This window comes from Syngnathus scovelli, chromosome 7, assembly GCF_024217435.2.
Source record: "Syngnathus scovelli strain Florida chromosome 7, RoL_Ssco_1.2, whole genome shotgun sequence".
NCBI lineage: Eukaryota > Metazoa > Chordata > Actinopteri > Syngnathiformes > Syngnathidae > Syngnathus > Syngnathus scovelli.
In genome coordinates this window covers 9,243,433-9,387,611 of record NC_090853.1, presented here as the reverse complement: position 1 = coordinate 9,387,611, position 144,179 = coordinate 9,243,433, and the positions used below count along the sequence as shown (strand labels likewise).

The window sequence follows — 144,179 nt, the reverse complement described above, 5'->3', positions numbered from 1 at the left end:
ACAGTGGTCATTTCGAGGGTAGTTTTGGTAAAGGCTCTCAATTAATGAGAGGGTGGGTCTGCTGCAGTATGAATGTGAGGAAGTGTGAATCAGATGTGGTCCATCGCTAGTACGTCATTGCCACACCACACTGAATTATTCTTGTTTGTTTATCGCTATTATTGCCATAATTTTAGAAGCATCGTGTTTGAAACACATCAAAGACCAAAGGTACACCTATTTTCATTCTTGGTGAGTTACAGCAAGAGGTAAAAACTAACAATGTTAGTGCACAGAAAATTCTTGTTTGCAGTATTGTGCATGTGACCAGAGCGGACGAGCTTTGTGCTCAATGGAAGCAGATTCTCTCATTCAGCCTTAAATTCGAGACGTGAGAGGCAAATTTTCACTCATGTAAAAACTCTCTTGCCGGTGCAAGAGGTCAAAGCGCACAAAATACGTTTAGAAGGAGCTGAAAGCAGACTTTCAAAGCTGGCCAGGGCGATCGTGAACTGAATTTGACACTCAGAAAGTGTCTTCCACCCCAATTGGCCACCAGCAGGTAAATTTACAAATATAATAAAGATGATGAAATTAGTAATGCTTTCAATGAATTAATTTCTACAATCATTTAGAGGGTTTGATGCACACTCTTGTCATATTTATGAGTGAAATTCAGGAAGATCCACTACATACATCCGCAAACTCAGAATGTCTGCCTGCACCTCGATCAAATCCACCAAAATGATGTTACATCACCTACGTCACAAGTTCCTTCCAGTTGGTTCAAAGTTCAGTATACTTTTAGCCATCAAGTTGTCAAGTATGCCGGGGACAGGAAAAAGAAAACGCACTTGATGCGCTAAAACTCTAAAATATGCCGCAAAACCGTTCATAAACATGGTAAAGGAGGCTTGCATGGTCACAAAAATCAAGATGCGTCAGTTTTTATGCTCCGCTGCAGCTACTCATTTTACAAGTATACGTGTAGAGCGCTAAGTGTAAATTATTATTATCATTAGTAGTACTACTAGTATTGATGTTAATATTAATTTATGATAATATAATTTTTATCAGAAGAATGTATTTGCATTTATGAAATATATGACTCACTAGGCATCTGAACATGAAATATAAATTCAAATTAAATGAACTCACTTCTGAAGTTGTGCTTGAATTTATATAGTTTCATTTTAACCCAGAAAACTTACAAAGCCCGTGCAAACTTTTGCACAGAAGTGAATATGGTTCGGAATATTTGCATACTAACAAGCACTTTTTCATATACTATCAATTTATGAAGATCCATGCGGGTGCTTCACATTTGTGCCTGATAGCCAAACATTGTGTGAATTCTATTACACATCTTTATTGTCTCCAGGGAAACCTTTTTATAGATGAACAGGAACCAGCTCTCCCTTGTGGCTCCAACTCATCTGCATGAGTGACACACTTTTTTTTTAATAATTTGTCTCTTATTTTCGCTCTGTTTTAAGTTTCTCACGCAGTCTCTTCAATCGTCTCCTGGGGCCTACCCAAGAGTGAAGTGTAAAATTCTAATTGACTGCCATGTGAATACAAAAGATTATTAGGGGTACAATAAAAAGAAAATGACAAAAATATAAATGTTTATGTCGATGCGTCCAAAGGTTGTTAGGGTGATAACTTGAACATTTTCTTCTCGTAATATACACATACATATAGGAATAAATGCAACTTATTTTTGTAAATTCTTCATTTACGCAATCAATATTTCTGTATCGACGTAAAATTAAAGCTCTTCTCTCATTAAATTCGAACACAAAATTCTGACCTCTCCAGAAACATTCACAAGAGAATTTGGAATTAGTAAATGTGTACTTACCTGTATTTCTCTAGTGCAGATTTGTTTTTTGTTGATAATACATTATTTATTTTCACTTTAGAGAGACTGGAGAGAGATTTGAGCAATACATGTTTATTCCCTTAGTTTTCTTTCCTGTAATAATGTATTTTCATAAAATATAACAGACTATTATTATTTATTTATTTATTTTTAAACTAATATTTTAAATCTTCATATGCATTATATATTCATTTTCATGAAAAATAAAATGAAAATCATACATATAAAATTGCTAATAAACTTTAATAAGCAAGTGCAGTCAATGGCCGCCCACCGGTGGATACTTCCATTTGTTACCCAACTAATGTCCAAACTATGGCAGGAAGTGATGTGAATGGTGACCTGGAAAGGTAAAAACATTGTATAAAAACTGTCTCTGGAGAGTCTGGCTGACAATGGATCAAAATGAGAGCTGAAACAATGGAGCACAGGTTACAGCGTCATACCAAGCAGATGGTAGTGTGAGGGGGTGGGGGCTGCGGTTTGATTATTTGGACCTTTGAGCTGCTCAAGCCAAGGCTGCAGCCCACCTGGATGTTCCAAAGCTCCATCACAGTGAGGTGGGAGGCTGAGTCCTTACTCACATGGCTCTTATCTCATTCTGACATCTGTTTGCACAGACAGCCTCCTCCAGATGTTTCCTGCAGGACTTCTGCTGATTCTTAGCAGGGACAAGGGCCTACACACTGGCCATGTGTTGGTGTTAGACCTCTGGGTCCCATCTATTGTGTTTACCTATAGATGCATGCTGAGAGTAACTTGGCAATAAGGCTAAATCATATCCCGTAGGTCATCATTTTCTTATGGTTTAATGTTTGCGTTGCAGTATTTGGCTGTAATATGACAAAAAATGATATCGTTGAAGACTTTCTTATCCAGAGGATGTTGTGTAATTGTCCTCTTTGTGTATACACCCACAACTAGAATAGTCGATTGTGATAATCAGCCAAATGCAATGAAGTCACTCCAGCCTACGTGACTCCAGTCACCTTTTATTGTAACAATGAGTGATTACCAGGGTCAGACTAAAATTAACAATAACAATAGACGCTTGTACCTAAAACGTACAATGCCCAATTAGAAATTCAGCCCGCATAGTTGGTGAAAAAAAAAAAAAAATTGGTGAGATCATCAGTCTAGTGCAAGGATCACTGAATTAGCTTTTTTTTTATTGTGTGAAATTCCAAAAAGTTGAGCCTGAATCAGAACTTTTGTTTTGCGATGGTTAATTTCTTGTTTCAATTAGAAACACTGAATTGCATTATTTTCTCAAAGGATTTGAGTGTACCCAGTGTCTTAATTTTACGTGCGTGGCATGCTAGCTATACATATTGTACACTGTACTATATTAAATTGTACTTACAAAAACTGAGTGAAAATAAATGCACTGGATAGCATCTTATGCAGGTCGTCAAAATAATGTGTCTGGCTCCTGACCAGTGCATTGTTACAAAGTACAGTAGCCTTTTACTCTGTTTCCAGATAATGATAAAAATAATAATAGTCCAGCCTCTTCCTTTTAGCAAGATGCACCGTTTGTGAGACAATTCAGTCCTTTAAATATCTGAAACAGTGTTTTTGATGAATGTGCAACTATTTAATGTGTCTGCGCAAGGACGGGCCTGAGCTTTGAACTGGCATCAGTGTTTTATGGCAGCGTGATAATAGCTGGAGACAACGCCGGCTTATATACTCTATCATCGTGACAGGCGGAGAGACGACTCGCCTATCTCACGTCTCATCCTGATAGACCTCTTGCTCAGAAGTGCTGTCTCACCATTCTCCTTCCTGAACTAACCCTGAACTTACTCATATCTAAATCCTCCTGTACTTTGTACTTCCTTTTTGTTCAGCATGTCATCATGAATTTAACATGAATAACATCAAAATCTTAAACATACGAACGACCTTGAAAAGTTTCTGTATATCTAAAACCGGTGTTTAGCTTTAGAGCAGTTGAAGTGAGGAACTCAAGCTAAGTCCAAATAATCACCAGTTCAAGAAAATGTACAAAATTGTTGGAGAGCACTATTCAACACCAGTGGACACTTTGAAGCCGGTGTGATGCAGAGAAAACTGGACAGCAGCTCTTGGAGACTGATTTCGGATAAGCCATCTTTAGAGAGCTCATGGAACAGCTATCATTGTTCAACAAGTGAATAGAGCACTTGACAGAAAAGCAGCCAAGATGCGCGAGGTCACTCTGCTTGAGGAGCTGCAGAAGTCCACAGCTTAGGTGAGAGAATCTGTCCCACCTGCCTGTGAATCTCTGAACACATCAACTAAAAGCCACTCACTCCACAAATCAAAGATGATTTTTTTTCCCCCTAAATGCAAATGATATTCATCTACCAGCAAGACAATGACCTTAAACATAAAGCCTGAGGAACAGTGGAATGGTTTACATCAAAGAATATTTATGCATTAGAACAGCCCATTCAAACTCCAGATATGAATCCCATTACTGAAATCCCATTAAGGAGCTGTACAAGCTACTTTGTTGATGTTTTATCATAGAAAATGTAAAAAAAAAAATAAGACACTGCCGCTTATTGTTGTAACCCTAACAAGTTCAAAAGTCAAAGCATTGTAGTTCACGTTTGAAGCAACTTATGGAAATAAATCATTCAAACTGCCTAACATCCCCCATGTACAGGCGAAAATTCAATGTGACAAAGATGTTTGGCACTGTTTTATAGAACGTCTGCCTCCGTGGTTAATGACGAACTTTTAATGTTTTATGTCATACAATGTATGAAAGAGTTACTGCACTTTTACTGCCGGCAATGACACGCACTGACTTTTGGCCAATGGAATCTATTTAATATCCACCTGCGTTTTTATCTGAATTATTAGGATCTGCGCATATTCATAGAAAGTACTGCCAGGATGTTCGAGTCTTTCCAGACCATTTGGCACAAAGCTTTTCAGAGCGCCTTGCAGATGGTTCTTTTATTCACTTTATCAGTTTTTTTTCCCTCAACACACAAATGTTACTTTCCTGAGGTGCATTGGCTCAGTCTTTTATGGAGAACAAGAAGGGAAATCCACCAGCTCTGCAGTGGTGCACTGTATGCCGCTGGGCTAATAAATCGTACATGCCTCAAAATAAGAGGAAGTACAGGTCTAATAGAGTATCCTCCAGGCTTCCTGTTGGGTTAAGCCATCGGGTTTGGGCTATTCCGCTATGCCAGCAGAGTCGAAGACCACCTCTTTGTTTAACACTTATGAACTTGAAAATACAGTAATTGGAAGAAAACATTATACTGCTCCCATGAGCATAATCTGAGACGTGAGACTGGTTTGAGACATTAAAGAGCCTATCGTGAATCTTAACTGTTCATCTTTGACTATGCCTCCAACTTTGGACAACTATTTAAGGAACATCTTCAACAAGCACTTAACGGAGAACGGAGCCAAGAAAATAAAACCTCCTTTCTAAGGAAGAAACCTCGAAACAGAACCAAGGTTCATAATGACATGGCCATGTGTCTTCACATATTGCATGAACAAATTTGTGACTCACCCAAACCAAGGTTGTTAAATTCCATGCTTCCCTCTTTCTCTGTAAATTGCTCAAGTGCGACCAGTATGGAGTGGGTCATATCCAAATTCAGAACTCTCTGAGATTGAAGAAGTGAGGTGATCTGTGTGAATCACTACCGATGTGCCAACTGGACATGTTGAAAGCACCTGTTTCAAATTTGACTTGCGATATCCTTATTCTTCACTGCCTTAGCTTCACCATCCCCAAAATACCTTTGTCTGCTCGGCTGCATTTGTCAGACCGCTGATTAATTCCCCATAGGAGAGCGAAGGTGGGGGGGCACGAGGAGAGGTGAATTGATAAATCACATCTGTTTTCATCCACAGGTAAATAAATAAAAACAAAACATGGCCAAGCTCAGAAAGTCACTGATCTAGAGGCCTTGACACCCACAGATGCTCTGCATTAATGTCGTAGTGCTTCAGACTAGCATAATTTACAAACCCCAGGGAAGACGTGTGCACTTGCATGCACATGGGTCCAATTAAGCTACCATATATATTTTTCTTACTTATTTAATACACGGTCACAGGTAATAAAGATCCTCAGACAAAGTGAACTTTAACCCCATGTGGTGATTTGGGGGTGGCTTGGCTTGGGTCATCTCTCAGCTGGATGGTTGCAGATTCCTGGCCAGGCGTATGCTCAAGAAATACTGTATATGGTTTCCATTCTATGACATCATAAGCTGACATATTTTAGAAGTGCGCTAACGCTGTAAAAGCGCAGTGGTTCCCTACAAAGCAGCGGCGGAGAGGTAATTGGAAGTCCTGTAAAGGGCCCTTATATATCAAATAATGTCCAAAAATACTATAGACGCATCTGTGGAATTAGTGTGACATTAGTGGCATATGTTTCTGGTAAAGTTTTGGTTAAATAGAAACTGGGCAACTTGTAAAGAGGTGTAATGTGAAAACTAACAGAAAATATTATTATTAAAATATTCCAAATCAAATTATACAAATTGATGAGAATTTGAATTTCAAAGTTCTACAATACAGTCCTTGTTTTTATCTTGCTAAAAACATTTCAAACCTGATGTCTTGTGTAACTCAACTGTTGACACGAGACAGATCATCCAGTACTTTATTCTGCTCAGTCATCAACATTGAGGCTGATGTTGCAATAGCTATCACACGGCGACACAGCAACAATTATCAATGTTAAGCAACATGACAATTGTTCAGTAATGTGCTTTCTTCGCACGTTGGTCCCTCACTTGTGCAAATGTTGTCTTCCAGTTAAATGCAAGCAAGTTATGACACATGCAACAATGTGAAAACTATGTGGTGTTCTTTCACTTAAATGCGAAACCTAACCGGGTTATTTCCAGCCGGGCTGCTTTTCAGTTTTGAACGCCAATTGTCTAGCGCAGTCTGTGTCGTACATCCCCCCCCCCCCCCTCCATTTTACATTTGTGAAGCCCGTACTTGCAAGAATACACATGAACATGTGCACTGTAAGTGCATATGGGTGAATTCCCATGAATGGCACCATTAACTCTCAGGTGTCTGTCGTCTCATTTGCAATGTAAGGCAGTGAAGCCTGTTCATGTGAGAATTTGCATGAAAAGTTATGCATTGTAAAACTGACATTTTTGGGTCACTTGTTTTGTTCTTTTATTACAAATGTTAGTCAAATAATATTCAATTTCCCCCCCCAAAAAAGTTCCAATTATATAAAAGGTAAGATTTTCAATGTTTAAGGGATGTGCTGCAACACTTACAGTCCAAAGTTAAGTTAAAGTTTTTTTGTTCAGTTTCCTATTAAATTAGAGCTGTAATATAAAACTAAGATTGGATGACTATGCACATCCTACCAGCATTTCAAAGTCTTACACGTTCAATTACCTCAGTCAGCTCCATACTGTGTTAATAATTTCACATATAAGTCACTCCTGAGTTGCACCCCCACCCAAACTATGAAAAAAGGTGTGACTTATACTCCGAAAAATACGGTACTATTCCTCTGTGAAGACTCTTGAGGTTCACTTACCCTCCTGCAGGGTTTAACTCTACCGTCATTGACTGGCATTTAAGATTAGATTAGATATTATATAAGAATTTGCTATGGCACTTTCCTCATTACCATTACTGGTGAGCTGGAGACTGTCCAAGGGCATTTTTTGTGAGCTGGCAAGGTAGACTGGTTGCCAGCCAATCAAAGAGCACATATAAACAAGCAATCATTCAGACTCACATTCTGTCATTACATTCCTACCACTATTTAGAGACCTTAACCAAGCAAACGCGCATGTTTTGTGGAAGGTAACCCAACTAACTCGGGAAAAAAAATCCATCCCCTAAGGTACTTGAACTCCTCCACTGGAAGCATGTCAGAAAGGCAATGTGCCCACTCAGATTTCACAATTATAATTTATCTATTTCAATTTGTGATTTAAAGCATAAATATTAGTCAACTCAGCAATATATTGTACGACCTCTCAGTCACTGCTACTTGTGTGTCCAAATAGAGACATGTTTGACCCCACCGCTAAAGCATTGTGTTTATGACTTCTAGGACAAGTTGCTATAGTTGCCCGGGCAATGACCCTCCATGCACATACTGCCTCCTCTCAGTGTCCTGCCACTTGCACCTTCTTATCACCACCACAGCCGCCCACTCATTCTCATCTACAAACAAGAAGGGGTGACTAAGTGTGCAGAAAATGAAAGTGCTGCCGTCGTCAGTTAGATTGCACATACAAACACGTGCGCATGCACACACGTACGCACGCACGTGCGCACACACGCACACACACACACATACACGCACACACACACACTCGTTTTATAGTCCTGTTTGTCTGCCTAGTAGTAAGCTAGGTCAACTAAAAATTGTTTATCGACGTCGTTTGTCCAAAAATGTACATAAATATTTGTGCAATGTTGGAATAACTTTGGCAATTGTTACAAAAGGATCCAAGAATCACACTGCAAGCTTGCAGTTTTTATGGGATGCTTGAGTAGAAAGCGATAAACATGCTTTCATAGCCACCTCTGAGCTGTGAGACCTATTGAAAACTACACATACATTGTCAGCCATAAAGTCTCTTGACAGACATCCTTTGGACAAAAGGACCACTATATGTATTAGACTTGCTACCGTGAGGTGACATGAGCAAGCATGTTGTTTTTGACGAAATATATATTTGAGAGTTAAATCTTAAGAGTTTGCTCAGCATTATATATAAAATGCATGGATTTTTTCGGAAATGGTATAATCCAGGGAATATTCGACTGGTGGCCAACTCTGGCCCGGTCGGTGACGAAGCCTGATGAGAAAATAAAGTCTGGAAAAAAATGTGACTATGGTCTTTGCAGCACAGTGGTCCAATAATATCATAAATCTATGTATTGTGTAGTAAGTAATGAATGTAAGGAATGTAAACCTGCTGAGCACTGATGTGGCAAGTTGTCTTAAAAAGATGACGAAAAAAATGAATGCATTTAAGTTTTATTTAGTAAACAGTTTTTTTTTTTTTTTTAACCTTTATTTACCCAGATAAGGCAACTGAAAACAGATTCTTATTTGCTATGCCAAAGTGGCTTGCACACAGCATTAAAAGTCTGATTTTTTAAATGTATTTTGATTATGTAAGAATCAATGACTATTATGACTTAATTTATGGCTATATTTGTCATTTGGAGAAAGTGAGGTTCCCTGAGAAATTGAGTTAAACAGCCCTGACATAAACATCGTTAATGCAATTTAGTTGGTATGCCTGATACGTCAATATTTGTTTTTCCAAGTAGGTTTTTTTTTTCTGCAAATCACTCAAGTCTCTTCTGTTTTATTTCAAATTGTTATCACCTGACAGAGAGAATCAGCTACGCAATGACTCAGCATTTTAGGACATACCCATGACCACACTTTGTCCTCTGATATGTCATCGTCTTCTCCTTCTTCTTCTGTCGCAACGAGAGGGGGGGGAATGGTGAGAACAGTGGGGTGTAGCCTTTCCCAAGCCAAAGCCCAGAAGATTGTTGTGGAGCAAAGAGCCCACCTCGGCCCCTTAGTGATGTGGGAAAAGCCTGGGAGGGCGTCCGTGTGAGTGTGCTAAAGCTCCAAATGTAGCGCTGCAACATTAGTTCAGGACAAGCCAAGCTTGTGAAACACAGCTTGGCCCACTTGTGTTTTCTTTGCATGTTGTTTCACCTTGGCTTCAACTAAACAGGCATAACCACACAAGATGAAAGCTGATTCACTGAGATTGCTTCGCACTAAGCATTTTTGAATTTTGTGTGGTTTCTAGGGGTGTCACATGACAAAAAAACACGGTCAAAGAAAATATTCAACTGAGTTGCTTTTCAAACTTGACTATATTTTGTTCCAGTGTATGACATGTTTTGATTTGTAAGTTAAAATGAGCTTTATAGGACACTAAACAAGCAAGCTAAAACAAGATGTAAGACTAATGAGCCTGATTATCTCGAGCTCATTTGGTTTCTGATTGTATCCATTCTCCTACAAACATACCACAATGGTTTTAGTGTCTTCTTTGGCAATAATCTTTACACCATATTTCACATGAAAGCTTACAGATACTACTCCATACCCTGTAACATTTGGGAGCCAGACACTGGCAAAGTGAAGTGTCATAGTGAGTAATCCCTAGCTGGTCTCAGTGTGTTAAACTGATAGAGAGCAGGAGGATCTGTGTTCTGTCAAATTCTATAACAAGCCAAACACATGCCCGTACTGCACTTGCACATGCATGGTTATAACAACGTCCCACCAGTGGAGAGAGTGCAACATTTATCAGGGAAAAACAAAAGGAAAGAAAGCGTTGTTATTATTGCAAGATCTTCGCACGACATCTCCAGCTTGTTTCTTGGAGGATGAGAACGAGGATTGGATCACATCTTGTAGCTCTTCTGTCAAAATGTTTTCTTGTATGTGAAGTACAGCAAACATTCCTCTGAAGCGCCTCTGAACATACAAAGAAAGCTAATGCATGACTGCAAAATGTTTACATGCACACTACTCACTCAACCGAAAAGTACTTTTCTAACCTTTTGCATCAGTTCATTCTCCATGTGAAAAGAGGTACAGTGGAATCTCTATATACAGTCGATTGCCCAATTTAGGATTTTTCAAAATACGCCTACAAAGACAGTTTAGGCAGCTGTCCTTTGACATGTCTACATGTTGTGCAAGATCTCTGCATAGCTTCTTCGTTCAGAAAGTATTTTAATTTTTCTTTTGTGGCTTTTATTTATTCATTTATTTTTCAAAAGAAAACAAATTAGAGATCTAATAGCATCTGGAATCGATAGTGTTCAAAATCCAAGGTTTCAAAGTAGCTCTTAAAATATTGAAAACTCAGAAGTTAATGGAATGTTCCTGCGTGTGTAGGACACCCATGCTAAGAAGAGTTGTAGCAACTTTGAGGGTGATTTGACATTGTCCCTTGATGGATTTAGGGATTGGGGTTAGGATTAGGGCAGGTTAGAACATTTTTAATAGGCTCTTTGGGGTTTGGGTGGAGTTAGGAGGCGGTGATGATTAGGTTAATGGTCGGGGTTAGGGATAGCAGGATGAGGATAGGATTAGGAGTTTGGGCTAGGTGACAGGTGTTTGGTCCAATTTTGAGTCAGGGTGGGTTTAGGAGTAAGCCACACGGTTGGGGTTGGAGTAAAGTTTGGGTTAAAGTTAGGTCAAGGTCTTTTTAATCTTAATAGCACTTTTTTTTTACATTTTGTACAACTCAAAGTAATGTACAATTAAAGAACAACATGAATAATCACTTACATTGCTAAAGTGTTATACCGAACAAAAAAAATGCACTCATATAGCAAATAAAGGGGGACTATTCCAATTTTTCGTGCCTGCCAAGAGAAGGCTTGACCTTTAAATTTATTTAAGGATTGGGTTAGGCTTTGTCAGAGTTTGGGTTAGGGTTAGCTGTGACTCAACGCTCACATAGATTGCTAATTGACCTCAATACAACTTTTCCATTAACTTGGTATCAGTTATAAGTGTAAAAACGGTAGCCTCCAGAGAAACACAAAAAAAAGATAGTAGCCACAGCCTGACTCGAGCCTCATTCCCATTGACCTCTGCCCCTGAACACTATTGGTTTTGTGGCCCTGCTCCTGCTGTGTTTGGTCTGATTTACTGTGCAACACTGCTGACTCGTCTTCAGGAGTAATCCTGGGTCAGAGTGAGCTCGTAAATTTCATGTGTGCAAGTTGAAGGGAAGGTTAAGTTTGCCGTGGTCAGTATTTGTGCAAAGTCAATTTAAAAATCAAGCCAACAATATAAATATTATAAAACAGCTCCAACAGTGTTGTGTATCCGGACATAAGACACAAAGATGAGAAGTTACGTTGTGGCTTTCAATTTATAGCCCCCCAACTGTTCTTTGACCATTTAATAAAAAAAGATATACAGAACTATAACTTTTCCTGATAAGTGGAGCGTTACCAAATATTTGTCTCCCACAGGGAATTAGAGAGCAGCCCCTTCTCCTCGAGAAAAGTAAGTTGTGTCAACCTTTGTCACTCCGGGGGTTAAAGTTTGGTGGGAAAGGACAGAAAGACCGAGGGTTTTGCGTGAAGGCGCACACAGCATGAATGAGCTATTTTTGTTGCAACAACATAAAATGTAACGACTCATTTTTGGAGTGTGGAGAAACCAGCATGTGGGAGGGAGAGGCTGGAAGGGCACGCAGGGAGAAGAAGGCTGCTGCCACCAGCCAAGTGGGCACACAAGTGGACAAGTCAACAGGGAGTGACTCAATGTTGACAAAAAACACTGAACTTTACATGTCATAAGAATAGAGACACATTGTCTTATTTTTAAACTTATGGGTTTTCCTGCTCAGTGCAATTAAGGAAAAGTGCAATTCAGCTATTACCCAAATATGACTCATGTTTAAACCCTATGGTCAAGCCAGGCAGGGCACCTTCCAAGGTTTAAACCATTGCACAACTAACATTAAAACAGGGCATAAAAGTCAAAGACAACTGTGAGCAAAAAGGAACACTTGTAGAGGCATAGAGAAATTTTGAAACACTGCGTGCTATTACAAGTCTCAAGCTATGACTGTTTGGTTACAGATGTACTTTAATTGCATTAAGAAAAAAAATATTTTTTGGAGTGGTACATTGGAGCATAAATTCGGGAGTTTCCAAATGGCTGAATGCTTATTGAATTGAATGAGGCCAAATAAGACAAAGGTCAATGATGTATTATTTTCTGCAATGACAGATTGTGTTGAGTGCATTTTGCAGTTAATTTTGCCTTTAAACAGAAAGCCATTTTTTTATGATTGCTCTTTGAATACAATTTGTGTCTTATTTAGGTCACTTTATTGAATTAAATTGAATGGGATGGTACAAAAGGGTGCCGTTAGTAGTTTGGCAATAAGGTGGTTTTACAGCGGCAAAGTGGACACGACACAGAAGCACACACAAATGATTATACCAACTAATCAAAAACGCATGCAATATGCATATTTACAACATGCTGAAATGACACTAAGCAGAATGGGAGCAGCTGTTGTATACATGCACCAACTGCACAAATAAACTTGATTATGATTGTGATATTCTGTACGAAACTATAATGTACTAATGGACATTTTGATTTCAATATATCATGCCAGAACATTCTCAAATCAAGATGCAGACGTCTGTATGCAATGAATTGCATGACAAAGTTATCAGACCCTATATTTTAAGACATGTGCATGTGTTCTTGGCGTAAAAATAAGGGCATCTTCATTTTCTATCACAAGCTGCCGGTGCATCTGACAATTTGGTGACAGAAAGTAAACTAGACTTTAGACCAGGTGAAACCAGGTCTCATTCGTGGAGCAGGTGGTATAACCTGATATTGATGGCACAGTCGTGTGGAAAAAAAAACGGTGAAAAACTATCGATCAAAGAGTAAGCAGTTGAGGATTACATAAACATCAGCATTACTATCAGCAGTGCAATAACGACTTTACACTACAGTACAGTCATAAATAATATACAAAAAGAATGCTATACTACAACATGCTACTATATTATGCAAATGAGAATGTGAACAAAAGCATTAAGGGTAGCCAGCGGCATGGAGTGTTTGACGACACGTGAATCAGATATAGTATGCTGTACAATCTTTAAGCATTTGGGAGTAGAACCAGCAATATTAAGCAGAAATATTATCAGCAGTATAGTGGCAAATATACAAGTTCGATTATATGAATGGTTTTAAGAAATATTCTTACTTGTTCCTTTCGTCCTACTTCACACCAATCTTTGTCAGTCATATGATTCTACCTTCACAGCAAGTTTAAATGGCTCAAGATAACCCTGGCACTATTTTTATTCTCAATTTTAAATATTAAACAGGATCTTTCCAAATCATACAAATTATTTTGCATTCTAACATAATTGGATTTTGTTGCAACATGTGAAACAAATACTGTATCCAAATGTCTTCTATATTTACAAATATAAAATGCAATATCAGCAGATGTTTTCATTGCCATGCAGCAACAATGTGAATCTTTACAAAATGTGCAATTGAACAACAAATACAATCTTGTTCATACATTTTCATCTGAATGACTGGAAACTTACTGCACAGTCACTATTCAAGCATGTGTTAACTGTGACTACGCAGCAATGACAGTGTTTTCCACACTGAAACAATGAAAGCGTAAGATAATGTGCCAAGATATGTTTGCTCATGAAACCACAAACCATTTGTGCTTTGCCCCACCCCAGAAACACACACACACACGCACACACACACGCAGCACGGATGGATGGATGGATGGATGGATGGATGGATGGATGGATGGATGGATGGATGGATGGATGGATGGATGGATGGATGGATGGATGGATGGATGGATGGATGGATGGATGGATGGATGGATGGATGGATGGATGGATGGATGGATGGATGGATGGACGGAAAGACAAGCAGGTAGACAGACAAGTAGGTATATACAGTATGGTCTGTCATGTAATATGGGGATACTGCCAACAATTACTATTATTTACTGCATTAAAGTGTCACACATACATCTTTTAATGAAAGCATGTATTATTGGGATTAACAGGAGAGAATACTTAATCAGTATCAGTGTGTACGTGTATGTGTGTGCGTGCGTGCATTAGCGTGTGTATTTAACCCCAACAGCACAGAAACGGTCTTTTGACTAACACTGATTGAAAGCAGATGTTGGCTGAAAGGCAAGCACAAGAAGAAAATGTTTGGGAAAATTCTCAGGGCCTACCCTTCCCTTTCTGGGCCCTGGCCCAGGCAGCCAATGGCGACTCAGCAACAGCTCGACTCAAGGGTGAAAGAAGCCCTCCTACTGGATGAAGTTGCAGACGTGGGCGTTTGGAGCAGATGCCCTGGGAAAGTTTCTGTGTCCCAGTTGACTCTCGGCAAAAGAAAAGCAAGAACATTTTTTGTTCAACTGGAGCGGTACCGACATGTGTTTGAATCCCCCCTCCCACTTGATTACTTCTAATGCGAGCGCTTGGAGATCCTTTTGAATGTGACAGATACTATACACGAATAATCCAACGGTTTACAATTCAACTGCATTACGGAAGGGAAAGAAAAGGTGACCTTTAGAGGTATTTAAAATGAATGAGAAGCTTCCACACCTTTGCCATCTCAGACTCTGATCTTGTATTCCACTTTTTCAACCTTTCACCTCCTCATTTTCTTCCTTCCTCGCCATCTCTCGTCTCTGCTGTCACACTCCAGTTCACAGGCGGCCTCACCTGCAAACAAAGCACCATTTTAGTCTTTCATTGTGCAAGCCTATTGTCTATTCACGGCAAAGGCATGGCACAAATCAATCATCTTTCTTAATGGAAACTCCACATTAGCCTGTGAAGACACTCCATTTCCGCCACGGAACGCCAGGTCGACTGGTACCTGAGTTCTAGTCAATGTAGACCTCGGGGGCCAGCAGCCACTCTCATTTCAGGTGGGATAGCAAGGTGATGGAGCCCGGTCTTGGGGTGGCAGCCGGAGTCAATGGTGTATTAACTCGGGAAGCGACAGCGGCAATAAAAATGCAAATTAACAGCCAAAGCAGGGGATGGCTCTGATCTGCCCTTCATAAGACGGTATAATACAGTCGCTACTCCTGCCGAGACATGTGGTTCAACACGTTTCAGCCACTATATGTGATGAATGGAAGGAACACAGGAAAGAATTTTGAATAAGAGGCCAACCTTGAGATCATACTAGTACTTAATGTACATTTCTGTGATTTACTTCCAAGTACGTTGACGTGCTGTCACACAAAGCAAATTGCTTTATTTTGCTACACTTCATCCTGATAGTATATTCATTTTTTAGATGAAGGGTTGAAATTGAACAGCATAGTTGTCTATATGTTACCCCATCTGTATCACAATTGAAGTTCAAATCTTTCTCTGATTAACAGTGAACTTAATCACTCTAAATTGTAAATATAAATCTAATTTATTTTCATTGCACATGTCACAGGTACAGAGCAAGACATTTTGTTTCGCGTACGAGACATTGACACTAACAGGGGTCGCCTGGATTTTTAGGTTTAGGTTTCGGCTCATCCTCGATTCTAATGAGGACAAGCGTTATAGAAAATGAATGTCACCCTATCCCATTTTTGTGGGTGTAAAAGAACTGAAACATGAAGATCTGTGTTAAGTTTGCTTGTATTTTATGAATGAGGTAATATGGACATGACTCTTGGGATGAATGGGGGAGGTGCTATAAAGCACACCTGCAGCACGACTAACTTGACTGTCAACATGGAGCAGTCTGTTTATCTATAAGGGTACAATGTGTTCTTTCAGGGTACAAGCGGGATCAAACTGGTAAAATTTCATTTGACCAGGTGATCAATATAGTGCATACCCTGCTTCAAGACTGCTGACAAAAGGCTCCAGCCCCCATGTGACATTGAACAGACATAAACACGATATAAAAGATATGGATGAACTGCACCCTTGGGAAATACTTAAACTTGATAACTTAAAAAGACAAAATGTGTTAATTTTACTCTTGTACTCAGTGTAAGTTTTGTGATCAGTCTGGTCTCGTGCAAACATGACAGCACTTCTTTTGTAACATAGTTGGGTTTGGCACCACTAGAGTCCTTAGAATGTGTTAGGATTCGGGAGTGAACCTTTCAGTTTCATGGTGGTTGGACGCTAATCTTGGGCATTTACATTTTTAAGTGAAAGCATGACTTTGCTATATAAATAAAGAAAACTCCCCTCACGGATGTCTTGATACAGTGATTGTAAGGTCCTTGCTCAAGACATACATTTGATATACATTACATTATTGTTTTTTTTCTAGTTAATCTCTTATGATATCTATTGATAAAATGGCTATTTCATTATGAAATTGAGTTTTCACCCAAGTGTAATTGGGAATAAGTTGACACACGCTGCAAGTGAAATCTTTTACCTTTATCAATGTGAAATCTTGAAATCCATGAGAAGTCTCATGTTGGAGAGGACACATTAAGATAAGCATATGTCCTTGGGCTAGTGTTTCTAAGTTTGGCATTCTTGGCCACAGGGGACACATAGATCATATTTCACTGTTTCTCTGCGTAATGGAATGTCTTCCATGGCCTTTCTGCGTCATTCCCTTAATTCGAAAGGATCTCCCTGCAAGACAGTGAGGATATATTTAGTTTTAAGAACAGCTGTTAATATTTAAGTTCAAATGCTGTTTAAGTATTGAGATTGAAGATAAAACGGGGTTGGAATAAACTTTATGTGGCCGATTGAGAAAAAAAAGGTTCAATATATGCGATAGATATGTATATATGTGACACAGTCAGAAAAAAAGGGTATATATGTATTAGGACCCTTGTTATTTGTGCCATGTATAGGAAAATACCATAGGGTACATATTATATATACCTTAGGGTACATATTCCATACTCCTGCAACATGATACAAATGATTCCTCCACCACTCCTGATCTCTTTCAATTTGTAATTACGTATGTACAACATTTGCACTTGTTTATATCCATTAGAGAACAAAATCAAGCTAACCCTGCCAACATACAGGAAATGCATCTACCATTTATGTATCACATATGCACAACCACATGCTCAAGTGTAGCATGTGAGCACTTTATCTTACCGCCAATTTGAGGTTTTTAATGTTTCTTATACGCAAGTCACGGTCGCACTTCTTGGTTACCACGGTTACCAACGTTTTTCAATTGTAAGTAAATATCACAATAAGCAGCACTACTTTTTTTAATTTGTTTGGATCTGTGGAGTAAATATTTTTATTAGAATCAAATCATCTCACATCAGGACTCTAATATAACCACTTTTTATGAAGTACATGTTATTTGACTTCATGCTGCAATTGGATAAATTGTACTTGTGTTTCAAAATCATCTCATTTGAATTTCATCCACCAAATTAAGGCTTGGTCTGAGGCAATGGTGTTGCGTGCGTGCATGTGTGGAACACAATGTTAGTGAGCCTCAAAATTGGAACCAGTCTTGAATTCTACTGTGATACTCCAATGACTAATTCAATCACAGGCACAGTTTGCTGAGTTGCTGCCATCATTTGTAAGTCAGTGACTCGTCTCATTCGCTGCACTCCCACGCAGCCAACATGTTCAACATGAATGGAAACAAGGTTATTTTACGGAAACTAGAGAAACAGCTAGAACTAAAAGTAATACTCATTGCCAGTCATTGCTAAACCCTCCTTTACCCTAACTTGAGTAAACAATGTAAAAATATACAAAAATAAGTACCTAGTTTCAATGTCTGTACTCTAAAAAGACAATCATTTCTGTTCTCAGAGATCCCACATATTTCTTGAACATGTTCTCAAGAGAATTTAGTCAGATTTCCTATCAAAAGTGATCCATTGCATTCCAGTGACATTTATAGTAAGGGGGTATTTGCAAACATATTGAAAATAAATACAATTAATTTAGGGTGATGTTCGAGCAAAACTTAGTAAAGTACATCAGTGATGACATTATAACTTCACAAATGAGCATAACAATAAATGATACACTAAAATAAATACAATATAAGAGATGATGTGCAATTGGTTGTTGACACAATTAAGGCAAAATGTATCATTGGACAAGGGAGTGAAGAACAATTGGAGACACATTCGATGGTTAAAAAACAAACAAATGATATTTTAGACAATCGTTATTAATTTTGCAGGGGAAATATAATGGAAAAATCCAAGCATTATAGCCCCAAATGGAAAACTTTGTATTTGTAAAGTATTTCACGCATTTGCGATTTAATCAGTATTCTTGTCTTGGCACAGTAATGTTAAGACTACGCGCCAGAGCCAGATACAGCGTGCCGAGACCCTTAAGACAAATATTTAGGTTTGAGGTCTGACAAATGGGATGCTATGAACTGGCGGCAGCACAGTAATACTTGCCTGTCAAAAGGATGCAGACATTTTGGGGGGGGGGGGGGGGGGACTGCTGCCTGTGAAATTTCTCGTTTCGGCACACATTTTCTTTGTTGTGTGGTGAAAACGCAGCTTTCAAATTAGCTTACATTGAGGTACTAAAGTGGAAGGTGGAGGAAAATAGCCTGAGAATCTCCGTGGTGACGTTGGGTTCCCGTGTTAAATATGTGAGCGTGAATTGTGGGGGATTTTCCTCAAACCTGCTGAGTATTCATGTCTGGTGTGGATCACGCAACAGCAGAAGGAACACCTGGCTAATTATAGCCACCACCCATTCTTTTCATCTTCTCGAAAATGTGAAAATAAGTAAATACATCAATTGATTAACAGTGTTGATTTTTTCGGATGTCAAATATTTTTTTTCCTGTAGGAAATGAGATTCATTTAATCCATTGAGGTTGTCAAGTAGCATTCCTAACTCTCATTAAAGAGTAAAAAAATAAATAAAAAAATACCACCACTTTTGATTTATATCAAGAGGATTCCCGCTTGTGATAGGGAGGCAGTCTCTTGACAAAGACAAAACAAAGCTTACTCTTAAAATTGAATTGAACTTTCTAATTTTTTACAATTTACTATGGACGTTTTATACTGAGCATGAGTGCCACATGTATGGTTCTCTTATGTCACAATATTTTTAGTTCCCGGTTCTATGGTTATCATCACATTCATCCCTCCATACAAACATAAATACATACGCACAATCAAATTATTTGTTCACATATATTTTATAACATTTTTGAAGTACACTTTAGAAATAGAAGCTACAGTTTATAAAACCTTTCCAGCAGAAATTATTGATGGGCCAGCATCAGCCTTTTTTCTCTAGCAGACAGATCTATCTTTTATTTAACAAAAAGAATGGAAATACCCATGGGAGGGAAAAAAAAAAGTAAGAAAATCGCTACATTGTTCAATCCTGTGCTACCTTTAATATCCCATGAAAGCACCAGATGTCTGCAAAATTATTTTATATAAAATATAAATTATTGAAAAAAAATATTAAAATATTTGTGAACTAAATACAATTAAAAAAAAAGGATCTCATAACAAAAATACTATAAAACATACAAAAAAAAAACATGAAAAAAAGGTTTTCCTTCTGAATCCTTTTTTGGGGGAGATATGAGTGAGCCACAAACTATCTACAAACTATGACATACAGTAGATCTGTGACAGTACAAATTGCTCTAGAATAATTGCGACAATTTCAACAGAACGTTTACTCCCACCACATGAAACTGAAAAAGACAACTCCATCCTGCAAAAAAAATGGTCTATGCCGAAGTTCCTCTTCTTAAAATGGGAGCTAATATAAAAACAGTGTTTTAAACATGTATGGAAAACAATAACAGTGTAGCTGATGAGAACCAAACAGTTGAAGTTCAAATTTGTGACGTGTGTTTATGAGCGAGTGCTACGAATAATGACGGCTAGACAAACATCTTCCCAATAAAACAATCATTTGAAACAGTCAGTGGGAGACCCCTAGAAGCTAAATAATACATTGCCTTTGTTCTCAAGCCGGGCGCACCATTTCATTTCCAAAACGGTGTGAGAATCACGGTCCCCATCTTCCCAGCTTTTGGGTCCATACACAAAGTACGGCTTTCAAAGACCTCACAAGGCTTTTGGTTATTATTCCGGCTTTGTCGCGTGCTTATTTGCGTAATCCGGATCGTTGTGACGCATTATGAAACACAATCTGCACAAATAGACATCTCCAAAGCTATTTTCATCAATATGGGTAACATTCAGCTACTGTAAACAATAACATTGTATTTATAAGATGATGCTCAACTTTGGCATTTCCCATAAAGCCAGTGTACAGCCCGTTTGCCAAACTCATCTGGAACCAGTGAATCTTAATGCACGAACATACATGGATGGAATCATAAGCTCCCTCTAACTTCAAATTGTCTCTCAGACTATACACATATTTCCTGAGCATGTTCTCATGAGAAATTAGTCAGATCTCCTATCAAAAGTAATGCACTGTAATCCAGTGACATTTCTGTTACTAATACTACTCGAGGAGAAAACTATAATTAATTGAAAAGTCAAACTTAATAAAGTACATCACAGATGCCATAACAAATTTAGAGATGGGCATTACAATAACTTATTGTTAAGTGGTGATTGTGCAATTGGTTGTTGATTAATTGAATCTTGATGCAATTGAAGCAAAATTGATCATTGGACACATACTATGATTGTAAATGTTTTAAATTATTTTACATTAACATTAATATTTCTACACAAGAAAACATGATATACATACACAGTACATACTTGCCTGACAATTACAAAAAATTGTAATTGAGCATTTAATTTCTTGATAAAATGTCATCAAATGCCCATCCCTTGCTTGTGGAGTGCGATTAGCTTTTAATACAATTTCGAACTAAATTCTCGTGAGTGCACATTTACTTTCTTCTCTCCATCGAACACATGCAGTTTTCTTTCTCTCTACTACCTCTTTACAAAGTTAAAACTCCATCCGAGATCTGCCTTCAGACATTCGGAGCATTTTTCCCTCAACTACACTTCACTTGTGACTTTTAAGACGACTAATCAGTGAACCGACATTTTTTTTTATACATACTTTGAAACAACCATAGAATTCCGCACAATGATTGTCTACCGTTTGCTAATACTGCTGGTATATGTAAAAAAAAAAAACAAACAAAAAAAAACTTCAGCAATATGTCTTAGACAAGAAACCACGTGAAAAAAAAAGTTTCATAAGCAACTGCTATTTTCAGTCTTTTCATAGACACTCTTGCTATGAGTGATCTCAACCCACTCAATCCCATCAGCATGCTTCTCCTAAAAGGCTTCGAGAGCCATTTGCTTCCACTAATTTACCTTTGTAGTTGATACACAACATACAGTAGATGCCTGCTGATGGGGTTTGGATGGGCTGCTGTCGTCATCACTAAAATAATACTCACCATCTTGACACTTTTTGGTCTAAGCTGAGAAAAAAAAAAAAAAATTGTCTTGGTCCTGTCTTGTACTCCACCAGCATAGTGGAACCTATACATCTGCAAAAGCACTAACTGATTATATATATATATATATATATATATATATATATATATATATATATATATATATATATATATATATATATATATATATATATACACATACATACATACACATTTGTATATATATATTACCCAAGACCACTAAGATGACAAAACCAGTTAGTCATTAAAAAGGTTGTTGCCCTCTCCCCCCAAATAAAGGTTCGTTAAGACCACTTAATGAGTGCCAGTTCGTGTGGCTTCAAAGTCTTTTTCCATGTTTCTGTCGACTTTCACTCATCCGTGTCTGGCTTTACGTCCAACATGGCGTGCAGCTCCTCGGGAGTGTAGCCCAGCAAGCTTTTTAAGTCACAAACAAAGCGGTACACGTAGCGCTTCCCTGACGTCTTGTGGATGATGTTCTTATCGTAGTAGTAGCGCAGACCACGGCTCAGTTTCTCATAGTTCATCTTGGGCTTGTTTTTCCGCTTTCCCCACCTGCGAGCAACCTAAAGAGCCAGGAGAAGGAGATAGAATGAGCGGATTAGGATTTGCCATTTAGATGATGAAATTATTACAACATATGTTTTATAGCCCGGGTAATATCATCAGAGAATACAATACAATGATGCAATTGTATGTTACACTTTGAGCATTAGTATGAAGGAGGGGTGCTAAAATAGCATTGCTAATGCAAGATGCACCATACGTACTTCTAAATCACTGTAACAACAATTACACTTACTAAACAATGAAAAAAGTGTGCATATCTAATTAGAAAACTTTATACTGCAATGGTAGTTGTACTGCTATCTAGTAACACTGGTCAAAAAAAAAAAAAAAAATCGTACAATTGTAGAAGTGAGTAATCTTTTTCAGATTTATTTTTTGTGCTTATTACAAATCTACCCTCATTTGTACTCTCGCACATCAGATTATCAGCATCACAACAACAATACAATAGAATATTAATATGTCTTATATTTTGTAATATCTACTATTTAAGTCAAGTCAAGTCAAGTTCATTTGTCTAGCCCTAAATCACAAGCAGTCTCAAACGGCTTCACATAGACAAACAATTGACAATTATTCTTAAAGCATCCCCTGATCTTAAGCTCCCAAAACGGCAAGGAAAAACTAAAACAAAAACCTACCAGGGGAAAAATGAGAAACCATGAGAAGGGATTTAAGGGTTAAGTTCAAGAACACGTGGATTTTTTTCAGAAGCATAGCTATACAACGCATAGTAAAATCTGTTCTGTGCAATATTTCATTGGTAAAACTTAAAAACAAAACATTGAAAACAAGATTCGCTAGAAAAAAGTAAAAACCAGTATAATCTACAAATGACTTACTGTCAGATGAGTAGCAGTGCATATTGTGTATATTTATGAAGCTCAATGTGCATCATCTACTATGTGAGTGGTCCATGTAATATGAATGGATATAGTAGATGCTGTAAATGTCCTGCATTTTTAGCACATTAGCATATGACTGAATGTGTTCCACTATGATACTGAAAATAAAAGTTTGCTTGTAATTGTTCATTTTTACAATCAAACAAATTTTGTGAAATCCAATTTCCTTATGGTCCAAACATTCATATTATTAACAATATAATGAACAATGTTCACTAAAGAAGTTGAATCACGATGGTTTTAGCAATAACTTATTAAAGCAATCATACCATTCGAAATCAGCTAAAAGAACTCGTTTTCAGATCAATTAACTTGTGCTTGTATAAAAAGAAGAACTTTTGACTTTTGTCTTGCATGACAGGTAGGAATCAGGCTCACACATCTTTTACAATTACCCTCATGGAACCAAACAACAATTGTTGCAAAGTAAAAGCAGCGTTTGTTCATGTGGTTAACTACTTTGGACCTCCCAGCACGTGTGCCAGTGTGACTTGGGGGGGTTCGCAACCTCTCACCTCATCCGGGTCGGAGAGCTTGAACTCCCAGCCGTCGCCTGTCCAGCTGATGAAGGACTGGCAAGACTTATCGGTCAGCAGCTCCAGGAGAAACTGCCACAGCTGAATGGGACCCGTGCCTGGAGACCACATGAAAAACACAAGGTATTCCATTTTTGGAGAACTTACTCCTTGAAATCAAACTATGGAGCAACATTCAAGAGTATTTCACTGCCACACGGCAATGTAGTTCATTTCAGGTAATAGGCACTGAGAAAGAAGTCACACTCTAAACCGTGGTAAATGGTGACGTACAATGTATCCCTTTGTGTTTCTTTCATGCATGACTCTTAAATATTCATATGGGTCAGAAGGGTATTAAACTAAACCTTCTGAAGCAGCGCAAACCCAAAGATGGGCCATGTACTCACTAAAATGTCCTTCATTGCGTTTTCATTTTTCTGCCTGTCTCTCTCTCTACATACTTAAACTTCAGAATAGCACTTTTGACTTATTTGTTTTTGTCTACATTGACAAAATCACTGATTTTTAATGACTTGCCTGTAGAACTCAGGGAACACAAATTGTGCGTAAACTCTTATAACCAGTTGAAGGCTGATGGCTTTCAGTGTGGGCGGAAAAAAGAACAAAAGCAGAATATACTGTTTAAAAAAAAATGGTTTTGAGTCTGTGCTAGATTGACTGCAGCACACTTTGATGTTGTGGCTTTTCAGCATATACATACACTAACCGACCTTCTGCTTAAGCGTGCATGTTGAAATCACACCTGCTTATGCAGCGCAACGCCCCAGAAATACACCACCCCCCAAAAAAAAGTACATATACGTAACTATAGAAGCGAAAGCCACTTGTCTGAGAAAAACCAAATACGTCTTTGTAAAACGTAACCAAAGCGTTTGGGGAAACAACGCATGCGAGTTTCACACTTGACATTTCTGAGCATGCAGATTGTGTTTGAGCGCGGTAAGAATGGATATGGTGCTAACACTGGCCCTCTTTCACAGCTTTGACTCACATTCCAACGTCTGCCGCTGCAACAGCGAGGCCCTTCACCAGTGACGAAGGCCACTCTTGTGTATAAAACGCAGACTACAGTTTTATGAAAAGAAAAATGTTTCCAAAAATATCTTACAATGGCCTTGTACTGAAAACGTGTACAGTGGGGCCTCTCATTCGCAGTACTCTCCCAGAATGTGACCCACCCAAATGGAAAATTTTATCCATGAAAGTATAACTAGCAAACAGGCTACTAAAAGTAAAAGAAAATTTGAATATTGAGGATTTTTGTCCTGCAATTTTCTTTCCAACAAGTGCCTCTGAGTGTCATAACTTTAATATTTTAAGCTCAACTCAACTTACTAAATGCATGCTTTATTTTTGTTGCTGCCACCAGAACTGTTTCAAGCATAGCTGTGTGTAAAATGTGTCTCCACTTGCGAGCATTGGAATATAATATGATGCAAGGCTGACAAATTTGAATGTGTCACCACTTGCGAGCATTAGAATATAATATACTATGATGCAAGGCTGACAGATTTGATTGCAAATGGTTGTTAAAATGTTGGTTAGCCAGAGGAAACCATAGAAATGTTGACTACGTTTTCTGTGCACCGCCACCTCATCACTGCAATACAGAGTCACGTATCATGTCACCACTGATCAAAAAAAGGATTCTGCTTAACTTCTTAATCCACACATAATATTTTATGAACACATGAGTTTCAATGTTAGTTCTAAGAATGCTGACTTTTTACATGAAATTTTCAGATCTTTTTTTGAACATATTGGCTAATGCTAAGGGTGTAGCACTGAATGCATGGCTGTAGAACTGAATTGCATCTAAATGAGTCGGCACCAAGTGACAGTATTTTAGTGTTGGACTGAACAGTCAGACCCCACTCTTTGTTCTCTAATTGTGTTTTGAAGCTATTATGTAATTTATTTGTGTTATTTATTTATGTTTTTTAATCACTTTTTTAATCACTTTCAATGCTGACAGTGTTCCATTTTTAAAATGTTTCAGTCAGTTTAGCAACTGTTTAGATCCCCCGTCGCTTTTAAAAGTTTTAAAAGCTGTTTGTGTATGTCAATGTGTGATTAATAAATACTTAAATGAACTAATATAGATTATACATCCTCAAAACATTCGTTAACAACTGTTGTTTAGGTTTGGATACTATTATAAGACATGCAAAACTGAGTGTTGGCCAGAACTGGTAGGTTTGAGCTACATTTGCATCAGGGGAAGTTTGAAGATTTACATTATCTGCCTCTGAAAATGCCACAAAAGATGAAGTGATAATTTGACTCGGGTTGGCTATGTATAAGGGCAGGCATATTTTCAGTTTCAGCAGCATTGCTGAGACAACCTGGAAAAAAAGTAGGTTGAGATGCGGGTTAGAGATTAGAAAGAGGCAGGTTAGAAGTGAACAAAAGAGAGAGAGAGAGAAGCAAAAACAAGAAAGAAAAAGGAGACTGCGCAAGCACTATGTTTTTTTTGTGTGTGTATGCAAGAATTTTCCTTGCTTCGTTAAAACCACATATGTCATTTTTGGAAGCAACAGGACACCAAGTAGTAGCGTTTGAAATGATGTCCTACTAAACAGCTCACCTGTGTATCCTGCAAGCGCCGCTGCTGGAATGACGGGTTTGTCTTTGCTGAGGTCCGAGCGTTCCCTCACATAGTCTTTAAAGGTGCCCTTGGGCTTGTGGCCGTGCAACGCTGTGGGGTAATCCTCCGAGTCAAAGCTGTCGTACGAAGGTACCCGCTGTAGACTGTTGAACGACGACTGGCTGCTCCAGGACTGCGTCAGACGGTCACAGCTTTCGTAGCTCTCAATACTCTCAAAAGAGTCCTGGCCACCCAGTTTACCTGCACAGAAATGGAAAAGGTTAAGAAAAAAACCCCACAAAAAGTCACATTAGATACCAAACAATCCTGACAATTGTGTGAAAGTGTCTTCACCTTAATACATAATAAGCTAGCTTTCGGCCCAAGATAATGAAACATTAGAAAATACACCTCACTTTCTTGACAGTAGTCCTTTGTATGGTTTGACCTCAGCATTCCACACCTCATTTCACTTGTAACCACCATTTGGAGTTGATTTCAAATAGTAGAAAATCACACAAATGTCTCGCTATTTTTGGTCTTGGAAAAGATAAGGGCTGCCTTTCATTGGTGAGTCATTAACAAATGACAGATAATGCAGCACCTTGATTGATGCTGAAATCTTCAACTGGCCCAATTGGAGCCACATGTGGCTATCAGTCGAGCCACAAAAATACTTTCCCACGAGAGCACAATACGGGGTTGAAAAGTAACATGTGGTGTGTGGGATGCACAGGGATTGGATCTTAGTGGCTAGGGGGAATTTGTACAGTACACAAAGCACTTGTTCATAGGTGGAAGTTGAGGACACAGTCCAAGTATTACCATATATAAATGTCATTATCATTAATAAAAGAATGGTTGAAGCTAAAATTTTCAAACTGCCAACTTACAAACACCTTAAAGAGCATTTATTTGTTTTAGTGTGGGACTATAAAGGCAGATAGTGGTGTGTCTCTATCGGGTTGCGCAACCCTCGCCGCCCCCCCAAAGAAAGTTGCTGTTTTTCCTCGACCTAGAACAGTGTGAAAAGAAGGTTTGCCGAGACCACAAACACATCAAAGGACCTGTTTATCTCATCTGGTACCATCAGCACACTCAGACAGCAACGAAATGTGCACAAGCAACACCGGCATGGCTCACAAAAAAAAAAAAAAATCGTGCACATTTTAGTAAACAACATGAGGATCTGCACACTACAGAACCAGGCAGGTTATTCTGAACTTCAAATTAATCCATATGTTTTGACCCTCTCACCTCTGCTAAGACGTCCCACACACATGTTGTCAGGGGATACCACCTCTTGTTTGACGGAGAAGTAGTCGCCCTGCAGGGGGTTGAGGGGTGCGTCCCGTAGGATGACTGCAGGGTATTCGCTCTCGTACTTGAGCGTCAGTAATTCCTCTGAGCTGATGGGGTGAAGCGTCTGATACGACTCTGTGATGAAGCTGGGCTCCGAGTATTCAGAGGGGGGAACGCACTGGGCATGCTCGACGCCATAGCCTGAAGATGGGGGGGAGCAGAGAGAAAGCAGAGCAGGAAAAGGAAGAGCAAAACAGTGGAGTGGGATCAATCTTTTGAGCAAGCCGCGTGATTATCCTTCATGTGAAAACTATAACAACTGTGGCAGATGACACAGCCAAGGCTTCACAGATATCATGGCTTTAAAAAAAAAAAAAAAAAAACATTCACCAATGTGACAACTGTTTACATCTCCTTTGATTGTTTGTCATTCAAAATGAGCTCCTCGGAATAGTTCCTGTTGCTATGTGTGCTAACCTAGCCCCTTAACCACTTTGACCTCAAAACACTCTTGTTCTGTCCTTGCATTACATGTTAGCAATGAAATGAAGACATGACATTTTGTCTGTAGATCTGAATTAGGGTGCAAATAATATTTCTTTCTGTCTAACAAGTGAACATGGCATCAACAGCAATGTCACCCGCCAGAATTGTCTGACACCTACGTATACTCCAGAACATAGATTGCTAACTAACACATGGACAAAGAAACTAAAATATAAAGCAAATATAATGTTTTGTGTTCCCTGGCTCTGATGTGTTTAAAAAATTATTTATTTTATCTTAAGTACTCTAATTAGGATCCTCATCATTTTCAAAATTAATACAAACAAAAGAATTAGATGTTGTTTAGTTGTCAGCTTTTGAACATTGTACTCATTTGCTGTAGTGTCGTTTCAGTATCGGTAGTACTACTATAGTATCAAAGTCAAACATTTAAATAACGACACAAACTTGCGTAGTTCTTGTTTTGATATATTCTAATAATTGTGATTAGTGAATTACTGTGTGATGCATTCTGACTTCTTATTCAAGCAACAACATTAGATCAGAAATGAACATGGATCGACAGCTCTTGCGATTGATGGCACTGTGACAATCAAAATGTTGCGACTGATTATGTTGGATAGGATTTCAAAAATCCTCAAGGTTTTTTTTATACATGAAAGGAAAATCAAAAAGGCAATAAAAAGACTGTGCTGGAAAGGATCAATGTTTTAGGCAAAATTATTTATAATCACACAACCATTGGGCTGCATTAAAGGTAATTAAACATAGGGAAACGTTTTGTCTTCAAGGTTTGAATGTCCTGGCCTATTTTCAGATGACATCCTATAATATTGCAACATGAGTGAAATTGAGTGTGGCAAGTACTTACTGACAAAGTAGTCTGAGGTATAACGGGATTCCTGGAAGTTGGAGGTCAGTCCGTTGTTGGGGTAATGCTTTGTGTCTTCTTCATGAAAAATAGATAAAGAATCAGTTGCTAAGCGTCAGTGACCTCGACATTGATTTTATGTATCACGTAACTGCATACAGCAATATGAAATATTAATGACTTCAGCTAACGTGCGCCTTCCTGTTTGGCTCCTGTTACTACAGCAAATATCGACTAAGTGAATACAAGCAGAGATCACGTCTCTTGTGTGGGTTTCTCACATTTTACATTTTAGCGTCATCGACCTTCTAGCCTCTGTGTGAGAAAATGGCTGATTTACCTTTTTGAAGCATTTCTAAATGTTCCCAAAGGATGTCGCCCACAAAGTCAGGTGCTAAGTCTAGGAAGCGCTCCTTGCCCATGGCGCACAGGCTGCCGCCATTCATGCAGAATCTGTCAAAGTCGACGTTCTTCAGACTGAACTCGTTCACAGTCCACGTGAGCCACGCTGCTACATGGTTTTCCGTCCATTGTCTGGGGTCTGGAGAGGATCAGAGGGGATAACTGAATTTTTCAACATTCGTTTGCCGCACACGGTGGTAAAATGCTTTGAATAGAACTGGCTATAATCAGTCCTCTTAAATCAAACAGTCAGGCATCAGTGGATGTAAACAAGCAGGAACTAATGAAGGTACATCTGTACAATTCCACTGACAAATACCGTACAGCAGTCCTTCTGTTACCAACAGCAGGAATAGGCTCTGCATTTGGCATCAATTAGGAAGCTAGGTAATTACTCTGCTGTCTACATTCTATGGATGTTGCTGCAGTCAACCTGAAATGAATCATATGAGGCCATTTTTTGCATATCTTGTATCTACTGAAGGATCTGATGCTTCGTATGCAGCACATTGTGGTTTTGAGAGCTCACTTTTTGTAATAATGGAAACTCCCTCCATTAAAACAACTAAATGGTGTACAAGCAAACGGTACCTTTGGGGATACCCAGTCGCTGCTGTTCTTTGGTGAAGCCACTAAAAGTAGCCTTTAGCGCTTGGGACATCATCTCTTTACTTCCGGGGGTTAGCAGGGGAACATCTCCACACTCGGGATCTGCCAAATCACAAGTTACACAGAGGAATGAGTTTGATAAGACTGTGAAGAAATTGTGTTAACTAGTTTATTGGGAATTTTACTCACAAACAAAGGGAAAAAAATGCAGTCTTACAGGTAGTTTCTGCGACTAAATAATACTTATAGAAACACAAACCTGACTGTAACAATCATCATCTTAAACATTGAATGTCATAAATGTTTGCCTTAAGTGTCAAAGCATTTCAATACATTCTTTTGGGAAGACCATGCAATGCATACATGTGTACCGAAGCAAAGGTTTTTCACCTGGAGTTCAGTTTCTAAATAAACACAAGATGTGTATTTGCTGTTTCTCTAATGGCTGCCCTCTACCGCACATTAGGTGGGTGGGCGGTGGCTAACGCCTGGTGCCCATCAGTGACACCATGACCCCCTTTAAAGCTCTCCTACAATGTTGCCCCAACACAGTGGACCCACTGTCGCCAGACCAAGCATGGGGTCAAACCCTGGGAAGGGTCAAGGGTCAAAAGATGAGGTGATGTCATCTTGGCTGTAGGCAAGGGCGAGCCAAGTTGGGGGAAGCTATCTTGAGGGTCTCAGTCAAACACTACACTTACTGTTCTCTGCTCACAGCCAGTGGGCACCCAGTGGGGAACAAAACTTTCTTTGATGCCTTTAAACAGTGCCTGATGACTCGCGCTCATCTAATTAGATTGACCAGATTTAAGAAGTGTGGGACGCACATGAGGCCAACAAGGGCGATGATAACAGAACAATGGGCAAGACCCGAGGCCACCTACATACATTACAAGGACAGACTGCAAAAAACGAAATGGACAAATGTACTACAAATCACAAAAAGTTCAAATAATTGTCAAAAGTGTGCACGCTGTAAGTTTAATAAGCAAGACGGACAAGTACAATGTGTTCTATTACTATTGCCAGTAAGACATTGTGTCATTATATTGCCTGATAAGCTTGAGTATATATGAGTTACAGTTTAACCAGATTTTGAGTGCCTTGAAGATGCATCATCATTTTGCATAAGGCTTACTTTTGTGAAGCGCTTGGTTTGCTCCCATGATTGATAGAAAAACCATGTAAAATATGTAGCTCCAATGTTTTGGATGGATATAATAGATTTTAATCAGTAACATCAGTCACCTTTGACATAAGTTTGCAAATTGGGATCATTCGAGTGCTGTTAGCACTGTGAATGATGTATAAAAAAACAAAAATATATATAAAAAAAGCAGGGACCTCATAGCAGTTGCTGCTCTAGTTCTCATAAACTGTTGTGTAATGGCAGCATCACATTTTCAGACACCTCTTCTCGGCTGGTGGTTTTATCAACCTGCAGCGCGCACTAAAGCGGCGTACGCTTCTCGCCTGCTATGACCACTCACTGACATCTCGACCCAATTTGGAATTCACAGGAAATTTCCCTCCTTTCGCCTATGCAACCAATCTCAGTCTATAAAATTGGTTGTTGTTTTTTTTAGTTCCTATGCTCGGTGTCAAAAACAAAATAAGTAATAGTTTTACCCTGTGTGATTTAGTAGTATCTTGAAAAAGTATATCTGTGGAATGGCAAAGTTGGTGATCATAATTTTGAAAGCTACTATAATATATAATTTGCTGCAAATAGAATAAACACCAGACTTACAGGGTCATTTCAACTGACACACACTTTTCCTTTCCATTTGATGATAAATTGTTATTATATATGTATGCACTACTTATGCAGCCTCGGAATACAAAAACCTGCTTTTCTCATCTCCATTTGATTTTTTAAAAGAAGGCTAAATGTTACAAATGCTGAAAACTGAGATGTGATTGGGGCTCAGACAGTCTATGCTTTGATGTAAAGGACACGGCAAAGTGTGGCCTTTTATTTAAACTGGATCGAGTCGAGTTTGTCTGCAGTTTCCAACTGCTTGAGCCTTTCCCTCCCCATTGCTTTTATCAGCCCTTACAACTTTTAACTCTAACCCACTGTAACACAAAATCCTCCATCAAAGACGTGCAAGACTTCGAGCTGCCATTTAATGCTCTTTGATGCAGGAAACATGAGCTACGGTGAGCGTAAATGCCAAAACTGCAATGGGAGAGATTTATTTTGTTTGCATTAGGATAATGAAGAAGATAATCGCCCATTAGTCCCACAGTAAATAATTACATTAGTATGCTAATGGAAGAAGTGGTATTAGTGGTAACCGGAGATGAGTGTGTTTGTCAAAAATATTTGTAACTGACTCAAACAAGCAATCTTCCAACTGGTTGCCGGACATTTTCTCTTTTTAGTCGTGATATCCGTTGTTTAAAATGAGTTTTAAGTGATACAACAAAGGATATCGAAATGTTTCTGTTTAAGGAAAAGACACACTTATCACAGATTGTTTTCTCCAAGTATATTGATTTTTTAAGCTTTTGTGAATTGCACTAAAGACAGGCACGCCAGTGCAGACAGGACATACTCCATTCTAAAGGACTAATGGTAATAGCACTATCATCTCTGGGAATGATCCATATGAGCCTTATCTGCGGCAGAGAGCTAATGTGCAGTGTGCATCCATTAGTGAAAGAGGCTAAGCTAGCATCATTCTAGGTGGTATCTAGTAAATGATGCCCTTATAGGATTTCAGTGTCTGCAAGTCCCATTAGAAACACAATGGTCAAGCAAGTTCAAGCATCCACAAGTCATCACTTTCCACATTAGGCAGTGTGGTTCCGCCCACTTAGCTTGCAACTGCAGGAGTGGCACTGTCAAGACCCAATGTGGAAAATACATTGTAGAACATATAGAATAATTTATTTTATATGTTGTCTATTCAGAGAAGTGAATCAGTTGTTTAGGCATTGATTAACCACACCTCTCTGAATAATGGGCAGGCTGCTGACTGTGCTGTTTTCACAAAAGGAGTCTCACAAACATGCTGTGCACCTTGAAAGTTGCAGGCTTTTCATCCAAGCCCATTCCCAACAACCAGCAAAGGTTTTAGAAAGACCTGAATGACAAACATCAACTTCTGGAATAAATAAGCCTGAGCACCAGACAGGTGTGACCTTGAGCTCTTTGCAGTCTTTTCTTCAAAAAGAGTATGCAGCAGGGCAGGGTTGAATAGGATACCCAAGGAACATCCTGAGGAGGTAGGTGCTTCAGGACCGCTAAGTATGGGGGATGAGTCACCAGCCTGTAATATGATCTCATGAACGGGAGGTCTCACAAGGCTCCCTCATTTTGAGTGTCTCTGGTGTGACATCACTGTGGGATCTGTGCCATCTCCCAGGCTCTGTTGGAGACTCGTTTCATTCATAAAGCCTGCAGTCTCCACTTTTGTGATGCAATGATACAAGCAACGCATGCAACTAAAGGCAACACAATGGGACAATATGCTTATTATCATCCAACTGAGCTATAATTAGCCCTGCAGAGTTGATTCTGTGAATGGCTGCGGGTCGGTATGAGAAGCAGACATGTGGGGAATTTAAAAAAATAAATTAGAAACTTTGCTCCTCGGTCTTTAGAAAAACATCTTAAGAGTCAATTTCCTGTGGCTGTTCACCTCCTTTGGGTAATCGGGCAAGTTGTGGGTTCAGGTAAAGGTCAGATACTTAAGAACCACCACTAAGGTGTTTGCGAATATCCCACAAAACATGCATCTAGTTCCAGTTAAAGCAAGGGGGCGGGGGAGGGGGGGGGGGGGAGGGGGGGTCTTACAATTGGCACTTTAAAGCATGGGCATCTACCCACAGCTGACCAGAGGTGACAGTTGTATCTGGGAGAACCTTTGATGGAGATCTTATCAGAACCCTTGGTTTGAAACCATGGGCTCACACACTCAACAGAAATGAAGGGAGCCCATTCAGAGTGATGAAGTGTCGGCTCTTGGCGGCAGTGGAGCAAGAGGACAGCATGGCAGTCTGGTTTTGAGAGGGCTGCTTGTTCAGACGGCTGTTTAGATTTCCATCTCAGTTCCAAAGACCAGGAATAGAAGCGCAGAAGCAGCTCTAACCAACGTGAAGGCTAGGCTGCTCCTAACGCAAGGACAGTGTTGGCCATATCCACTACACAAACCAGGACCAGCCCTCCTGCACAGACTATGATGCTGAAACTGTAGTTTTATTCTTAGACAGCAACCACTGTATTTTGGCTGCCCTGTTGGAGCACAAGCCTGTGGTGGTGTATGGAAGGCTGTGCGGTGTGAAGCCACTCCTGCTGACATTTGTCATTGGCAATGAAACTGGAGTTGTCCCGCATCATCACGACCACAGACACGGCGGCTACTGAAGTAGACAATAAGTGAGACTAATACAGCACAGCGGCCACACGATTCCTTCTATTTCCTCTCCATAAGTCTCTCAAATCACATTAGCGTATGATGTGCTAGTGCTACTGTTTCTGCTTATCTCCCAGCCCTTAGCCCTCAGAGACGCTTAACATCTTTTCACCAGTATTTTGATGGTACTTTTTCTTTGTGGTAAGTGGGGAAACTAAACACTTTCAGCATGATTTGGCTGCCAGTTAGCTTGCATGTCCTTCTTATGAGCAGCATTCTGAGTTTCCAAAGTGTGAAAAGGACTGTGGTTTAGGTGTACCTCAAGTTTCAGTAACACACTTTTCGCAATATATCACCAAAACTTATTTTCTTCAGTTAAAACACAACCACAGAGTGCAACATCTGCCATTTGTCACCTATAAATTTAATGGGTGGATGATCAAGGTTCTTGTCAGCTACTATTTGTTGTTTTTCATACAGTTTTAAGAGACGTCTTTTTTTTGAGACGTTGTGAAATTCTATTATTTTAAGGTCAAACACCTGACTAAGCTGACCATCCCATACCACTACCAATGCTGCTACTGAATTCAAGATTTTGGATCCTACCAAGGAATATTCCCAAACTAGGCAGGGAAAAATGAGACTGACCAAGTGTTCCACTGGAGAATGCAGGTGGTTCAAGTACAGGCTCCATCTTTGATATAAACAAACAGGGGATGCTCTGGGGGGACTGTTTGGGCATTAAACCAAACAGACCACACATCTGACAAACAGTTTACTGTGAGTGTTGCAATTTTTTCCACAAAACATGGCCCATTTTTTCATCGAAACCGATACATTCTGCAACCAGGTCCCTTACGTAAGACCATATTATTTGGGACAGTCACATTATCAACAATCGGTGGACCATTGCTTGAGGAAGAAAATTAAACAGGTTGCAAATTAGAGTCAACTTTAATGTTAGATATTCATTTTTTCCTTTGTCATACAACGACTGCTGCTGTAAATTAGTGATACGTACACATCAGTTGTTCACTTAACTGAAGAATTATGCCGATCACTGTTTAATTGCATTGAATAAATCGAGTAATGTGTTGTTCAACCAAAGTACAGCGTCATGGTGATTAATTAATACAACAGTCTGTTACCAAGAAAACAGTTCAGAACATTTAAAGTAAGATTGTCATCTCTAAAACAACATATTGTTTCGGCAAAATAAAATCTATTTGGTCAAATACACAGCGAAAATGTCTTTAGAACCAAAGTATATTTATAAATCTGTAACTTCCCGCTGTTTTTTGTGTGTCTTTAAAAAAAACGAGGCCTTAGTCCTAGTGGTGGGAAAGTATGTATGTGCAGGAGGCAAACCACAGACTGCAGATGGATACTTGATAAATAAATGTCTCCCCCATACTACAGTGTTTTCATCCCACATGCTTAACATTCCTCCTCAGTTTTACAATCACTAATGTATGGCACCCAGCTTTCTTATATTCCTCTAATGTGACCAAAAATGACGAGTAGCCTCAATGGCAAAATTGCTCCAGTACCAGATGATGAACGGTTTTTCTATTTTAGGCTTGGTGTAGACTCTGTGAGTATTAAGAGCATTAAAACATCTGGCAACATCTCTCAGTTTGCCTTGCTTTAAGACACATTTGAGTTTTCTTGAAACTAAGCAGCTGAGCTCAGAAAAGTTTCCAAAACAAGTCCGTCGGATTAGTGGAAATTTACTACTCGGTGTTTTGCAATCCTAGATGGGTTTGATTTGAAGTTATCATTGATGATAAAATCTGCTTCTCGTTGTGTTTCTGACTCATCACATCAAAGTGCGTGTTAGGGGAAGGGGGTTTAACATTAACGTCACACTACCAATGTGACTGGTCATAATGAGACCAAATGACATGTCTTGCCAAATTGTTGCCTGTTGACTCACAACGTGACCAACTGACCATATAAATATGCACTAAACAAACACATGAGGATTCCTTAGAATCCTGAGGCTTTTCTTTTCATGCATAAAATGATTCAGAGTATTCCCCAGTACGTACGATCAGTCATTAATCGTGGAAAAAAACAACACATAAACATATTACAACAATTTAACGGCTATAGTGTCTCTACTTTGTGTCTTTTGAATTGCCTTCATTGGCATTTGCAGGATACGCTGACGTAATTAGGCAAAATGTCATCGTCTTTCCATTTATTCACAGCCTTCATATATCTGAGAAAATATTTTTCATCTACTCCACTACACCCACCTAAACATGAGGCAGCAAAACGTTAACCAGACAGCCACCCACACAAACACACTCTTCTTTATCAGGTTTACTTTGGCAACCCATTCATTCAATACACCTCTGATGCTAAAGGGAGGTATCAACAGTTGTAGCCCATTTGCTCACCTTCTGCCAAAAAGCTTGCCAACTGCGTCAGCAGGTGTTGTGCAGAAAGCACTTGGAAGAGAGAAAACAAGCGAAGAAAATCTGGAACTTGTATATCGAACAGAATGAGGAACATGGGCCCCAAGTGGCGAAACCAGCTGTCTTCCTTGACAGTGGGCTAACACTTAAAGAAGACTTATATTATAGGATCCAATGTGCCTCAATAGTCCTCTGAACGTCACATGACTGATCCACGTATGCATTTGTTTACGCCGCCATACCAGCAGGGTAGGAGTGATATTAGCCGAACAATTTACAATACAGAGCAGCGATAAAATGAACAATCCGTTCAAGTGGACTCACATCTCACTTGAAATGCTTATCTCATTCAAACGTATCTAAGTGTAACCTACACTTGCGCATTGACGTTGTGTATCAAAGTCAACGGCAGACAAAGGGAGACGGGAGATGCCATACAAACATTCCTCTCTGACGATAATATGCTATGACCGTTCTTTCAACAGAAACATTCGGATTTGCTGTTTGTTTCCGTTTTCTATCCTGCCAAAATGATCTTTTACATGTGGCACATCAACAAGACAATGTGAAGCTATGGAGCAGCAACAACAAAATCTTACATGTTGGGTAAACGTTGTAACTGGACAAGTCATAGACCTGTCACCTATGTTGGCCGAAATTTGATATTCCCATTGCGATGGATGCTGCGAGGCAGAAGTTAAGTGCCGTGACTCAGGTACTAATTGGTAGAAACGTCTGGCGAGGAGACAAAGCACGGAGGAGATACTGCATGAATGTGATGTGAAACTGAAGGAGTCCGAGGAACACTGGGGAAGAGAGTTGATTGAGTGGGTGGGGTGTGCAAACCATTGGAAAGAGTTACAAAAGCTCATTTCATTTTGTCTGCCAAGGCACATATTTTCTCTTCATGCTTGTGCCTCAGTTGTGCAACGCGAGTAAAAAAACAGGTTGTTGAAGTCCAGGCAGACACTTCTCACCTCAACTTTTTTGCATATTGATAAGCTGTCACAACCGTTAGTTGGCCACACCTTGCAAGGTTTTGGCTCTTTCAACGCCCACAGCCCCTTCCCCTAGCTTACACCATATGCTTGCTATTTAGCAGACTGCTGGCCTAACACGCCTTGCTTTATGACTAAGTTTTATAAGCAATGATTAAGGGTTGTAGTCGCGAGGGAAACTTTGCGATAGGGCCCACTCAGTGTAATGATTACACGTTTACGGCTAACGCGGCAGATGACAGGCTGAATAAGGAAGTAATGACGGAAATTCCAATTCTATGTCACACATCGGCATCATTGAACTGCATAAAAAGAAAGGTGTGCCATCATGGAAATCACTTTCGATTTTCATCTGCATAAATTTATATTATTTTTATACTTCGTAATCATTCAGTCTGTCACTATGTACTAGTATACAGAACAAGAGTTGTCTCATGTAATTATAACATCAATGTTTAAGGCTCTCTTACATCACTACACCCTTCCCACTCAACTAACTGACTTTGCAATCAACATATTGATTGAGGGTGACACATGCACATAAAGGGGACATACTGACCTACAAAAGGTTTTGATTCAGTGAACCATTTAGTTCCCAGTTAGACATACTGTAGCACACACAATAATGAAAAAAAAAAAAACCATGGACCTGCTAGCTTTAATTGGCTCGAATGATTGACGGTCCACATCGAGCAAAATCTTGATCGGCCAAACAATGTTTGCACAGCTGCCAGGCAGCCGTGTACACTAACGATGGCATACATTACACAGCGCATGCTACAAAAAGTGCTGACACAAAGACACAAAAGCAAAACGGAATCTTGCACAATACAGCGCTCTGGCAAATTTCTCTTGGCCGTGGCACCGCCTGGTTTTATGTTCAAACGTCACATCAAAACAATCAGGATGTCATAAAATAACTCGCCAGACGACCAGTGGGAATGTCACTGACTGTACAACATAGTATTTTGATCAGCTAAATGTTTGCAGTTTGAACTCCTGCTCCTCTTTGCCACAACGCATGACGCCTGATCAACGGGAACATTCCTGTCTGTCGCTAAACCCTGACCTTAATGCCTAACCAAGACAACAGATACTTTCAACTCACTGAAAACTGGGATTGACTTGAGAAAATCAGACAATTAAGAAATCCAAGCTATTTTAAAATGGAAGACCTTAGACCTGTGTTATGACTGCAGAGGAATTTGCAATCTGTAAAATTTGTAGGAAAATTCAGTTTGAATCACAGTCCATGATAACGTCAAACAAGTTTTCAGCTCAGTGACAATGGAAGGTCGATCTTGACAAATTACGGAGCGCGGGCCACATCTGGCCCATCCACAATGTCTGACTGGTCCTCACATTACTTATGAAGTCAAAATGAAATGCACTATAGGCTATGTTTTCATTTTAAAAGTGCTTTAATTTACTTTTATTTTGATGTGCACCTGTGTGGGAGTTATTCTCTGAAACACCAACAGTTTTATATAATGTACATAGTGGGCGTTAAAATGTTCATATGTCACTTATTATACGTCCCATTTAGCCAGCATCAATCTATCGAATGATTTGGAAGTCCCAACTATGAATTGGTTATTTGTTCACATTCTTGACATGATTTCAGTGAATGCTGATTAAATACCATGTATTAATGTGATTTCAACAATTTACAACTAAAATTTGTATTTCAGCAGCTTGTTAAAACCACACAATTTAATGCTTAAATTTATGTATATGGAAAACTGTTGAAGTACGGTAAGTTTGTTGGTATAGCCCTTGACAAACAGTTCTCACAAGACCACTTTGGAAAATTTATTGTTCACCCCTGCTCTAAGGACTGGCTATAGGATTGTTGTCTGATGTGTAATGCCACGACAGAAGGGGACCATTGAGGGCTAAGAGGAAAAGTGTGATGATTAATACAGTGTCATATATTGAATTTATTGTGATGCAGAAAAGCAAAAAATGTGTTTGTACTGGCTGCGCAATAAATATGGCAGGAGTCGATTAATAATTGGGGGGTGGAATGTACACTAAAACAAGCTGATTTGACAGTAAGAAATTCAACCTAGAAGCAGCCTTGCATATTAAATATGTACTATTTTTAACTTTTAATAGAAGTGTGATGCATGGAGACTTGAAAATAACTCCCTCTCTTCCAGCTGTCATGATTTAAGGATAAGGCAGAATACTTATTAATTGGCAATGAACTCATGTTTATATTTCTATGCAATTTAAGGACAATCAAATGTGACTTAAAGCATTCCACGTACAAATGATAACGTTTTTGTGATGGCGGCAGTTTGACACTTAAATGGTTTCATTCAGTTTTTATTATTATCTGGCGCAATAGGAACAAAGTGGAAGTTTACCAGTGTTGGGGAACAAATTGTGTTTGACCTCAAATGTTCCACTGTAAAGCATAAAGCATTTTGAAACTGCTGAATTAGAACTGCCCTCTTGTAACGTTTCTTCTCAAGGAATCGATTACATGAACACTCAATGGAGGAATACAAACCCAATGGAATGTTGGCCTTCATTGGACACACCTTTGACCCTAACGGTTTGTGAGTTACCTCCCCTGGCGAGAGCTCAGTGACCTTGGCGAAACTGAAACTTCACACTTGTCACATAAAGGAATAAAAATATATTACAACACATTAGCTTATAAACCACTTTAGCTTATTAGAGTTATGGACATGCAGCATTTGCAGGTGTTCTGGAAAACCAGGTGGCCACAGAACAAGGCCCTTTATCGATCCAAAAAGGGTATGTTTTAAGTTATTACCTCCATCAATGAGAATATAGTTCTTAAGTTGGTAAAATGAGCTAACTTGAAATTGTGTGCTGGGGACAAGGCAGTCTTTATATTTTTAGGCTTCTTCCTTCTTCTGCTTGCAAAATGTAGGTCTATTGGTCTTGAACAGAGCAGGATGTATTTACTGTTTGAACTTGTGCGTCTTAGTTTGAACTTAAGACAGTATTGTGCATGTGTGCATGTCAAGGGTTGAGTAACCATGAGTTGGTTTTGTGAGATAACGGCCACAGTTTTAACAGCATCACATCTGTGTGCTGCTCTACTCTGCACAGGTACTGACAATAAGATAGTGGTTAGTGTGATAAGTCAAGCGCAACTTTCCATGATGCACACAAACAAGAGCTGAGCTGCTAAGGCACAATGGGTTAAAAATGGCTGCTAAGTGCAAATAATATACCTCAAAATAAACACACACAATGAATGAACCCACAAGGCTTAAAACCCAGCTGACAACAGTTGTGGTCTTCCCCTGGATGAGCCCCGGATTGCCCCTGGAGTAAGCCAAGAGTTCCAGGCAAGCCGGGTCAGCAGAGAGGCAAACCTCAACACTGCAGATTCATCACCTCAGCCTGCCTCAAAAAGTCAAGCAGTGAAGGGGGTTACTGAAAGGTGGGAGGGATGGAGGGGACGGTCAAGCCTCCCTTGCTGACAGCAGCCTTGGCGGGGTCAAGGATGAGAGTTAAGATGGAGATAAACATGGAGATAGATTGAGATCAAAGCGAGAGTAGAACACGAGCTGAAAATAAAGGCAAACACATGGCATTGGAAAAGAACTTAGTAGTTACTACGGAGACGTCAAATGGAAGTGCTAACTTTTCCCACTGTTGCATCACGGTTTCACGTCCCAGATCACAATATCATTCATTCAATCATAAAGCAGAAGCAAGCAAGGTATCATAAGATTGCATCACAGTCAAATCCGCAGGCGTGATTGCATTCTTTTTAAGTGATGTACCACATTGAGCAACCTCGATACTGAAATCTGTACGGCATGTCCCCCGTTGTAATTAGCGCTAAACGAATGAATTACTGATGTACGGGAGCTGAGCACCAGCCGCACGACACGCACATATATTATACAAAAAAAAAAACTTCTACAGCTCTACTCACCGTCCATTTTTTCAGTCTTTATGATTGTCAACGTCGGCTTCATATCGACAGCTGCCGTCATGATCATCAGAGCGGAGGGTCGCTTCTAATTTAGCCGCTCCGATCACTCAATATTGGGGAGGGAATCTGGCGCGCGCCGCTCACTTTGAATGGAGCCTGTTTCTAAGTCTCAAAAACTCAAGCAAAATGTTGCTTTCTGTCACTTCCAAACTTGGCTTTGTTTCTCCCGGCACAACGTCTGCCCACACTCCCTTTTTTCCTCGTTCTTTCTCACACACTCACTCACACACACTCATTTCTTCCGTTCTGCCCCTGACGAGGGGCGTTGCATTGATAGAACAACGACAGCTGAAATGGGCGGTGCTTGGTGGGGTTGAGGCGGGAGGAGGAGGAGGAGGAGGAGGAAGAAGGTGGGCTAGCGTGCCAGTTGATTCACAATTCAATTACAAGCGCACCACACGCACATACGCGGCGCGCGCACACACTGAGTGTACAACCCATTAAAAACGTCACGAACACGTTCCCGAAAATGATGTTACAGATGTTTCATAGGGATGTTTTCTAGAACAAGAGAGTGGAAAAAAACAGTAATCAGGGGCTGTTTGAGCTGTTTAGTCCCGGAGAGTATGGTTTGAAATGTGCATTTCTAGGGATTGGGTGATTATAAATGCAAGTTTAACATAAGTTAAAGTTAACCAACAACCGCATAATAGTAGTTCAGTTGGACTATTCTCATTTTCAGACCAAACTCGGCCATGTTCCAGTTAAGACTTAAAAAGCCGAAGTGTAGCGAATGATATTCATCGGTGTAACATTTCATCAAGATCAGTGAAAAATGTTTCATTATCTTCACAGAATTTGTTGGGAGAAAATGAGTACGTCTGTTTTGAAGTCAGATGTGGCAACAATTTCTCAAATAAATAATAAAGAACAATCTTTATCCAAGACAACTGTACCGTGCAAAGTGTGCAAAACAAGTATAGTATGTACATCACATTTTACCATACAAAGATAGAAACAGGTTTGAAAAAAATAAGTATAGATCTCACCCAATATATTTTCTGTTACTATTAGTCCAAATAGCATAAACCAGACATATTTAGGTTTTCTGTGTACTGTTCAATATTCAGTTTACATAAAGTGTAATGAAATGTACAAGAGTTTGACTTTAAAATGAGTTTTAAGTGTACTTTTAGTTTTTTCCCCTATAAATAGAAATTAACTTGCCAGACAATGACAGTGCAAGTATGACAGCCAGTAGCTGCATCATCACTTCTTTCGCAGCATATTTTCTATGACTAAGCAAACCACTATAAATACAATGTGTGATTAACATTGAATGATTGGAAAATATACTGAATGGTTTCTCAAAGTGAGGTTTCATTTGAAGATATGGTTTTGTAGAAGCTATCCATATAATTTTGTTTGAAGGAGGTGCTCAAAGAAACGGCACGTGTCCCCATCAGATTTAGTGTAAATTCGTAGCAATTACAGAAAAAAAAATATTTTTAGCTCAACAAACAGTCCCTTGTTTTTGCGAGGGAAAATGAGGACATTTTAAAATATAGGACAAATATAGCATGCAGGGTGAACTACTGGCAGAAATAAGAAACATGAATGCTGCATGGCTTTTCAAACAAATTTGACATACTAACACTGAAACTAATCTAAAAAGGGCCTCTCTCACCATAAATAATCAACGAAAATCAGTTTGCGCAAGACAACGATGTATGTTCCAACGCTCATTTTTTTATTTTTTTGGTGGGGTACTTTCTTATCTACAATAATCAAGTCCATGCATGGCTTCCTGGAAATCAAATCACGTTTTTTTTCTGTCACAGAAGAAGAAAAGAGAAACAGTGCAGTTTGAGCTAACCACTAGTATTAAGAAACGTCTTCCATGGCAACTGGAAGATTGCAGAAAAGAGCAGTAATTTTTTCTTCTGCTGTGAGCAAAAGCCTGTCTCCAGAAACACTGGAAGTAAGGCAAAAACACATTCTTTCTTTCCCCTGAAATAAAACCCTCTTCTCCAATTTGCCCTCATCAGGAACAACCTTGTTTGTACTTCATCTTAAGGCATATGAACATCAATAAGACTGCATGCGTGTGTTTCTAAATGGGATGCTATGGATGGAGGCAGAGGAGCCGAGGATATTGATCACATATGGATTTTCAAACCAGCGTTACTTCACCGGTTCCATTAGCAGGCCTGGGTCAGGTTTCAGTGCTCTGATAGGAGGCTCGTTTGGGAAGAGTGCTGGTGGGTTCTGTGGTGAGGGGAGTAGCCTCACCAGGGGGGTGAAGAGGGGGAGAGTGGACTGGGAGATGAGGGGGTGGGACGGATACATTGCCGTCTACTTCATCTTTAGTCAGTCAGTCTTTCTGAGTTGACATCTTTGTTTTCTGTTAATGAACTCCCTCCCTTCTATGTTTTAAAAGGACAGCCTATGTCCTTTGGTGCCTTGGGGTACAGTTTTTACGATGCTGCTCACTAATAACTTTGCTGGTGCTACTCAAAACTGGCATTGCTCTATTTGCCTTACTTGTTTAGTATATCGTACATTGTTTGCAAAGTTAAACAAGATGAGTTTGAGTATCACTTATCGGTTCCATTGGTGGGTTACTGTATGGTCTGTAACTACAGTAAAAGCATCGTTGTCTACAATAAATGAAAGAACTGAGAGAGGGACATGCAACAGAAAATTTCAATGACTTAGTCCTGCTATAAACAATAGCATGTCAAGCCCAAAGAATTCTAAATATGTTTCTCTTCTTTGCTAAAGTCACCGGCGCATGGCGTGTCACAATTATGTCACATGACTTTTGGTACATACCCCGTGTTTCGACGAAGCGGTGTAGTTCAGTACAGATTAGATCGGTAAACCTGATGGGGCTTGCCTACACACCCAGGCGCGGGTATGTAGACAAGCCTGTGTCTAAATGCTGTGACATCATAGCATACCAGCGAGACAGCACATAATTAGGCAATTAAATCAAGGCAATAAATTAAACAGGATACAGTACAAGGTGTTAACTTTTATCTTAGGGCAAAAACCACACAAATGGTTACACAGGGCTTACGGTTTCAAACCGTAACAAAACTGTGCTGCTTGGCTGCTTGACAAAATGGCTGATCTCAACAACGATGAGTTCTGTCCAGCTTGTTTTTATGGAAAGAAAATCATCACATGATCACAAAGATAGCCATGAAATCTGATCAACTGCACACATCACACATTCAGTGTCATTGTTAAACATTGCATTGAACAAAGTGAAAAAACAACCATTGTTGCAAGTTATGGTGTCATTTCCTGCTTTGACAAAGGTATTGTAAGTTGGCGTATACTATAAATAACCTGAAAGGTTCACTGAGAACATTTGAGGATAGAAATATTGAGAGTACGTTATTATTTCTTCTATTGCTTAATGCCTGTTGCCATGGTTTTGACAGCTGACTGGCATCGCGGCACAGCACATCTAGCTGATGTTGCATTTTCTCTAGCACATCTGCACGTCTATATTCTCCAAATGGGGCACCTGCTCCTTTTACTAGACTTTACTGAAAGGTTATTCAATTTCTGGCAATGCATACGGCTGCCAACCGAATGTTTTCCCGTCAGACGAATCCCGTCTGTCTGACTTGGCTTGTTTATTTCAAGTAGCGACGCCCTATGGATGTTTTTGTCTGCATTGGTCGTATTAAAATGTAAAACGACAGCTCAGACCAAATACAAATCAATGCGTAAAACGTGTCTGACAATGCACACTCTGTGTGAATAGGCGTTTAGCATGCAATCAATCAGTCACTCATTCTCAGGCGGCTCAACGCCGGCGCAGATGGGTGATGGACACACACGCTCACGCAAGCAGGGCGCAGACAGTCAAACAGTAAAACAGTAGGATCTTTGTGGCTGCTGTCTGGTGGCTCTGTGGCAGCTCTATCAGTGGTTGATGCTGTCTGAAGGTGCCACAGGCTTGATGCCCCCCCTGCTGAGATCTAAGGCTTAGCTGGCTGACTCACAACATAACTTAAAGTGGGTTTATTTTCGTGTGCGTGTGTGACTTTGCAATGGTTTTTAATGCGCTCTTGTGCCTTTTTCCCTTGTGCCTCAGCATACCACAGTCTGCTCAGTTTGTGTGTGTGTGTTTGCGTGTGTTTGTGTGTGTGTGTGTGTGTGTGTGTGTGTGTGTGTGTGTGTGTGTGTGTGTGTGTGTGTGTGTGTGCAGCGTAAGTGCACTGGGGAAGTAGAGGAGACCCCTGAATAAAGCCTTTTCTGAACAATTAGCTTCGCTAAAAAGGACATCTCTTCCTCCATTAGCGGCACCACGTGCCCCCCATCACTCCATTGTGCAGATAATTCAATTATCCCCACCCCCCTCCGAGTCTTTTTATCTCCCAGACCTCCCTCTCGCCGTCCCGCCCCCTCTCTCCCTCCCTCCACCTACCCCATAACGTTGCCGACATGCTCTCAGATAAAGCTCTGCTGGAGCAGCTGAAGGGAAAATGCATCAGTCTGTGGCTTTAATTTGGTTCACATTGAATGAATGAAGGTTGCAGATTGGCGGGAGGAGACACGCAAGAGGGTGACAGCAACTCCAGCTTTATTCATCAGTCCTTGCTGAAAACATCTTGCTACCAAAAACTACTTGTTTTAAATCATGTGCTACTATTCAACCACAACAGAAAGTTACATTTGATTAGGAGTTAGAATTTTTGAATTTCCAGTGGCATTGCATGATTTTTTTTTCTGTATCAATACAAAGCAAATGTGAAGAATTGGCTTAGTCAAAATAATAATCCATACTTAGAACATGCCTGACAATGCACAAACGACATTTGTGAATAGGTGGCATTGAGCACATAATCAATCAGTCACTCATTCTCATGCAGCTCACCGCAAACCATGCTGTGTCACGCATATACGCATGCAGACACTGAAACAGCAAAACACTAGAATCTTTGTGATTGCTATTCAGTGTCTCTGTGGCAGCGCTATGGGTACGCAATTTCATAATCGGCGGTCATTGAAGAAATACCTTGCCTCAAATAAATGCATAACAGTCAACGTCAGCAAGTCTTTTGATACTGCATGTTCTCCAGCGGTGTGCAATTCGCCATTGTGCTAACAAGAGGAACTGACGAATGCTTTGTAGAAATATAACCCACAGAACTCAAAGAAGGGGAAGTTTTACTGTTTAGCTGACGCTTTGATTGAGAGCGATCACTGGAATATTAAGTTCTCAGTTTGACCCCTGACCTCTAGTATTGGCATCCATTGCAAGACTTTTTTTGCAATCATTCCTTTATTTGCATTATATTTTATATAGTTTTTTTTATTATTTTTTTCTCATAAAATGATCACTTTTCATCTAATAATGTAATTTTGTTAAGAAAATACTGACATTTCATTGTAAAATTATTAATTAGGTCTTTCAAAATGACGCCGATATTTTCAGTCCATTTTCTTTCGATGTATATACTTGTACAAAGTAAACTACAATATATATTTGTAAAAGAATTCTATTTTTTCTCATATTATGACTTTTTTCTTTATTAAGATTACATATTTATTCTCCAAGATATTGGACCTTCTTATAAAATTATCTTTTCTCTCTTCTATTGTCATTTTGATCTTATTCTTGTAATATTGTGATTTTTTTAAATTATCATAAGAATACAGCTTTAGTTTCATAGAATTTATATTTTATAACTTTATCTTATTGTTCTCACCTTGTTTTTTGTATTTCATACATCCTTATTCTCATAAATAGCATTGCTCTCATGATGTGTTTCACAATATTATCATCACACCAGTGATTTTTCTCGTAAAATACAACTTTATCCTTAATAGTCAACTTTGTACCTCAGCTTGCAAATGGCTGAATCAAGATACAAATTAGATGTATGCATACTGAACTATTCAACCTATTCTACTGCAATAAAGAGAAATACTCAAACAAGTCATGTGCATTCAGTACAGGCACAAATTGTATGTACATTAAATCATCGCACAAACAATAAACCTAGTTTGTTTGTGTCCTTCAAGCTCATGTAGCCACGGGACAATTAGACTCTAAGGGATATTGTACTGTAAGTACTGCATGTTCCCAAGCTGTATATGTACAGAGGGCAAAAAAGCCAAGCAAGCCATTGCCATTATGCCCCTTGAGGTTCGTTAATATATAAAATGCAGTTAACCTGTCACATGTTACGTGTACTTTCTGACTTAACACCTGTGACCTCTGTCAAGTGATAATGGGAGCACAGCAGCTATGCAGCACATTCCTCCGCAGTTGTCTGTTGCTTTTCCGTGTTTGCACTCTTGTTTTGTTTTATTGTTGGAGGGGGGAAGTGTGCGCTGGTCTGATTAGCATCACTGTTTCCTCCTTTCCCATAACCCCCACAAGACCCCCGCAGGCCCCTTGTTTACTTGGAGAAATAAAAAATGGGCCTGCACCCGTGTGGACGTGCCCCTCAAAGCACCCCCCCCCCCCCACCCGCCCCCAATCTTTCCCTGCAGCGCTCCACATATCGCCCCCCTGCTTCTCGCCCACTCAACTCTTCTCCCTCCCACCACAATCGCCGATCCCGCTCCTGTGACTTTCCTTCCTCTTATCTGTCCTCTCAGTACAACCTCCATCCCGCCCACTCACTTCTTACTTTCCACCATGTGACCCCCCCCCCATTACTTCCCAAACCACCAACTCCCAAACCCCCACCCGCCCTTCCAAGTGTCCAGCTGTCAAATCACATCAAATAAAACACAGCCCATGGTCCCTGAGAGCCAGATCACAGCTGCTTGGACTAAATGGAAGGACATGTTTAAATGTACACTGAACTCAGAGGTGCTAAAGAGTTAATGCGTGTGTGTGTGTGCGTGTGTGTGTATGACCGTGCACACTTTGCTGAATGGGAGGATGCTGTAATTCAAAACTCACCAGAGTGCATGGTGGGAATTTAATGAATGAATCTGCGTCTACAGTGCATCCACTGCAGGAGTGAATCATGGTCAGAGTTGCACATGTTGGAATACGGAGCCCCTCACATACACACACACATGTACAGTACATGCACAGTGAGAGTTTTTACAAGGAAGGTTTACAGCAGCGCGAGTGTCTGATAGTGTGTGTGTATTATGGTGCTGGGTCAGTGTAAACATGACCATGGCATGGCTGTAGCCTGTCAAGAAGCACAGTGTGTGACATTGGGCTCTGGGCCAAACATGTGATGGTCCCCTTGCATCCAACATCTGCTCTGGACTCTTTCTCATACAATCAACATGTCACTTTAACAGCTCTCCATTTAGTCTCCAAGACGGGGAATCGGCCTTCTGAGGAAATTTAGGAATTTTTGCTACTTTCATTTTTTATATTCATTCTTCTGTCAATTATTGCTTCAAATATGCCACTATACACCATAATTATTGGCACCCCGAGTAAATATGTATTATTCGGCTACTAATAAATTCAATAAAAATAATAATAAAATTGGACAAAAATTTGAAAAATAAATAAATAAATAATGATAAATAAAAAAGAGGAAGTGCCAACTTCTAATTAAAGTTCATTTATCCAGTGGGAAAAATACCACATAAAAAAATAATTATTTGCACCAAATCGTGTGTGCCACAAATGGTGGAAACTCTGATGTTACTTTTTTGTGTAAACCCCCTTTTGCCATAAAAACAACATCTGATTTTCTCCTACAATGTTTTACAAGATGTGAGAATACACTTAGATGGCCATGGCAGAAGGTTGATTCAGTGTCTGCTGAACAATTTTTTACAATTTTCATTGTGTTCATGCGTCTGCAATAAGTTATAGTTAAGTTGGCCATTCTTTTTCTAGATGCTGCATCAGCATCATCCAAGAAAACAGAACAAAATTTAGCAACGACAAGGTACAAAGCAAGAGGAACATCAGGAGTGTGCAAGAGAAGACTGCAACAGTAAATCAATATCTGCACATTACTAAGAAGCTTGATGATTTCAAATGGTACCTTGAATGAGTTTACACTCAAACATACATACGTACCCGTTGGATTAATTTTTAATTGCTTGCATTAGTCTGAGACAATATTCTTACACTTTGCCTACCTAATTCAAGAGTAATACCGTAGTATATAGCATATTGCATTTTGGTAGTAACTGTTATTATATCAATGAACAGGTGGTCCAAAATACAGAAGCCTAGACAAGCGCAAAAAGTTTTGTAACAATATCACCATGTGGCGTTATAAAGTGTGTCATGCTCTGAACATGGTGGAGGATTTAGAAGCACAACGACCCCAAAAAAAAAAAATACAGGTCATAGCAGGGTCATTTTTTTCCACTTAGCAATGTTTATGTCAACGCTTTAGCACTGGGAGCAATGAAGTGAGCTTGCAAAGGAGTGTGTCTCTGGCAACAGCAGCGAATCCCATCAAATCCTGATTCTCTATCAAACACACACACAAACATGTATGCACACACTTCTCAAGAGACCAAACCAGAAGCTTGGGAAAAAGATGGTCACACTCTGCCCCCCCTCACCATAAATCCCCCCCCCCCCTTTCTCCGTCCTACCCCCTGCATCCAGCCAAGGGAGGTGACAGGAGAAAGCACCCCAGTTGCCATACACTAACGCTGTGGCGTGCGTCCCAGGCTGCTAACATTAATCTCGCTTGAGGATGGGAAGAGGCCAGAGTCAAAAGCACTGGAAAAAATGTTCCAGTTTAAAATAAAATACTCATGATGAAAGAAAAAAAACCAAATGGAAAAATCCAGCAAAAAGGAGGGGGTGAGGGAGAGGTTGGGGGTGCCGGTTTTCTAGTAAAAACAATGCGCTGCGGTTTAGTGTCACCAACAACACGTGCGGAACGACACTGCGAGCACGTGGCACTGATAAAAATGATAATAACAACAACAAAGGGTAAAAATGGGTCAGGATTCCAGTCATCGTAAGACAGTCATTCGTTTGCTTTGACTTGTTAATCAACAAGGAGCTATTGTGTGAGTAGCGCGTGTTGTCATAGTAAGTAGAAGGCAAATCTGTTTTTGCCCTGATGAAGACTGAGTTGAAACGTGTTGGCAACAAACTCTTCCGCGACAGAGTGCCTCAGCTTCTCCGATGCTTATTATTCACATTTTTTTTTTTTTTTTTTTGCCCATCAAATTTGAAGCGCATCTGTTAAGTGTGAGTTTTTGCCTCATGACTTCGCATTTAATGTTTTTAAGCCATAGCGGCACTCACCTCGTTTTTCTCTTTTTGGAATTGTTTACATGAATGACAAACTAACTTAAGATTAGTAAAAACAATCAGTCAAGCCTAACAAATCACATAATATGTGAGACAATAAAAACTGAATTTTATGTGATATTTGCGTTCTTAAACAGTTATGATTTTACATAAATATTTTAATGTTGGGTCATAATCTTTCAAGAATAAAATCGTATTAATAAGAAAAAATCATTTGCTTGCGAATTGTAAAATGATGAGAACTTTTACTTTTAAAGAAACGGGTAAAATAAAACAAGTATAAACTCACAATTTTCTGTGATAAATATTATAATATTGTGAGAAAAACTGTAATTTTACCATCATGACCATTATCTAACATCGTACATTCCTAGTTTGATCCTGAACGATTACACCGATATCACTGGCATATTTTCCACGTCATCCCTATCTTTGTCTAAGGTCAAACTATAATTGATGATGTCTTGGGGCATGCCCCTGCCTTCAATAAAATTATGTGTAGAGAATCATATGAACTTTTAATTAACACTTCTAACACAAACCAAACAAGCTCGTTGACGAAGGTAACTTTAGTACAGACTCTTCATGATATCTTTTAGAAAAAAACAAAATATATTTGACTAAGATGTCTCCAGTGGCATTTTTAAATAACATTTAGCCTCTCATGTGATGATGATGATGATGATAAGTCTTGATGAAGCAAGAAATCACCATTTGAAAAGCTTGTGCCCTGTGCTTTGAAAGCTATTTTTTTTTTTAAAAATGTCTTCAAGTGTGTTTTTAAATAGCTTCGTGACCAGTGAACATTGCTCATATTCGGTGTAAAACCACATGCATCGAGTCAAACCATGAGTGTGATTTATTTATCGAGACGATTGAGATCGCTCTTCTTTGACTTTGATATGCAGCATCATTGCATTTGCTGAGTGTTGTGGTGGCTGCAATGTTTCCCTAACTTGAACCAGATGCTGGTGGGTTTTATTTTAGTTTTGTTTTTTGCCAAAACATCAAACGCTGTTGTAATTCCAAAACAGTCTTTTAAATGTTGTATGTTGTTGTAGTGCTAATTTCCAGAGGAATCTCAAGTGTCACTCTTATATTGGGATGTAGTGTTTTGTTTTTCATTACGCCTTGACATGGATAATGATAATCAGTTGTTGGAGAAGTATCACATTAATAGTCGAAGGGGTTGTGTGGAAAAAAGTGTACAGTCAATCATACTAGTGGCCAATTCTGATATTGTGCCCTATACATCTATTTTCTATAGCAGATTAAGGTCATGGGTGAGTGGTTAACTTTGGACAAAAGGATGGCCTGAACTGACATTTGCATGCGAAACGTCTTGACTGGGACTCGACCGGTTCAAGGTTATGAGTAGGGATCATGCTTATGATTACCGTGGACCCATACTTTTTGGTACCGGTACCAAATTGGGTCGGTGCCGTAGCACCGTAAAGATTCTATATAAATGATACCGCTAACGGTAGTTTGCTTATCCAGCAATCGTCAATTATGACACTGCTGCCGGCATCTGTTGAAGCTGGATTCGCACCAATGTTCTTTTCTTATTATAGACTCTTATGTGTGGTCTTGAATGTTTCTGGTTCTTACCCGTGGGACACATGTCATGCCCATTGGGGACCTCCTGGAGGGGTACATCATGAGGGTAGAAGGGCTGTGAGGGGTAGTACTGCTGCTGTGGTTGGACCACCGCAGGGAGATGCAACTGGGGGCCAGTGGCAACACCTCCACTCTGCCTCTGGGTGCAAACAAGACACAGGGTGATACAGTTATTTATTGTGTTTTGCGGCGTGGCAGTTTATCTTCACCACATTGTTTATGAAGCTTATCACAGAAACATAAGAGGCCGCACTGAGGGGAAGTCAAGATTTGACAACAGAGTAGGAGAGATATGAAATTCTTTGTGGATATAAGAGATAGTGACAGATTGCCACTTTAACATTTTTAGCATTATCTAAACCCGCATTGGTCAACAAACAAAAAACCTCAATAGATATTGTTGGAGCTGCTGTTTGAATGAAATGAGAACAGAAAGAAAACTATTTTCCCACAAAAGCGAACACTGATTAAAATAGAAACAAGGCAATTTTATATTTAACACAAACAAGCTCTAAGAGCTGAGCGTTGTGTCTAATCCTTTTTAAGATTTTTTTTTTCTGAATTTGCCATGTTGACTTGGTCATACATGATGGCCCCAAAAAATGGGCACACCAAATACAAATGTTAATAACATTATCTATTTCTTTTTTTCACAATGTTCATGGGCAGAATTTCTAAGTGCACACGAGGTACTGATGGTGACCCGTTTGGTGGCGTCCGTCTCAAGCGGTGATTTTCAGCTCTCACTGGACCTGTTCACGGCTGAGTTTGAAGGTATTGGGATGAGAACAGCTCCTGCAAATCTGAGACCTTCTTGCTCAGTTGGAAAAAGTGGCAACAATGCTTATTCTCCTAATCGTGCAAGATAACAATATTTCTGAGCCTCAACCATAGGACACACACAATACAATTTCCCCCCACACAACTGCGAGTTTCTGTAAATAAGAGGTTCAAATCTGGTATGGTAAATTTGGTATAGGCATTGCAGACTGAGCTCAAGGTTCCTGGACCTCTTGAAAATACTAATTGCTTCACGAGATCTTATTTTGGGACTGATAAATTAGCCTGGAAACTAAATGTCTACAATATTGCTTATAGTCTAAAAGCACAATACGTAGTCTAAAAGGGGAAATGTTCCTGTGGTCAAAATATTAATTGTCAATTGTATGTCAAATATGTCATTTGACAGCATCAATAACATCTCGAAGGGCTTGGGAGCATTTAGATATTTTTTTCTGATATAGTGAACATAACTAATATCTAATTGCAGGAAGTCATGGTAGTTTTTAGAAAACAAATAATTAATCGGCCATAGTGAAGATACACATCCCCAGCCAATGCATCATTGTTGTGCATACAACTTCGACTAGCTGACAGAGTGACTGACAATCTGATAAGCGTCCACTGTACAAGCACTGCAGCGTTTATCAGTAGCTGACCAGTTTTATGGATGGCTACCAGAGAGGAGGATGGTGGGGCAATTTATGAGAGCCTTTATGTCTGAGTGGGATGGGACTGTCTCCTATCAGTGCAGTCAGCGAACAGGGAAAGTTAGAATGCATGAAAGCCCACATGATGATGGATGGATTTGAGAGAGGAGTTGAGATAACACATTACCTTCAAATGCATAGGCTGCTTTGTAATTTGTAAAATGAAGGGGGTGAAACAAATATGTGTTTGTTTGTGCCACTGAATAACAGTTAGCATTCACATTATCAGCTTGTTATTTTTTATTGAAAACCTAAAAAAAAGAAAAAAAAAACCGTAGAACTAATGAACCATTTTAATAATACGTCCTCCACAGTTACATTTGGTCAATAATATTGATGGACCAGCCTTGACGCCACTCACGTTGCGCTCACAGAGGCATTAATGCTAAAATTACATTTCAACCTCTTACACCCTTTAAATTGATTAAATATTTTCTTCATTTCTTATAATGAATAATGACTAACAACTAAACTTGTGAAGAATGAGGTCACTAGGATAATTTTGCAATTTCATTGTTCTGGTCTTTTGCGAGGTTGGCTGAAACCTCGAAACTTGAATGCTTATAACTCTTCATTCGGCCATTCTTGTGTAAGAAACGATGATGAGAGCAGAACTCTGCTATATTAATTTCTCAACTGGAAACTTCACTATAATGTGGAGATGCTGGGGATTGAACCCAAGACCTCATACATGCAAAGCATGCGCTCTTCCACTGAGCTACATCCCCACATCAACTCATAGGTAGGGATTTTTCAAATGTGGGGTAAGGGGTGGGGATGGGTACCAGCTACATTGCTAGATTAAGAAGCTCAATCACTGTCTTGAGCAGTGGTGGGTAAAGTACGGCTGGGACAACATGCAGCTTTTTGTGTTCTTTAATCTTTCCCACTGAACATGTACGTATTTGTTACATCCATTCCTTCCTCCAAATTGGCTGGTTGAAAAAAGAAGTATTATTTAATTTTGTATTTATATTTAATTCATTTAGCTCATTCAATAATTGGGAAATTAATATATTACAAATAATAAAAAAATTAAATATAAAACGCATAGACATGTATGTTTTATTAGATACATGTTTAAAGTTATTTTAAGGTTAAATTAAAGTTATAATATTTAAAAAGAATTATAAGTAAATGATTCATAAATAAAACTAAATTAAAATGAGGGCTTAACTTTTATCATTTTTTGTTACAGCTGCAGCTTTTGTAACTTGTGCTTTATAAATAAAGCTGTATTGTATTGTACTTTATGATATAAGAAAACTTCATACATATTTTTCTGCTTTTTTAACCTCACTACAAATTACCATTATAAAAATCCAATTTGGCCCTTGCCAACAAATGTTGGCCCTGGTCCAGGGAGATCATTAGTTATGAATAATGTAATATGAACACAAAATAATTGTACTGAATGTTCATCAGGCTACTGAGAGACGCTGAAACAACAAATGTCTTTTGACGATTCTCATCCATTCAAACAAGTTCGCGCTGCACTCACCTTCTGACCAAGTCTGCCCTCATATGCAAGCGCCTCAATTCCAAAGGCGAGCATTGCCACCTGAGCCAATTAGGACCTGCGATGCGGTAACCTTCTATGTTTTCTATCAGGCGAGTGTGGGGTTCCCATTAGCATATAACCTCCGTCTCTTATCCTAATGCACTGAAGCGCTGCATACAAATGGAGGCATTTGTGTTGTTGCTCCTTGGCCTGCACCCTTCAAACACTCACCTGCCAGGAATCCCAATGTTCCCTGCTACTTCTAACTCCGTATTATTTGGAAAGACCTGCATCCAGTACAGTGGATGAGCGGAACCGCGGCAGAGATGCTCCGACTTCAATTGGCCTAGTTAGTTCAAGGTCGGACGCTCCTCGGTCTCCGCACGAGCGCCAAAAAGTACATGTTGGTGCAGGGTGATTGTGTAACACAGAAAGAAGCGCGTGTGGGGACAATGAAAAAAAATCTTTGACAAAATCATTAAGTACAGCATGTGCGGAGAAAGTGAACGCCACCATACATGAGAAAGAACCGGGAAAATAATTATGGAATCCAGTGTAGAAAACACACACACATCAGATCACATTCTGGCAAATAATGTCCTCACACTCCCAGCTGGCTGTGTGGTAGGTAGTCTGGGGTAATTTATGAGAGGAGAAGGGAGTTGGGGGTCTTACCATCGCGGCCAGACGGTCACAGGGGTGAAGGGCTGGATAGGAAGAAACTGGATCCACGTAGTAACTCATCGCGGACACTGTGGACAGCAGAAGCTGGGCCTGTTGAAGGGATCAACACGGCAACGGATGGAGCAGTGTGAGGCGAGCCATCAATCACATAATGTTTACACTTTATGTGTGGTGTGTGTGTGCATGCGCGCGCGCGAGCGTGTGTGTGTTTGCATGCGTGTGTGTGTGTGTATGTGTGCGTGCATGCGTTTCTGTGTGATAAGGGTGGGAGGTGGGAACAAGTAGACAAGGGATTTGTGCAATCAGCTGTTTTTCCCTTGTTAAGGAGAAATCCTAATCCCACTGGTAATGTAGTGGTTCACAATTCACATAACACTGTATGATTTTCTTCTAAAAGAACTATTTAAACTCGTCCTGTGGTTGACTGGTGACTGGTCCATTGTGTATTCCATGTTTCCCGAAACCCACTAGGATAGACCAATACTGTCAAGCAGATAAGCTGCATACAAATTAGAGATGGAAAAACTGCATCAAAGGCTGTCTGTGGTTTGATGATTAATTTCCTTTTCCCAGTTAAGCATGGATGCTATAAATATTGAAAGAACCATCGATATGTCGCGTATGCTTACTAAAGTATGGTGGAACCAATCCCAGGTGACTTTGGGTGGGCGCTAGGTTGAACCATGTTCATATATAGACAGTTTAGATGACCAATTTAGCTTCAGTTGACTTAACATGCAAATACTTTTCGAGCATTTGTGAAAGTACCTGAAGAAAACCCCACACAAGCATTGGGAGATCATGCAAACTACACAAGAAGGTTGAAGCAAGGATTTGTGACCGAACATTCTTAACAGGGAAGCCGGATGTGCTGAAAAACGGACCACCGTGATGCCTGTTGTCAATTTGTGGTATTAGGAATTTGCTTGATCCACCAATGAATTTATTTATTTATTTATTTATTTATTTATTTATTTATTTATTTATTTATTTGTTTGTTTATTTATTTATTCAGATAATTGGTCTATCTAGTTCAGTTAAACCCTATCAACACTCACATTAATATCCAAAAACAATTTAGGATCCACATTTTTACGTGCATGGGAACATTTTGCAAACATTTCTAAATGAAGATTCAAACCCCTATCTCCTGTCTGAACGGCTGTCATGATTGCACTGAAATGATATATTGCCATAATTAAGATAATAATAATAATAATAATAAATCAATTTATGCTATTTATGACTGATTTATGATCATATACTATATTTTACAACTGTTGAGTGAATTTGACTCTACAGTATGCGGTGGAAGATTGGCGAGCAAAGACTCCAACTGTAACAACTGTATTACGTACAATGTGCTCTAAAAGTATACTACAAATGAAAAAATAAATCAACAACTCATAAATCAATCAACTATCAATCAAATAAATCATCAACTTCACATCACTCCACTCTCTTTGCTTGTTTACTTGTTTAGAACCTCCTCTCATTTGAGGCTTCCTCTCCTCCCACGAAATTTGCTTTCATTTGTAACACTGCTTACTCGAAGAACCATCAAATATCAGAGATGGAAAGGAAAACAGGCAATATGGTACACGTGGATAACAGTTGATCTCCCTCACACACAGAAAAAAAAAAAAAAGTACTGTAAAGGCGCATTGCCACGTGTGCTTTGACAGCAGTTGGTACACTGAGGAATGGTGAAAGCGCTCAACACTTCCAGATGTTGAATAGGAGTCACTTAATGCGTCACTTTAGAGAACAATGCCCAAATCACTTCTCACATCTAATTCAAACACATGCTACACCTTGTGGCTTCAATTTGCATGGCGCACATAAGGTGCGGCGATTGAATAATATCAAATAAAACCCATCTTTTTCACAGAACTGCGTTGCACCCGTATGAATCTAAAATAGAGCAAATAGTTCAAGTTGTACTTTATATTAAATGCTGACGCGACATGTTGCTATTTGCAATGTCAAAAAAAAGAACGCGCTTCAAGAAAAAATAAAAAACTGACAACAAACTTTAAACCGGACACTTTTAGTGAGATGAATCAGGTCCCAAAATAATACCGATTACGTGACTTTCTTCTCCGGTAAACAATGGCTATTAAAATGCAGATGGCGAAAACAATAACACCTTACCGAACGTGTTGAAAGAAGTTTGGAAGCTGCACACTTGAGAGACTTGAGAGATGCTCTACCTGCTCCGAGCGAGTCCCGGCGGGAAAGGAGCAGGAATATTATACACACATGTAGTCCCTCCCTCGATCATAACGGTGATCCTCTCCAAATCCTCTTTTCCCTTTTGGCGTGGATTCATGCACCTCACACGCAGCAACTGCTCTCCACCGCACAGGTGTAAACTTGCAAGCGTCTTGGTCAGCTTGCTGGAAGATTACTCTACGTTTTTCTTTTATTCATGTAATTGACAGTATCAAAAAATATTGAATAAATGTAAAGTTACTATGGCAGATGCTGTTCATGAAAGCTAAATGAAGTAATCAATATGAGAAACAGCGAGATGCAGACTACACATATAGCAGGCTACACCTTTTTTAATTTAATATACTATCTATAAATCATTTAGAACAGAACATAAGTGCACACACTTAACCTTTCTACAAGTGTTTTGTCCAAGGGACCGCCATTACAACGAAGAAGCAAATCGGGGACCACTGCTTTGGTGGAATATCATTTTATTTTTGCACCAAAATAAACCTATACAGGCTATTTAGTTGCATCTACGTGTCTAATTTGGCAATTTCAGCTACATTTGACATAATTTGGATGGGAAAATTATTCATAAAATTACCTGAATAATAAATCTAGTCTAAAATTACTTGAGAATTGAATCCACCAACTTCAAGATTGAAGTCTACCACTGTAACTGAGCCACGCTGTGAAAGAGTTTTTGGTTGACTAAAAATGGTTAATGGCTAGGAATGGAAAATAGGAGGGTGGTACTTATTTTCACAGGTTGACTCATTCTAATAGCACTTCTGTTAGAATTAGTACCCCCGTGTAACTTTGCTTTGGGAGGGGGGAACCTTTTAAAAAGTGTACCAACACTTGGTGAAAACACCCCCAGGAAGACACAGAAAAGGTTAGTTGATGTCTAGGGTTCACCATTTTAAAATCACAAAAATCTCTATTTGAATCAGAAAAACTCATATATTATCTATGTTATCAAGATTAAGTCATTCTTCACCATGAAACTATGGAAAAATGTTACCTTGGAAAATTTGCTTCAGCTCCTGTACTTTTATGATGATGAAGTTTAAGTGGAAAAGCAAACACCCGTTTACATTGAACTCCAATAATGCCCCTTCTACATCTAATTTGATTTGAAATACAATCTTAATATGTTCAGTTAGATTTTGACATTATTCATCATCTTCCAGGGAAATGTAAAAGACAGACATGATGTTTTTTCTTTTTCCAGTTAAAACTTGACACTCTTGTGTAAAATAACATTAATACTAATAACTGCTGTGTGACTGTCCTGATTGTGTGCACACATGTACTGTACATGACATAGGTGTCATATCGTCCCCCACTAGCAACCTGCTGACCCCAACAGCACATGAATGTTGCGCAGTCTCCTGCGAAATGAGAAATTTGCTTCAGCACATCTTCAAGCCACCTGCTTACCCTTGATAGTGACTCCAGATAACAGAGTAGGTTTATCTCTCCATTTGCTTATTTTTCACTTTATTAGTTTTTTTATTTACAAGCTTTACAGGGCTCAGATATGGACCAGATCACGCCACTGTCGCTTTCCCGCTGAACACTTGTGAACCATCTGAAACACCTTGTGGCTCCATGATAATTCTGTGACCCCCGGTTCAGCATTTGTTTGAATTAGAAAGTGCACGCTTCAAACCGCGTGACAGCCTCTACTCTTAACAGTAAATCTTCAGATGCAGTGGTAAGGAGATATGTGTCTGGAAGTGTGGGGCTTAAGTATGGGGGAGGGAGTTAAGTCCAAGGTGAGAGGCGTGAAGAAGTACTAGAAGGGGTGCAGGCTGCCTTTTCTCCAGACCCCTCTTGGTTTTGATGGGCCTCAGCTCAGCAACTACACAGGGGCCCCGGGGGATGCACATGGGCAACACGTCGAGGGCAAAAGGCGAGCCTATGACTTATTGCCATGTGGAGAGCAAAGCACACTCCTGTGTTGAGACAAAATTGAATAAAAGCAACGATGAATGTTGGCCAGATCTGCAGCAAAGCTGTTTCAATGAAATGGCTCAGCAGTTCAAAGTACACTTTTGTTTTGCAGGAAGACGCTATCGTCATATTTCCCCATGGCTTCTCTACCACCACATTATGGTATCTTTTTTCCCAGTCCTCTCTATAGATGTTGGTCATGTTTTCCTGCGAACAGAACATGAAAGCATGACTAGCAACCGTCAAATCGGACAGTGGAAGCAAACACTCAATGATCTACCATTTCATGACATGCAACATGCATCCATGTTGTCAGAGTTTATGACAGCCTAAAAGGAATCGAAAGTAACAGGTTTGAGACCTGCTGATATGAAAGTAGTTAGGTTTCTCAAGATGGTTCCTCAAGGCTTTGGATGGATCTCTCCAAGATTGTTGGTAAAGGGCCATCATTGATGTAATACCTCTCATTGGAAAGATGATAATTGAGATATTGCAGGATTTACAGGATTTAATGTTCATTCGATCCTATTTGAGGTTTATTGGGCAGGTATTTAATATTGTCAGTCTGGTTGGAGATAGACAATATTTCCCTCCTTTAACCCCATCGATGTTCATGAACTATAAGCCACCATTGCCATGGTGAAAGCCAGTGGAAAAATGGTGCAGTGGCCATGAATCATGTTAAAATATTGCTTAGAGATTTACAAACAATAAAGATTTGTGGTTCAAAAATACGGAGGTTTATTTTTTGTTCGTTTTTCCACTCAGTTTTTCAAGAGTTTTTTATGTTGTCACTGCTTACGACTTTAATCGACTTCTGCCATCCTGAATCTTACTCCCCCTTTGCTGGTGTGTCGTAAGTAGATCCAGATGGTCAGTTCTTTTTCTTTTCTCATTTACTCATTTTGGACCTTCCTAAGATAGCCCTGACAGATGATATTAATGGTCTTTTATTAGCATTGTCCTGATTAGAGCGGAAAGAGAGAGAGAGCGCAAGAGAGAGAGAGAGAGAGAGAGAGAGAGAGAGAGAGCAAGAGAGAGAGAGAGTCCTCCGCCTACAACTTGTCATAGGGGATCGCCACTGTCTTTGATAGTTTGCCCAAATGTGCCCCCCCACCCCCTCCCGTCCCATAGAAACTGCCCTGCAGATGTTGTTGCTGTATGCTGACTACAAAGAAAGGAGGCCTTTATGAGCCCAGCATCTATTTTGGGCTCCAGTGTTCCCAAGATGTGAAGTCCTGTAAAAGACGTACGGAGCTAATCTTGAAAACATTTTATCTTAAAAACGTTTTATTCCTTGCCCATGATATTTTTAGATGAAAGACCATAACTAATAAATCAATTGAGGATATATTGTCTTATGTCAGTATGAATAGACCGTCACCCTGGTAGGTTCGGCCCTGAAAAGAGTTGTTGATCTTGGCACTAGCAGAGAGAAAGCGAGGAAATATCTATGATTACTAGATTCATTTTAAAAAAAAAGGGGGCATGGCCTTACCCAGAAAGAAGCAGAACTGTTGCACTGTGAGAAGGCCAAGGTCTTAGGGGCAATATTAGTTCTCGATATTATCTTTAATTAAAGCACCAATCCCCCAACCAAGTTGTCCAAACACTTCTAAATAGGCTGAGTAAATCAGACAAACATCCTCAATATTCGATGGGTGCGCAGTGTTCACAGGAGCCTCCAGATGGTTTTCCTTTCTCAAGCCTTTTCACAGGGGATGGATGCTATGGACAGTCGTGCTCTATTCCACTCGACATCTTCATCCAAGTCGCATGTTCCCTTGTCTTCATCTGGTTTCAACAGTTTGTTATAGAGCTTGAGTTGGAGTACTATTTTCAAAATAGGATACGTACTTATTGATTGTGACATCTTAATCGATTTTTCAAATAGATCTCAGAAAAGAGAAGGAAACATTGTCAGGAGTCTTCTTTTTGATCTGAACATAAAGTAGAAATTATCACAGCAAGGTAATCAAAGAGTGCCGTACCGTTTGAGATCAGGAGGTGGAATGATGCCTTGCTTAAGGGCACCGCAGTAGTCAGCAACTAGCGTCACTCCAACAAGTAGTTACTGTTATTTGTGTCTGTTTGTTTTGTTTTACATATTTGTCCATATTGGGACTCAAACTCTATTGCTACACCAAAAGTATGTTGGATTGGTCATGGTGACCGTGTACTGTCTCATCATTTTGACTGATGATTTGAACCATGAGAAACTTGTAGTCACGGTCTTGACTCATTTTGCAGAACACTGTTTGTTTGGTCCCCCCAAGTCCGATCTAGATATTCCCACCACATACTGACAGCAAAGGTTGAGTGCATTTCATATTGATGCAGATGAGTTTACTTGGGAGTTGGTTGGAACTGAAGCTAACTCATTCATTCAGTTTATCTAAAGGAAAATGACGATATATCACTATTAAGACTTTTCCCATAAGAAGCTGAAGGACTTTTGAATGGAAACTAACGCCACTTTTCAAAGCCATGTCTGTATGTAGTCAAAGTAGATTCAGCAGATTAGTTTAGAAGATAAGTAGTTATGCAGCAGAATAGGGCACACATCTTACTTCATACAGTAGTTTAAAAAAATCCTACTTAAGTGGGAGGGAGGGAACAAGAGTCCAGCAATTGATAAGCGAATGGCCTGGCGCCAGGCTCACTACCCCCCCCCCCCTTTTTTTTTTTTTTCATCACCACCCGCCTCTTCCCCCAACTCATGCACAAACACCCCACCCAGTGGCTAAATCAACCGCCATCACCGCCCCTTCAGTGGCGTCTTATGGCTCGCTATTCCTCTTCATTAGCATCCCAGAAGGGGATGCTTGTCATGTAATTAGCAGAGGAGGGTCTGTGAGGGCGACGCACACCCTCATTAGGAGGAACGAGGGGAGGCCAGAGAGAGGGCTACTTGCTGGAAGAACACAGCAGGGAAGATGTCAGAGGCAATTCACCATCTGAGAGACAATAAGTATTCCCTCCCTTAAGTTTGTATTCAAAAGTACAATGTCATCATTTCCCTGTGAACCTGTTGCACAATGTTAGCGCCACTACATCCCCGCGGTGTTAACTCTGATAACAACATCAGGCCAAGTAGTGGGCCTGTCGACATTGTTCACTGGAGGCAGCCTGTGATGAGCTTGTAGCTGCCGAGGATGTCTTATCAGAGTGATGAGAGGAGCAAAGGAGTCGCTTGTCACCGGATGGGTTTCACTACCTATTCCGTATCCTGATTCCTTTATATACGTACCCACTGGCACTGGAAGGGAGGTATTTATAGGCTGTTGTATCAATAATACTATGTACATGGAAAGGTGACCAAAACAAATCAGACTTTCTTATTTCGGGGCAAAGTACTATATTTCCAGACTTACTGTTTTTGAAAGTGAACATTACAGTTCAATATAATAAATATGTGCAATTAAAAAAAAAAAAAAAACTCAAATGTCTGTGAAAGGTTGAATGACAAACCGCACTGGCACTACAGTTATTAGTTGATTCAGTCAAAGTCTCAATCTGCAGATTGGAACAAACAACGGTATGTCCTTCTCTAATGCGTTACAAAAGTAATACTTGACAATAATAGATTATGTCTAAGTGCAGAGAGTACCGTTAAGAGTAAAACCCAAGGTGTGAGTCACTTACGGTCAGGTTTGCATATTGTGCAGTGTAGTGTTATGTTTCACTCTCCTGGTTTCCATACAGGCAGAATGGGTTCAGTTCAGCGATGGTGTCAATTGTCTATGTCAGGGGTGTCAAACTCATTTCTGTCACGGGCCGCATCATAGTCATAGTTTCCTTCGGACGGCCATTATGACTGTCAACGCCTTTTATGATATACAGTATAGCCTACACAACAAAGTGATGAATACGTTTTGAAATCAAATATCTTTGAAAAATAAATGGTAATAAAAATTGCTAGCAATACCTCTATTTTTAAGTGAAGAGAGTTTGCAATTCTAGTGTTGACACATGAAGTTGATCCACAATTTGTCTTTGCGGACCACATACAATGATATGGCGGGCCATATCCGGCCCCCGGGGCTTGTGTTTGACATTATGGTCTATACAGTACATGCAACTGTGATTGTCCAGGTGTAACCCGCTTCTCACCGAAGTAAACTGGGACAGTTTCCGACTCATCTGCAAGTCTAATGAGGATAGGCGGTACTGAAAATGAGTAGATGGCTGTCACAAATGTTTTCATAAAGCCTGTTAAATTAGGTCTGGAATAAAATCTTGAGTTCACATGCAGTGTCATAAAAACACACTGGCACTGTCCAAGAGTTTCTGTAAATAACAATATGATGCTGGTCGAACACAGGATCATTGTGGAGTTGTGTGGGGCCATGTCTGATTACATTTACAACTGGAATGCTGATTAGTTGCCAAAAACTATTTTCCAGAACTGCAATTTCTTTGTCTGATTCATAGCTTCTAATCTCTTTGCTCCGTTCACCTCAAATATGATTAGAGAATTTAAAAAACTATGTTCCAGAAATTAAAAGCATGTCCATGTTTTATCTGCACATCTCTGCTTGGCTTGATTTTGAACTGTGAGACTGTGTTTGTAAAGTAGAAGGACTGGGATAGCTCAAGTTCTCCTACACTTTCACTTGACTACAGACACACACACATTTTTCATATCACGGCTGTCTGGCAAGTAGGTGTGTCTTTGTTTGGCTCCCAGCGTCATGTTCCCGTTTCCAACCGCCGGCCGCCTCCACTCATCCACACCTCACTCAGCCCTTCTTGCACTCCCACACCTCACTCTGTGCTGAAAGCTATTTTTAGAGCAAACTTGGTTTAAAGATGTCAGGTCGGTAGTATGCAGAGGATTTTTTTTTGGGGGGAGGAAACAGTCTGTTTCTAGTTTTGACCCCATATTATTTCATTTCCTACTCGGAAGCCCACTTTCTTTGACCTGTCTTGGTTGAACTTTCCCTAATACACGTTCCTTTTTTGGTGAATTTCTCCATGTGGTCTAGGTCTGACATAATATATATAAAATTCCACCAAAAACTCATGTTTGGAGGTGTGAGCAACAATAAAAAGGCCACAATATTTCTACTTTTCACAAAGTGAACTAAATCAGAGATACAACCACTAAATGTTTTTTTTAGCTCAAAAATGATTATCATTGTTATCAAAATGACTACGCATACAAACGTATTAAAAATATGAATTTTGAACGAATGCATAGTTACACCCACAAGATGCTCTTTTTAGCTCAAAAATAATTATCATTGTCATCAAACTGACTTATGCACACAAACGTCTGATTAACACAAAACATTTTGAGAAACAAACATAAACAAAACCCTATCGACTTAATAACTAGATCTTGGAACCCCTTTGGTTTGAAACATGCTTCTCTATTTCTCCAGTTTCAGTTGAGATGACATATATACCACCTACTTTAATTTGACCTCCATCAAATTGTGCTCATATGCGGATTCATTCAAGGACTTTGAAAAAAATGAAGAAAAAGAAACACTGAAGACGAGGCTATGTTTTATGGAAAACGTGCTGTTGTGAAACGCTAACTAGGTTATCCTTTAAAATAGTGAGATATGAAAGTTTTCATTTAAATGTGAAAAAAAAGTTTGAACAGGTTTGAAATGAGAGCTGTGGCTTGTCACACGGCTCAACTGTGCCCTCTATCTGTGTTTTTTGGAAATACAAACACGTCAAAAAAATTATTCTTGACACCATGACACAGGAACAAATGTGAGTTGATGCAGACATTAGACACTATCAACAACAAAAAGTTACAAAAAACCTAATGTGACATGAAATGCAATCACTTCAGTTACCACCTAGTTACGTAGGTATTTCCAATAAGTTCTGCATACCATGTGTTAACGCTTTACTCCCCATACAAGCGTGATGACAGCGTCGCTGTGCCCATTAAAGAGTTGCTTTGGAATGCTTGCGGTTTCCTCTACGTTGGAGTATATTGTCACTTAGTGGCAAATAAACACCGGCGTTAAAAGTGACTCACTCCCTTGCTTGTTTGTGGCCTGTAGCTGTGCTGTATATAGTGCTGCTGTAACGTTTCAACAGTATCAGTACACAAGAGGGCACTTCCTGTTTTGTATACAGTGGAAACTGTAATGTTTGATATGCTGGCCATCCTCTCAACAAGTTTTCTCTTAATGCAGAATGGAAATAGAAATGCTAAGTTCCAAGGTCAACCTGTGATCTGTGTGAGTAGCAAATAAAATGTAGTTTTTTAATTTATTATTTTTAATTTTTTTATTTAGTTGACACCCCCTTAAAATGTTCATAATATGAAGATCTGATGACTTTGCCTTTAACAATAAATGGTTCAAAGATGATTCCATTTCAATGAAATGCTTCAAAAGTGACCATGAACATGTGCTTTTGGTAAAGACTCTCAGCAACTTCCACTTGCAAACCAAGCTAAGATTAGCTTCCCCGTGGCAAACACATTTCTTTGTATGACATTGCAGAAAAAAAACACAATTACTGTTTGGCAATATGTTTTTTTGTTTTTTTTGTAAAATAGGTCAAATAAAAAACAATAAACACATTGTGAACTGTACTTATTTTTAGAGGGGTGGGGGTAAATGTCATACTTGCCAAAAAACAAAACATTCAGAGTTGAAACTTGGCTGAACTTTGCTGTTTAATTTTCCAGAGAGTTTTAGTTGAATTCTAAATGGTTTGAATCTAAAGGTTTACACTGTATTTGTAGCATATTGTGTTCAAAACCAGCAAGGGCAAGCAATAGAAGTTGTAGAAGTTAAATGTTTAAGACCTCCATTCTGAACCATACCTTCCTTCAAAAGACACGCAATCGGCTCCTTGACTTTCTATCTGGACTTTGCGTGCTCTGCAGGGACCCCCGCTTCCTCCCACTGCTCACGTCTCATGAAAATGCATGTCAAGTAAAGTGAAGATTCAAAATTCTTCGTAAGCGTGAATATGAGTGTGAATGGTCATTCAGTCTCCATGCGCCCTGTGATTAGTTGGTGTCAAAGCCCCAGCTCACCTATGACCCCAATGAATATAATTGTTACAGAAAAAGGATGGGATTGTGGATGGCTGTTTGTGCATGCTGAATTCCCCACTCATATTTTATGACTGGGGGGGGGGCACGAAAGTCTTCAACAAGCTTTCATTTGGCTTGAACCACAGAGCCCTCCAGTGGCCAGAGTTGCTACTACCGTTTCCCATGAATAGGCTCAATAGGCAAGCTCTCTTTATTAGATCCAGATTTGACCGTCTCAAGGCACAGATGGATGATTTTTGTAGTCTGTCGAACAGCCCACGTCGGGTTCAGCCTGTCAGACATGTCTGGGAGGGGGTTGCCGAGGTGGAAGGAGAGACGCAGGCCTCAAAGTAAATGCTTTGAGAATGTGGGGACGGGGGTTAAAAACCCAAAACCTGAGAGCCCGGCTCAGGTCTGCATCCTTCCAAGGAACAACACGTTTCTTATTGAGGCAGGCCGGCCAGATCCAAATGAGAGGTGACAGCATATTCATTTCAACCAGTGTTTTTCTTTAAAACACCGCTGAATGACGAGCAGTCACTAGATTTATAATTTGGAGGAATGAGTGAGAATTACTAAATAGGACCCAAGCAATCACTTTTAAGCTTTATTTCGTGTTGGCCATGAGTCATTATGAATTGCTCTAAAACGAGCACTTGGTTTGCTGGCTTGTAGCAGGATCTCACATTTAAAGCTGACTCAAGTGGGATGGAAAATCCATTTCTCACATATGAAAAATGTGATTTCCAGTGGTGGGTGGGGATTACTGTAATTAAGCAGATTTTTCAGGTATCCGTTATTTAAGTGACTATATTCATTTTTCTGATGACCTTTTACTTTGACTCTTTGCATTTCAAAACTGGACCTTCTACTCTTACATTATCCGAACAAGGGATGTTGAGTGACTGAGAGCTTTTCAGGCAGAAATAAAACAAGGACAGCTTTGATTCGGAATAGAGTAAACCCGGTAGAATAATGTCAAAGCCAACAGACGGGCCATTTTTAAAAGGCTTGTTTAATCTTGTCAGTTCCAAGAAATATTTCTGGTGTATGCAGTGTGTTTTTGAAAAAGATTTTGCCATTCACAAATGTTCCATCAAAGCAAACGCTCTACCCTCTCAAAAATAAGGTATACTTATATTAAGTGCACTGTGTTCTTCATATGTTTTCACATTGAATATCAATTAAAATTAAAATGCAAAATGAATATTAAATATAATTCACTGTGAAACTGTACTTTTATGCTTAAATACATTTAAGAGCCTGTGCTTTTTGTGTTGAATCAGTATTTCTACTTTTCCTAATGCTTTTCTGCACGCACGTATCTGCACTACTACTGACGTAGAGCGTGTGAGTACTTCTGCCAACTGGCAACTTCTAATGCACATACTGTAGACACACGCTAAGAGCATACGAGAGCATAATTGCTTGTAATTACTACACGCACTGTGTCTCGCCACCACATGTCACTCTCCAAACTTCCTCTCGTCTGAGCTCGGCCTCAAGCCTGCGGCGTAGAATACTGCCACGTGAGGTCACATCGTGGACATACTACAAGCCGATGAGTGGCAGCACATCAGGAGGCATTGGGAGGTCATTCATTTATAGGGATGCTATTAACTTCATAAATGTTGGCCTCATAAAATGTCTGACTTGTTTTAATTTAATACTTCCCTCTTGCTAATTATTATACACACACAGCCGCTGACACACGTATTTGAACAACATCAGAGTCATGTGTCAACCAGTTCCAAAAAGTGCAGTCTGATTTTTGTTTTACTGGTTAGGGACATTCTTCAAGGATGATTACTTTTGTTGCACACTCACTCACTTCATTCGGTACCCCTGTACTGATTTAATGAGATGCAATAAAATAGCTGGGTGCTGTCCGTACAAACATGACTTGAAAAGAAAGGTCGTAGAGCAGTGGTCCCTGATTACCGAGCGGTGGACCGTTACCGGGCTGCAAGACACCATCGCGACCTGCACAAATAGAAGTGGGACTTCTTTATGCTCTTTGTGTGGGACTGTAAGATCAATGCAAATTTCTGTCAGCGGCATTTGGCTGGCGGACATCAATAGACAAAATTGCATGGCTTGGTTAAACGTTTTGGTGATTAATATCCAATGTTTAAGTATATTCAGTTTTATGTTTCAGTTTTACTAGAAACTTCAACTGGAAGGGACAGAAAAACAGCTTGAGGCAAACACGCTTGGGGTCTTCATTTGGAAAATTGAACAAGCAAGGACGTGAAAACCGGAGCTAAGGAATAAGCTAAGGTGTGTTGAAATAGGTTTAAATGGTTTTACATTGTTTGCAACAAACGGGTGTTCAGTGTACAGTGTACTGTGTCAGTATTCAATTAGGGTTTAGTATGCCTCACCCATATTGAGAACTTCTACGTAAACACAAAACATCTCACCTCACATCTGCAGGATTCTCTCGTGCATTGTGATACAGAAGTAGATGCTATCATCCAATGAGTGCTACTGTAATGTGGATAAGTTGATTCCACTTTTTTCATCCTGATAAAAAAAAAAACATTAAGATATTGAAGAAGATTTTTAGCCCAAGTTAAACAATTCAGTTGAACATCATATACCATCATTAATGGTCTGTATTGCATTCTTTGTTGCAGTCTACAAAGGTATAAAAGTTCACAAAAGCAAAAAAATCTACCCAAAAAGCAGAGCAATGTTATCTTTGTAAAGTCAGACTTTTTTTTTCTCTTCTGTGGGGATCCCATTAGGTGCACAGAGGGTAGTAAAGTGGAAAGGAGTTCCCTACAAATTCCAAAAGGCATCTATCATTTTGAAGTTGGGCCTTTTTAAAGTTGAACTGATAAGAATGTTAAGCTAAAAAAATCAGTGTTGCTGCATGAAAAGATCTGACATGGGGGGAGGAGGGTCTGGCCTTCTCTGGTGCCATGCTGCCATTTGCTCCCTCCCCGAGGAACAAAAAGAGGGCTGGGACGGCCTGGATCTCCATCTCTGGAACATCTATGGTAGCCCCTTAAACTAAATAAATAATTCATTACAGTTCAGGGTGAGGGGCTTCATTTACACCAAGCGATGTAATCGCAAAAATGTCTGCGTAAGTTGCCCAAATCATCTCAAAATAAGTTTTGGATGGAGTCCCAGGAGGAGCAGTTCTGAAGTATTAGCATGCAAGGAGAAAAGAATGACAACGGAATGCGTGATGGAAGGTTGTTTAGCAACATTTAGTCTGGATGCAAAAACACCTCGCAGCCACGTCGAAGTTCTTCAAAAAAATAGCCTCAGACAGTATTTAATAGCCTTAACGGAGGAACCAGACATGCAAGGAATTTGCAAATATTCTTCTTTTCCACCCTCTGTACGAGAAGCAGGGTTGCCACAATCAGGCTGCACAACCAAGCTTGAAGTAATCACAGCGGGTCATTTGAACAACCTCCTTATGGCTAACCATTAATCATCATTCAGACTTGAGGTTAAAGCAGGTCACTTAAGGGTGAGATGACCTGGAGTGTAAATTGAGGAGAAGTTTGTACTTGGATAAACTTTTGGGAAAGTCATGATAGCAAACAACATATCGTGCACTGCTTTGATTAACACATTTTATTTCTAGAACTGTCGAGCGATCATTCAAACTCAATGCCTGTAAGGTGCCTCTATATTTCCATTTTTTTTTCCAATTCCAAATTTCATCGTCGTAAGTGATCGCTGCACACAAGCATATCAAGCCCTGTTTTGACGAAATGAACGTATTGCCATGGCAACATCATCCAACAACAACAATCCATGTCAAGCCTCATATGGATGGCTTTTCTCCCCCGCTCATTCCAAAGTTGGGTCACAAAACGGCAGCGTAATGATGTGATGCCAGTGTCTTGCCTCCGATGTCTTCTTTTTTTGAGGCATAACAGCAAGCAGTGTCTGACTAAAAGAACTACTTTCTGTCACAGCATTTTATCTTCAGAACTCCTCTCATAATTGGATGACATGATTCCAGCAATCGTGCCTCATTATTTGCAAATTTGTGCTAATTTTGGTCCCATGCCTTGTCTTGTCAGCAAGCAGCATATCATGCGCTGTCTTAACTATCCAAGAATCACAACAGCTGAGGATTACGAGGATTGATATTATTTAAAGGTTAAAATATTAACATGAATTACAAAAACATCAATTAATGGAGTATTTATATCAGCAGTAAAATATCATACGTACATCACGTATTTATCATACAGCAATTTTGCCATCTTTAAGGAATTTGTCGGTTGTCGTTCATATGTGCTAGAAAACCCGTGATACAATATCCTGAGGAAGGCAACACAGCAGGATCATGAATGCCATTTTTCACTGAAACGGATGTTGGGATTTCCGTCCATTGTTTGACACTGGGAACAACAGTATTGACGCTGTTGTTCCTAATCACTGCACTAGGAAATGCTGCGACAAACAGCGAGTGATGAAAGCAAACCTTTATACCAGATGACCTCTCTTTGAGGAAAAAATACATGCAGTCGATTGACTAGTGTTGTTTTTTACATTAGCAAGTATGGACATTTTTTTCCCCAGCTAAAATCGAGCCTGGAGAGTGAGAACGACTTATTGAATTTCAAAGACATCCTGTGCAGTTTGATAAAATCACAAATGAACACACACTAGGAAAAAGTCCCAAAGTGAGCTGCCTGTTTCCCGCCGATTGCCCGGCGTGAAATAGCGACCTTGACGGGCCAATAAAAAGGCCACGCATGGGTAAGCGGCCTTACGTGGATTGCAACCAACACCCCTTTGGTGGAGCTCTTTTCTTGGAAGATACGGCCAGTCTGAAGGAAATGAAGTTAGTGAGCTGAGTGCTTGCGGGTTATGAAGTTTGTGTGTGTGTGTGGGTGTGTGTGTGTGTGTGTGTGTGGGGGGGGGGGGGTCATATAAGCAGGAAGAGGGCAAGAAGGGGGGAGGGGTGCTGATAAACTTGTGCCAATGTTTTTGGAATCCCGTAGGAAATGTCACCAAGGTTACAGACGAATACAATAAACTACATATGGATTCCTAATGATTATCTGCTTGCATTCAGCCAATGAGCTTTTAGATGGTTGTCACATACTGTTGGAAGATTTGCATGGGTGTTGCTATGATACATCAAGATGAATTAACAGGCAGGCAGTTACTATATTGCTGGGAGCTTTGATATGGCCTTTTTCTCTATGGTACTCTTGGCACAATTACTAGTTGAATTAAATAATAATGAATTATTGGATGTTTATTGTTTTTATATTTTTAAGTTAAGAATCTCAGGCATTGCTGTTTTCAGTTGTTTTCGTGTGGACCACATGGAATTTTATTTCTTATCCTCATAATTATGGAATCCAGTTGCAGGCAGGATTGGACGGACCAGATTCGGCCCGTGAGCAGCCAGTTGATGATCAGTGATATAATGACTTCTGATAGTTAATGTTCGTATTGCATTGCAGAAAGAATTGAAGTTTGGCGTAAGGTCCTCAAAAGTAAAGCAAAAAAATCTGGAACACCTAGAATACCTCAATCTTATCTGGAGTTAATCAGAAGCACACAGGGGTGGCACGTTTGGGGACTCTCGTTTGATCTCATATAATGTATTAGAAGTTATTTAATTCTGGAAACTGCTGCAGGTGTATTATTATTATTATTATTATTATTATTATTATTATTATTATTATTGTGAATTTGTTCGTTATTTAATGGCAATTATATTTTTTACTTTGAAGGTGCGAACCAACCAAAATAAAAATTGAAGTATGTTAATACACTTATTTTAACATTAAGAAGATTTTTTACATAACACGTATAGCACAATTATGTCGCTGTTTGAGTGGGTGCATGTGAGTGCGTGTGTGTGCGTGCTTATTTCACGCTCGGTGGCCTCACGGTGCAGACGAGGGGAGGTTTTTCTCTCGCTGCTCATTGGCCGCAGCCCTCTTTCTCATTTCGCAAACATTTCCATTCATACAACTGCTGCGCGACTCTGAACAAAATAACTTCCAAAGAAAAAACAAACGGACAGCTTCTCGTGGACAGGAACTAATTATTTAAAAGTGTGTAAACGAGGTGGAGCAGCGGGAGGAGGAGGAGGAGTAACACCTCCTGCACCGGCGCGCATTAAACGCATTGAGGACAGGTGAGTAGACAAATTCTCTGTTGGAAATGCTGCAGGGTGCACAACGATTTGAAACCATAAATACATGCACTTTCTATTTTAATGATACAGCTCATCATTTCTGTTATAAATCTCAATCATTTTGCACCTTTGAATCGCTTTGTGGGGTGTGAAGCAACACGGAATGTGTATTAGCTGAGACTCATGATGGATAACAGCAAAAGTAAGATGCTTAAAGTGTAACACTAGAGGGGTCCCGGCCCACGGGCCCACGGGGCTGTCTCAGTGGAAGGTTCACGCCGTTATTCACCAGCGCTGCCCTGCCTAATTGGGTGCAGATGCCCAGCTCCAGTGCGCCTTTTTTTTTTTTTTTTTTTACCGCGCAGAAATTGGATGCATTTGCAGGGGGGTGACTCTCTGTCTTCGCCAACAAAAATGTATTTAAAGCAGGGGCTTGTAACCTCCGGCTCGTGGGCCACAGACTGTGCAACTCTGAGTTTCGCCGAAACCTCAATATATGTTTGATACATGCATCATATTTGTCATACTGCCCTTGGAGGATGAAATAAAATGGCCGATGATCAGAAAAAAATTTCGATTTAGCACACAGCAACACCTCATCAGATTGGGGAAATTGGGCTGTAAAAGAAGGAAAAGTGTATTGCCATTACCCACTGCATGATCGCTGGTCAGGCATCATAAATAGTCCTGTTTTAGTGTTGTGAGTGGGGGCTTCATTTAACATTATTAGTTTTAATTGCAACAAATCCCCCATCCATTGCATGTCTTAATTGAGTTTATAGTTGCATTAATTGCACACTTTTTAATTTAAGAGATCCAATCAACAGGCAATTTAAAGGATAAATGTGTCTTCCTAACTGTTGCAAAAAAGAGGACTCAAATGCACCGTCCTCCGAGTGCCCTTTCACCCCCAGACTTTGTAAGCTGCACTTATTAAAGTGAAAAGTGTTTCAATATGTGGTAAGCTTCAGGCTCGGAGGGGGAAGGGGGTCAGGATGCAAGATGGGGCCCCGGGTCGTCTAACCCCCCTCTTCCATGGGCCACCACAAATAATTCATCCATGTTGATGACATTAAAAAAAAGGGAACAAAACATGTACCGGCACCACGTTGCATTAGGAATGCCAGTGATGCAATGAATTCTCTTTTACTCCTTTAACATCAGGACTCGCTGTTGGACACGTTGCTGCACCCCTGGTCAAGGTATACAGTCATGTTCCAAACCGTCCCTGACACGTCATCTTACGTCAAGGTAAGACTGCACCGCCTCCTATGTCTCTCTTTATTTTCATTCTTTTCCTCCATGTGTTTAATCACATTTGAAACAACAACAGCAACAAAGAAAAAGTATTTACATAGGCCTATACTAAAGTGATATATTTTTGTCAAAATTAATCTGATGCAATAATTTGAAGTATGAATTTGTAATGCAAAAACTAAGCCCCTTTAAAATTAGCAAGAGGGGTTAAATAAATAACCTCAGCTTGTCTGTGTGTTTGCGAGCGGGCTCTCATCACAATTGTACTGCGGCCAATTAAAGACAACAATCACAAGCATTCACATGAAACAAAGACAACAACTGCTCAAGTATTTTTCTTTTCCAAGCAAAAAAATATTTTTGAATAAGACCTCCTTTCAGCCTGCCAAGGTTAAAGAGGATTCTGAACCATTCCGGGTTTGTTTTTAAAGAAATGAAAAGGTAGGAATGTTTGGTGAGAAAATACGCTTAGAATGAGTCTTTTTTTCATCTTGAATGACAGAGGATGGAAATTTCTTTTTGCTTTAAAATAAACATTAGATTCCATGGTGAATCTGTTTTATTTGTAAAAAATACAAACTGGAAAGGCACTTTTCTTGCTGAATGCCAAGTTCACATTTTTTGCTTTGCACACTCATAGTGAGATTTTACTCAGAATGTGGCAGAACTATAAGATATTCGTATGTCCCCCTCCCTCTTTCCCCTCCTCCTTCAAAAGACTCCACGGTCCAAGCATTTGGTTTTGTTTGGTTAAGGCCAAGCGAGACTGGAACTCTCCAATAAAAATAAATCTCAAATTAATTATGGCCTGGAGCAAGGGGGGCCAGACAGTTCGTGCACATACGTGCTGCCGACGCCACTCTTTGGGGCCCTTTGGTATTTGGACTCAGGCTTCCAGACGGGACGCGGCCACAATATGAGTGTGCATGCAGTCAAATGAATGGCATCCACACCCACTGTACAGTATGCTATGCTAGACGGTTATGATTTGAGTAGGATCAAATACAAATCGTGGTGATGTTTCATTATTAGTCGTCTTCTTTTTATGTGGTAGATCTTAATAAAAAATACAAATTATTTAACATATAAATAATACTAACATGGGTTTTATTTGCTGTAGTCTTTTTACGTGATTGTTTTGAGGAAAAAGGTAAAAATTATTTTTAATTTCATTCATACTTTTTTTACTTTTATCATCCACAAGCTGATAAAATAAAGTAGTGACGTCATACTACAAATGCAAAACAGAAATAAAGTAACATAATTGTGTTTTCTTAATAAATGTTTCATTGCTATTATTTGCAAGCATTCCATAGTTGTATTAATACTAGTAGGTTCCTCTAATGTTTTTTTTTGTTTTATTGTCATCATTATTATTTTTGTATTCAATCCACCTCTTGAAGAAAATGTTCGCTTGTTTGGCCTTCCGGCCTCACATCCAGGGGTCCTCAGCCACTGCTGGCCCACACCTCGCTATACTTCACCATAGATCATTTGCTCTAGCTGAAGAGATTTATGTTTTTTAATCATGATTTCAGTTGGGATTTATCAGCAGACTAGATTATCTTGAAGAACGACCCTTTCTTAGGACCATATTTTCAAAATCCACTGGGGAGCTTCTTTGGTGTTAGTGGTCCAGAAAAAAAAAAAAAAAAAAGTTGCGGACCCCTGATCTTAACGCCTGAAACAGATGTAAAAGCAAGACCCCCTTCTACAGCAGAGGGTCCATGTGACCCCTACCCAACTCTGACATACATGGCCCATACAGTGGAAGCCCCCCCCCCTGTAAGCAGGAGCACCACAGCATGCATGTCTGGTGGCATGTGTGCAGAGGAAAAAATGTCTGCTGGCTGACTCCTTTCAGCGTCAATCCAGATGTTCTGTGGTTTACTTGAGTAAACCAACTTGCATCTGTTTATTGGCCTTGCAAAATGTTTGTTACCACTGTATTCATTATGGTATTGGGATAGTGCCCGGACCCCCTGTCACCCTAATAGGCTTCATGGAGAGGAAATCGGTTTTTGGTATAAGATGTTATCTTGTCTGCTTGGAGAAATCCCTTTTTTTGCTATTCTATCAGTGGTCACTTTATTAAACACAGACTCTGGTACAAGGGCTGTAACCACAATTCCTCAATTGATGGACAATAACAGGTTAAGAAATATTTTTGTTTTAGTGCAAGACATATGTTGTTTCCTAAACTATGTTATTAGATTTATTTACTACAGCAATTGACTGCGAAATATACAGACAGCAAATATGAATCAGTGCTCTAAAAAGGGCCTCTGTGCCAAATAATGTACAGTATTCTAGTGGTGGCTACTGACAGGTGTTTACTGACAGGTGTTTCTAATATTTTGACCCCTTTATGTATCCAAATAAGCTAACCCAAATATTAGAAATAGTTAACAGTGATGCAGTGGAGTTCCACACCACTGCAAATGCAACAGTAAAGATGTTGATCTGACCTTTAATCGTTTGCAAAGACATAAACTTACTGCGCTTGGATTGTGCAGGTTTATTGAATGTGGTTAAATTATTATTATTCTACATACAAAATAAATGTTTTTCGTGCAGGTTTCAGGTCACCTTTTTAATGAAGGTTTCAAACAACAACCATGGGATGACATCACTAACTCTAAACAGCTAAAACATACGATTAAAAAATGAGCTACATACGATTATTGAGACTTAAAAGGGGGGAGGTGGTATCAAACTGGTCAGTGAAGAGTTAAACAAGGTGTCTCCCTTAATTATACAAGTCTGAGCTGGCCTCAGGCAGGAGAAGCCTTGACCCTTAGCAGGATCCAGATGTGGCGGTCCCAAGGGTGGGGCCGTCAGCCTCGCCAGACCCCCAAGAGGGGAGCAGACAGACCGGCCCTGCTGCCAGTGGCGCGATCTCAACTTTGAGCTGGCTGCAAAGAGTATTCATCAACAAGCTGACATTGAATTTAAAGTGTAGTGGATAAACTTCTAAAAAATAATAATAATAATCACAGCATGATGAGAGGTTGAGAACCTACAGCATGTGGGACGTATATTATCCTCGAGCATTTTATATGGCCCACCATGTAATTATGAAAACCTTCATACAGTTAGTATGGCCCTCATGAATTGTCCTTGATTGGAGAAATACTCCTATAGAATATAAACGGGCTTAAAAGTAACAAGTGTAATATGTTTTCATCTCAAAGACCATTTAAAAAAAATCGCAAGCAGAATTCCATTGAGAAAATGTAACATCTTTTGGCCAAGAGGTTAGTGTAACATGGCAAAAAGGATAAATTTGAAAACTAAATCCAAATGGTTGTATTTTCTGCAGCGCCACACACGTGTAGAGCAGATTTTTCTTTAGCTTTTGTGGATGTTGATAGCATGGATGTGATTTATGACCTATCTGGGAAGTCTTCACCTTGACGTGGAGGCTTGTAAGACAGAGAAATATTGAAACAACCACTCTGATTTGTCATCTTTTAGGTGATTTAAAGCCCAGCCATCTCTCTATCACGCATGCTCACATTTTAATTTAACAGATCTTGCTGATATGATGTGTTAAAAGATTTGATATATGTTAAAAATGTTGAGTAAATATGTGGAATTATAATTAAGGTTGACCATTTATTATTATTATTATTATCATAGCCACACCACCGCCAATTTGTGACATTTTTTGGAAAGAAAAAAAATACGTAAAATTGTTCCACAGCAGGCCGCCATCCTGTAAATATTTCCCAGCTTAAACAAATAAAACATAACAACGGAGTGAACACTCAATTGTTTTGCCCGCTTATCTCCTCGGGACAGTATCCTGCTTTTTTTTTTTTTTCTTTTTTTTTTTTTTTTGAAGGCAGGGCTTTTGGGTGACACACAGCTTCCTTCTCTCAACCTTCCTTTGCAACAACAGCAGCAGCAGCAGCAGCAAGCGAGCAAGCAAGCGGCGGCGGTGACTTCACTTCCCAAATTTAGGAGGAAAGAAAAAAAATAGGGGGAAAAAACGTGTCTTTCTCCGCGCCACACATACCTGGGCTGGAATTAATTCAAGAGCGTGTCATGTTTGGGATACTGTTGGAGTCCATTGAAAGTTGCGCAAAATGGACGGAACTATTAAGGTAAGGGTGGAGAGTGGGGTGTACGGGATTGTGGGGACCGCTGTTCGCTCCCAAAGTTGCGCCTCCTTTTTTTTTTTTTTTTTTTTTTTTTTAGCGTGAGTTGGAACCTCTAAACTGAGGACAGTTTTCTCTTGCTGTTCCCTTCAAACCATCCCCCTTCGTCTTGTTTTTTTTTTTTTTTATCATAATTTCCGAGCGGTGTGAGGATGTGCGTCGACGCTTGACTCGCACGTTGGATTTCTCAGCAGCGAGCGCGCAAATTACGCACATCTGGAGCGGCCTTATTTTACCCTGCAACACACTTTTCTGAAAAAGAAAAAGTTGTGTTTTCATGTAGGTAAGGTCTTCTCTTTGATTCGAATCTTGATTTTAACTGACCGACCGCGCAATGTGAGTGGGTTGTACGCGCCGGAGAGGAGTCGCGCAACGGCGGCGACTCCGGTGGCGGCGTCTCCGGTGACGGGTTCATAAACGGAGCCTGTCATTGGTGGCAAAAGTGTGATGGTTCGGTGATGTCGAAGGCACTCGCAGTTTAAGTAGCCTCATGATTTTTTTCTTTCTGAAGGGGGTGTTGTGTGTTGTTCAAGGAAAGCTGCTGTTTGGCAACTTGAAACCTTGCAACACTTTGAAACCACACTTCACAAAGTGTTCTCTTTGTCAGTGTTACACAACTAGTGCTACCCTTATGAAGTGTTTATAAATGAGTTAACTACTACTTGGTTAATGCGTGATAACGACAACAGTCATACAAGTGTGGCAGTATATGACATGCATGCTGTTAAAATAGAATAGCGTATTCACAAATCTTAAAACTATGTATTCATTATTAAGATATCATCATCATCGTTGGAAAGTAGTATTTGGTGAAATTGGTAGTCATCAGGAGTACTGCTGGGCTGAATTAACATTGGCTACTGCACCCCCCTCCTCCTCTTCCCTTCTAGACAGTCACATTCCAGATGGCTGCTGATGCTTCCAGATGTTTGAATGGCAAGTCCCTCTCTTGGCTCACTTCCTAACAAGTGTCAGCTCCAAAAAATGCACCAAAATCAAGCACATCTCACTGAAAAGTGCTGTTGTGTTTTGAGGGGACATTTTAAGTAGCGGCGTTGTGGCAGTTGGGTGTGGTTTGTGTGTGTGTGCGTGTGTGTGTGTGCGTGTGTATTGAAGAACTTTTAACGTTGGCAGCACCCCACCACCAAAAAAATCCATCCATGCACATTTAGGATGGAGGGTGGATGCAAACACCATTGAGATGTTTGTCTCAAAAACCTAAGAATGAAACAAAGTCATAATTGAAGTGTGGGTGTGAATGGCTGAGCTGACTGGTGCACTCTTAAAGAAAAAACATGCTCTTGAGCCATGAGAGCTTCCTGTTCTACACAATCTTTTCCTGGCAGGTTTCCTTTTCCTACTTAAACAAAAGACAGGAATGGAGCACCTTCCTCATTCTCCACTCCACCGCCCTCCTGGTGGACGACTGTTGTGTTGTGTGTGGCAAATCGACACACGTGTAGACTACATGTGGAGAACGTGTTGTGATGCATTTAGATGCCTGATGTAAACAAAAGCAAGGCGGTGGCTGCAGGCAGGTGTTTGACTCATGTGAAGCATTGTGTCCTTTTGGAGGACCTTTAAAGTTGTAGCAGAAAAATCAAGCAACCAACAAACTAAATAAACGTCATGTAAAAAGACTTTAACAATGTGAGGGTGAAAGGATTACAGTAGAAGTCAAGTAAAAAAAAATAAAAATCTCTAAGTCTATTCGCTTCCAATAGTCTAAACACAGGAACATGAATTTAGCAACAGATTTTTTTATATCACTCGATATACTGAGAAAGTATTTTAAGAAAATTGTTTCCTTAATGTGTTTTCTGATCAACTGTAATGTCAATATCAGTCGACCAGAAGATGCAAAATGGCAGCCCCCTGAGATGGGTAAAAATGGGTGGACAATCTGCTTAATTTGTATTCCACAAACGCGATAGTATTCAGAGTGCCATGTTTAGACTAGTAGGGGCACAAAGAACTTATTGTAAAGAAAAATTCTGACTTGAATTGCCTTTAGCTCAAATTTTTAGCTTTTTCGTTAGTTTTGAGGGGTCTTTATTATGGTCATGACACCACAAATGGGTAGTGATGGCAATGAGAGAAAATATGATAGTCATGGAAACAGAAATGGAACATCGGCGTATCGGACACCAGTACATGTTTATATTGTGGTTGCTTTCAGCTAAACTAAAACAGTATAACAAAACAAATTATGGGGGAGCCTTAGAAAGCTGACCAGTTTTTGGGAAGAAGACAACATTAAAGCCCTGCAAGATTTGAAGCCATCCACCTGGAGTCTGAAACACTTCTGGCCTTCTTTGCCACGCTTTCATGCACTCCTAAAATAATTCTCTCAGGATCCTTTGCAGCTCCATCGTCCATCATGATGTCACCCACTTCTTCAAAACGGGTCCCTTTACTGATTGCCGTGAACTTGAGAAAAAGGAGAACAAATTAAACAGAGGTGAGTATGGAGGTTCCTCCAGCATGGGGAAATTCTTCTTGGCCGGGACCTGTCAGATGCTCAGGGGATTCTGAGCAAGCGCGTTGTCACGATCAAGCAGCCATGAGTTGTCCTGCACAACCCTCGCCCCTTCTTGTGTACTTCCTATTGGAAAAGAAATCCTCCAAATCAGAGGTCAACCAACATCCAGGAACAGATTGTGTTTGACCAGACGGGTTCTACTATACATAGTTGTATTTGTAGAGGAACTTTTTTAGAGGGAGAGATTAACTGAATGATCTATTACTTATTCAAAGTCCATTTCACACAACACATTCAAGACATTTGAAGAGTCCTTGAGCAAGGTCCATACCATATTGTCATTATTTAGGTTGGAAAAGTTAATTTTAAATTGAATAAGTAAGTTTACAACATACATTGGGGTAGATTATACCTTGGGTCCCGGTATTTTTCTACTTTACCATTTTTGCTTACAGTACTGTAAGTTATAGTAAGTAAGATCTAAGTAACACTTTGAAAGGATGTTTTATAGTAAGGGACAACAAAAGAGAAACCATTATGGATCCTTTTTTGGTGTACATATGTTTGTCTGGGTGGCTATGTTCTATTATTTTATCAGTAGTTGAAGATGAAATTGGATGAAGGTGCTTTTCACAAGTCGAGTAGAAGTCGAGTAGAAGTCTGACGCGTTCATTGGTGTTTCCTACTGATAGGAAAGAGAAAACGCTGCAGATTTCTCCTCAGCAGAGAGGAGCTTGCTCCTATTTATAAACACCCTTCTCTTCTCTGCCATCTTGATGGGCACACGTCACTTGCCAATCATGGTTTCCACATGACAGGCTGATATGTCACTCGGAATGTAACTTGCAACAGTCGCAATAGTCGCGTGCGGCCTTATCGGGCCGAAACGAGACGTTCCCTCGCTTCTTGGCGCTTTATCCGTGGCGCACTAGCTGCTGTGTGCTGCTTAGATAGCAAGGAATACTGCCCGGGCTCACACTATATGATGGATCAACTGATTAAATCCCTGGAAAATCTAATTCTGGGAGGGAGGTTAAACGTTCTCGCCAGCTAGCTTTTATATGACCGTTTACTTTACCTGTGGGGGTGCATTTTATTCCATATTCCCCTCCTATATATGCTTTTTCTCTTGGCGTCTGGCACAGCACTAAGGGTAATGACAGCGAGCTTTGTTTAGCACAACTTATGGAGTTTAATATTACCAAAAGCATATGCATTACAGATATCATCTTAAGTGTATGACTTGAAGTTGTGTGAATAATAGCAATGTTTAGTCTGTTTTTAAAGAGCAGTTAGTGCAGATCCACATAATATTGATTCTTTTCTGACATTTCTAAGTATATGAGTTTAGCATCTAACTGTATCTTCAGTTTGGTAGTCTCTGTGGTTATATTGGAGTATCTTTGGAATAGCAGTGATGTTTGAAATATTGATAAGTCTTTTTATTCACAAACATATGTGGCATTTCAGAATGATATAAATTCCGTCCTTTGAGGATTAGACGCGTCTCCGTCTAAGTCGTGCCATCAGATCCCATCAGATCCAGATGTGTTTCAATCCCGAGTCAAAAGGAGAGACACATGATGAGAATGCCTAATATTCAGACTTATTTTCCTCCAGACATTTGGCTGATTTCAAATGACGATGGCTGGAAAGGCAGTGGCTCACCAAAAAATGATTGTCACGGAGTCTTTTTAACAAACTAACTATGTCTGGAATGTTGACATTTTAAGCATGCAAAAAGAGGAGACCAAATCTAAAACAATTCCATGGCATTTCAAGAGTAACCCGCTGAAATTGTGCAATATGTTGTCCAGTCAAGAGTTGCTTTTGTTTTCTTTAATAAACTTACATTGCTTACATTGCTGAGCCACAGCAGTTAGGTCAGTGTTGCAGTGACCCCCTGTGTGCTTCTGTGAAGTCTTCAGACAGAAGACAAACAATAATTATCTATGGATGAAGCAATCATTTACCATTCAAATTGCTGCAGAGAACTGAAGACATGTAAGAATTGCCATTTGTTTGCACCCTAACTGCACTATGAGCACGATTGAAGTCATCTAACGTCAACAGGAAGCAACAGTAGCTACAGGGGCTGTTTAGCCAAACTACTTAGGATGCCAGACTGTGATATGACCCATAACTGCACGTAATTACAGCTCAAGAAGCTCCCCAAGAGAGTGAATATTTGACATCACAAGTTTCTGTGTAGTTTTAAAAGTCAATTCTGATGTTCTCAGTACAAATGCTTATTGGTGTCATTACCTGACAATGTTGTCCCAATTTTAAAGAAATAATTCAACATTTTGGGTTCTTTATTTGCACTCTTGGCCCGTAGAGTGATGACAAGATTGATGCCATTCTCATGTGTTGATAGCAAACGTTGGAGGTGAACATCTGCCCACCAGCCCCCCGGATCTCACTTCCTTGCTTTAGCTTGCGCTTGTTTTCGTAGATAAATTTGCACAATGATAGATGCATGTCAAGCATTTTAAACTGCTCCAAAATTAGCCCAACACTAACCTTGCCGCAAAATACTAATTAGCAACATAAGTCTTTGGTACAATGTTCTATACAGCTAATCATGGCCACTTAATAGTGCAGACCTGACAAAGTGCTTGTCTATCTGTTTGTTAGTACATCAGATGGACATTCCATCTCGGTTGTCAGATGAATGAACAAGGATTCCTTTGCCACCTCTGTGCTTCAAATAATGAAAATACATATCTGTACCCCCAAGGAGTCTGTGAATCCAAAATAATGGGATAATTATCCTCAAATGTGTTAACATTATCTTAAAAAATGGTGATCGAATATTGAGCCCATAGAATCCGCTCCTACTGATTTAGAGAATGAAAGGTTGACCAAAGTGCCCTTGAAAAGGTCTCAAAAAGTCCTTGCAAATCAATTTTGTATTTTTCAACCCACTAGTGTTTGTTGTGTTACCATGTCAAAAATGACAGCTGTGATTATCATCACCAAAACACAAACGTTAGCTGAAATTTGATCCCTCATGTTAAATGTTATTCATTGTGTGAGAGCTCATTGCTTTTAAAGACAGAGCTTTGCCAGCTTTAAGTCCGAAACCATTAATGAACTACTCATGGTGTTATAAGAAAGACCCGCCACCTCATTGTTGCTTCTCCTTTACAGGAGGCGCTATCAGTGGTGAGTGAAGACCAGTCTTTATTTGAGCCTCCGTACGCTGCTGCTGCCCCTCTCCCCAAGACAGACATGACTGCATCTGGCGCGCAGGACTACGGCCAGACTCACAAAATCAACCCATTACCCCCACAGCAGGAGTGGATCAACCAGCCAGTGCGGGTCAACGTCAAGCGAGAATATGAGCATATGAACGGATCACGGTAAGAAAAAGAACGGAAAGTTTTTGGTGTTTTGTTGGATGGAGTTATTGTTCATGCTAAGGGTAATTTACTTTGGGGTGTGAGTCTTAATTGGTTGAAGCAGTTTTCCAGGCATTTATTGAGCCTAGGCTCACATTTTACACATAAACCAACACAAAACCAACATGTCTAAAAAAAGGTTTATGTAATATACTGAAATATTGTTGATGAATTTGTTTACTCTTACTCCCTGCAACAAGACAGAGGTTAATTGTTTTTTTATTAATTGTAATTGTTAATTGTATTTTGATATGTATAGAGAAGAGTATGTAATTGCTCTTCCTGTCACTATAGGTCACAAGCATAAATAAATTATAATGAAAAAAATAAAAAAAAAGATACATTTTCCATCTATCCGTCTTCTGAACTGCTTATCCTCGCGAGGGTTGCAGGTTTATAGTGAATAATATATAGTTTGGTAAAAACTCAATGAAAAAAAGTTAAATTGGATCATTTGCCACAGCATGCACACAGCACACTTGTTTGCCACAGCTCAGTTTTTCCGAAGCTCTTCTTTGTTCTATCTATCTCAAGTGTGTGTATTCTTATGTTTTTTTTTATACTAGTGTGACACGGACTTATGGCTTCAAACATACTTGGCAAATAAAAATAATTCAGATTTTGAAATTGGCAATGTTCATGGCAATGACAAACAGCATTTATTCAAGTGGAGGTCTCTAATAGAAGAAATATTGTATTTTACTCGAGAAACACTGCAGAAACGCATAGGTCATACGTTCACAATTTCGCTATCATTTTACGGAATAATTTACTGTTCGGAAATTCTTTGCTCGATGTGCAAAGTAACCCAAATGCATGCGAGATTACAGCATTCAAGTTTTTGTAGACACATCCAACTAAATTTCTCATCCAATAGAAAAGCAAAAACATTATTTCCAAGTTGTAAGATGTTCCACTAGAAACAGGCACAAACAAAATCCTGATGACTCAAACACATGGTGGACATTTTGCACTGAAAAAGTAAGATTTAACCTATCCAATGTCTAAACAATATAATGATTTGTCATTTTTCCTCATTAAAAAAATCCTTAAGTCCTAATTGTTCTGCACACTTCCATCATTTATCATTTCGAAACCTACCAATTTCCCTTGAGAACGACCTTGTTTCAAGTAAAACAGTCCTTCACTTTGGCCAAACAACCATTTCACAATATGTCCTAATATTTTTTTGCAATATACTTTGTGTGTGCTTAGCAGGGAGTCTCCAGTGGACTGCAGCGTGGGTAAATGTAATAAACTGGTGGGGAATAACGAGACGTCCCAGATGAACTATGGAAACTACATGGATGAGAAAAATGCCCCGCCCCCTAACATGACCACCAATGAACGGAGAGTCATTGTACCAGCTGGTAAGTCTTCGAAACATCACTACTTCTGAAATACGCTGTACGAAGCTGATCCGTGTCAGATGCAGGAGCAATGACTTCTCAATATTTTCTTCTGTAGTCCTCCTGTTTTGACAGTGCTTCGCCAAAGCAACCCTATTTTCATTTAGCTGGGTGCCAGCGTTTCATCTCTGCCATGAGTGTGGCTGAGCTTGTGCAAGTACAAATATCTCTTGGTCTGCCAGAGCTATATTTCTTTAACAGCTCTGGTTTCACCAAGTTAATCATTAAATATGTGAAATGGCACAATTCGTTCAGCTACAAGTGCATGTTCAGCACTGTAACGCTGAAGAAATGTCACGTTGCCAGAATTATTCATTGAAGCCGCAAAGATGAGGAGGGGTTACATTTTTCCTGAAAGCAATCACAGCAAATTGATTTTATTTAAAAACAAGAAAAATAGTGGAGTCTTGACGAAGTGTTACAGGTTGATTTTGAATTGATACAGACAGATACGAGTTCAACACCGTTACGGTACACGGAGGCTACACTTTGACTACTATCAGTCTGGCTCCCAGATTGTCTTCGCAGTATATGCAACAGAAACTATAATTTGTCAAGTAAGTCTCTCCAGATGTAACTCTATGTAAGAAATGTTGAACAATGACAGAAAGGGATTTGAAAATGAAGACTCCCCGGTGAAAGTCGATTTACCTGAAACATTATCCTACTCTGATGAAACCTCCTTTGGTTTAAGGAGGACAAAGAATTATTTATATCTAAAAACTGAGCCATATCCACCGCTGATAAATCATTCTCTTTTCAACTTGTTCATTTTTTCCTACTCCTTTATGCCATGAGATGCTAGACGTTCAACTCCCTCACTCCTGGTCCAGATGCAATTCCACGTGTAGGCAATATACAACTACTTCTCTTCCTTTTCGCAGATCCTTCATTGTGGTCGCAGGACCACGTGCGCCAGTGGCTAGAGTGGGCCATCAAGGAGTACGGCCTGTTGGAGATTGACATATCCATGTTTCAAAACACGGACGGCAAAGAGTTGTGCAAGATGAGCAAGGATGACTTCCTCCGTCTTACCTCTATGTACAACGCTGAAGTTCTTCTCTCTCATCTCAATTACCTCAGGGAAAGTAAGTGTGCTTTCCAAAAATGAACATTTAATTGTAAACAACCATTTGATTTAATGATTGATATATCCAGAGTCAGTAGAAGAACGGTTCTTTCCCAGATGGAATTGTGAAGCAATCCATAGAAAGTGGTGGTAGAAAAGACTTGGAAAAAGAAAGGTGCTTTCCAGCAAATCTGGAAGGGACTTTGGATTACATTGTATCAATTCACTGTATTCAGTGAAAATGAAGCTGCAGACAAGAAAGAAGCGAATCACTGTTGTCCAGGATTGATCACTGGTGACTATTTATAAGTTTGCACTTTTAATTTTGCTTACACCACAATGCCTTTGATGCCATTAGTGGTGCTCCTCTCTATCAAGATATGTCTTGCTACACTTCTTCTGTGCTATACACCACATGGACTTTGGAAAGAAGTCCAGGTGCATTGCCTCAGGAAGCAGGCTAGACCAGTGTGTCCAGGCAACTAAATTCGAGCTTATTACCTTTGAAGAGGCTCTCAGTGGAATCCCTCTTCATAAGTTTCAGCTGGGAACCCAAAGCAATTTGCTGAGGCAGTATGCAAATGCCTTAGAAATATAAAATGTAACATCTGGCGGGGCTAAGATTTTTAAGTGTAGCAGTTTGGTCTCAGTGATTATCACAGAAACCTGTTGGGATGATTATCAAATACTTTGCATTCTAAGCTAAAGAACAGCGAGAGCTGCTTTCACTGCAGCAGAATATCAAGAAACCGCACTGAGTGGAGTGATTGATGTCTCTACTAAATTTAAAATGACTCCCCAAATGTTGTGATGGGCCTCAGGGTGATGTAATGGGAACTGTACTTTGTGGGTGTCAACAGTTTTTCCCGTGCATGTTGTCAGGGCAGAGAGGGATGCTTGTCATGAGTATAACAGTCTCATTGTGCAATGCTTCAGCGGGTGGATCTGTCTGACCGCCACGAGGCACAGCAGTTTTCATTATGGCCGTCGGCTGCAAGACTTAGCAACGGCTTACATGCTGTACCGTGACTTTGCCCAATGCTGCCCTGTCTTTTGATTTAGACCGTGTGTGCTCTGGAATCCTCTCCGCTTGCCCATTGAAATTGCTTTGGATCCATTCCCGACAAACAAAGCAACGAATGCTCCCTTCCCGTGCTTGGGCTGACCTGCTTTAGAGCAGCTGTCTGGGAAGCACAGCATATTATTGACACTGGAAGCCTACGGGCAAGACGAAGTGCGTTAGCACCAAATGTCTGAGAGAGACAGAGTAGGAAGATGGAGGGTTGAGGCAGACCCTGCAGGGACAATGATTTGGTAACTAAATCCATTCGCTTCTCTCCTGCACATAGTCAAAAGTAAACCTGTCCAGATAATAGACCTCTGGTTCCAATTGCGAGTGTTGGAGGCAGGCCGAGCACCTCAAGGGTCCAAAAAAAAATTATTGAGGGGACGGTTGAGCCAAGCCCTGTAGGTATTAGTGATATGAGGTCACGTGATGTCTAATAGACGTCTCCTTAATTTATTATCCCCCACCCACCTCCTGTCATTGATTTAAATGGGCACTGCAATCATTTCATAGACATCTGTGTGCATCATGCGTGAGTGTGTTTATTGAACCTCTGATTAACATTCCATTTCGTCATTAAGGTATGAATGTACACTGGGCAAAGGACTGGGACACACTTCCCCACCCTGCGGCCATAGTGTAGCCAAACATAGCCGCCATGTCCCGTGCAGATATATCATTCAGGTAGCCACACCACTGCCTCTGCCAGCACAATGGGAACATGTGTCTGGCCAAGCAGCTGCTTGTAACTACAAGGGTAGTTGCCAGTGCAATATTTTGGCTTGATTCTTTGTCACTTACCCAGATTTTTATAAATGATTGCTGTCCGCAACTCAATGTGCTTTCAATTTGGGCTGCAATTGGAGAATTTGTTCAAATTAGTCTGTCGAGGAGAGACCGTGGACTGTTTGCTTTATCGCACTCCGTCGGTCGGTTTGATACCACACGTGCAGGGAACCGAGCACACTTAAGGGGATGAAAGCCAGGTTAGGATATATATATATATATATATATATATATATATATATATATATATATATATATATATATATATATATATATATATATATATGTGCATATATATATATATATATATATATATATATATATATATATACACACACATATACACACACACACACATATACATATATTAGAGTATCAGTTCAATACTTTGGGGGAAAGTGCATGAAAACAGGCCAGGGTTGTAATGAGCGAGCCCCATTAGCAACAGTCCTGTTTGTCCACTGTCGCTGTTTCTTTTGTATCTGGATAGATTACAGTGGGAGTCGAGTCAAAATGGGCAAGTGGAAGGAAAAAAAACGAGCGATAAGTCTGGGCTTCTACACCGCACGGTTGCTGAGTGGGGGACATTCTCTTACCCTCAATAGTTTATACAGACCATAAACATCTGGCCTTAAAGGCTGAGTAGGGAAAATGTTTCTCTCTTTCTTTCTACCCTCGCAACATTTTTATTGAGCTTCTTGCGCATTAGTTCCATCTATTGGCAGGTTATCATTGGTGTGCAGGGGCTGGCTGGCCTGGCTCTGCGCCCCGTACTGTTAGCCGTCTGCTGCTAGCAGCCAAACTAAGTTAGTATGCAGCTGCTCAATTTAACGTGGGACTTCAGACACTGAGCGCTACAAAAATATATATCGCTTTGAAATAAGTGAAGATGCAGATGGCTCCTGCTATATAGGAATGCTGATATTGGACAACTGGATAATCAGTTGGACAGACATTATGATGGGCGACTGTTTTATAAATATGTTTCAGTCCCTTTTCTCTAAACCTACATCCATTCATGCTTTTTCAATAATGTTTATCCCGTGTCGGTTCAAAGGGTTGCTGAATTTAATCCCAGGTGATTTAATGGTGAACTCCTGTTTCTTGTTATTTGGTCAAGCAAGCCTTGTTGTTCCAATAACTTCAAATCAATGCAAACACGTGGAAATAACATCAAATCATTGGGGGCTGTTCTTTAATTTTACTAGCAATTGCGCCGATTATATCTGCGATTGGCTGGCAACCAGTTCAGGGTGTACTTCACCTACCATCCAAAGTCAGCTGGGATAGGCTTCAGTATGCCCGTGATCCTCGTGAGGATAAACGGTTCAGATAATGAATCTCTTTTTTTTTCATATTGATTAATTCACTTGTAAGCTTGTATGAGAGCGAGGATCGTTAGAATGAAAAACAAATGAACTGTAACAAACTATATAAACCAAAAGATTAATTTCATTCCCGCATACTAAAAGGAAAATCCGATTCTACATTATCTACTACATTATCGCATAAAATGACGTTATTTCGACAGTGGCCTTATTGTCTCCCTTTAAAAAGTTCAGTACTCTTAAGTGAGTTACTTGAAAGTTTCATTTGTTGACAAAGTCTATGCGGCATGTTTGGGTGATGATATCCTGTGGTTCCACAGAATAAACAACCTGGGTTGACGGAGGTCCATCAAGATGCTTGAAACCGAACTCTGTTAGTATTAGGCCCTGCCTTACTGGGGGAACTTCTTTTTTGCATCAGTGACATTACGTAATCTAGAGCAAGAAAGATGGAGGTTTTTTTTCTTGTGGGCCACGTACAGATTAGTAAATTGTGTTTGTTTTCGAAGAGAGGAAGAGGCCGTCCAAATAAATATGCAGCATAGTCAAAATTCCCTGTCATTTGCCTCGATCGCTCGCTCTCAGCCCTCCTTGCTCTCCCTCTCCAACGTTACAGCAATCCTGGATTTCTCTGCGGGATGGTTTGAGGTTTTTCTCAGCAATGCTGCCTGTTTGCCTGTCTGGGTCAGCCCACATATGTGCGCACAGTAGGAAAAGGGTTAAACAGCCCTTTTCCTTCTCCCCTCAGTCGCCCTCATTTTTTTGTTCATCTTTTCCCTTATACACGTTCTCCCTTATTCCAAACACACTTGTATTGGTGGCTCGCTTGCCTCTTGCGTGCCTGCACTCAGCATGAGGAATTATTTTTGTATGAGGAGCTGCGTTTGATTGCCGTGCAGGGACCCTGCCTCATACAATGGTTCCCCTGTTCGGAGGCCCCGGGTCTCTAAACGAGACCCAGAGCCTCGGGGGTGCTGTGGAATAGGTAGAACCAGAAGGGGTGGGGTGTTGGGAGGCTAGCGTACATTTGTGGAGCCCCCTTTAGCTCTACCCCCTAAAATAACAGAGCCTGAGTTGGCTACTCCAACCCCCTCAACACTAACAGGCACAGAGGTTCTGAATCAAATCATACACAAACTTTTCTCCGTCGTTATTCATTTTGTCCAATTCAGAAAAAATAAAAGAAGAAAACTTTCCCCCCAACTCAGCAGCTGTCTGTGTGCTAAATCTTAACACGCTCCACGTAGTAGCAGCTCTTGTGTTTTCCCTGTGCATTTTTTTTTGGGTCTGTTTTTCCACTCGCTGATTTATGCCTGGGGCAGCTAAAATTAAGAGAGCATTTTGGTGCCGCCCAGGGTGCCTGTGTGAGTGCAGGAATGCAGCGTTGGGTTCTGCTACATAAGGTGAAATAACTAGGCAGCCTTTATTATTCAAGACTAGACTTTGCTATTAAAACGCTGACTGACTTCAAGAGTTGTTCCTATATTTTAGGTGCATCGACTGTGTTGCACCTTGTTGCGTTTAGTTTGTTCAGTGTTTCTTACAAGATATGAACGTCACTGATTAGTTGATTATGTCCAAAATTAGACCTGGATCAGAAAATTTTATGAGAGGCCTGAATGCTAATAGGATTTTCTACCGCCACCTGCTGGTTGTGTACTCAGCTCATTGGACAGTAGTGGTCATTTAAACTTTTTTAGGGCAAGGTAGCGGCACATTTTTCTTACACGTCCATCCTTCCATCCATTATCCATACCCCTTGTCCCCACGGGGGTTGCGGGCATGCTGGAGCCTATCTCAGCAGTCATCGGGCACGAGGCAGGAGATACCCTGAATTGGTTGCCAGCCAGTCGCAGGGCACACAGAGACGAACAACCATTCGCTGTCACACTCACACCTATGGGCAATTTGGAGTGTTCAATCAGCCTCCCATGTATGTTTTTGGGATGTGGGAGGAAACCAGAGTACCCGGAGAAAAACCCACGCAAGCACAGGAAGAACATGCCAACTCCACACAGGGAGGCCAAACGTGAAATCAAACCTGCAATATCTGAATCATGAGGCGGACGTGCTAACCAGTGCCCTACCGTGCCGTTTCCTTACACGTCGTTATTCAAAATTTTAAACAATTTTTTTGAAAGCCTATGTCAAAATGTTCAAACCAGATATGAGTGTTCATGAATTGCTTTAAAAAATTCATGATGGGCTGAGTTTAGATGCTGCCAGTGGTAGCTGCAGGCCCTCATCATAGAAATTTCCCAGTTTAATTGTAAATTCAATCTTTAAAAACTTTTAAAACTTATTAATTTTCTGTTTTTCTAAGCTTTTAATGCCATTCAAATATGGTCTCCTTGCAGGTAGCTCGTCATTATCCTACACCACCCCATCACACACAGACCCGTCCCCACGTCTGGCTGCCAAAGAGGGTAAGAGCAATTCTTGTTCCTGTTTCTGTTTGAAATTCATGTTTCTAATTATAAATGGAAAAGTGATGTGAGCCAGAAATAGAAAGAAGAGAAAAAGTAGGAGAATAGGGGAAGTTGATGTCAGCAAATTGCATGTGGGAGTCCAAAGCACTTTTCATGCTCGCTTTTGTAACAAGCTCAGGCGGCAGGTGTAGCTTTTGTGTGTCAAAATGAGACAAGCCATCTTGGAGAGAATAGGAGCATATTAACAAGGAGCTAAAAAGTGGCCTGCTGATGAGTTCCATCCGCAGCAGGCAGGGTGAAGACAGACTGTGAATGCAGCGATTGTGGAAACGAGGGGAGTGGCATGAGGTGGATATGCATCAGTGACAGGTGCTGAGGCAACAATGTGTACCGTCAAGAAGAATGATTGGCTACATGTGATGGTTTAAAAGAGCGCAGTCAACGGATGTTTTGCATCTTTTTGGAAACATTAGGCCCAGTGGATATACTAAAAAGTCTACACTGTTTAAATTTACTATCAACACTATGTGACCTGGGATGGTCAACATTCAATTTATATGCCTCTTGAAAACTGTTGCGGTCATAAAACCTTGGGGACACTAGCGTATGCTTTGAACTATTGTTTTTACAAAAACACTAAAAAAAGCACCATCTCCGGCTTTCTTTTCTGCTGCAGATGTGTGTTATGGGTCATATTTGTCCTTAATTCCCATGCAAATTATAATAAGATAAGGACAAAACACAGCTGATTCTTACTGCTCTAAATGCAAGTCATTTAAAACGTAACTTATCTTATCTGCTTGTTGGACATGCTACTTAAAGTATCGTCACAAAAAAACAAGAAAAAAATCTTTCTTAGCATATTAAAGTGATGTTTTTTTGTGGTATGCATGACAACTGTGACGTGTTCAACGCCAGAGGCAATTTTCTGAAAAAAAATCAAAATGAACCGAGTTGAACCATCTTTCCAACTAAATCATAGCGAGAAGCTGAACTAAGCCTATTAGGACAACGCCCAGAGCGACTTCCTACGGATACCTTTTCACTCTACAAACATTACTGTGCTGACACTACGCAAACATGGCCGAAACTCCCATTTCGAAAAGAAAGCTACACATCCTTTACATCAGCTATATGGTGTCACCACCAGAGGAGCAAAAGCGCACTGCAATAACAATGATAGCGCGACAAGCAGGATGAGAGGCCCATCCAGGCAGGAAAAGAGGAAACTCTGCGTCTGATAAGTGTCCGAGAATGCCCTCGGACACGTTATCTGCCCCAGGCGGCGAGCGCTAGTCGGCTAATGTCGCAAGGGTTCTATACAGTACATTGGGAAGGCCAGATAAGATTCTGCTCGGTCACCCCTCGACCCCGGCCTTCCTGCTTCTCAGCACCAGGTATTTGGACTGGCACGAATAGCGGGTCACTCCCTTCGAGAGCATTTCCCTTTCACAAGAGGTGACTATTATGAGCCGCCCGACTCTGAATATACATACATGTGATCCATTCTTTAGTCAATGCTCAGCCTCCACCCAGCGAAAAAACTGAGGATACAAATGTGTAATATGCTTGAACCCTAATGACCCTGAAATAATGCAACCTACGTAGAACTACCCATGCTCTAGCTTGCTGTTTTTTAATGTTGTGAGTTTGGGGACAGATTCTAGTCCAATGATCAACAGTCAACAACACAAATTTGTCAAATTTGTAAAGATTCCAAGGGAAAATATAACATTGTCTGTAGACTTTTTAAGATCTTTGTGCATTATATTTAAGGATCAAGTGTGCAATTAAGGCAATTTGGGAACACATACAGATGCTTGAAGACTTTTTTATTGGATTTGTAAAAAATTGTTTGAGGGGCAAAATGAAGCGTCCAGCATCCAGTGTGCCTTCCTGTTTGTAATATTGTTATAATTTTCGATAGTAGACATTTACAAAGTTTTGCTTCAATATGTCATAAAAATGTGAGGCAAACAAAGTTAGCTTCAGGATCAGGCTTTACCAGACAGTTTCACAGATCAGCACTGCCAGATGTTCATGTTCATATTGCCATTTGAGTGGAGCCAAATACTTTGCAGACTCTTTGGGGTTGAGTAAGCACGAGCATCCCGCTGGAGACAACCCATAATCTGGCCCAGACACTGCGGTGTAAAATGCAATGTTATGAATAAAAGACAGCGTATGAAACGCGGAATGTAGCAGCAAGGAAAGGGTGTGTCTGTGCGTCAGTGCTATTGCGTCTGAGTGTGTGTGTTTAAAATCCGTCTCCTTGTGGATTGGCATGCGTGTGCACGTGTGGCTGCCTGCATGCTACATTGGTTTTGACCAGCTTTTCCTAAACTTAGTATCATGATCCAAAACGTGTAATGTTGTGAGTGTGTGCATGTGTGTGCGTGTGTGTATTTATATATTAAAAATCAAGCAAAATCAAATGAATTATTAATAATAGTTAGATGTAACCTTAATTTACATGTGTAGTGTACATAAGTTATCTCTGAGAAGAATTTTAGTTCGTTTCTAATCATTAGTATTTTTAAACATGATAAAAATAATCCATCCAGCCATTTTCTATACCACTTATCCTCACAGTTTGCAAACTTGCTGGAGTTTATCTCAGCTGATTTTGTGAACTGGCCAGCAGCCAATTGCAGAGCAGACATATACCTGTAGACCGGGAGTCAACAACTTGAGACTTGAGCATTGTAGGTTGCACTTTCACCTGTCTGCTGTAGCTTTCTATGACTTTGGAAAATATATTGGGTTTAATTTTGAATATAATTCAAATATAATTCTAAATTTGACTATTATGTTCAATACCTGATGCTAAGCTTTATTGAACTATTTGAAATGAATAAATCCAAGAAAACCTTTTGAATAAAACAAACACTTTACTTCTACGCCCAACATGAATTACGTATATTAAGATCAAACATTGCTCACGCCAAGATGAAGGTTTTGTCTATTGCCCTGATGTGCTGATACTGTACATTGAGATTCAGAAACATAAAAATCCCTGAATATTTTAGGTTGTATAGTGAACTCGTACTTTTCATTTCAGTTGACAGGTGACTTCATCCTCCACATACAATAAAATGATGGCGAAACACAGAGGACAAATGGCATTTTCGGTTTACTGCACGTGGATAATTTAAATTTGGCTTTAATTTCGCAAATACAAAGAGGACTTAAATGGACATATTTTTAAGTAACCTACAACTAAGTGAAATAAAATGTTCACTGTAGCAATTTACTGATGTGCAATAGACTACAACACAGAGGAGGGTGAATGTTAGTGGGTAGCACAATGATGTCGCTCTCACTCTCTCTCTCTCGTCTCTCTCATATCAAGTCTTTCCACCACCTTTCTCGCCTTCTCTGTCTAGCACTCTGGCCTTGTTTTGACTAACTGGTCGCACAGTCCAAAGTCTCCCAGGAGCGCGCACCACACCCCAGACATGAGTGGAAACTGGCTCGAGTCACAGTCAGAGCAATGCCTGGAAAAATGAGAGAGGTGGGAGAGAGTGGGGGAGGCAATTTTGGGGTTGCGCTCTTGGGTCGACGTCTGCGTGGCTGGCTCGCTCTGCATTGCCCTCACATCGTTTGACTTATTTTTTTGGTGTGTGTGCTTTACATCTGCTGCTTCTCCTTCTGTGCTTTCGCTCCCCTCTCGCAACCTCTCGCTGTGGTGAACTCCACAGAAACAAGAGTTACAAAAGTAGATTGCGGTGTCACACTTTCTGAAGTGTCGCTACTTCTTTCTTTAGTCTCACTGTTTTGTTGGTGAAGGCAACAACTTTAAATCGATATCAATAACCCTCCAAAGTATGTATGAGTTCGGCCTGTCCTAACCAGGAAGTTCATTATTATTGTTTTCCTTCTAAATTCCAAACAGTTAGTCCTCTTTTCCAATATTTGCTTCTCATTGAAGATTTATTTCTTCCCGTCTCTTATTTCTATCGGCCATCTTCTTTGCATGTAGATGGAGCAGACCTTGCGAGGTTCCTTTCAAGGTGCTGTCGAGTGTGTTGCTGCTTTTTTTTTGGGAGGGGGGGCTCGCCTGTGGTGGTTCGAATGAAGAGGTGGGGAGGGAGGAGAAAGGGCCAGTAAAACAAAGAGAGGTTGTCTACAGGCGAGGTAGGCAGGAAACACAAGTCTCCGAGGACTCGCTGCTCCTCAGCCTGCACCAGATTGGACCTGACAACCGCTCAGCCACGGCAGGCTGCTTGTTCTTTGTCCCGTTTCGCCCCCCACCCGCCCCAACTTTTCATCATTCTAATGACTTTTTGCAAGTTAATATCCATTGCCCTCATGCTTATATCTGCGCTCTCAATTTCCATTTTACTACACTTTGAATATCACCCCCTGAAATGGGCCCTTTGGTGGAATATTTTAGGGTTTTAAATGTTTAATATGTGGAAAATAATTGATGAGATGAAAAGATTACTCTGCAGCATATATTTTCCCATTTAAAGGACTCAACAATATATATAATAAAATATCCTTCTTAAAAGGTTTTTGAACTTGTGAATGAAACTTTCAGAGTTGAGCATGATATCAAAGAGAAGTTTGGCTTGCATTTTATTTATTACAGTTGGCTGCAGTTGTAAGCAGATGCTGGTTTGTTTTTCGAGCTGTCAATATATTTTTGTCCACAAGAGGGCAATACCGCACAGTAGTTATGGGTCTGAGAAGAATGGCATGGGGATGAAAATGAGGATGATGACCTTCACTGGTGCGGGCTAAATGATTTTCAATGCTTATGTTCGTAATAAAATAACTATAAACCCTGGTTATAAACATATTCATATACTGTAATAATACTTTATTCTTACATCATTTCTGGTTTTGGGGTCTTTTGAACTCCCTACACACGCGCACGCGCACACACACACACACACACACACACACACACGCACACGCACACACATACACACACACTCACGCATACATATAAAATTTAGCCATGTCAACTTGAGAGCTTTTTAAACATTCTGCTTCACTCATGGGAAAAGGGATTGCCTCTTGACCTTGAAAACAGCGTGCGGATCCCAGTCGCGACCTCTGTCATCACACTTACACCTCTATTGCCTTGTGGGAGAAGCACAAATGATTTGAATTGGAAATACAAAAAAAAGAAGAAATAATGTGCGGCTGCCAAACACTTTAGAATTCTGTGTGTTCTGGCAACTGTTTGAGCTGTGAGAATAATAGCCATCAAAGGTGCTGGCCAGTTGCACTACGAGTATAGCAGTGTGTCTTTGAGACTCAGCCATGGGGATCATCACATCCTCTGTTTTACCTGTTTGTGTCAGAGTGACTGATTGTTCTTGGAGGCCCTCCAGATACACAGCAAAATCCACGCAAAAGTGAGCCAGGGTTGGCCATTTGTCAAACTTTCATGAAGGGAGGAAGTGAACGCGCCACACGTGGAACTGTGAACTTTGGCCGTTAATTTGCTTTTTATTTGTGGTCAGGGCCGTCGCAAGGTGCCCGGTAGTCTGTAATCGTTGTCTAACAGTGTGCCACAATCATCCCTTTGTGCCAAAAACAACAACACTGCCATGGCCAGATATCCTGTCAAGAGCCACTTTAGCCGCATTCGCAGCGATTGATTAATGTGCTGTTGGTACTGGATAAATAATCTGGTACACGGCAATGATATACTGTATTGTCACTACGTACAAGGAGGATAAAGTTAAAGTTAAAGTCCCAATGATCATCGTCACACACACATCTGGGTGTGGTGAAATTTGTCCTCTGCATTTAACCCATCCCCATGTGATTTTGATCCATCCCCTGGGGGAGAGGGGAGCAGTGAGCAGCAGCGGTGCCGCGCTCGGGAATCATTTGGTGATCTGACCCCCCAATTCCAACCCTTAATGCTGAGTGCCAAGCAGGGAGGCAATGGGTCCCATTTTTATAGTCTTTGGTATGACCCGGCCGGGGTTTGAACCCACAACCTTCCAGTCTCAGGGCGGACACTCTACTACTAGGCCACTGAGCTAGTATTGTGAATGTTGACAACGAAATTATAATATGACTATAGAGCGAGCATTGATTCTCTAAATGTAGTACACATACCAGTAACAATCACTGAATTATGTACTAAATGTTCAAATTGAGCATAATGTTACATTGTTCTAAAGAAAATGTGTTCAATTGTATTTATCTTTTAAGTAAAATACATTTAAATTTTATCTTGAAGAATTTCTGAGGGCCCCCGGGATGTTGGGACCTCTGTGAACTTCATTTTTAAAAAGGGAAAAAAACAGCCTTAAGCAAACATTTGCTTTGATGAATACTGCATTTAGGGCCAAGTTTCCTTTTTTTCCCCCCTGTGATTCATTAATATATTTCTCTTTGTCGGATCAACTCTGGCACCCTTGCAGAGGAGTTGGCACACACAAAAGTCTATAAATACAGTAAATATGTAAAACTCACACTGTAGCAGGCTAGCACATTGCAAAGAAATAGACCTTCCCGTTATTAATGCATTTTAGACATGGTTTAAATGTTGCCCTCCATTTTTTTTTTTTAGACCCTTCATATGATGCTGTACGACGGACGGGATGGTCAAACAACATGCACAGTGCCAAAGGTGAGGACTAAAAGCACTGCAAAAAAGATGTTAGAGAGTCTAGCCAATAGCTGCTGTCGCCTTCTCCAAGGCAGGGAGTCAATGTGTTGCCAGTAAAGATTTCTTTGTCAATCTCTCCTTCTATCTCCAGGCTCTCCAGTGGCAACTCAGAATGTGACCAAGACTGCTGAGCAGCCCCGAGCTCAACCAGGTATCATTTGTTAATCTCTTTTTTTGGCCATCACTGTCGCAACCCCTATAAATTAGTTGATTGTTTTTCAAGTGAGCCAAGTTTGAGCCAAGTAAAGTGAGCCACATTTGATTTTCTTTTCATCTGTGGCAGAATCCTTTATATGTGTTTTCCTTAATTTTCTTATCTTCAAACACCTCCCTCAAACTGACAAGTAATTTTGCATTTAATTAAAAAAAGGGTTGTTCTGGAGCTATCTCTGTCTATCTTTCACATACGGGCATGAAAATAGTTTTAGAAAAAAATTGTCTTTTGGGCATACGCTCTTTGTGTGTATAACACAGGGGATTGTTAACCCGGCTACTCAATGTATCTATTGCAGCGACTTTCAGCATTTTGCTGTCGACTACAAAATGCCCGAAAAACCTCTTTTGTACTAATAAAGCCGTCCCCCTTCACAGTTACTTGGCAATGTGAAATTGTTGGGGGGAGAATCTATTTTCATGGTGGAATCTACCTTGGAAGGAAAATATCTCTCCTGCTTTCAGTCCAATATCTGTTATCCTCCCACGTGTATTCTTTCACTCCCTCTGTTCTATGCCAACTAGTACAGGTCAGAGTCCCTTTCATGAGCATAAGGTGTCTGCTTCTGTTCACAGATCCTTACCAAATACTTGGTCCCACCAGTAGTCGCTTAGCCAACCCTGGTAAGAATGTTGCTTAACACGTTTTAAAACAATTTTAGTGCCTCTCTCATTCAACAATGCCTCCTCTTCTTCTGCTCGTCAGGTTCAGGTCAGATCCAACTTTGGCAGTTCCTCTTGGAACTCTTGTCGGACAGCGCCAATGCCGGCTGCATCACCTGGGAGGGCACCAACGGCGAGTTCAAGATGACGGACCCGGACGAGGTGGCGCGACGCTGGGGCGAGCGCAAGAGCAAACCCAATATGAACTACGACAAACTGAGCCGGGCTCTACGCTACTACTACGATAAAAACATCATGACCAAAGTGCACGGCAAGCGCTACGCCTATAAGTTTGACTTCCACGGCATCGCCCAGGCGCTGCAGCCGCATCCCACCGAGTCGTCCATGTATAAGTACCCCTCGGACCTAGCCTACGTCCCTTCTTACCACAGCCACCAGCAGAAGGTCAACTTCGTATCCCCTCACCCTCCGTCCATGCCGGTTACCTCCTCCAACTTCTTTGGACCAACTGCTCCATACTGGAGCTCGCCCACCGCCGGCATCTACCCCAACCCTAACGTCCCCCGCCACCCGAATACACACGTGCCTTCCCATCTGGGCAGTTACTATTAAACACCTCTATCTAACCACCCACTAGCCATGCCCGCCATTGCTGACCTGTACTCCCAATGACGCTATACCCCAAAGAAGGCAATGAAGAGGAAATCGAAAGAGATGATTTTATATTTGTTAAGATTTTTGAAACAACTGGATGCTATGGTCCAAAATGGAATACTACTTATCTTAAGAAGACTTGATCTTTTGGACATGTGCCTTTATCCTCCACATCCTCCTAAAAGCTGCACCGAGTTCTTCTCCAAAACGTTTGCCAAGCCAAAGCCTGAGAACAGAAGAGCAATCATGTCTGCCTCCTCAGCCCAGACATGGCCCTTTATTTACGGGTCTCAATCTCCATCCTCCCGAGTACATTACCGCCATTACGCTTGAAAGCATCTGCTCTTTCCACCATCTACAACCTTGTCGGGGTTTGTTATTCCCACCACATCGAAGCCTTCATCTTTTTTCCCAGCGCCTCTGCTCGTCCACCTGTATCATTTTATGTGTGTGTAGAGAGTCTACCCCCCCCCCCCACACACACACACACACACACACACACACACCACCACCACCAAACTCAACACACACACGATATGGACCTTTCTCGCCTATGAATGAAAGTTGGCAACTGGAATATGCCATTCACAATTTAATTTATCCTCCAAACTGGAAGGCAAGAGAGGAGTCCAATAGCGAGGAAGCAAGCGCTGTATGTCTGCTGAACTGTCAGTTGTACTTTAAATGCTTTCTGCATTGCGTGCGGAGTTGATGACAGGCCATGTGTACAGCTCTCTTGTGCTGAGGAAGCCGAGTCAACGCGTAATCGAAACAATTTTGCAACAAGTCAACCCAGGCCGACACACTCGGCTATTAAAAGTTTACTGCGTTGTCGCCTCGAAGCCATGTTTTGTCTCTCCACCGTGTCAGTATTAATGTGAATGTTGTTCAGTTTGTGTCTTAAAAGAGGATTTCAAATCAAAGATTGTCAGGTGGTTTCATTTTGTAAACAAGGAAACAAACAAGAAATGACCAAGGCCATTAATTTGAATAGTTTTCGTCATTCTAAAATATGTAAAATCCTTGTCTTGGTTTCATCGTGGTGATAAAGTCCAACAAGACAGTCAATCTAGAATAATGCATTCCAGTAAACTGAGCACATCCAGTTTACTGTGATGACATGAATTGAACTTCAAAAGTGTTTGCATCATTCTTTAACTGCTGTCCTGCCCAGTTTTCATTCGACTCAAGACATTCCCTGATGAAAAATCGGACAATTTTTGATTTGTTTAATGACTGCCACTGTGTCTCTTCTCTTTTTTGGGCAAGTCAGGATCCTGTAGGTCACACTGCGAAATGGCTTTCTCAACTTTTTGTGTTAGTCAACAGTGTCAAGTTGCATATTACCAGGGCTGGATCCTAGTTTGAGAGCAGCATGTATGCTTGAATGTTAGTTTCTCACTGATCTAAAGGCCAGATAAACATGCACATGGACTTCCTCATGTAATTGCATCATATCATCACATGTTCATCTTCAAGTGCATAGGCGCTAAAGAGCAAATGCACTCCATGACCAGTAAGTGAAGCAGACACTTGAAAGTAAATGACGTTGGACTAAGGTTATCGGAGAACAAAACCAATTTTAAATATGACGAGTTGAAACAAGGAATTCCTCAGATTCGCAAACGCTGTGCGTTTGTCAGACCTATTTTTTATTATTTTATATGCATCATCAACTAGGCATTAAAGCAACTTACTGTATAAATTATGCAGAGTTATTTTCATATGTGACACAGTATTAAAAAGAGACAAGAGAATTAATACGAGTTGACCTCGGTCAAAAAAAAAAAAATACAAATCTTTGAAGTCCATTTCTGCTCAGTAGTTTTTTCAGCATTTTAAGCGTTTTTATATTTGTACATTTGGGCAATACATTTTTAGCTTTTTTATTATTATTTCTTATTGTAATTATTTTGTATGAGATTGTGTAACATCCCAAGTGCCTTTGTGTACACAAGCTAAGCCTTCTCCCAAACACAAGTGACTGCTTGAATCCAATAACAGGGACCATTTAACGCTGTCTGCAACATGTGATTAGGACAATTCTTTAATCACCGTTGAAGTCGAATAGTCCCAAAAAAATTGGTGGATATTAAGATATTGTATGTAAATGAATGAAAATGGCATTAACATCCATCAGCTTCCACCTGAAATAAAAAGGGAAATTTCTAATGCACCCTGATCATGCCTCTATACTACTTCATGTACTACTATATGTGCGTGTGTGTGTGCACGTGTGTGTGTGCTTGTGTGTGTATAATTGTACAATTAATCAATTATAATTATTGTTATTATTATATTATTGTTATTATTGTCATTCCAGCATGTATGAAGTCGTACCTTTTCAAAAATGTTGTATAGGAAAAAGGGCTTTTGTATAGGAAAATGTGAGTAATAAATGTTTTTACCTCTCGTGACACCTATAAGTGCATTTAGCCTGTTTCTATGGCAACATGGCCACTTTTCATTTTGAGAACAATTGGCCTCAAGTTTGTGAAACTTTTTTTCCACATGGACCAAGGTGACTATTTTATTAATACTTGTTCATTGTGAGGCAAGTTTTTCGAAAACATAAAACAGCCATTAGGCTTTCTAGCCTTCGTCTTGATCAATGATGATCAAGTCTTATCTGACAAGGCATTTTAAAAGTACATGCACAAACAGATAATGGAAAGACACTAGTGAAATTCTACACAATATATACACATTTAGCAACTCTTATGTCACTGGGTATGTCTAATGCATTCTTAGGCAATGTTCTTGCAATCAAACTTCACAACAATGTTTTAATACTGAGATCAAGCGGACTGTATTGAGCCCATTATGCTCTAGATATGTATCTATATGTACATAAGAAAGTTCCCATGCTTTTCTTGATGAATAAAAACATAATGCTATGATTGCAAATATAAAGACATGCTCAAACTTCTAAACATTATTGTTATTGCAAATATTAGCTGAATGGTTGTGAATGGTTGATTGTCTGTATGTGCCTTGCAAATGACAGTCAGATTCAGCTCATCGACCCGAGTGAGAATAAGCGTTCAAGAAAGTCTTATGCTCAAATTATATAAATGCATCAAACTATTTTATTCTGTTGTAAGATGTGTGTGCAGTATACACTACATGTTTCAATTCTCATCAGGTTAACTTCAAAAGTCAGATATTATTCCTTTTATTTAAAAAAAATAATACTATTCGGTTTTCATCATGTGGTTGAGCTCACAGTGGTTGAAGAATCAGAGCATAAATGTATGATCATTCTCCAAATCAAATCAAAAAACAGATTATTGTAATTTTGAAAATTTAATGATTCAAGATTACAGAGCTGTCACGACCCGTCCCCGATCGTGTCATAGTTTCTGTCAGTCTGTCTGTGTGCTCGCCCTTCCCCTCCTGTGTGCCCTGATCAGTGTGATCATCCTCACCTGCCTCTCATTAGCTGTCTTGTATTTAAGTCCTGTCTGCCCCTCACTCACCTTTCGGATCGTTGATGTCTTCTTGTCTGACATCTTTGTTGGTCGGTTACATTTCTGTTAGCCCGTCTATTGGTCAGTCCAATTGTTTCTGTTTCGTTCTCCATTCCAATTCCATTTTCCCTCAATTAACCCATGTCAAAGCTGCATTTGGTCGCCCTGCTCCATTCCAATCCTGACAAGAGCTCAATGTTGAAAAAGGTAAATTTATCTCATCACCTATCGGCAGTTTTTTTTAATATGATACTCATTTTTTGTATTTTGTATAATAAACCATATTGGTGAAAGTCATTTTGTGGCACTCTACTAAAACAAATGTAGAATAGCAAATAAACACCGCCATCAGCGCATTATCCAGTTCTGTGGTGAGAAGATATGCCAAACAAATGTTGTGTGAATGTGTGTGTGTGTGTTTTGAATGGTGAGCTTATACAACATGACAATATGACACCACTATTATAACCACGTGTATATACTCATAGAGCACTCGGATTACTCTAACCTTGCAATCACCATGGTAAGCATGAGTGCTTGGAGTGGAATGATACTATAGTGTCACAGTTTGATATTTTTTAAAATATTTTTTAATTACAAATGCATGCATTTTTTTATGTGTTTTATTACTATCTTTTCAACCCACCGGTAGATACCTTTATATCTCTTGATAAAAGATGAAAGGACGTCACATGACCACAACAGGTCAGCCGTGATTACCTGAGCCCTTAGCATAAGTGATGTTATTTTAATTCAGTCGACAGCAGGTGACGAAATGCCTTTTTAATTGTATTTGAATGCATATGAGAAATTAACAAATTAATTTAAAAAATTACAATTAAATAAGTACACTATCCCCTTTTTAAAAAAAAATCTGGTTTTGGCCGATTCTACAGGAAAAGTACTTTTTGTGTCATCGAGGCTTCACAATGAGCCACTGGAGAAGCGACATTACCAGCATGTTTTGCTGCATTTCTAATTAGCTCTTGTGACTGAGTTTATTCATACAGTATGCGTTATTTTGCGCAAGCAGCGTTTAATATACTAGTCGCAAGGGTGTTGTTTCTCGTCGTGTATTAAATTGTTGCTACTTTTGTTATTAAATTATTGTCACTTTTGCTGATACCCTAAGCCACAAAGTGTGCACACATTGCTTGCTATATTTTATTGGCCTCCTCCAATTACATGAAGAGAAGTGAAGGGGAAAGTAAGTGTGGCGCCCTCTCTGTTGACACGTTGGCTCATCTGTTTGCTCTCACAACTTCATTTTGTTTGGATGAAAATCTGTAATAGGGGTTGTTGGCTGGCACTGACGTCTTTTGGTTATGTTCATTTCAGGTGGAAAACAATGCGAGGTAAACGTTATTGAGTGTAAAAATAGTTTTATTTCACTTTCCCCCCTGAGATAAAATACAAAAAACACAAACAAATTTGATTTCATTCAATAGGTCAGACTGCATGCAGTCATATTTTTAAGTGTTTCAGGAGAACTTGGTTCCACCATCACTCGAAGGTTCCACACTAAACCTGTGCGAGTGCCAGTGCTGGAATAGATTAATGTTTCTAACAAAGAGCCCAAATGTCTTTTTGTGTATGGCAGATATGAATTATTAAACAACCACTAATATTGTTTTGTCATCCACAAGGCACCCAAAACAAGTTCAAGTAAGATTCATACACAGAATAATACAGTCTTCATTATCCTCAGTGAATCCGATGTGCAGGACCTGAGGTAAAATTATCATCCTTGTGAGAGGACCTATAATCATCTTTTTCAACCAAGTAATTTCCATGACATGGCAACCCTTTGGAAAACATGTTCTTTGGTCGATAGACAGTGATAGATGTGGCAATTACAATTGTTCAATACATTTCCAAAAGATAATGAGGTTTCCTTCACTTAACATTCTCTGTACATGCGGTTTTCCCAAATAAACTTTGGGATGCTTAAGGGGTTCAACAGTGGGCGGTAGGAGGCATCTACCAGAGTGTCTTGTTCACTGCCTCTGTGCTTTTACATCTTGGTGATACTTGGAGGATCATGGATATCAATCACCTCAAAACCTTGGTTGTCAAGTCCATCTCTGGAGTGGTGGTGGTGACCTTTGATGTTGTGGAAACAGTAGGCGCAATGCGCAGTGGCCACAGGTACCACCTTGGAAAAGTTGGAGAAATCCACCCGGTATTTACCTTCTTTGCTTCGGGAGATGATGGGCAGGAAATTGTAGCCCCACATGATCTCCTGGGGAATGTAGGAAGTCCGGACTTGACAGGAGGAGCTGGTGGACTCTGCGGTACCGTCCAAGAAGACGACCAGCTCAAACTCTTGCTTGTGGAGCGTGTCCACTGCCATCTCAAAGAAAGGGCTTCCTTTGTTGATGACGTGACGAAGTGTGAGCGGACACACAAAGAACAGGTTGTCCTTTCCGGCGTCTACCATGAATTCAATGTTCACCTGGTCCATGATTATTGTCTCGCCATCTGCTGAATGGGTGGTTCGCAGCAGTTTGCCATAGATCTGGCTTCCTATCATGAGGGTCTTTCGAAGATTGGCCACTCGTATTGACAAGCAGAGCGCGCCGTTCTTTGGGCTGATTACAGCCATGTCACTGAATGAGATGGTCTTCGCTCTCTTTTTAGGTGAAGAGATTTTAGATAAAATGATTCCACACATGAAGCAGTTGATGACTGCGCCAAGGAGAGACTGGATGATGAGAAGGGCCACAGCACCGGGGCAAACGGGGGTCAGGGCTCGGCCACCGTACCCAATGGTTGTTTGGGTTTCAAGGGAGTACAGGAAAGCTGTGGTGAGTCCGACAACATTATCAACACAAGGCGCATGGTCCTCGGGGGGCTCCTGCCACGTCAGGTCTCCGTTACTACGGGCAATCCAGTACCAGAGCAGGCCGAAAATGAACCAGCTCAGGGTGAAAGATGCAATGAAGACTAAAAGCACAAAACGCCAGCGGATCTCCACGAATGTGGTCCAGTAGTCGGCCAGGAAAGCAAAATGTTTGCTGTACTTGATGTTTCCGTATTCGATGTTGCAGTGGCCGTCTTTGGTCACCAGCCTGGCCCGGCGACGCTTTCGCTCAGCCAGATAGTCCTGCAGACGTTTGCTGAAAGGGCCAAACATTTTCTACGAGTCCACAACCTTGAAAACAGCAAATAAGATATTATCAACACATGGGTCATTTCATTCATAAAACAGTTTGGCAACATGGACCGATAGTCCTAGTCGGCATTTTGGATGGCATAAATCTAATAGTATCTTTTAAACATTACCCAGCCTAATGAGCCAGATAAATCAACCAATGAAGGAACACTTGAGAAAAGTTCAACTTCAAGCAGAAAAACCCACATTTGAATGAATATGTAAACCTTGGTAGAAAACAAACTGTTCAGATAAGATATGACTTCGGCCTCAATTAGCTGACATAAGCTTCCAAACAACTATGTGCTTATTTTTGCTGAGTCATGCCTCCACAGAAATGTGATCATGCGCCTATCGGTAAGCCTTAATTGGTACAAAACAGTCTGTACAGTCAGTTGAGATTTTCTTTTTATCAACCTTCAAAGCTCAAATTTATTTTCTTTGCCCTCTGCATCCTTTCTTCTCATTTGCAATTATACAGGAAAACAACTCAGTCACCTGAGGTTGATAATCATCCATGTTTCACATCAGGATTAAAAAAAAAGATTATAGCTTTTCTTATTAGTATCCTGCAGTATTGTGCTCAGTTGCAGTTTAATGATGCTGAATATTAAGAGGTTATTTTGGTCTTAGTCAAACTGAACAACAATTAGGATTATTAAATAATAACAGATATTCCAGAATATTTTATGATTGTGTCCATGGTGTCTAATTTTGCACAGTACAAATAATCGTTTGCAGTCTTTGCACATGCACTTTGAATTAAATGCAGGGGTGAATAAACAAAAAAACTTACTCAATAATTTATTAGCAATACATATTCAGATTTCACTAATGTGCTATATGACAGTTCAGTGAGGAAATGTGGATTACAGTCTATTTCGAACTCAAAGGTCCTAAAAAAATGAGTGCGGAATTTAGTTAAAATATGTATGTATCTAAAGTGGAAAGAAAATGTCAAGTCAACTAAGCAACAGCTTGTGGCAATAGTTCACACAAAAATGCTAACTTGGTGGTATCCTTATGTTAAATAAAGACAAATCCAACATGCTCATTGGAAAAAAATATATAAAAGCATTACTCTGATAAATATAAGTCTAACATTGATTTTGGTTGTAGCGTATAGAATTTCGAGCAGTGGGCAGTATGCCCTGAGAATGTTGAGATTTCATTGAAATCTTCACAAATTCAAGACTCCCTGTGCTGGATGCAGCAAAACAGCATGAGAACATAAGTGTGCCTCTTTGGGGTAATCATAAATAAAGGAACTGTGGAAGGACTGAAACATGCGCTCTGAAGAAGATACCCTTCAAACTTGAGACATCTGATGAAATTTCACAAGGAGGGGAAGAAAATATCCATCGACAGATTCTCATTGAGACTTACAGAAATCATTTGTTTGCAGTGATTGCCTCAAAGGTTTGGGCATATTTTGTATGGGTCAGTTTTATTAAAATCTGTCTATCTGACCATAAAACAGTGCCTGACTTTCATTCGATAACGTTCAGTAAAATAGTATGTATAAATTACTTGTATTAGTTTAAATTTATTTCAGTGACCTGATAGTTTCTCTTTTTTTTGAATAAATTGGTACAATTTTGGGATGAACATTAAAATCATTATTACATAAAAATTTCAATATAAGGTCACACAAATCCTAGGAAACTATTCAGAGAGGATTCAAGTTAGTCTAAAATGAACATTTGTAGTCAATTCATATTTTGTCATTTAAAGAATGTCAGAGTTGTGTGCTTTAAATAAATGATTCACAACAGTTTCAGAGGATCACCTAAATTGCATCACAATATCTGATTATCTAATAAGTTATCAAAATGTAGCTGACTTTTTCAACTACAACAAAATGAAATACTATGTCTTGCCATGAATGAATAAGGCTCACCTGTATGGATGTAAAAAAGCTTCCAGTACATCCAGCTAAGTGTTGAGCTCCAGCTCAACCTCTTTGGTCCTCTTCACAGTTGAATGGCAAAGTTTTAGAGGTGTGTCCTCTTATGCCTGCTCTACTGCACCTGCGTACATTTATACTGTCCTCTCCCGGTGGAGCGGCCAGGTAGTGTTTACGCCCACAGAGAGAATTAAGTAAGCCCCCACCCCACCTACAAACAGACACACATTGCATGGATATTCCCCGGGCTTCAATAAGATGTGTTTACCCCACAGACGCCTGGCACCAAGAGCCAAGCTGACCTCAATCCACTCCCCGTGCTGGTTGCGTTCCCTTTCGGGTATATTATACGATTCATTTCTGGATAAGGGACAAGTCAATATTTTGAATATAAATGGAAAAGCATCAAGTTACACATTAATGTGTCTGAGTAACAAAGAATGTCCACTATTACTTACTATGGACCCAAACATGGCTTAAGTCGACCTCTTGTTTTCATCTTCTCCTCTTGTGGAATTTATACCAAAGTGTTTTTCTATAGCTATATTATATTCTGATCAAGGCCAAATAGAATGTTTTTTAAATGTTTGCATTTTCAGGGCATGTCTGATTGGAACTACAGTATGTGTATCACGTCGCAAAATGACAGTTATTTTCACATGAAATGCATCAAAATAGAGCTGTTGCTGTCGCACAAAAATCAGTACAATCCATTAACCACAATCAAAAGACCTGTGTCGTTGTGATAATACAAGCAACAAGCAAAAATAGCTGAGGAAGTGGGAAAAGAAAGAAAGATGCTCCAGATCCTAATACCTACCTGGAGGTATTCTAAATGTTGAATGGAGGAAATTTGTAAATCATAGCCAGAGTCATTTTTCTGCACTATTGTTCCTAGTTAAATTCCCCCAAAAGTGTCACAGTCTTACTTTGCGAGTTTTCTTTACAAGCAGTTTTCTTTACGAGTAGAACACGTGCATGGTCCGCACCCAGAGGGCCGCATTGTTTGTAAACAGTGCTATTAAGCTTTGTGTTAATCCATGCCCTTGTAAAAGGATGCTAAGCATTAGGCATTCAAAGCACTTTTATTATTTTATTGTTTGATCAACTCTGTCATTTGTGATGCCTTTTATTGAGCCCAATGGGCCTGCAAATAGCCAACTTCACCGCACTGATCGCCAGGCTGGTTTGGCAACTTTGAGAGTAATTTTTGACTGCTAGTTATTCAGGAGAATGGTCAGTCAGTGAATTACAATGAATAATTATAATGCACCACCCCGCCACCCCACAAATAAAAAAAAAATAACGTTAAGGACATTTACAACCTACACTGCAATCAAACTGAGAAGAAATAGTTTTCAAAAAGCTGCAGTCATCATGCTCTTTTTATTAGTTGTGAATATTGTGCAAGTGTGAAAAGAAGTCGAATACTAGCTTTCGTTATTTTTTTTAATAAGTAACCTCATTACTTAAAATATGTCTATTGGTATTAAATGATGTGGATAATGTGCAATCGAAGCCTTGATTTATACTACATGGTTTAAGGTAAGTAACGATTCAGATTTTTAGGGGGGGAGGGGTCACAAATGGCATGGTATGTGTATTATTTTTTATTTAATTAAAAAAGGTCAGGAAACCAATATCTTCAAAATGGAAAAGTATTCTTCCAAATGAAGTATCATTAACAGCCAAATCAAAAATACCACGTCAATCAATGTAGTATAAAAATGGCTTTGCAAACAAGTTGCACAAAAATAAAACTGGGTACAACTGTACAGTATATTTTGCATGTTAACTAAGCCCTCATTGATTAGACACATGACAACGCTAGTATGCCCCCTTCCATCTGCCCCCCCCCCCCCCCCCCCCCCCCACCCCTCCACCAATTGGCAAGGGGATTTACAACAATAGCAGTTTCTGTATCAGTTTCTGTCAGTCAGTTTTATGGCTGCTACTGTATTTTTCCATGCATAATATACTACCTTTGTTTTCTAGTAAAGTACACTCAAAATAATTTGATTTGTATACACATGGGTCAAAGGATTTCAATTAATTCTGTGACCTATGAATTAAAGAAACTTAAATATGGCACTTTAAAGTGTTATTTATTTTATTTTATTTATTTTTTCCTATTTTCATGTTTTAAATATGTTCAAAATAAAGACATATCAATCAATCCAAAAAAAACGGAAGGTCCATGAGTTTTAATTAAACACAATCATATTCAGTGATCAGTTGGGCAGACTTTGGACTGGTTACATGCGTGTGCGTGTGCGTGTGCATGTGCGGGTGTGCGAGTGCTTGTGCGTGTGGTGAGAGATGGGGGTGATGTTCACTGAGGGCAGTCATTTTGCTGGGTCATCATGTCACTGAGCATTTATATTCCATATCCATCATTCACAGTGTAAAAGTGGCATCGTGCTAAATGCCACTCGTTTGCAACGCCATGTAGAGGAAATGTGCTTATGCAGCATTTTCCCCACTTGTGGTAGATGCAAGCAGTGAATCATTTCTTTAATGCATACTGTATCTTCATCCCTTTTCTACCTTGTTTGTTACTTTAGGTAGGATGACTTGTGTCTACAATATTCAGGGGAGGAGTTGTTGAAGTCACATTACCGTAGGATCTGTGAACCAAGTATTGACGCCTTTGGCTGCAATGTGCATATCAATGGGAGCCTGTAGGCTGCCATGCCTGTATGAGCATACGGCCGAGAATATAAGCCTGCAGGGTTTGTGGGAATTTTCCACTTGCTGGTCCACTCAGTGAAGTCTCCCGGGTGATAATATAGCAATATGTAACCTCAGTTACCCTCAAAATGAGTGTGTTTACTGTTGTTGGTAGAAATATGTGGTTTTTAATGAAAACGATGCAGGGTAATGAAATGGCCCAGGAAGAACACATTAGTAATAATACAGCTTTAAATGGCTGTGCTTACATATACTGTGCATATTTTGTTGTGGGGGAACCAGATATTTTCTGAACATTTCCATTGATTCAAACTGTCTTGGTAAGTGCAAAGGGAAATAATTCTTGCGGGCAATGCAACAGGAGCTGTCTGTAGACTCTATTTCTTCGGCACCAGGTCCCAATTAGTCAACAGTTTTGACAACCACTTGAGAAAAAAAATTAAGACCCCCCCCCACCACCACCACCAAAATAACTGTTTTTTTACTCCATTCGTAGATTCTTTTGTTCACACACTCATATTAGTTGACTACTTAGCCGATTTGAAGTATTTACTGTATGTGAATAACCAAAATATGGGCACCTGCTGGAAAATAAATTAGGTAACCTCTCACATGAATTAAAGTTGACTTACCAGTACTTTTCCATTGCCGTGGCAGAAGTCTTTGTGGTTACCTTACCATGATGTGTGGCCATGTTTCTGTTTTTGTTTTCTAAGGAGTTCCTTCAGCCTTCAATCTTTAAACTCTCATCGTCACAAAATGATCAAATGTGTAATTTTGTTGCCACTCAATATTCTGGACTCATGTTGTGATTCTATTTTCTGTCACAAATACCCCACTCAAAGGACTTCAGCTTGATTAGGCTGCTCCCTCACTGGAATAAGCAAGTCAATGAAAGAGAAAGGGAATAAAGCGCCACTTCAAATCACTTCTTTCATTCATATCTTACTGCCTACTTGGCCAGTGGCATGTATGAGATGGTAACCGGATTGAGGAGAAAGGAGCTAAGTGACATCGATTGACAATGCAGAGCTATTTTCCCGCTTGAAGGAGAACGACACAGCCATCATCTCATAGTTCACTCATTCTTAGTTTCACTTTTACGACTAGGTCATTATTTTCATTTCCATCTTTTTTTGTCTCAAAGTAATTTTCTTCAAAGGACATAAAAATGGCACGACGTGTTCAGAGGCAGCTTCTCAACTTTGCACTGTTTAAAATGACAGTGCTCTGGAGAGAAGAGCAAACTGCTGCTGCGGGGTTACCTCCTATCATGCTTGACTCACTGCAGGAAGGTTCCCAGAGACCTCCAAAAGCTTTCTGCCCAGAGGGATACTGTGGGTAGCTTTGGGATTTTTGTCTGTGCAAAACCATCACGGCAAATAATGAAATAAAAGAAAATTATTCTAAGCAAAGATTAGATTAGTGTAGTGTGTCGCAGTGGCACATATTGCACACCACTAAAACGCGTCATAAAAAAAGAAATATATTGAAATTATTTTCCTCTCATTTCAATTGACTCACACAGTTAAGTCTGAAGTCTGGGCCTGTTAGTTAAACACCAAGCTGATGCACAGTGGCTAGTCTATACGTCCATGTTGAAGTTCCAGGTTTTTGTAAAAAATGCGGTTGCCGTTTTTAGCTCATCTTTTGATCAATTTCACAGAGATGTCCTGTTTGTAGTAGATGTCCAGTTATTTTTCTGCACTTGATGATGGCTGTTTACATTGTGTTCCATGGTGCTTTGGAAAATCTTGTGAGCCCTTCTCCTGACTGATGCCTTAAACACTGAAGCCCTCCTGATCCTGTGGAAACTCTATGTGAACCAGAGACAACCTATGTGTTGTGGCTACAAAAATGTTAGAAAAGCATACTTGAACCCTGACCAGAGACACTTTAAATGGTGGCAAATCCTGTTTAACATGGGTTTGAATATGATTTGTTTATTCTGAAAAGCCACACCCCCCACATATAAGAAGAATGCGCATAATTGTGCAATGACATCATTCATTTATTTTTACTTACACTCATGAAAAAAAATCTATTTTTCATTTGAGTTCTACAGGTTATACTCTGGGTCATATTAATGGTGGCAACTGTTTTGAAATGCTTTATATTGGTGTGTTTTTTTTCCCCACAATAAAACATTTCAACATGGAAGTGTGCATTTATCCGCATCGTATCCTAGGAATTTAACACACTGAGATCTTAAATGATGGTTTTGGACCAATTAAAGGGGAAGTCAAGTCAAACATTTTCTTTACAATATCTTCTATGGGTCACCACGAGCCTTAACACAGCATTCTGATTGATATTGATTTTGTGGAATATGTACTATGTATTAAGCAGAAAAATCCATCAGCGTTTATACATCTCAGGATGCAGCTATTTTGACACTTGATGTCCACTAAAAATTCCATCACAGTTGCTCAGGACCCAAACACAAATTTGTGACCACATCCATAGCCAGGCTGTATATACTGTAACTTTATTTCCATATCATGCGGAGAAATCGATACCCACAATGATAGTTTCACATTGCTATGCTTGCCTGCTCCTTGTTTAGGGGCTCCATACTGATCCATCTACTTAATTGTATGCCGACAAATTTACTATGTATGCACTGTAAGAAAGAGAGCCAATTTTGTTGTCGTTCTGCTTCATCACTCATAAGGATGAGTGTTTAATATAACCACTCGATGATCATCTCAAGAGCACAAATCACGGCGTCAAAGACAGCACAAGCACCATTTTTAGGGCAAATGGAAATGAAATGTTGTCATTGCACATCCTACAAGTAAATAGCAACTGAATTGCAGTTTCAGTGTTAAAGGCCAAGAGGCAGGGAGGTTAATTGTGATGCTGCAGCAACAACGCGGCCTTGCCAGATCGTGCTGCGACATACAGTGACTGTAATCGTGTTTGGTTTTGTTTGTTGTCTTTGCAGAGAGAGGAACCAAGTGCATTCAGTGTCCCACTTCCACTCGCATACATTGAAATTCTGTGCATAAGAGACACAATGTACAGCATCCCTAAATTATGTAACACTGCACTGCTCTGTCGAGCCACACACTCATTTCAATTCATAATTTAAAGCCTAATAGATGTACTCTTTCTCTTAACCCTCTTTATGATGATAGAACTATAAGATGGTCCATTGTTTTTGTTTTGATTGTAGTCCTGCTTCCCCCACCCTGCAATAATAATCATATTGTACCAATATGTTGTTATTGGTGAGAAGCTCTGTTTTAAAAGCAATTGGAGATTTTTAATAATTCACATATTTTCCTGAACTAGAATTTACCCATGGTGCGAGCTGTTTTAATGCTGCCCAGCATCACCCACCCACCCATGACTCTCAGCACAAAATGCAAAATGTCCGTTTGGTTAACTAGCTAAATATTCTGCATGCAACGACTCAGCAGTATGTGTGGACCCACGCATTTGTTTCGACAAGTAAATGTTCATGGCTGGGCTGATAAGCTTATTGAGGCTGTTCTTCCATATCTATTTAACAGCTTTGCACATTTTTTTGGAGGGTGGTGGGGAGGGGGTGCAACAAGGCTGCTCACTCCGGTTCCAAAGCCTCCGACAAGAGGTTCAATCAGAGATAATGAATCCTACAAGGAGGTTGAGAACAAGTGATGATGAAAGAAAAAAAACCCAGAGCCTTGGCTAGTGAGGTTTAAGGATGACCCAATATTCTCAGTTATGACTTATGAAATGATTGCTTGAGGACCACAGCTTGACAAACGCTATGGACTGTAAACGAGTTAGTACTGCTAGTCTCAGCACGTCTCCAGCACCCAACCAAGTCTATGAACCGTTTCAAAAGAATGGGGAGGAGAAATTGATGAAATGTCGATACTTTTAATCCACACCCTCTGAAGGGTGAAGTGGACATGATCTAACTTCGAAAATTATAACTTTTACTTACAATAATCTTCTCATCAAAGAGGGTCATACATTAATCACTGGTTGTTTCTTTTTTTTATTTGGTTTTGGCTAATGCAAAAGCGTGGTCGAGGAAGAAGTCAATAATTGATGTAAAAAGATTTTGAGCCTTGCCATACACTAATGTAACCAAGCAGATCATTGACTTGAAAGATGGTCAAAGGCAATGTTGGATATGGAAGCTAACAAATGTCTGAGGATGAAAACATGCCTGTGTAACTACCATGAATGTCAAAATGTGCTTTTGGATGATCAGGACTCATTACTCAAGTTTGAACACGGCCGAAGATCCCAGCCTTTGTGACAATATCTGGGAACATGCAGTAGCACTATGATGGTCTATAACTTGGTGCTGATCCAAATTAGGATTGTTCATTCCTGGAGGAGTGTGATTATGACTCCATATGCAAGTCTGCACTGGTGGATATCAAATTACACCGTAGACACACTGTGGTGTCTATCTTCCTCCAGCAGGGCAGCCAGAGTTTGATCTTGCTAATGGGTTGCCTATTACAAGACTAAAAGACCCTATTATAAAGTGATATCCAGTCCTATTATGCAAATACCGCTGAACCGTACACAGGTTTCCTCAGTAATGAATGTGTCAACAATTTGTCATTGCAAGATATGTGATTAATGTCAGGCAGTACAGTTAAATGGCTGAATTTTTCCACAGGGTGAGCATATAAGGTGGGGTATAATTGTAGATACTTGGGGGCTCTTGAACAACAGATCAATAGAGCAGATTAAGGAAAACCTTATTCATTACAAGGAAGATGATCAGCGCTTGAGGGAAGGGTGCACATATAACCCAGAACTTGCGTCCTTCTGGCAGGTCCCAAGCTCCTCATTATTGCAGAGACTTTACTTGATTCCCTATAATCCTGTAATTGGCTCCCTGGCCGTTTGCTGCCGGTACCACAAGCAGAATCTGACAGTTTTCTTCCATTTTCGTTGTGGCAGGGCAATTCCATGGGGTGAGTTTGGGGGGTATGGGGCTGTCAGTGGGATACAAAGGCCAAGACAGAGTCATAAATCTTCACCTAAACTCAAAGCGAGAAGTACATGGGGAGACTTTACGATGACAAGCGGCGTCAAAGCGCTTCCCATCCTTTATTCCTTCTCCATCTCCTTCTCCTTTAAACGCGGAAGATGAAACCTACTCCACGGTATGGCAATAAAATCTTGACATCCCGAATGTGTGACGTCTTTATGGGTTGTGGTATGTGTGTGCGTGTGCGTGTGTGTGCATTCATGTGGACACATATCTTAGTCATAAATAGTCATCATGAGCGTACATTTTGCTACAAGTTATTTAAAAGTATTGGACACATGTATGAGGATACAGTGGTAAGCATGAATTATGTTAGATTTACATCGTGCTCGATCCAACATAGTTGTATTCAAGTGCCCCATACCTGCAAAGATAGCACTGAACACCAGAAACAAAGGACAATAGAAACACAGTAGTAAGCAAATAATATAATAATATATATGGATGTCCAGCTAACGTTCTGATTTTCATTTGATATATTTTCATAAGATATATTTTCCTCTTCCATTGAACTAGGAATTACAATCTGAGTTCTGTCACTTAAGCCATGGGTGTAAATGTCCTGGCATATGTTCCTACTACATCATGGCATATTATTAGACAATATCAAGGGGAGGAGGGGGAGATAAAAGTAGTGGTGGTTCACTGGTCGACTAGATTCGTTATTCGTAAAATAAGATGATAAATGGCTAGCATTAAAAAAAATGTATGCACACAAATGTTATTGTACTCTGTTACTGAGCATTAGTTATGGATGTTGCAATATCTCCTCTCATCTTTGCTCCAGCCAATTGTATTGTTGCTGCTCTCTCTTCTCAAATAAAACTCTCCTTTTCATTTTTGTTAATTCTAGGTGACAAGGGTTCCGTTTACCACGGTGCAATTTTAAAATGAAAAAGCAAGCGCCCCAAAGTCTCCTCAAAGAGATGAGCCTTAATTAAGCAGTGGCAATGATATATTAGTGTCTGTCAAGAACAGACTTTTTTTGTTGAGTTGTGGGCAGAGGTATGATACAACACTTTTCGTGTACTCCTCATGAGGAAATCTGGGTCAATATGACCTCTTGCACTTTTAACGTGTAGGCTACTTGGCCACTCTTCACCTTTCTACTCCCTATGGTCCCACTACCTTCCCTTTGTCTATTTTTTTTCTTCTTGCATCTCATTCAAACCTTCAAGGCATTTTCTGGCAAATGATTACACCACACTCCCCCACACTCTGGCACTGCTTTGTCTGCGTGTTCAATGCTAAATACACAAACACATCCTTTTCTAACCTCTCCCTGCAAAACTGTATTTGACTTTTCACAACACAAGCAAGCCCACATATATATATACACACGTGAGGGACAAATCCAGAGGGAAATTTGTGTGCGTGGAAGTGGCAAGAGAGAAACAATCAAGACGCCGGGCGCATATTTACATCCCCTTGTCTTGTCCTCTCTCTCCCACTCTGAGTCTGCCTCTATCTCCCCCACCCATGCCTCTCTGCCGGAGACACAGAGCCCTTGCTCACACTTGATACAGAGCTGTGAGGAGCAGAAGGAGCAGGGTGACTATAGAGAAGAGGCAGAAGCCGGGAAAAAAAAAGGAGGCACAGTTTTGGAGAGGGGAGTAGTTGTGAAATGCCTCGAAGGGACAACTACTCCCACAAAGACCGGAAGGTAAGCCTGATACATATGACTGATGATAGCAGTAGCATTGTATCGATGGATGGCATCTGTTTTGCATGATGGCTTGCGTTGCATAGCCAACATCCCCATCCGGAGTCGCTTGCTAAATGAAAAGTATACATCACTTTGGGAACAAATTGTACAGATGAGGTGGCATGAGTAGGAGAAGAGTAGAGGGAGGAATTAAAGCCACAAATTTGGATGAGAGCAAGGAAGCATCTGACACCTCAAGGGAGAAGGAAAAGTGTTGATGGGGAAAGTGGCTGGATTAGCCTCCTCCATCAGCCTGCAATCTAATCACATCATCACATCTTGCTCTTCTCATCTTTTATCGCCAGTGTGACTGCGGTGATGCGTATATCAGCCAGCGCCGTGCATCTGGGGTGTCTATGACGCAAAAACGGAGAGAGAAGCTCACTCGTCAGCCCCCCTCGTGTAACGCGCGCTGCCTCGTAGTTGCTCTCAGTGCAATGCAGGAGTTTACAGCGTGAATGTGCATCTGCGTTACTGGAAGAACATGAGAAGGAGGAGGAGGAGGAAAAGAAGGAGGAGTGTAGGGACCACAGACACACAGCATGATTTTTTGCTTTTAGCTATTCAACGGGAGCAGAAGATGAAAGAGTGGACGCGGGGATATTGCTACTGGTTGTGCTTTCATGAATATTGTAGGCTACACCAAAGCATTGACTAAAAATTATGTACCTCGATTCCCTCGGAACAAGCATCTCAACCACCTACCCCTTGGTACTCACTTGAACACACATCCGGAAAGTAGTCGCTGTGAAACTTTTATGGCAAGGCAGTGGACTGAGCGGACGTATTAATCAAGTACAGCTCCCCCGAAGCCTCAGTCCGCCCGTTATTGTCTCAACGGGGAATTTAAAGCCGGTCGTCGTTCCGACTCACTCAATATTTTTTAATTTTTCCTTTGGGGATTAAAAAAAAAACATGAAAAGTGAGGCATCACTGCTCTCTTACTTAAACAGCAGAAAGGCAAGGTGCGCTCAAACAGCAGGATTTTAAAATACAGCAACAAAAGCCTTAGACACTTCTCACAAGCTTCTTTCACCAGCATAATCTTTAATGAGCCTGCTCACAGCTGCTTGCGCCATTACTGGCTATTTCAAGTGCGCTGGGGGAAGTGTGAACAGCAAACACATAACTGTTTCTGATAGAAGGCCTTTTGACCTTATTATCAGCATCATCATTGTAGCTGCGACTCAGCGCACCTCTCCCACGAGGCTGGCCACATCTTCAACCCTAATAAACGGGCAATGGATGGCAAAGTTTTATTCATTAGGAGACTCTCCAAAGTCATTGTGATAACTGGATCTGTTTATAAATTCAGGGCATAGGTCACAAGGGGACATGGGGGCAACGCCAACCTCAAAGGAAGACTACTACGTTTGCTTCCACAGCAGCCACTCATTTATATTTGAGCCTAAAAAAAGGAATGAAGACAGCCGTACATGTCCAATTCTTAGTTCTTAAAGAAGTTATTTTTGATTTGTTTATATTGTTCAGTATTTCTTCACATATTCGTCAGTTGCTGGGTGTTTCATCCATGCAAAACAAATTAACAGCCACTCAAATAGATGCATTACTTTTCACATCAAAGAAAAGAACAGGTAGCAACTATAATTATGCTAGTTCGCTATATTGTTCACAAATAAGTTACTTCTGGGCCCATTTGAACTCAATTGCTAACCAAAACAGCAGCACGAAAGCACAGCCTGTCATATGAAAAAGATGATTGTGTGGAGCTCTTGTAAATGAATTGATGAATTCCATGATTTGAACGAAATGAAATGCTTTAAATAGCATTGCATGTCATGTTGAGACAGCACCATCAATGACAACAGATTCAGTTTTTACCAGGACATGACTATGGACTATGTTTAGAAGTCAAAACTATTATAAACTTGACAATCATGTTGCCATCAGATGGTGACAATATACTGCATGTTTCTATGTAACAGTCCAGAATAATAACATGATTTAAATTTGGTTCTTGGGTATTATTGCAAACTTGGTGCTTGACATTGCATGAATATATTAAGCAGTCTAAAATTGCTTATATAATTCGATCACACCATAGAGAAAAAAAACATTCATAAATCAACCAATGCAAATTTAACTGCGCCCACGATGCCAAGCAAGATTTATAGAACAGCCCACTACTGAGTCGCCAAAAGCCTCACTAAGCTTACGTATATATTTCTGCATAGGTACAGTACAGCATGTGCGAAGCTTCCTTTACCTTTTGACTGATATTTCAGCTTTACTTTCCGTTTTGTCTTTTGACCTCACACGCACACACTGGAGATGCACACTCACAGCAGGACACTGTATTTTCAAAATACTGCAATGAGAACAAATGGGTTCAGGTCACCTTTCATACTGCAGCTACTTAACAATGCAGCAATATTTGTGGTTTTCAAGGTTCACATGCAAAAAAGGCAGAGATAGTAGGTTGACCGTAAAGATTATAGCCTACACTTATTTGGTTTTCTATGACATGGTCATTGTGGTTATAGACACATTTCACATTTCGCACATTTCTTTATTATTAGTAGTATTGGGATTCTGCAGGTACAAATCCAGCTAGTGATCTTTGTAGATTATTTAAACTCGCACTCAATCCTGCCATGCACCATACCTGTTGTCATGGCAATGTGTTGTCTGCAAGGGCTAAAGTAATAGTTGATTTTCTTTTCAGCGCTGTCACAATGAGTGGCATGAAGAATTTGTTGAATTGTATTGTCTTGACCACAATGTGTTTGTTTGGAAATTGGAAGGTCAAAAACAACAGAGAAGTTTACCGCAGCTATGAAGACTGAGCATCTCAAATGGAGGAGAGTCTATTTGAGTGATATGCAGTGCAAAAGTGGCTAATGACACTGAAAGAGAGTCCACTCTTCATTAATTGATTTTACTCTTATCTGCGAGCAGCAGGTTACTGTATGTGTGATGAAATACTATGAGAACATTTAGTCCTGCGGTCAATGAGGATAAGACACCTTTCATCTGACTTGAATGTTATAATAGTGGTGAATTCTTTGTGTAATTCAAGAGTAGTCTTTTTGTTAAGGTAGGCAGACAATAGCAGAGATGCTTCGGATGTCTAGATGATAAACAATCAGGTCGTGCCAGTTTAGCTAAATCCAGTTGAGAATTCCTGCATCTACACAGTGTCTGCATTACTACATTTCTAATTGTGGGTGCAGGAGTGTAAGACTCACATGTGATCAACAATGCAAAACACTATCGAAATAATTAACTGCAAACAAACATAGCTCTACATATTAGTTGTTATTAAATTTCCTTATTTTGCATCCAGATTATTGCAGAATGACGATAAATCAGCATAACTAATAAAGGAAGTCTAATTTATGCAGATTGTAGATCATTTAAGCAAAATAAAATCACTGCAGTGCCATTAAGACGTGAGAAGAGAGCACATACAGTGCTTTCTACACATGGGAGGGTTTTCTTTCACCCCCCCCCCCTTTTTTTTTTGCAGGTTTACGTAAGCATCGAGTGAGCGTGAGCGTATTTTACCCCTGGGGAAATACATTCACATACATTTGCAGCTCATTAACACAGATAAAAGGGAGGAATAGGGGATGGGAAATAGGCGACATCATCTTTTTGATATTTTATAATCTTTTGCTGATTGAATCTCTTGAAAACCAAGGGACATTTGGGTATCTTCTTAGCTCAACTTGTATTACAGCTACACCCGCTGGTGTAAAATTGCAGTTAAAATAAATTTTAGTACAATTCATATGCTGACTGTAGAGAAGTAGGCAAGTAAAACAATATTTTCAAATGGTATTACTGCCCAAATCTACAATCACTTTCTTAAAAATGGATGCACATGGACAGCAAAAATATTCACTTACTTCGCTAGCATTTAAAATAAACTAATTTAAAATAAAATAAGTTCACACTGATGCCATTACTTACAGACATGCACACGCACGCACACACACACACACGCACACACACACACACACACACACACACACACGCACGCACACACACGCACACATTTTTTATTCTCCGACATTCCTTTGCTCTCCAGCTATGAGGTGCTGATAGAAACTGAGACATATGCCTCTGGATCACCGTGTCTGACACTAGTAGCAGATTAGAACTTTTGGTGGTTTGAAGAGAGTTGCAGTCTGTGAGAGAGAGATTGAGACAGTTTGACATATCATTAGAGAAATTGTTCTCCAGTCAGAGTGAGAGGGACGTCTCAATGCAGCAGTGTCACTCCGTAGAAGGTCATCCACGAGAAGGGTAAAACTTGATACAGTGGCTCGCTATCGGACATAATGGGAAAACGAAGAGGGAGGGTTGGTGTGAAGTTTGTATATGCGAGTCTATGAGCGTATCAGTGTTAGTCCGGCCTGGAGCCAAACTTGCTGGGGACATTTTTAGCCATTTGACCCGCCCGACCTCAAAGTGTCACAAGTGAACAAAGATAGGGATGAAGTCCTTGTCATTTTATGGGCCCATCAAGGCCAGAGACATAATCGTGACGCGACAAGTAACAACTCATTGCTGTTATTTCAAGGAAAGCAGCCTCCATGACTACGATGCTGAGACGCAAGATAAGCGTTGGCATTTAGTTGTGATGTCTTCTAGTGGTTTGCGGATCAATACTGAAATATCATTCCTTTTGATAACAGATCGTCCTGCTCTAAAATCAATACTGAAATCTAAATATTGGTATTTTGGATAATGAATAATCTGATCATGTATTATCACATGGTGGAAAGTAAATAAGACTTTGAGATCTTGTCTGAAGGGAACTACTTTTTCATCTGCGTAGGAGCATGGCACATTGCTCCGTCAGTCACTCAGTCTCACTTTGAGTCTGTACAATGGCATTATGACAGAGTGTAAACTAAGTCATGTGTGGTGCTATTTAGGATGAGGCAGACTGAAAGGCACACTGTAAGTGGTGCTGAACATGGCGATTGAAGTTGTTCAAATGAATAAAGACAGTGATGTAAAAAGCAACAAAACTATTATTCAATGGCAATTTTATTTTGAGTAACCCAGGAAAACAGCATATGACATAATTCTGAGGTTATGTACTTTTTCAGAAGCTCTGTTTCATTTTTAGATCATCAGGAGCATATTTATTTGTGCAAAATATAATTATCCCATCATACTAGTTTGAGTTTTATTCATTATCGGATTAGATAAAAATAGTGGTATTGAACACCATTCGTTTTTTTTTCTTTACAATCTCCACTTGCTTACTTTCTATAGTTATTTGACTTATTATTTTAATACTCATTGTGCAGGTTTGTTTATTTTTTAATGACTTTTGTATCTTTTTTTGTCTGTGACAACAGTTAACTGTAAATTATGACTCTTAATGTATACGGATGAGCAACCAGTAATGCCGCAGTTACATTCCTATTTAAAACTGCTGGAAGTGATTTTGCTGACTTTGCAACATACCACGGCTATTTGTATTCATTATTTTTTTCTCCCTATACATTTACAAACACTGCTCTCAATGACTATGAAATATTCTGCACAATATATTCTTCATCTGAACACAAGCTCTCGGCTTTAAAAGTGCCCACTCCATGGAAGCAAAGTAAAAAGCCAAGTTTGAATTTGTTATAACAACTTCAAAATCGTTGTTGATGGTGTGCTCAATCGTATTGAAAAGAATAAAATCAGTGTCAGGACAAAATTCCAATTGGCTTATTTTGTGGCACTCAAATGATGGTGGACTGGCCTGGATGACACTTGTGGGCATTCTGACCTTGCTCATAGAGTTGTGTTAACTTTGCAACATGGTCTACATCAAAGTATTGCCAGCGTTTAGCAGTTATATTTATAGGCTGGCCTATTTTGCCTATTTCGTTTTTTACTTTACTGCTGTTGATGTTTATCCGCCACAGCGTGTGTCGCCGACAATATTAAAGGCTTGGCATGCCATTCTTTCCTGTTCCTTAGAATCACAACAGATACAATCATCCTGTTATCAACACAAACACGAAAGCATTGGCGAAAGCATCCAGTCACCCTCCTGGTAACAAGATAAAAGCGTGTTACCCTCTTAAAACACCAAAACAAAACAAGATTGTTGAGTCTACTGTGAGGCCCATCAGTCTCTGTGACAATTTTGTAGGAGCTTGAATTTCATGAAGCACCATGGATATATGCTAAAGTCATGGGAGAAGCAAACATAATTCTGCAAAACAGCATATTTTTCATGTATTCAGTGAGAAGCATTGTGTGTTTCCCGCACATGCTCTCTGCCCCCCCTGCTTGGATGCCTGTCACGTCACTCTGCCCTTTGCTTTGGACCATCACTGTAAACACTACATTCCTGTGTGGGCCAGATTTGTGATGTGTTCCTCTCACTTTTACTCTCCCTCCTTCTGGTTGCTTCTCCTTTGCTGGTCAGTGATCAAATTGATTGATGCTAGCAACCGATGACAAGGAAATGTCAGCCAGAATGCGTCATTTATCCATGTTTCTTTTAGCACTGTTGATTACAGAGCACTAGGAAATCCCTTGCTCCTTTGGTGAATTAACAGTCACTGATTTTTAAACAACACCTTGGGGCTCTCTAAATTAATTGCCCCGTGTAGTTTGAAAGGTTTAACAGGATTAGTACCAAAAAATAGGGCTTCTAACATGATCTTTTGTTAAGTCCCAACAACTTTACACAAGGGACAAACAAGCAAATGCCTGTTCGCTTGCAGAAATGCTACCAGTGAGCATAATTCATACATTTTGCCATTCCCAAAAATCAATGTGAAAAACAGATCATTTAGCAACTGCATAGCATGTTTTCTCAAAAAGTGACCTCTAAAGACCATGTGCCTCAATTAACAAATAAAAACCCACTCTTCTAATACAATAGATGCATCCCATTTTAAAAATACTGTACTTCCCGTTCCTATAAAGTACAGTTCGGGTGTGCAATAAATAAATAAATAAATAAATAAATAAATAAATAAATAAATACTATGGGTGAGCAGCCAACATCAGTGTACTTTATTATTATATTTTTACTTCCTAAATGATCACCTTATATTACATATTGTTGATGTCAGGCTGAGTCTTGTACTTCCACTTTTCATGAGACTCCCAAATGTCATGCTTGTTCAATCATTAACGTTGCATCATCAAAAAGAGCAAGCCATTGTCAAATCTAAGATTAATTTGTAAACATTACACTCCCATGTCTTTAATATCGACTATAATGTATAATATAAAATAAAAAATCTATATAATAATATAGATTGGTGAAAAAACAATAATATCGATTTGTGGAAAAATACAACATTTTCTAAATGATGACATATGAGATTTTGTCCCGAAACCAGCTATTGATGACACCACCAAATTAAAGAATACCCGTTTTTGAAATCAGAGTCCAGTAGGACCTGTCAGAAAGTAACGGTCAAAAACTTAATTACATTTATTTAAAGGGGCATTGGTAACCAAAAAAATGCTAGCAATACCTCATAAAGAGATGTGACGGACCAGATCTGGCCCATCAATCCTTGAGTCTAACAACTGTATTTATGTTCATTTACATTTAGAAGAGGAACCAATGTCTTAAATAATAAATGCAAATAAAATACATACTGTATCAATATGGTCTTGCCGACGACCTGCAGTCTCACCGGTCTGTTTTGGCTGCACTCTTTTGGCAGGTCTGTATATTAAAACGAGACAGTGCAGAAAAAATGCAGGGGATTTGTTCCGCCTTGAACTGCAGCGCGTTATTGATAGGGACTAAAAATAGTCTAGCCTCTGTATCCCTTCCTAGATTTAAATTATACTTTGGAATTGAGCAAAGAAACACATTTGTCCTACATATAAGGGGATGTGGCAATTGTGGCCATTTGTCCAACAACTAACCTTTTAAACCCTGTAACTCAAAGAAGTGTGGCAGTTTTGTGTTTTGTCTAATAGTCATTGACAAAGTGGCGAAATTTATAATAAATAATTTAAATAGTTGTGATTTCATCTCACAAAGAACCTTATTGCTTTTTGTTTTGAATGCAAGTCGTGTCTGGGCTATAATGGCAACACTTTCCTATCTTCTATAGGTGTTGAGCTTCAGTTGAGGATGGCGGGAGATTCCAGAATCCTCATGGACCACAACATGCAGATAGGTGTTACACCTGCACAGGTAAAACTAAAGAGCCAAAGCTATTATTCATGTACTACATCAGAGAGAAGCTGGTATGAAGAGAGGTGAGCAAGAAGAGAGAGGAGATAAAAAATACATACATGGATGAGAACCCCGACTGGGAGGAATGCGCCCAAATGGTTGTGTAGATTACAGATTAGAAAGAGTAATTGAAGCCGTTTCTCTAATGAGCATTTTACTGTAATTCAAATGGGTGGCGTTAGCTTTGCAGTGGAGGATGGCCGTGATGGCAACTTGTCCTTCCTTCCCTAGTGTGGTCAGGAAAGCTCAATAAGAGAAAGCATCACCCACTTACCACTGTAATATAGAGAGGACTAATGAATTTGTGTTAAAGACGTCACCCGCAGGGACCATATTGACTACGAAGGCCAAAGATTGGGTGGCGCTATTTGTGACAGCTTCATTAATCACTCTGTTAGCTCAAGCCTGATGGGCTTTTTATTTGGTCTATCGTTTAAAGATTTGTAAAAACTATAAAAACAAATGCATCCATCCATCCATCCATTTTCTTAACTGCTTATCTGACTAAAAATCTGTGTAGCCTAAATACAGCACTCCAGGATTTTATTTGATATTCTAAAATCTATTTATAAATGGGTTTCTCTGCTCCTCTCTGTATGTGTCATGAACCCCATTGGCCCCAGGATGAAAAGAAATGCTGGACCTGTGCCTGACATCCAGTGAATACATTGTCATCAAACCACTAATTGCAAAGTCAATCAATAAGCATGGTCTTTCAATAATTCTTTGTCTAACTGTTTCTTATACAAAATTCACCTGGACTTGATAGCAGAAAACTCAATACCTGCTTGGGTAAGTGAATTTATGTTTATCTAGAGGCGCTCAAGTGAGGACCACGCAACTCAATGAACCTTGCAAGTCTTGAATAAAACATTGGGCGTATGCTACAAAAACAAGTACTATACAATCAAAGCATCTTCAAAGATGTCATTTACTATAGATCAGTGGTTCTTAACCTGGGTTTGATCGAATCCTAGGGGTTCGGTGAGTCGGAGGTCCGAACATACCTAATTTATTGTGTAAATTCGTGATGACGCATATCTGAATTGGTCTCTCAAAGGCAATAGCAGAAGTCACACTAATCTGCAGGTATGTAATTTGTTCTGAGTTCATGCATTGTGTTGGGTTTTTTTCTTTGAACAAGGTGATGTTCATGCACGGCTCATTTTGTGCACCAGTAAAAAATATTTATGTTTTGAATTTGAAAAAAAAAAAAAAACACTAAAAAGAGGTTCAGTCAAAGCACATATGATACTGGTTGGGTTCGGTACCGTCAACAAGGTTAAGAACCACTGATATAGATACAGTGTCGTCATTTTACTGCGGCTTTGGAGAGCGATGGATTGCATACATGCCTGGCTAACGGCTGACTGTATAAAGGGGGCAGGAGCTGTTTTCTTGACTCAACACAACATATTCAATTTGTCAATTCATATTAGAAGTGTCAGTGGGGTTCCAGCATGTCCTTGGTCTGTTTGAAAGATGCCGCCATCCTCCATTAGTGTCATCTCGTGTGCACACGTCCAAAAATAGTGGGAAGAATTTGGATTTTGACAGTCACTGATTTCATTCTCCGGAATGTTATAAATAAGACAATGATTGAGGGGAGATGAGTTGCAAGCAGGTCATCTTCATCAGACAGCTATAAAGTGGATAACCCTTTGTGGAAGATGCAATCAGTATCTTTGGGAGAGCTGGAGGATGTTCAATTGTTCCGATGCAGGCTTGCCAAGATCCAAGGTGTGAAGATAGAGGACACAGGGGAAAGAGAGGGAGGCGGAGGCATTGGAGCCAGATCGTTCATTGGAATTGGGCCAACAGAGTCAATGTCCTTGGGTTTTTTTCCTTTAACCTGTTCTCCCCCTTGCTCCCCGTATACTGTACACTGATCTAATATATCCACACCAATCATGCAACAAGAAACACAATTTAGCTACTGGGTTCAACCTATTGTAGGAACGTGTGGCCCCACCCACCTAATAAACTCAGTGGGGTATGTACAATTTTGACACGTAATTAGTCTTAAAAAAGCTACGGTCAGAAGCTGAATTGGCTGATTTGACTCTACAGTGTTGCACACAACTCGAATGATTTGTCACTTTATAGAGTATGAAAAAAAAGTGCTATTGGGTCACCATAACAATGACAAGCTTTGACGTAATAATGGACGTGAACATTTTTTAATTTTGTAGCTATTAGTACACATTAGCGGTGGGTTTACTTAAGTGGTATAAGCACTCTGGCTTCCTCTCACATTGCAAAAAAACCATTTCTTTGTGTTTGTCAGTGTCTTGCAATTAGTTTAGTGCTTCTATTCCAAACATCAGCTGGGACAAGCTCCAGCTCCATGATCGTTAAGGTGGTTGACATTTAGTTACTGAAAAGCAGACAAATACTGTTATACTCTCTAACATTGCTTTTTCATCTGCTTTCTCCATATAGGTGAAGAAGCTTCCGAAACACTTACGGGAGGCACAGATCTCAACAGAGCGAACACACCTGATATCTGACCCCGCCAAGAAGCCACGTCAGCGATATGTGCAAAAGGATGGCAAATGTAACGTTCATCATGGGAACGTGCAAGAGACCTACCGTTACCTCAGTGACTTGTTCACAACATTAGTCGACCTTCGTTGGCGTCTCAGTCTCTTTATTTTCACGCTAGTCTATGTCGTCAACTGGCTTTTCTTCGGCTTTCTTTGGTGGTTGATTGCACTCATCCGCGGGGATCTCCTGCATGCCGATGAAGAAGGATGGACCCCCTGTGTGGAGAACCTCAACAGTTTTGTCTCTGCTTTCCTCTTCTCCATTGAAACTGAGACCACAATTGGGTACGGCTATCGTGTTATCACAGAAAAATGCCCAGAAGGTATCATACTGCTTTTGGTGCAGGCCATACTGGGTTCTATTGTGAACGCCATGATGGTCGGCTGCATGTTTGTCAAGATCTCTCAGCCAAAGAACCGCGCCGAGACCCTCATGTTCTCACACAACGCCGTCATATCGGTACGAGACAACAAGATGTGCCTGATGTTTCGGGTAGGGGACCTGAGGAATTCACACATTGTGGAGGCCTCGATCCGAGCCAAGCTTATCCGCTCGCAGCAGACCAAGGAAGGGGAGTTCATCCCGCTCAACCAAACTGACATAAACATCGGCTTTGACACAGGAGACGATCGCCTGTTCCTGGTGTCGCCACTCATCATCTCCCACGAGATTAACGAAAAGAGCCCATTCTGGGAGATGTCTATGGCGCAAATGGAGAAGGAGGAATTCGAGATAGTGGTCATCCTCGAGGGCATGGTGGAAGCCACAGGTATGAAATAAACACAATGTGGTGGGGTTGTAATAAATTACTCAATAGATACCGCAAAATTGCTGGTGAAAAAGGGTGGGTGCTGTTGCAATAGTAAAAATGTAATAGTTGAGTTTTTCTCAAAACTGAGCGAGCTCGGCAGAGGTGTTGATGTTTATATTTTTTATAATGCAACATTTTATCGGAAATGTCACTGAAGGATAAGAATCTCCCATACACTCTTACACGCGTAGACACACATTTCCACTGTTGCTACTTCGAGGTTTTCTTTGACGTATATATGAAGTTAAACCACCCACACCGCTGGTCTTTGTTTTGAGTAAACGCTAAGCCCTTCCAAACTGCTTCAGGCGTGTTCTTTTTAAAAGACAGACAACACCGGGTAGTTCTGTAAAATTCCAAAAATCAAATTTCCAGGCACAAACTCAGAATTTACAACATCTTACTTAAAAGAGTAAAAGTGGTGTAAATTAAGTAATAAAATTGTCTCTGTACCAATTCCCAAACTCTTTCCGTATTTTCCTGGACTATAAGTCGCAGTTTTTTTGGGCCGGGGATGCAACTTATACTCAAGAGTGACTAATGTGTGAAATTATTAACACATTATTATAACATTTCACATGTTATATTCACACTAAATCGCAAGAGGGCGCTCTGGGCCTGTGTGTCAGGATTCAGAAAGGCTGGAATAATTGGAACTGCAACGGATGTTGAGTCTGACGTAATTGACGTAGAAGAGGAAGCGCCGCTTCTTCTACCTCCGGAGTTAGCGGAGTTGTTTAAAAGAGACACGGAGGCTGAAGATTACATTGGATTTAGTGATTTGGAGTGACACGGATGGTTTGGTAAACTTGTTAGCATGTTATTTATGCTATAGTTATCGGAATAACTCTTCTTATGTTAACATACCAAGCACGTTCTCGGTTCGTTGTTTATGTGCCGTGTAACGTTAGCATACCGTACAATTATTCAGCCTGTTGTTACTTCTATTCTATTATTTTAAATTCAAGATTTCAAGATGACATGTCTGTTCTTGGTGGATTTTATCAAATAAATTTCCCCCAAAAAATGCGACATATACTCCATTGCGACTTATATGTCTTTTCCTTCATTATTATGCATTTAATGGCTGGTGCGACTTGTACTCTGGAGCGACTTATAGTCTGGAAAATACGGTATAAACATATTAATGATGTGATTACAGTAAAATGGCCCATAGTGTCCTGTTAATCGTCAGCTCTAATGGGTTTTCTGTCTGCTTTGGCGGAAGCAGGTATTGTGATTTACTACAGCTTGTTCTTGATTGTGTAATTATAATTTATTTTTAACAAATGCATAGTATTATACGTACATACGTATTGGTAATTATGAGATTATTAAACAAAAGAGACACATGGACTGATTAGAAGGGTTTACACTCTTAGGCAAACATGTACAAAGCACAACGCTCCCTGGTGCGATCAGGCATGTCTTTGTATGCATCTGAACATTTCTGCTCTATTTCACATTTGATTTTTATATTTATTTTCTCTCCCAAAGCACCAGTAGTCATCATGCTTCCTGATCACACTACTGGATACTTGACCCAGGCATTAAATCACCCCTCACTTCACTAGCACAAACCGTTGCGGCGTTCAGGAGTTAGTGTCATCACTGTCCTTCTCCACTGGGCAATGTGCCAATCTGGCCATTGCCTTTAACTCCCCCCCCCCCACACACACACACACACACTCACATGCACGGTCCCTCATGAGACTCTTGTTGCAAGCCTATGCCTGACAAATGTTAGCTTACTTTAATGATCACATATATAACAATCAGACGCTAGTACTAGTGGTCATGCCCAAACTCGGGTTTGGTTACTTGCGAAACATCAAATACCAGTTTGGGTTTCACATAGGCAGAGCACCAACCCAAAGCTATGTGACGGCATCTTCAATACTGTATATCATCCCAGTGACACTGTACAACTTTATTGTTCGCTGGCTCTTTGCTATAAAAAAGGTAGGTGAACATACGCACCAGGGACATGTGGCCACAGCTCAAAGGTGCTGACACAATAATGGACCAGTAAATAGTTGGCGCCAGTCTGGCACAAGTTTTGCTAGATCCAATCTTCAACCAAAGACAATCAAAGCCTTATCAAACTCAGACAGATCCCTTATGCCAGCAGGGAAACTATGGATAGTAACTGGAGCCATCCCATTTCTCATTAAAAAGCCCATTTACATTCTGTTACGAACCAAAAGAGCAACACATCATCAATGCACGTAACAATTCTTTCACGTTAATAAGTGTGCATAGTTATCTGTTACCATCAAAAATGAAGAAATGGTTTTCTTCTTCCATCAGATCCACTCGACATAAATTGCACTTAATGACAATTTGATTGTTAAGCCCTAAATAGGTCTCTATATGATTAAAAGTAGATTAGGATTCCACTGTGTGCAGTTGAGTAAATCAACTACTCCAGTCACTTTTTGCAGCAATGTAGCTAAATAAGGCACTCATAAAAAACATTGTCTTTTTAATGTCATTTCTACACTGTAAATGCTCAAAATTGTAATTATACTCTCACTTAATATTTGAAGTGATGAAACCCACGGTCAAATGCGGGATTACTATAGCAAGGGAAAAGATATTACAGGGGGAAAATGAAAAAATGAATCAGATATTGCATCATCAATGAGTCAGAGTGAAGTTGCAAGTTCTTCAAAATGCTAATAAGACTCATTGATGTCATTTTTTCCACACATCATTACGTTGCCAACCAATGTGTATGCACATTCAAATACACTACTAAGCAATGTCTATAGTTCAGCCAGATAATAGCTGACTGCAGATAGCAGAAGAATCCACTCATAACCTCTAAGCGTATGTATTTGTTATAGATATATTCTGGTGATTGGTTTGGCAACTTCAAAGTCAGCAAACATCTTCATCACTATACTGCAGTGAATATACGTAATGTAGCTTCTGTGTCAGAGAGGCCCTGTCGCGTGTGCCTATGTTGCCGACAACAAACCTTGTTTTCATTATAGAACGGTCTCTGACAATCGTACACATATGACAGTTTTGTTATCTTATATCCTTTGTAATATTTATATATCAAATAAGGAGTGTTTTGTGCTACACAATCTAGTTTTTTATGATGTGCAAGATGTACTGTTTACTTGTAAACATTACAAGCTAGTCATGCTTTTTTGTTTTAGTCAATAAAGGAATCAATTCATTTATCACCATGCCTTCTATAATACTACATTTATGTGGTACACAATTCATGTATGTATCTGCAGCCTACTCTCCTGAATATTTAGTAGTAGCTAAGTCTTAGTAAAAGTTAGCAGTAAATATTTTTCTTTGGGTGAGTTTTAGGGAAATAAATTTGCCAAATGTGATCATTTTTCTTTAAGGCACTTAAGGTGAAAAGAAGCATCATAAAATGAGGAAAAATGGTACAGTAATCTTTAAAAAATAAATGAATATTACTGCATATCAAAACAACCAATGAAAACATAAATAAATATTAATGTCTCGCTACTGGTCAGTAGAACTGTCCATTAATTTGGCTTCAGTGTTCACAAAATATTCGGCTAACATACGTAAGTGCATCGGCAAAGTATACAGAAGAGTACAACATTTCCTTCTTAATCCTCTTAGATGGTGAATCCTCTTATGTTTTTATTTTCCAAAAACAAGCCCTAAGCTGCAACACATTGCCACATAGAAAACTTGGTAAGAACATGTCCTGACTACAAACAGTAAACCCTGAAGGAAGCGTATCCCCAGCATAGTCAAAAATAAACACAAGGACAAATAATTCCACGAGTGATAAAGCTTAGTCAGCTCAAGACCTTGGTGGTACATGGAAAGCCTTGAGGGGAAACACAAAAGATTTAACAAAACAAACATGTGTCTGGTGACCTTGGCCCTTCCACACTGTATTAGCACTTGACATGAAAACATGTTAAATACAGATTTGGCGAATTATCAAGGGGACTTTATATGCGGGCAGCGTTGGCAATTAGCATTGACCTCCCCACAATCACAGGTGGATGTCATGGGAGGAAAAGAAATACACAAGATGGCTCCATCCTATTAGGCGAGCCAGCACAATAATCAAGAAGTGGCTCACCTAAATGGAGCAGCCTTAATTATGGTATTAAGTGCTCTTTTATGTTTCTTCTTTAATGGGTTAAAAGGTCTGCCTTAAAAGGGTGCTTCTATACCACAATCCAGGATGAAGGCAGAGAACTCCAACATGGTTTAATTATTGTTGTTATTGATTTCATCCCGCTGACCTTGCACAGCCTTTAATAGACACCCATGCACAAGACATTGTGGGATTCTGGTCAAGCTACAATTTGGAAAATATTTTACTCAGGAAATAATAGAAAGAGTCAATCCCTTCCAGGGTCAAATGTCAGAATCATAAAACCTTTTTTATGGGACTTTATACTACAGCTAATGTTTTAACAGCTGATGACAACATGCTTATGGTTTTGATTTTGCTGAGCAGTCAGGACAGGACTGTGTAAGCATTCTATTTTGGATTCTATATCTTGACATTTTTAATGTGATGTATACAACACAGCAAACACACTTGGGGAATATTACCTTTTTTGTTAGACTTTGAAAAAATCTGAATTATTACTTGGGATCTTGACTTTAGACATTCTCATTTGTATTGTAAAGTTTGTGGTTATGTGACTCTTAAAAGAGGTACACCCTATTTGCAAAAAAATATCCCTTTATGGATTTGTTTGTGAAAGTTAGCAGGGCACTTTCTTTTACCTACCAAAGGACAGGAAAACATTTGGACTTCAGTATGAACTAAGAAACCACATCCTTCCAGCAGTTAAGAAAAGCAACAAACATTATTTTGGAAAAACAAACAAAGGCTGCCTTTTATTAAATAAAAAAATATAAAAAAAGGCAAATATTTGACAAGTTCAAAATAGAAACGGGGCCATCGATTTCCAGAGGGAATTGAAAAAGAAAGGGCCATGAGCACCTTCTTGAGCAGCAACAAAAGACACTGCATCAGTCTGAATCAACTGTTCTTCTATTTTTAATCACATGGAATGGACTCACTCTATTTATCAAGGGCAGCAATAGACTGAGCAAATTGTGTTCAGTGTTTTTGGTTGAAAGGATTACTCCAGTGACAACCCTTCCACCATTTGAAAAATAAAACAAACAGTCAGCTCCAAAACTTGGGTTGGCTATTTACTTCAATGTTACTTCTTAATTTTTCTTAAAGCATCAATTGCTACAGTAGTTTTAAAAATGTCACGGAGAGCATTGACAACATAAAAGCCTTGGATAACATCCTAAATTCCAGTGGATTATTTGCATAAATGCATAATTATTGCACTTTGTAGGTATGATCAGTAGAGCACTGAAAAATATTTTGGCTACCTTTCTCAATTGGTACAGGAATATCTAAATGATTTTGAATATTTAATACTAACAGAATTCCTACAGCTGTGGTTTGACTGATGCATGGCATTTTCTGTATGCAGTTTGAGCTTCCGCAAAAAAAAAATGAACTGACTTGTCTCTCCCCTTTTCTTTTCATCTGTCTGTGTGTACATGTGTTTATTTTCCTGTCCATTTTGGATGTGTGTGTCTGTTCCTCTGTTCATACCTTTGGTGTGTGTGTGGCTGTGTACGGCTGCCTGGACCTGGATTAGGGATGACGTGTCAAGCAAGGAGTTCCTATCTGGACACAGAGGTGCTTTGGGGTTACCGCTTTACCCCAGTTCTCTCCTTGGAGAAAGGCTTCTATGAGGTTGATTACAACAACTTCCACGACGTCTATGAGACCAACACCCCTGCGTGCAGCGCCAAGGAAATGGCGGCAAAGCTTCGAGATGGGCCCCTATTGCCTCAGCTGTCACTGCTGAGCCCAGAACCAAAAATGCACACTTTTGGCCTGTCTGACTTGGACCCACTAAGCCACGATGAGGACAAGGAGGAGAGAGAATCAGGAGGTGACAAAGGAGAGACAAATGGCTCAGCGGCTGCTTTGGAGGAGACGCCCTTTGCTGATGGACTGCCAGGCTGATTAACCATCAGAAAAAAAAACTCACCTGAGGGAACTGGACTGTGTTGTATTTAATTTAGTCAACGGCCATTGCAAGGCTTGGAGAAATAAAACACTGTTCTTCAATCACTGAACCACGCAATACTCCTCTGCAGTACTAGAGTGTCAATCTATAGAATAGATTGCTTTTTAGACACGTACTGTAAGTACCGGCACACATCTATATCTACACTTAAAAGTTGGTGATACCCATTGTCTTTTTATAATCCAATAATTATACCCAATCACCACTATTGCAGTTTACAGCAGGCCACACAAAGAAGGCATGACAGGACAATATAGCATTGTATTGTTTGAATAGGGTGACATCTGATAATAACATAGCACACCGCACCCTTAAGCTGTCTTCTGACAATCACAAGTCTTGTCACCCAAACCAGAAGTCTCAAGCAAACATGACTTTACATAGAACCCAGACTAAACTGTGAGAGGCGGAAATCTACAGGAGGGCATCCAGACTGCTGGAAAATCAAAACAAGCAGCAGCAGCAGCTCGGCTACCTGTGAGAATTTCTTGCCATGACATCTGCATCTTTTGTGGTAAGATTTGGATTACACTCAACTCAGTGAGTTGATCCCCCACTTCTGAAGCCCTCTCACTGTGAGCTTTGCATCTGTTGCCATAGCATTTGTTTATTATTTTACACTCACTTCATGATTGGCAAGAATTTTGTAATACTTAATAGGCCCAGAATCAGATATCCTAGATTGCAACTCCACACGACAATATTCTGTCACAAATATTAAACATAATGCGATTGGTGACCCCAATTGGGAAAAGTAAAGTCACTTTTAACACTCCATTAATCATCAGATGATTTGGTCTTTGCTAGCTTTGATCAGAAAGGTGAGAATCAGGATTGTCACAGAGGATTATCTTTATGTGTGCCCTACTTAAATTGTAAAATTGTATGAGAAAGTTGAACTGAAACATGTAGTCAAGAGAGAGTGCACTCTGCTCTTATATGTACAGCTCTGCTCTAATTTTAAAGAGTATTGATTCAGACACATGCTACTTTATGATGATGGAAGGAAATACCTTCCTCCATCTCGATCCTTCATTAGGATGGTATACAGTACGTAAGGCTAATAGTTTACTTGTAGGAAACTATTCAAAGCGATCCAAATGCAATCTGTACTCAACCAATATGCAGTTATCTTTTCTGAAATTCGTCCTTTGTGTATCGTTTCATATTCATGTGACTAATTCTCGCACACAGGAAGCTTTGCTCCAAAAGAAACCAGCTTTTACCTCATTCTATGCTCATTTTCAGGGTAATTAGCTGCAGCGGAGGTTGGTGAACGAAGACGCTATTGTGCAACTGATTGATTGGTAGTAAGATGCGGCACTCCACCTACAATTGTGGAGTGTCAATTACTAATTAAAAGCAGTGGTAAACATAAAATGCACAGCAGTTAACCTGCATTTGGAAGACATGGCAAAAGGGCAAGTCGATTATGCCACGACGAGTGTTGTGATCAAGACCAAGACTGTCTTTGAGGACATGAAACCAAGTCTACACCAAGGCATAGGCTGGCTAAAACCAAGATGGCTTTAAATGTTTGCAGGAAAATGGTTGTCACTCGTGGTGTACTGGTTGATGCGGCCAACTTTCATGCAACCAGTATGAAATCTAATTGAATGTCTGTGCCTTGCTGATGACCTCCAGGGTCAATCCAATACGGTCTCCTTTTACCCAGTCACTTGCAGTTATAATTGACCCTGAACAGAATAACGTACAAAGCAAATAGATGGATGGTATTTTCAACATCTGAAAATCAGATAATGTATAATAATCATTACATTCAAAAACAAATCATACCTTGTATAGGTGAAGCACTGCTCTTCCTGCGGTTTTGGTCTTGAGAATAGAAATCTAGAGGCAGTCTGACAGTCTAACCTAACCCAGCTACAATGCAATTAATGACTCATAATTGATCTCTAAACCAGTCCTGAGACCAAGATGGTCTCTTAGCGCTACAACACCATTTTGAAATAATCATTATGATAATAAAAACTAATACTGTATTTCACAATACTGCACAAAAGTCTTAGTTCACCATTAGTTTTATTTATGTATTGTTTTTTTTCTTTTTTGTATCTGCGTTTATATTAAGAAAACTAAAACAAAAAAGGATTAAACTTTGGAGTATTTGATAAAACTTTGCTGAGACCAAGGAATAAGCCATACCATTTTAGCAATGATTGAGATCACAGTGAAGTAATTTATGCTATCAGAGGAACCATCAATCCCTATCAAAGCATCACAAATCACATTGGCACCGCCCATCTTTTTGCCATCCTCAAATAACGATGAAGTAGCTTGTTGGTTGACAAACAGATGGATTCTTTTTTTCACCTCTTAACTGAGTGACATTCAAGTCACATTTCGCCTTTATTAAATCTAGTGTTGGCCTTGACTTTTGTGCAGTAATGCAGGAAATGTTATCCCACGTAAAAGCAAGTTGTCTATTAAATTAATACAATAATGATCACTTATGACAAACTGTTCAATCCTTCTTCCTGCTGTTGTTAAGAAAACAAATTAGATTTATTTATATATTTAAGTATTTATTTATTTATGTAAGTACAGTATCACATTAAGAGGAGATGATGGTAGGTTTGATCGGCGTTGATCAAACTACCTTACAGGCTAATCTTACCTGCTGGTGCATGTTGGTACTTGATCGAAATGGCTCTTGATTTTTTATGACGTTTTTTTTTTTTTTAAAGGTTTATGAAATGTTCACTGAGTCACCTTATGAAAAGGACAGATGTTTATGAAATTGATTATTCATAAGTGAGGTTCCCTGCATACAGATGATAATGAGAGTAAAAGGCTTTCTGTCTAATCTCCATCATCTGGGGTATTTGCCTTCTTCATTACGACTCTCACTGGTCCCCACCTATCCATTTTCAGCCTCCACTTGTTTCCCAAACCGCCCTTCGTCTTCTGTTTAATGGCCCTTGCGAGTGGTTTTGGAAGCAGACGTGCTTCCAAGTGGGCCATGGCGGACAGTAGTTAATTGACTTGCATGAGGTGACTCCTACGTTCTCTACTTCTAAATACATGAAATACAGTGATACGAATACAGGGTATTTTTTAGGCATGCAAATGATAAAATTTCTACAATATAAAGACATTTGAATAAAACTGTCATTGACAAAATTATAAATCCCTAATTGTTTAAAATGCTCAATTGTCTTGTTTCAAAGATGCTTTGATATATTTATTTTCACTGCATCTAACTATGTATCCCATTTGCTAAACAATAGGTTTGTTGTTAGAGAGCCATCATCGTTCATTGCAGGAATGTCATCTGTTTTATGTGTTCTCTCGGGAATAAACATACTACAGCCAAAAGAACAGAACGTGTTCTTGTGAATGTGTTCACGCATGAACGAGCGGGGCAGCATTATTTGCGTGTGATTTATTTTCGGTGCAGATAACTAAACAAGGAAAAGTAATGACCTCAGTTCAGAAGAGTGTGACGTTACACTTTGCTGTAACAAATCGACAAAGCAGCGGGTTCAACATATACATAGATACGTGAAAAGTGGATTAGTTGTGCTTGGCACAATGAAAATAAGTATATATTATCAGTACAGCACATCATGTGTACTGAAGCTCAAGGCAAAATACTCATACATGTTTTTAAGGAGCCCTTTTGAGATAAGAGGCATCAATAGGTAGCTTGCAGCGAGTGCAAGAGGCTCACGTTCTTTCTTATTAAACATCACAAAAGAACGACTCAAAATGCATAATACTCATAAAATTGTATGCTTACAGAGCACTGAACTAACAGGACTAGTAATCATTATTTTACTCAGTCACACAACCTCTGGTGGTCCAAATAGCATGGCACCGAAACATTCTGGATGAAAGTGCTTGAACAGCGTCAAATTCTTTCAGCTTTGGATGACTCCAACTACTTTCTGGTGAATTCCAGTATTTTTTTTCCCCTTTCTCATTGCCCTTCTTTAAAAGGTGAAAATGTCAAAAAATCACAGTACACCTATACATACAGACTTCATCATTTGATGCTGGCTCAAATACACCCTAGTGAGGCTTGCTACGATATGCTAATTTTGACAGTTCAGTCCAAATTTGTGGAACATGGTCGATTTCAAAATGACAGTTTTAAATTCTCTGTGTGCTATTGTGTTTCAATTTGTTTTTACTGACATGAAGAACAGTGGATACACTTCAGCAGGAGCATTTTCTGAATACGGTCTGATGGATTCTCAAGGATTAAATAGGGAATGCGAAATGCAGCATGATCACTGAGTCAGGTTTGTGCATGACAGCAAATACAAAAAAAAGTCTAATGCTGCCAAAGAACTATCGCCTAGCGACAAGACACACAGGAAACACTACGCAAGGCAGATTTAATGAGCACATTACAGTAGTAAGAACAGGAACATGATGCTACATTCACGCGAGAAGGTGTAGGGGATGACTAGTCCAAATTCACAGAATCCCTGCAGAGTGCTGTCAAGGCTATTTTTGTCGGCGCTATTAAATTTTGGAACTCTGAATGTCAGCGCCTGATTCAAAATTGAATAATGTGCAAGATGATGAATAAATATATAAGTGAATGTATAAATAATGTAAATGTAAAAGTTGGGCTTGTAGAGGACGATTGTATGTGTCCATGTTAGCATGTTAGTGTGCTAGAGAGAGAGAGAGAGAGAGAGAGAGAGAGAGAGAGAGAGAGAGAGAGAGAGAGAGAGAGAGAGAGAGAGAGAGAGAGAGAGAGAGAGAGAGAGAGAGAAAGAGAGAGAGAGAAGCCAGGCACAGAGATGCATATTGTAGAACCTCTGAGATGAAACATAAGTATTGGACGACCTTCACATCTCCCAATTTTAGCCAGTTTAAAAAAAATATAGATTAAAAAAAAAAGAATTCTGGAGTGACACTGTAGCGTAAAACCGTTATTAACTGTACGGACAATTTCTTAGTAACATGATGACATTCCTGTCATGCAAGTAGTAAAAAGTAAACCACTGATAATATTTAAAAACAAGTTTTGATATGAAGACGGAGATTTATGTCATTTTATTAATATTCTGACATATCAAAATGAAGTGAAGCACTGCGAACAGTAACAACACTGCGTCTTACAACACTTACTCACTGAAATGAGGTTTGCTCATGTCCTGTGCTGATACTGGAGCTTGTGTAACATAACACTTGATCGAGGGGCATTCACACAAATTTTGTTTCAACTTGCATTCTTTTTTTGTTTGTTTTTTTACTCCTAAAGCAGTGTACATCCATTTAAATGTATTGTACAATCAATTATCCAATCATCTAATCATACTAATTTAGCCTTATTAAAGAGCAGTGAGTAATGACTATAGTGACACAGTCTGTATTGTAGTTAGCAACGAACTTTAAGAAGAAGGTTTTGAGTTTGAGACAGTTAACTTGGGCCCCGGTGTGGTCATTTGCACTTTCAGACAATGATACCAACACTAATAGACAGTAATACTTTTCAAAAGAAAAAATAGTAATTCTCTATTCGTAATAGTTTTGAAATCTAACCAGTTTGGACAAATATTAGGTTCATCATTCCGCTGTGTGATCTCAATAAATTGTCACCTCGGCACCATGTTTGCATACATTTAAAAAAACTGCTATGCTGAATTATTTTCTATTGAATAAAATAAAACACTCGCTTGTCTACAGTGTAATGTTTAAGAAACGCATTACATTATCCCGAAAGCAAGCAGAAAAATGACCAAGATTATTAAAGCAGGACAATTCCTTGCGGCACAGCAAACTAGCTATTGTTCTTTCCATGGCTCGTTAATACACTTCCTCTGCTTCGCCTTTAAATAATGCATGGCTAACAATTGCAGTCATAATGAAAGGAGCCACATAGAAAGAGAGCATTTGCAGAAAAATCCTTTGTGGAAGTTTTGGGGCTAGTTTTTTTGTCTCTTTGCACATCAAAAACAATTCAAATTTAGAAGAATGAAAAAAAAAAAACACTGCGCTTGAGAATCAGCCATGCTCATGTTGCGTAGACATTGCATTATCTGAAACGTTGAAATCTGTTTCGTCAAGATGTCTCATTGACAACAGCAGGGTTTCCCAAACTTATCTGGGACATAATTTCTTGGCATTTACAACCACACTCCAAATTTCAGTCATGAGCTAAGAAAGTCAAGTAGAACTGGGTTCTTACACTGTACCACTTTTCTACCTTATCTTCCGTCTCATATACGGCTACATTTAGCATCCTCATGCGTGCACCATATCATCCCCTTTATGTCTTCTGTGAGTTTCCTGGAAACAATGATCTCTGCACCATCTGCAACAAAATGCAGTAAGTTTTGGGAATCCAGTGATTGTATGTATGAAACCTTCAGACACAGCCGGCCACCCAAACAATCAGTCGATGGAGTAAGGTCACACAATTCGGCTACAACGATCAAAGGGAAGAACTCAGAAAAACAAGCGGCGCTCGTAATGCCCAGTATTTTCTTGCAAATTAGAAAATACAGCAACATGTAATCTCTTCACCAAAATGGAAGACTGAACACAGATCAAACAGTGTGTGGTCATGGGTCGTGAGAGTCGTGAGTAAAAAGCTTACAAGGGAATGAAACCTTTGCTTTCATCATGGCTGCAAAACAGATTGTTGCCTTTTATGACAATTTCTATCCTCTCAGAGTGCCTCTCTCCTAAATATCAGCTGCTAGAAAGCACACATGAAAACAAAATCATTGCCGAATTCAGAGGTTTTCCAAAAGGCTGCTCAAGTCCAATTGGAATTTTTCCTGGTAAAAAAAACAGAGTTGACCTGTAAACATCTCTTGTAAAAACATGAATAAGTAAACATTGGAATGGCTATGGAAACATATATACATTCTAAGGTGACTTTGATTGCAGCCCACTTTTTTCTGTGATAGTTCTATAAGCCTGTCATCACATTCCAGCGAAAAGCATTTTGTATTCATTTTAGAATGGCAGCAGCATCCCATTTGGGTATTGTACAAAATGTTGCTTGTGGATGATGAATCACATCACATCTAAAAAATCATGTTCGACTGAAGGTCTATTCCAGTATATTACGGAAGTCAGATGACCTCATATTACAGGTCCAAAATATTGCTAAACCAAACCTGACAGACTTCACAGTGCCCATATTTAAGAAATGAGCGCTACTCGCAGCATCAGTAGGAGTTACATAACCCAGCTACCCATTTGCTGCCAATTTGCTTTGTCAAACCCAAGCGGTGATCTTTTGTTTCTTTTTTTTTAATGGGTGGGCATGGTGCATTCTTCTGTATAAATGTATCACAATGGCCGTGCTTGATACGTAACACTGGCTATTGCAACAGACAAAGCTCCAATGCAATAATGAATATCAAGAAATGTAAACAAGTTCC

At 39.8% G+C, this 144,179-nt stretch overlaps 4 protein-coding genes and 1 non-coding gene across 12 annotated transcripts; 2 read left to right on the top strand and 3 right to left on the bottom strand.

Annotated features, from left to right (window-relative positions):
- Positions 1 to 19,564: 19,564 nt before the first annotated feature.
- On the bottom strand, positions 19,565 to 58,644 carry ets1 (v-ets avian erythroblastosis virus E26 oncogene homolog 1). 3 transcript variants are annotated; one of them, XM_049726537.2, is made up of 10 exons: positions 58,523 to 58,644; positions 56,360 to 56,458; positions 52,685 to 52,832; positions 30,105 to 30,224; positions 29,452 to 29,652; positions 29,112 to 29,189; positions 27,689 to 27,934; positions 26,432 to 26,692; positions 23,821 to 23,939; positions 19,565 to 22,396 (listed from the first exon to the last, which is right to left on the bottom strand). In XM_049726537.2, exons 2-10 carry the CDS (start codon positions 56,426 to 56,428, stop codon positions 22,181 to 22,183), a joined length of 1,458 nt encoding a protein of 485 aa, XP_049582494.1. In that variant the 5' UTR covers positions 56,429 to 56,458; positions 58,523 to 58,644; the 3' UTR covers positions 19,565 to 22,180. The 3 variants fall into 3 exon arrangements, with proteins under 3 accessions (XP_049582494.1, XP_049582493.1, XP_049582495.1); XM_049726536.1 differs by lacking the exon at positions 58,523 to 58,644 and adding an exon at positions 57,844 to 57,879; XM_049726538.1 differs by lacking the exons at positions 52,685 to 52,832; positions 56,360 to 56,458; positions 58,523 to 58,644 and adding an exon at positions 41,836 to 42,162.
- Positions 54,840 to 54,911, bottom strand: trnaa-ugc (transfer RNA alanine (anticodon UGC)). The gene has a single exon. It is a non-coding gene; the product is annotated as a tRNA-Ala (tRNA).
- A 14,877-nt stretch (positions 58,645 to 73,521) lies between the features above and the next one.
- fli1 (Fli-1 proto-oncogene, ETS transcription factor) lies at positions 73,522 to 101,685 on the top strand. 5 transcript variants are annotated; one of them, XM_049726540.2, is made up of 10 exons: positions 73,522 to 73,701; positions 74,866 to 74,952; positions 84,757 to 84,968; positions 86,226 to 86,377; positions 87,301 to 87,504; positions 93,023 to 93,091; positions 99,636 to 99,695; positions 99,826 to 99,885; positions 100,524 to 100,571; positions 100,654 to 101,685. In XM_049726540.2, the coding sequence occupies exons 2-10, from the start codon at positions 74,914 to 74,916 to the stop codon at positions 101,181 to 101,183; spliced, it is 1,374 nt and encodes a 457-aa protein (XP_049582497.1). In that variant the 5' UTR covers positions 73,522 to 73,701; positions 74,866 to 74,913; the 3' UTR covers positions 101,184 to 101,685. The 5 variants fall into 5 exon arrangements, with proteins under 5 accessions (XP_049582497.1, XP_049582496.1, XP_049582500.1 ...); XM_049726539.2 differs by having other exon boundaries at positions 73,524 to 73,701; positions 86,223 to 86,377; XM_049726543.1 differs by lacking the exons at positions 73,522 to 73,701; positions 74,866 to 74,952 and adding an exon at positions 78,839 to 79,067.
- A 9-nt stretch (positions 101,686 to 101,694) lies between these two features.
- Positions 101,695 to 136,852, top strand: kcnj5 (potassium inwardly rectifying channel subfamily J member 5). 2 transcript variants are annotated; one of them, XM_049726546.1, is made up of 4 exons: positions 101,695 to 104,902; positions 127,229 to 127,311; positions 129,796 to 130,669; positions 136,366 to 136,852. In XM_049726546.1, the coding sequence occupies exons 2-4, from the start codon at positions 127,249 to 127,251 to the stop codon at positions 136,737 to 136,739; spliced, it is 1,311 nt and encodes a 436-aa protein (XP_049582503.1). In that variant the 5' UTR covers positions 101,695 to 104,902; positions 127,229 to 127,248; the 3' UTR covers positions 136,740 to 136,852. The 2 variants fall into 2 exon arrangements, with proteins under 2 accessions (XP_049582503.1, XP_049582502.1); XM_049726545.2 differs by lacking the exon at positions 101,695 to 104,902 and adding an exon at positions 118,887 to 119,117.
- kcnj1a.1 (potassium inwardly rectifying channel subfamily J member 1a, tandem duplicate 1) lies at positions 106,058 to 109,902 on the bottom strand. The gene is made up of 2 exons (XM_049726547.1): positions 109,750 to 109,902; positions 106,058 to 107,849 (listed from the first exon to the last, which is right to left on the bottom strand). The coding sequence occupies exon 2, from the start codon at positions 107,829 to 107,831 to the stop codon at positions 106,710 to 106,712; it is 1,122 nt and encodes a 373-aa protein (XP_049582504.1). The 5' UTR covers positions 107,832 to 107,849; positions 109,750 to 109,902; the 3' UTR covers positions 106,058 to 106,709.
- Positions 136,853 to 144,179: the final 7,327 nt, after the last annotated feature.

What these genes read in the sequence shown, in the direction of transcription:
- ets1 (XM_049726536.1), bottom strand. Translation starts at nt 57,864, where the DNA reads ATGAGAGGAGGTTCTAAACAA. An exon ending in GTGACCGTCTGGCCGCGATG is followed by an intron (nt 52,833 to 56,359) that starts GTAAGACCCCCA and finishes GTTTGCACCCAG; the next exon opens with AGGCAGAGTGGAGGTGTTGC. An exon ending in TACCTCAGACTACTTTGTCA is followed by an intron (nt 27,935 to 29,111) that starts GTAAGTACTTGC and finishes CCCCATCTTCAG; the next exon opens with GCTATGGCGTCGAGCATGCC.
- fli1 (XM_049726539.2), top strand. Translation starts at nt 74,914, where the DNA reads ATGTTCCAAACCGTCCCTGACACGTCATCTTACGTCAAG. An exon ending in TCTCAATTACCTCAGGGAAA is followed by an intron (nt 87,505 to 93,022) that starts GTAAGTGTGCTT and finishes GTCTCCTTGCAG; the next exon opens with GTAGCTCGTCATTATCCTAC. An exon ending in ACGTCTGGCTGCCAAAGAGG is followed by an intron (nt 93,092 to 99,635) that starts GTAAGAGCAATT and finishes TTTTTTTTTTAG; the next exon opens with ACCCTTCATATGATGCTGTA.
- kcnj1a.1 (XM_049726547.1), bottom strand. Translation starts at nt 107,831, where the DNA reads ATGTTTGGCCCTTTCAGCAAACGTCTGCAGGACTATCTGGCTGAGCGA.
- kcnj5 (XM_049726546.1), top strand. Translation starts at nt 127,249, where the DNA reads ATGGCGGGAGATTCCAGAATCCTCATGGACCACAACATGCAGATAGGT. An exon ending in TAGGTGTTACACCTGCACAG is followed by an intron (nt 127,312 to 129,795) that starts GTAAAACTAAAG and finishes TTCTCCATATAG; the next exon opens with GTGAAGAAGCTTCCGAAACA. An exon ending in GGGCATGGTGGAAGCCACAG is followed by an intron (nt 130,670 to 136,365) that starts GTATGAAATAAA and finishes GACCTGGATTAG; the next exon opens with GGATGACGTGTCAAGCAAGG.